Genomic DNA, 128,575 nt, shown 5'->3' with positions numbered 1-128,575 from the left:
TGAATCTAGAATGCATCTTTTATCTATTCTTCACGAGTACTAGAGTTATTTACTCTTCAAGTTCCAGTTGGACATAAAGAAAATCTTCCTCAAATAAATATGAGCAATGGTTTACCATTGGTTGATTAAGAGGATGATGTAGAGCTGTATCTCTATTTCTTTTGGAACGGTAGGACTCTTGTATGTCCCTAAATAGTATTATCTGCTTTGTGAAGTATTGGGCTTCTTTATACAAATATAGAAGCCAAGACTGGAAATCACACCTCAAAGAGGCTTAAAAATGTAACCTTATCGTTGGTGCACTTTGCAAATAGAGATCATTTTATGAGCACTAGACAATACGGGTCCCCACACCTGACCCCACGGGCCTACCCGTGATGTCAGAGGCAGCTCTGGCGAACAGTTCTGCTGCTCATTGTCAATGGTCTGCTCAGGGGCTGAACTCTCCCTCTCCCCATGTTTTTGTTTCCTGCTTTCTTTGATGTCAAGGAAGCTTGCTCAACCCGTGCACAGGTGCAGCCCAGGGACAAAGCTCAACTAATTGAGGGGTAGGGGGGAACTGTGGGTGAATGCTCCAGCATCCAGCCCTTCAGTGAGAGGCAACTGAGGAGTTTCCCCCACAGTTCTGTAGAGGGTTTTGAGAGCACTGTGCCTCAGTTGCTCACATAAAGTAACCTGTTGAACAAGGGATCAATTGTCAGGTGCTCTCTTTCCCTGTCTCCTTCTCCCTCTTTGCTTGCTCTTCCTGTCTGGTTTCATCTCCTCAGTAAACTAGCTGTGCCTAAGTGATGGGATCGAGCTCTGTTTTGGGGGAAAATTCAAACTAAGATTAGGCTACAAAGAAAAACTTGATGAATTCCAAAATGGTAGTGGTAGTATAATTTAAAAAAAAAAATGTATCTTTATTTTTGAGAGAGAGAAAGAAAGTGTGAGTGAAGGGGGGGGGGGGGGCAGAGAGAGATGGAGACACAGAATCTGAAGCAAGCTCCAGGCTCTGAGTTGTCAGCACAGAGCCCGATGCAGGGCTTGAACTCACAGACCACAAGATCATGACTTGAGCCAAAGTCAGACGCTTGACCGACTGAGTCACCCAGGGGCCCCGGTAGTGGTAGTATAGATCATACATTCTGGTCATGATACAATAATACCAATATCAATGACAAAATTAGAGCATGAAACCCAACAAAATCCTCAATTGCTTGGATATTTAAGATCACTCTTAAATAACACTTAAATGTATTAAAAATTATACCCAGAGTATAAAACAGCATAGTAAAAATGGTAATGAGATGCAGCTAAAGGTGTTGCCACAGGAAAATGCATTTCCTGGGTTTTTCCATACAGTAAGAAAAAAGCACTAAATATTCCACACGACGTTATTTAAAAAATCAATTAAAAAGTTAATAAATGAAAATAAGAAAGTTTAACCAAGAGAGTACGAAATAATGAAGTAGTTGTAACTAAAAATTAATGATCGGTTGCCATATACAAAGCCCTTTGTTATTTTTAGTAATTAACGTCATTTCACAGATGGCAAAACTGAGACACCAAATTGCCCAAGATCACGCACTTACTAGGTCATGAGAGCTGACTGAAAACCCAGGCTGCTGTCTGAATTTAGAGCTCTTCCTCCTTCTCTTAGGCCACGTGCTGCTACTCGGCAGCTAGGTCATACAGCACACACACATACATGTATGCGGACACACGTACAAACAGATAAGGCATGCATTTGTCTAATCGAGGGAAAGAAGAAACACAAACTCAAAAATATTACTTCCACGGAAGTGTCTGTAACTACAGATAAAGAGAAAACAGTGAAACAATGTATAATTAATAAAATTTTTTGCAAAATGTTTTCAAATACAGACAAAACATGTCACTGTCTACAAAAACGTAAACTAAAAATCAAAAGAAATGTACATAGTACGTGAACAAGGCTCACACATATGGAAGAAATCAGTAATACTGAGTGCGAATGCCTCCCTAAAAATGTCGGTTGAAATAGTTTCTTAAGTAATTTGTTTCAGGTCGTCAAACAACACGTAAGTCTTTCCTTTTTTTTTTTTTTCAGTTCTAGAATTCATAGCAAAAAATAAACAAATCTCTCTGATCTTTTTAAAGATCCTAGAAGAAACTCTATGTAAGGATTGTGTACCTGCCTATTTGTACACATACCCACGCATAACAGACCAGTATCACTATTAATATTGAGAAAAATGCTAAATAAAACTAAACCGAAGACAAGACAGCTATAGACGATACTACACTCTAAAAAAGGATACAGTTTGACTATGTAGAGTTTAGCCCAGGATGTAAGGATGGTACAATATTAAGAAATTTGTCAATATTATTCCTGACACCATTTTATCTCACAGGAAAAAAATACAATCTTCTTACTAGATCCTTAATAGGGCATGTGTTTCAAAAATTAATGTACTTAACAAGGAAGTTGTTCTAGTCCACCATGAGCTACACAGTATTATTAGGCGATTGTGATAGAATTGTGAGCAAACTGGAGAAAAACTCTGACTGCATGAAGCTTACCTCTGGCCAAAAATTAATGGTAATAAAGCAAGTATAAACATAATACATGCTATGGAAGAGTAAATATAGTGGATTATGCTACATATACCTAGGAAAGATGCAAAAACCTAAGGATTTAGATAGGGCTCTGAAAAGAAAGTGATCCTTAAGCTAATATAAGAAGACTGGGAAGGAATTAAGTAGGTCAAGGAGTTTAAGGAGGGGTGAATTCTGTCCAAATTCCTCCAAAAATTGCAGAGGATGGAAGACTTCCTGACACATTTTATGAGGTCAGAATTATTCTGATATTAAAGTCAGGCAAAATCATTATAAGAAAAGTAAACTAAAAGCCAATATCCCTTATGAACATAGACGCACAAATTTTGAACAAGTTTTTTTTTTTCAAATTTTGTTAATGTTTCATTTATTTTTGGGAGAGAGAGAGAGAGAGAGAGAGAGAGAGTGCAAGCAGGTGAGGGGCAGAGAGAGAGGGAGACACAGAATCCAAAGGAGGCTCCAGGCTCTGAGCTGTCAGCAGAGAGCCTGACGCAGGGCTCCAACTCACAAACTGTGAGATCATGACCTGAGCCGAAGTCAAACACTTAACCCACTAAGCCAACCAGGCACCCCTCAACAAGTTTTTAAAAAAATCAAAAATAAAGATGTGTAAAAGGACAAAAAATCATGAATAAATGGAGTTTACCTCAGCAATGCAAAGTTGGTTTAACATTCAAAAACCAATCAATATAATTCACCATATTAATAGACTAAAAAGAAAAGCAAAGATGTGATTTTCTCAATAGATTCAGAGAAAGTATTTTCCAAAATCCAACAGTACTCTTTTTTTAACCCCTTAAACATATTAATAGTAGCTTTTAAAAAGTTTTTGTGTGCTAATTTTACCATCTCTCCATTTATGGATATATTTCTATTGTACTGACAAATTTTCCTTGATTCTCTGCACATCAACTAAATTTACTAAATGTTGTACATTGTATATGCTATATTTTTGAGAAACTAGTGTGGTGAATTTGTGTGTGTGTGTGTGTGTGTGTGTGTGTGTGTGTGTGTTTTATTTCATTTTATTTATACATTATCTATTTATCTATCTTTTTAAATTTCAGTATAGTTAACGTATAGTGTTATATAAGTTTCAGGTGTACAATATAGTGATTGAACAGTTGCACACATCACCCAGTGCTCATCATGACAAGTGCATTCATTTATCCTTATCTTCTATTTCACCCATCCCGCCCCTCACCCCCACTCCTCTGGTAACCATCAATTTGTTCATTCTAGTTAAGAGTGTGTTTCTTGGTTTGTCTCTCTTTCTCCTTTGCTTGCTTGCCTTATTTCTTAAATTCCACATATGAGAGAAACCATATGATATTTGTCTTTCTCGACTGACTTATTTTGCTTAGCATAACACTCTCTAGTTCCATTCCATCCATGTCATTGCAAATGGTAAGATTTAATTCTTTTTTATGACTGAATATTATTTCATTGTATATATATATATATATATATATATATATATATATATATATATCACACCTTTATTCATTCATCAATAAGTAGATACCTGGGCTGTTTCCATAATTTGGATATTGTAAATGATGCTGCTATAAACATAGGGGTGCATGTATCCCTTTGAATTAGTGTCTTTGTCCAATATGTATTCTTAATAAAGTTTTTCAGCAATTAAAAGAGATTCTCAATCTGACTAAGGGCATGTACATATAACCTACAACTAACAGCACTCTTAATGTTGAAAGATTAGATGTTTCCTCTTAGGATCAGGAACTAGAGAGGAATATCCATTCTCACAGCTTTTATTCAACATTGTGCTAGAGGTTAATTAGTGTTATAGGGCAAGGAGAATATACAAAAAGGATTCATGTTGAGAAAGAAAAAGTAAAGCTATCTTTATTCACAGTTTATGTTAAACATCTTATGAAATCAAAGAAGACCTTACGGGGAAATTTACTATATTCACAGATCAGAAGACTCCCTATTTTAATATGTCCATTCTTCCAAATTGATGTGTAGATTCAAAGAAATCTCCATGAAATCCCAACAAGTTATTTTGTGTGTGTAGAAATCAACAAGCTGATTCCTATGCAGAATATGCTGTACCCTCCTGTGGAGATTTACAATGAATAAAAAAATCTGGTAGTAAAAAATAGGTAAGTAAAATACGTTTAACCTTGTTTCATAAGTACTTGAAAATTGAAAACTTTTTTGGATGCAACATCAATTAACATCTCTGAGAACATATTTTAGAACACGTGCTAAAGGTAATAGTATTATATAAACATGGTCAGAGATATGTCACGGAAAGAGGAACGTTGGCTGTTTAGAGGATGGTTTAGAGGGAAAGTAAAGGCTGGATGATCTTCTAGGGAAAAGATGATGAAAGTTGGAGGAAATAAAGAAAAATGAACTGGGGAGAAATTGATTTTGAGAGCTCTTTAGAAAGGATAATTGTTAGGACTTAATGATGAGCTGAAGGAATTAGGGTAAGGAATAAGGAAGGTCATTCCTATGAGTTTGGCTTGAATCTAAAAACACTATAAATATGAAAACTCAAGATGATACCTGGCCATTTCCAAAACTATTTTCTGCCCATCTTATGTGATATTCAGAAGTCCAAGGACAAATAAAAATGCTTTTCCAGATACCTAGCAACGTAATTTTTTTTAATGAACATATTATCTTTTATAACCAGAGTTCTAGAGACAAAGATGAACCAAGTAATAGGACTTACAGGGTCCAGGATAAATGGCTATGGGCTGACTGTTGGACATTCCTAGATTGCTATCCAAGGTGCTGAACTGATTTGTCTAGTTATTGGAAACTACTGCTGTTGCCCTTTTGCCTTTGCCTCAAGCTTAGTTCTCTGATGGAGTATCAGCCTTGTCTCAGAGCAAGCTAGACTTCATCTGATAGCATGCCTGCCCTGAGCAGGACTAACTGACTCTGACTTTTGATTGAGACAACAGCTTGATTTCTCAGTTGGACTCCTGGCATATCAGCTGCAAGCTGCAAGCTATATGTCCACAGACATTAAAAATATCCTGGCAGGTAGGTAAATATTTTCTCCAGGAATAAAATTGACCAGCAAATGGAGCAAGTAATTTGTTAGTGTGGATGGCTGTGAGCTATAGAAATTCTCAGGGTTTCATTTCAGCACATTCAGGTGTCAGAATCCTGAAGTTTTCCCTTTACAGGCAGCTTCTGTTGGCTGCCTGCCTATGTTGAACTTGACCCTATAAGGGACACATTCTCCTCCTTTAGGCACTTAACATCTAGTATAAAAAACAAATATATAAAGTACTGTTCAGTGGCCTATATTTAGCATCAAATAAATCAAATGCATTAGAGATCAAGACAGAATTAGCATGGATTGCAGTAGTTGGGGAAAGCTTCTGGAAGAGGAGGAGTAAAACACAGGCCTTGATGTACAGGTAAATTTTAGGTAGGCAGTGAAGAACAGGGGGTACAATATCACAGGTGTGGAAATGCCCATGGCACATGAAGGTAGTGAATACTCAACTGGTTCAACCTAGAGCTCCCTCTACTTTTATCTTCTCAACCCACATTCACGTATAACACTATCACCTTTCTTTGTATCTCTCCCCACAGTGATACATTATTTCTCTTACACAAAAGGAAGAAAAACCATATATACTGACATTTGGAAGAAAATAATTCTATAATTTCCTTCAAGTACTTTTGATATTTCCTAGTGACATGCTTCTTCAATGTGTAAGGAACCTTTTAAAACTCCTGGTCCTCAAGTCACAAGAGTGAAGACTCTAGCTCTTAGGAAGGGTAGGAATGGCAAATAAAATGTAGCCCCTGGTTTGAAACAAAGCTGTCATGGTGCCAACAAGGACAATTTTAAAATGAACAGTAAGTGCAGGCAGAGAAAAGGAAGAATCTAGGAATATGCAACTTGTAGGGCAAACTGGAAGAATTCGTAGGGAAAAGACATTCTTAAGTGAGTTTACAAGATCTTCCAGCCTACATGAGTCTAAACAAAATTCTGAGTCGTATATAGAATCCTTCTTACCACGATTTCAAAAAGTACTTTGATAGAACTTGGAACCTGATGTGACCAGGGCAGAAAAACTCCCTTCTTTGGAGTTTGACTTTGAGCTAAAGAGATAGAAGACTCAAGACCTCTATTTATAAGAGGAGTGTGTGGTTGTAATCAGCAAGTTTTTGTTTGTTTTACCACTACACCAAGATTTTGGCATTGGATGGAACAATGTACTTAATGAACATGAATACTTTAAGTAAATTGATCAATATTATTTAGCATTACTTAATCACTTAAATTGTGATAACTGCATATAGTATAGACATTTCCAACAGCAATGTCTGCCTGTAAAATCTATCTACTCAATGTTACCCCAAAGCAAGAAGTTAGTGTGAATACAGATTGCACTGTACTCACATGTCACCAGGTTTCATGAATGTGGCCAGCTAAACTCTTCATCTCCATTCTTCCAAGAGAACCCCAATTAACAACCAACTTCTTGACTATCATGAAGGGTATTCCTCACTAGCTATATTCCTCTGGACAATCACACACACTCATTTTTTCATTTCTCTTGACTCTCAACACTCATTTAATTAGGGTCTCTCTCTCACCTTTGGTCCCTTTCCTTCTTTCTCCTTCTGGCTTTTGTCCATTTATAATCTGTCAATGTTTCTATTTACAGAAAATTTCCCATTTCTACTCATTTCCCTTTGAGAGCTCCAAATCATCCTAATTATTGTGCCTTTCTCTTTTGTATAAGGCACCATGGAAGGTCTTTTTCTGACCTATTGATAGCACACATAATTAGGTCTCAGGTGAAAAGCTTACAAGGTGCAGGGCTGTCCTAAAAATTTCCATATTCAATTTTTAAAAGAATTGCATTAGGGCTTAAGTTGCCTGAAAATTATACTTATATAGAATAAGTTAATGGCTGACTTTGCTGAATCCATAAAGTGTTACTGCACTAAAAAAATAGAATACATGGGTATTTATTAGGAATTCTTAGCATCCTTAAACAAATAGGTCTCATGCATCTCTAGATATCAATCATGTCTGTTTATTCTATGTCTTTTTTATAATGAATGATCTTTGCTAAAATGAATAAATACAGCTGGTACCAAGAGCAGAACATTGTAAGTATTTTATGTTGTATATGATGAAGGCGAAAGGCAGATAGATGGTGTGATTTGCTGGTACCCAAAGCAGGTATTTAGCAAGTATAGATGTTCAGCAAATATCTATGATCATGTGCTTATTACCCACGCAAACTTGAACATCATAAAAATAGAGGTATATTTTTAAATATATGTACCAAACTTTAATTTTCATTTCACACTCAAAACTTCTGTACAAAAAGAGGCAAAGCAGGCAAAAAAAAATCACAATGACTTTAGCAAACAACATATGACAATTTTAAAACAGCTTTGTGTATGCAACAGCCTTGATAGATGTAATGGGGAAATTGGGTTCCAAAATTTTTGTCTCTTTAGGATAAAATTCCACTCTTTATTGTTAATATTTTTTAAAAAAGTTTGTTGCTGTTTGGGTACAAGATTGAATAAGAATTCTCTGAATTCTGCTGCACAGTTGGATTCCAAGATTGGGTAGGCTTCTTTTTTCTTTTGAGGAAGCATGATTTTTTTTAACCTAAATGTGATGATGTATAAAAACCTCAGTTTACCATTAATGTCTTGATATAATGATGATGAGTAGAAGCAAATGATGAAGCATGATATTAACTAACAGTTAAAAGATAGTATCCAAGACTTTCTTTCTGGTTGTTAATCAGTACTGCAGCCCTAATGGGCTACCACAATTCAAAACACTCACTGCCACTTGCTTTCTATTAGTTGTTGTTAGTGATGGATGAAAATTTTCTGCGAACATAGTTATGATGCCAAAGCAGCAGTGCATCTGAGAAATGTAATTTTCACCTGTTGCCTGCCCAAAAATAAATAAAATCTGAGTAATGGCAAACACTGTTTACTTGAAAACTATGAAACATCAAATATGAAATAGAATTAACATTGACATGGATACTGTGGCTAGCACTTTCCCCTAAACCACCCCATGGATCTTGAACACATGTGCATGCAGCACACACAAAAAATCATGATTGTTTAAGGACTCCTAATGCCTGGAGGACAGTCTGTTAAAAGAATTTGTCTCCCACAGTAGCTCTGGAGTGGACCAGAGATCCATCACCTCGTAGTGATCACAGACATTCAATTAACTTGTCCTCCTGATAATCATAGGCAATAGTTCAGGCCCTGGACTTTTGAGAATCCATGTACGGGTGAATCTTAGCTTTGAAACAAGGCAGCCTGGCTAAACTGGGGCAGGCCAGCAGCCCCTCCCATATGTTTGGTCCCGCTTGATAAAAAGTCTAATTAAAAATTATAAATATGCTCAACTATTTACTTTGCAAGTCCTTTCCTCTCTCCAAGACTTAAGCTCCTCACCCGATAAAGGAAAAAAAAATGGACTCCATGATGATAAACATTGAGCGCCTCTATAATTCTTGACAGTTGTTGCCCAAAGATAACACGTGGCTGCCAAATAGAAGATTTCTTAAGCTGAATAATCAATGAATTTGTTCATCCATTGTTACCCCATTTTCTGGCTTCCTCTAAGGTATTAAAATCCCTAGGCTTGAAAAGGTCGTGAAGGCCATCTAAGTGCATTTCTGTTCTGATGAGAGAACCCCCCCCCCCCCCCCCGCATCTAGGCAGCTGTACTTGTTCAGCTTGAAAAGCTCCAAGGAAAAAGGTCTTTTCTCTCTCTGTTGACTGACATGTAGATATAAACCAGAGAATCTTTTCTGCCACTTGACTGGGTTTGTTGTTATTGTTAAAAATAAAATAAAATTTAAAAAAAGTATGTTTCCCTTTTTTTTTTTGGAAGACTCAAGAGAATGCCATCTGGACACTAAAGTCTGGAAGTCAATTGTGTCTACAAGTTATTCCTTGGAACATGGTGAATGAAACCCTGATGTACCCAGGCCCAATTTCTGGGATTATCAATCACTGGGCAACTCTTTCCTTCTATCAGAAATAGGCAAATAATAATATAAACCAGACTTAAGGCTGATTTAAAAGTGTCCAGTCTCATCTTATAGTATGTATGCATAGGCCACATGGTGAACAGGGGAAGATTCAGGAGTGAGGTATCCTGGGTTCTAGTCCTACATGGAGTTGATCCTCTTTGACTTCAGCCTTGTCTCATTTCTGTACCGGAGGTTGAGACGGGAGATTTCTAAGATTCCATTCCAAGCTCTGACCTGCAGAAAGGATGACTCTAGGCCTTGCCATATATTCAAATATATTCAATCATCAAGACAAGATGGGGTGATGCTTCCTGGCCTCTGTTTACTAAGGAAGCATGTAAGAGTCAGCCATTTTATTGGCTCATTGCCTTGTAGGGCTCTTGGAGATTGTTTTAACTGCCCATTTCATAGATGAGGAAAGTGAGACACAGAGCGTAAGTGTATTTTCAAAGCTCACACCATGGATCAGTAAGGCTAGGACTCAACCCAGGTACTCAGACCAAAGGTTTAAACATTCCAACCAGCCAGGGAGGTTGGTGGTCAGGGAGGAGCTGCCTTTTAAACATCAGGGAACTGGAAAATGCAGGGATTCCCCTCTCTGAATTCCCCAGTTTCCTGGTAATCAATGAAGTACCCTAGGCCTCTGTTGCCGTATGGATGGTCCCCAGAGGACAGGGCCCATTTTAGGAGGGGCTGTGAACCCAGCACCCCACAGACAACTGGAATGTCATCAAAATTACTACAGTTTCACAGCCAAAGGGTTGAAGCGGAGAGATGACTGTCCTGTTGCCTGTGTGTCCTTCCTCCCAACCCGTCCCCCACTTCCCAGACAACCACTTTCACAGTTCAGCTATGACAGCACATCTGTCTATTCTCACTTCTCTCTCATAAACTGATTCAAGCACAGGTGATTTTCCTCTTGGAAGAATCAAAGGGAACGTTAGAGGAATATAAATCCAGAATAAATACGTGCAAACAAAAAAGCTGCACATGTGGTCTGCAGTCTGAGGAGAGAGAGGGGGCGTGCTGAATTCGAAACACTTGAATCTGTGTCTTCACATGCATTTTTCTTTTCTTGGATTCCTCTCTCCCTCTGTCAGGATAACAGTTGTGTTTCTTGTAGCCAAGCTGACATAGGAAATCAAATACTTCATGTTTCTATAAGTATACTTCCCAGAGAGATTACACATCTAGATTTAAAACACTACCACAAACTATTAGGAATTTCAGATTGTTACAGGTGTAGTTAAAGGACTCCAGTAGTAAAGATCGAAATCTCCAAATTTTGACTTTGGAGAAGGGGATTTTGTTTTAGACATCAAAGGTAAGGCTCTCAAGTCAATTTATGCTCTGCTGGGTCGAGTCAGTCAGGATACAAATTAAGGTCCGTGTATTTCAGTGACAAGGAGGAAACGGTTATGTAAATACACAAGTATTAACATCAATCTGTATTAAATTATGTAAACATATACATCTTCTGAGGTCAGTACATAGATCCTCTTCTTTGAGCAGAGCTCTACTGAAGCATTGCTCGAATCTGTTTGGAAGTCGATTCATCATTCAAGTGCTTTGTAGTGAACCTGGATGGAGAGAAAACACTGGGGGTCAGTGTGTAAACAGCACCTGCCAGAGTGCCAGGGATGACTCGCAGCCCATCTTGACCTTGAGAGACACAACTGATATTTATAAATCAACCCGGGGTTTGCCTTAGACAACTAACCACACTTCAATGCCCAGAGTATTCTCAGACAGACTTAATATTTGATTCTTCTTTCCAAAGGAACTTTGTATTGTGGTTTATTCAACAAGGAGACTTTTGTCTAATCAAAGAATTACACGGGGGAGATATAAGCTATTCCATTTTCCGGGGAGGTAGACGTCACGTGAATGAGTGCAGGATCTCAACCATCTAGGCTAACCCTGCTGAGTTACAAATTTCAGCATATGGATCGGCTAGCAACATTACCCAAAACTTCAACGTCTATGGTTTTCTACTTTCCTGGGGACGCCTATGCTCACTGCCACCACAAGAGGGCACAAACGCAGGTCAACAAACAAAACCAGGCAGCACATCTGCACCCTCACATTAAGCTGGTATAGGAATGGTTTATGAAAAGGGAAGAAAAGGGAATTAAGTTGTAATCGAACCTTGCCCACGTCCTAGCCATTTCATGTCAGTTTTCATTTCACTCACTAACTTTGCAGGAGAGGTTACTGCCTCCACTTTACAGACGAGAAAACTGAGATTCAGAGAGGCTTAAATGACCCATTTCAGACCCCAGATCTGACAGCATGTGATTTGTGAACCATGCGTGGTTTCTGATCTGGACCCAAATGAGTCTGCCCCAAAAGCCTGTGCTCCTTTCCTTCACTGCACTATCTACAGAAGCCACAAACGCCAACACTCAGAGGCGACTGCCCTGCTTTTCACAAAACCTTGCTTGATTCAATGAAGCTGGAAAGCTAAAAAAAAAAATAAGAAAACATCAGAGGTGCCTGGGTGGCTCAGACGGTCGAGTGTCTGACTTCGGCTCGGGTCATGATCTCGCGGTTCGTGGGTTCGAGCTCCACGTCGGGCTCCGTGCTGACCGCTCAGAGCCTGGAGCCTGCTTCTTATTCTGTGTCTCCCTTTCTCCCCGCCCCTCCCCCACTCATGCTCTGTCTCTCGGTGTCTCAAAAATAAATATAAACATTAAAAAATTTTTTTTAAAAATCAGACGTGAGAGTCTCACTGTGTATGGGAAGCCCTCCTGCTGTGAAGTGGGCACCAGTGGAGAAACGCTTGGTTCACGCACAGAATCTGGAAGGCTCCCGTGTTAATGTTGCATCTGCTCTGAAGAATGATGACCTAGCAACTCCACAAAACAGCATCAACCTCAGTTTCATTCATTTCACGTGTGGCTGTTTCTTCATTTATTAAATGGGGATAATAGATCACCTTCCCTCTGAGTTGTGATGATGAACGTGCTCGGGAGTGGAGAATAAGACGTAAGTGTTGTATGTAGGTAGAAGATTATTGATCCATTCCACTTATACTTATTGAACATTTACTGCATGCACAACACTGAGTGGAACTCGGGAAAATCAAAGATGAATAAGGCAGCAAGGACCATAAACCTTCCAGATTGCAATCCGGCACAGGAATGATTTACACAGTAGTGTGATTCCACAGATTCCTGTAGATGTGTCATAGCTAAAAAATAAGCATCCCTTCTCTAGAGTGTATTAAGCACACGTATCCTTGAGAGAGAGACTGCTTGGGCATTAGTGGTTGGCAGGGAGAAGCTGAAAGGGGCCACTGCTGCCAAAAGCTGGGTATTAAGATAGGGTAGAGCAGGGTTTTCATTCACAGCTGTGTATGCAAGACTCCTCGGGAGCTTTTAGAACAAACACAGAGCGGATGCCCGAGTCCCCACCTCGAAGACTCGAATTCATTCGGTCTGGGTTGGAAACTCTGCCTCAGTGTTTGCAAAAGTCCACCACAGTTCTCATGCGCAGCCAGGTGAAGGGGAGAGTGAGACTCGGGAAGCTTCTTCCGGTGAGTCCCCACTTACCATAAAGCAGCGCGGCGGCCCACAGTTAGGCCCATGACCCGTGGGGTCACACAGACCCAGGGTTAGGTTCTAGCTTGGTGCTCGGCCGGGTGACTTTTGGCAAGTTATCTGATTTTCCTACAGCTCAGTTTCTTCCCTCTGTAGAAAGGCTATGATAAAAACGATGCTGACTTCAGCTGGTTGTTGGAAAGATTAAACGTGTGAAGACATGCACGAGGTTCTGCCTGGTGCTCCAGTGCCGGGTCCCTAACAGCATCTAGATTCGCAGTCTCTCGGAAGGGGCGCAGGGTTGAGGCTCACCTGAGGGCATTCAGCAGCCCCTCCACACTGTCCGGGGCCTGTTCCTTCAAAACCTTTATGCAGCCTTTCATCTAGGAGGAGAAAGCACCGCATTTTGTTAATACTACAGCAATTGCGTCCGTGATAGTATCTGTTCAAACAACCATGTGTGCATGATCAGATCACATTACTTCTGCCTGGAGAAATCACACACAGAAACGACCAGCAGACCTTCCTAATCCCTCACGTTAGCGAGAGGTCGCCTCTGGGCACTTCTAGAAGTTGTGTATCACTTCTCACACTCTACTGCCATTGAACGTTTCACGTGTGTGGCATTGAGGCTGTGACCCTGGCATTGAGGCCGTGATCCTGGCATTGAGGCTGTGATCTTGGCATTGAGGCCGTGATCCTGGCATTGAGGCCGTGATCCTGGCATTGAGGCCGTGATCTTGGCATCAAGGCCACGATCCTGGCTCGCACTCCAGAGCCACATGCAGGGCATTCCTCTCAGTGGTTGCTCGGTGCAGACTGACTGCCTGAAGGACAAACCTGATGATTTTTCTGCCATCCCACTTTCCAGGGTGCTTTTCCTCCTTTAGCTGATGGACTGGCAAACACTTAATTTTTTTTCTTTGCTTTCTTTTTCTCTTTTTTTGAAAGGACCCAGCTAAAGACCAACACCAGGAGGCCTCATCTCACCTCACGACCTTCACCAGGTAGAAGTAACCACCACCTCTTTGTGTTCCTAATAGTAGGCTGGCATTTATCAGGGAGTCTTGGAGACTGAAGCACCCAGATCAATCTGTCTCCCTCACTAGATCAGGGGAGGACTGGTGAAGGCCACAGGTTAAGAATGTGCGTGCTTGGAGGCAGGCTCCTTGGGGTTCCTCCATTCTTGCGTTATTTAGTACCTGCGTGGACCTACACAAGTTTTTGGTCTTTTTGTGTGCCCTTGGAATATAATTTATTCATAATTTGGGAAGTATAAGAAAGATACATATATAGAGATCACATTCCATTATGCATAGCCTAAAATTTTTTTTGACAAAGGAAGTATCTCCCTGCAAAAAATACAATCACTCATCTTCAACTCAGATGTTCACACTCTGTATTAAATTTGGGGAGACTAAGGAGCTCTTTTATAATGGTTTCTTATAAATATTTTCTGTGCGTATGCTTCTGGTATGTAGGAAGCTTTATCTTACGGCCTAATGGACCCTGATAGCTTGATGGAGGTAGCCAGAAGCACAGGGTTGAGAATCATTTGGGAGTCACATACAGGCTCATCAGGAAAGAAATGCCACGGGCAATCAGAGATGTCTGTCACGGGTGCAGGGTGGGGGTAGGCTACAAACATGCCAGGTATGTGTCACTTGCAAGGATGGAATCAAGCTCAGGGATGCACAGATTTGGTCCTTCTCCCAGTGGAGTTCATGGTCTAGTGGAAGAAGGGAGAGAAATAGCTCATCAGCAGTGTGAAAAGTGTTCTTGTAAAACATGCCTGAAGAGCAATGATGACTTGAAAAGGGGAGAAGAGCAGTAGCTGCTCTTTGGGAATTTCTAGTTCTGTCTCAGCCTGATTATAAAGCCTTGGGTGTGAATACGACCCAACCAGGGATGTAGTCGGGCCCAGATCCAGTGAGAGTTTAATAGCATGTTAAGGAGTTGGCAGGCCTTTGCCTGTAGAAAACACCCCCGGCAGGTGTTAAACAATCTAGCAATGCCATCAATATAGGAAGGGATCAGAAGGATGCAAGTCTAAGGATGGAAGGGTCAGTGAGGGCCCCTGAGGCTGTCGAACGTGAGAGCAGCAGTGACATGGAGAATCATGGGGAGGCAGGAGTATGGATCCGAGGTCCGTCCAGTCCACGGGACCCGGTGACTGATAAGATATGGGGGCAAAGAAGAGAAAGGAAAATAATTCCAGGCTCCAAGAGACAATTCCTGGTTTCCAGCTTAGATGTCGGGTCAGAAGATGATGAAACACCTGAGGCAGGAACCCAGGAGAAAAGCAGGTTTGTAAGGGAAAGGATTGTCTTTGATTTGGTGCCGGCCATGTTTCAGGTGTCCAGAGAAGGTTGGGTCTGGAATTCTTGGTGAGCTTTGGGCTGGAGACTGGGGTTAAGGAGTGATTCCTTATCAGATTATTACAGAAGTCTAAGGAAATCAGCAGAAAACACCACCTCACTTCAGCCTGGCTTCCTGGAACCCAAGGATAGCATCTGTTCTCTCAATGACCCAACCCCTCTGGGCCTCGGTGACTTTTCTCTGTGATTCATTCCTCCAGAAGTACTGTTCCTTCCCTCTTTCTACTTGGGAAAATTCTACCCCTTTCCCAAGATCCACCTCAAACATCACCCTCTGTCTCTCCTCTAAGTGGAACCAGCTTCTCCCTCGTCTGGGTTTCCAGGGCATTTTCTTCGTGCGTGCATATAACAATATGCATCTCAGGGTTTCACAAATAAATGCTTGTCTTTTCACAGTTGAGGATATCCTAAGGATTTATAAACCCAGTGCATGTAACTGCTGGCTTAGCAGCAGACTGGCATCTGAAGGAGCTCCTTCATGTCATCAAAGAAAATGGCCCATGTTGAACACATGTTGCGTTAGGTAAATCTGAAACTTTCTCGGAGAAACATGCAGACTTCAGTAGGAACAAAGCTTTCTTAGCAAGATCGAAGAACAAATACATTTCATGAAGACTATGTGTGGTTAGATTTAACATTATATCATATTTACGACCTCACCAGATTCAGTAAATGACAAGCAAGGACAAGCTATTTAAAGGTTAGGGTTACAAGACATAATTGTACCTAGTATATTTTTATTTTTTGACTCTGTGACAAGTTACCAAATGGCACTGGTAAATGAGAATGTCCCGTGAGTTACCACGTAATAAACTCCATCCACATTCAAATGATATTCATGGAGTTATTAAGAGTTATTTATACTCAGTCCATAGTCTAAAAAATGTTAAAGCCTCACAAAGAATACAGTAAAAAATTTATTGGTATGAAAAAAAAAATCCATGCTATACTGTTATGCAAATAAATGTTTTAAAAGCATTTATAGCAGGGTGCTAATTTGTTAGGTACACACATGCATCTACACAAACATCCATATAAAAAGAAGGGACGAAGATATGTTGCCATATCGACAATGGTCATCTGTCTGTGGTAAGGTTACTACAGATACATTTAACATTCTGTATTTTGATTTCCTAGATTTTCCTAATTTTTTATACTAAACGCTTTTTTTCTTGGCAAACACAAATCACTGCCCTAAAAATAATACTCTATGAAGACCCATGACTAGCTGTGCTAGGAGGCGAGAACTGCAAAATGAGTAACCCAAGTTGCATTTCTGACTGATAAATTTCCTTACATCCTTCTGACTCGTGGTCCCTCTGGGCATGAAGACTTTCTGTTGGCACAGCACTAAAGCATCAGAGATGCTGCTCTGTGCAGTTGAGTAAAAACAGAGTGTGCTGCCCAAACTTAGCATTGTCAGAATAAGTTAATACCAAGAGGTCCCATTCTGCCCTTAAAAGGCTTTATATGTATTTTTTTGGTTTATTTATTTGGTGGGGGGAGGGAAGTAAAGAGAGAGAGAGAGAGAGAGAGAGAGAGAGAGAGAGAGAGAGAGAATCCCAAGCAGACTCTGTGCTATCAGCACAGAGCTCGATGTGGAGCTCAAACTCACGAACATGTGATCGTGACCTGAGCTGAAATCAAGAGTTGGATGCTTAACCGACTGAGCCTCCCAGGTGCCCCCGAAAGGCTTTATATTAACACATGAGATACACTATTGAGTTGATGCTGCAGACAGAAAATCCAGAATGCTAAGTGCTCTGGGGCCAGAGGAGAAGGGAGGTTCTGAGCATGCAGGGCACAAGAGATGTGCTCCTGGATGAGGTGACGTTCGTGGAGTGTCTTAAAAGAATCCCCACATCAGAAAGAAGGGACGGCACTCTGGGCAGGGCAAAGGGCTCAAGTATATCCCGATGACAAGAAAAGGCATGGCATTTGGGTGAAGCCACCAGTTGGGGGCGGCAGGACAGGAAGTTGGAATACTGTTTGAAATGTGACCATATCTTGCCATGTCTTGCAATCCAGTATCTCCCAATGCCGCGAACTTTAAGATGCCTATAACATATAAAAATATATTCATATGGCACATCGGATACGTTGAAGGGGAAGTTTGCAGCTAAGTGACTATTCATCTGCTCTGCTCCTCTACCGGCTGAGGGGATTAGTGTCTCTGTGCTTCTGCTGTGCTTTTTGATCGGATGTCTGGCTGTAAGCACATGAAAAAGATTGGGCTTCTTGCTATGAGGACGGCTGCCACGAGGGGGCTTGCCCCTGGGGAGAGATCCCTCTCAACGGGGAACGGAGGAGAGAGAGAGAGAAGCAAGGTCTGTTGTGCAACACTCACGAGCTCTTACTTAGAAAGCAGAGTTCATAACTATTCTTACATCGATCTTGGATGTCTTGCAGAAAGCTCCCACGGGATGGACGTGGTCATAGAGGATGATTACTCCCACCATCACCCTCATGCAGAACATCAGCGTTTCTTCGCTTGTAAACCTACTCCTGTACTCCCTGGAAGAGAGAAGAAATGGCAGCTGTGTTTCTTCTTGCCAGAGCACGTTCATTTCTGGCTACTTTAGACTCCTCCAATCATCTCTTGAGAGCAATCCCATACCTGCAACAACCAGGTTAATACGCTCTTAAAGAAACCCATGATGATCATTCTCCTTGAATCTATCCAATCAGCAATTCAGTGTGAAAATAAGGTAAATTAGAGGGCAGTAAATTCTCTTCTCTTCTGCCCTTCAGCGGGCCAGCTCATCACGTACATCACTCCCCCCCACCCATCAATCTTGAATATTTTATAGCAGGTCCCTCTGGCTGTCCAAGATTATAGAGAATAATGGCTTCATTATGGAGAGAAAGAATCAGGCTCATTGCTACAGAGCAGCGATCATGTCTCCAGTCGGAGTAACTTCCTTTGTTAAGACACAGGCTGCAGATTGAATTGGATTGGCAAAGATGCGTAAAAGAAATTATGTACCATTCACTGGGCCGGGAGTACTTGTGGAGTGTGAATTTTGTTCACTTACCTTGACAGGGTCCCTGATGATTCAGATAATTCAAGATAATTTTAGAGGCTTTCTTAACATCTCTCTCATTATGAATTAGGCCCACAATGAAGATGATTACTATTTCTGTCTTGGAACAAGTCTTAACTTTGGTATAAGTGAAATATTTGAAATTAACACCATCTTACATCTGAACAGAGCATCACATTTTATAAGGTGCTTTTGATGTCTTTGGCCCTCCCAAGCCCTCTACAGCACAGATGACATTATGGGAACTTCATCAGAGGAGGAAACCGAGGCCCACACAGGCCATTTCGCTTGTCTGCTGGCACACAGAAGTAGCTAGAGAGAGCTGGAGCCCTGACTTGTGGGTGTGTATCTCCTCATTACTGTGCTGCCTCACCATTAACGACCTCAGCCATTTCGAAAATCGAGCAACTAGTTTAAGCACAAAGAAACGGAGACAGACAGACAGAGACAGAGAGGGAAGGGAAGGGACAGAATGAGAAGGACAGATGGACAGAAATCTCCATTATCACCCTTGCCGCAGTCCTACCACCTCTACCCTTTGTTCTAAATCTTCTGTCAAATCTTTCCTCCCACATACTCATAATAATACCCAGTCATTTAGGCCAACCCTCCACGTGGCCCTTCCACATCTTCCACAGCATCTTTGATTTGAGTCACAGTTCTGCCATCTAACAAGCTATGCAGCCTTTGGGAAGTCAGTGAACCAGTTTGGACCTCAGCTTCTTCAACTACAAATTGGGGCGACTTACACTTAGCATCCAGCGTTCTTTGTGAAACGGATTCAGATCATACACATGTCCACGTTAACGTGTTGACCCAAATGTCACCATCGTCGTCACCATCATAATCGTCAACATGTTAACAGGCCCTCTCTAGGTGAACCCTGACCATGAATCCACCACCGATGGAACTTACGGTGTTTCCAGCATGACTTTACAAACACTTGTCATCGTACTGAGGCAGTCTGTGGTGTTCTCTATTGGCAGGGTTTTGTTCTAAGAGGGAGACACAGAAGGAGGTTAGTCCTGCTAGCAGTTTTTACGTGTAATTCAGAAAAAAGGACCTCGGCGCGTAGTTTCACTCACTTCGGAGACAAAGTGCATGGTGGCGTTGCTGAGGGTTTTCAGCATTGGCGTGGCTTCTGCGTAGAAGAGGGACATTCGATTGGCCATCTCATTATTGACTTCATTCTCAATGTCTAGCTGATGAAAGTAAGAAGAGAATATGCAATTGATAAACAGATGGCCAAAAATCCCGACACGATGTCTGCTGGAAAGGGAATCACAGAAGAGGGCTGGCTTCTCCCTGTGCCCTGCCTGATGCAGAAATCAGAGGAAGACATGGGGAATGGGCACACACAGACCAGGGGACCCAGGGGCTCACATGCATGTTGTTGATGCGGTTGCGACTTATCGTCCTTCTGTAGTAGCTGAAGTCATTCTGAATGGCTGGGTTCCTCATCTGAAATTCAGAAGAGAGGAAGGAAGGTCATCTCTCCACATCAGATGGGGGATGCGCATTAGGAGCCCAGACACCAGACTATATAAACATAATAGGACGTCTCTTGGTTGTAACAGTCAAAGCAACTTCTGGTTAAAAATAAATACTCAGAGGGGTGCCTGGGTGCCTCAGTCAGTTGGGCGACCAACTTCAGCTCAGGTCACGATCTCCCAGCTCGTGGGTTCGAGCCCCGCATCAGGCTCTGTGCTGACAGCTCGGAGCCTGGAGCCTGCTTCGGATTCTGTGTCTCCCCCTCTGTCCCTCCCCTGCTCACACACTGTCTCTCACAAAAAACTATACATTTAAGACAATTTTTAAAAATCCTCAGAGCCTTATTATTTTATCGTATGGCTACAAGCTCGATTTCAGGGAAAGAATCCTTGTTCTCCATCAAGATGGAGTCCTTCTCCACTTGAAAAGGATTCCTCTTATTGAATTTGGCAGATTTTGAATTTCTGTTTACAAACCACCGACCTACATCACTTTTACTGTAAGGAAGGCAAATTCTCAGCTTACGTGTCTCTGTAGGGAAGGAGACACCTCTTACTCACTGATTCCCCACCCCACGGCATTAGCAGAGTGCCTGTACACGGTAGGTACTCAGGCCAAGTTTGTTAAATTGTCTGAGCGTGTGCGGTCTAACCTTGAGCTCATCAAATCGAAGGGTAAAATGAAGAATTTCCGCAAACTCCTTCGCCAGGGCCTGCTCCCTCTCCAGGTGTTGGGTCGGTGTGTAGGGCGGACAGGTCAGAGATTCTAATAAACTCTGAAGAGCTTTTTCTGAAAGTCAAAGTGAGTAATACACATTTGAGGTGGCCCACGGAGATTCTTCAAAAAGCATAGTTCTTAGGTCCTGCAGACATTCTCAGAGATAACCTTTCTTCTCCATGCCTTTTGCCATAACTGTGTGCAGGGTGATGTGTGTGGATAAGAAGAGGGAGCCCATGATGCCTGAGCAGACTGCCTCCCCTGCGACCCCCAGGGCCACACAGATTCATCCGAGTCTCTCAAAGCTCGGTTGAACTCTCCAGTGTGCACAGTGCTAACTCCTGCCACTGTTCAGAAACCACAGATACGTGTTTTTGGATCATGTGTAGGAGAGAGCCTTTCATGACGGGGGAGGAGATGAGGTGGCCCAGAAAACATGGCTCGATAACCGCACTGCAGGGAAAGACTTTGGGTCCCTTTCCAGCTCGTCTCTGCCCCTATACTCCAACCTGATCCAGGGGAGCTTTCCTGCAAACCCATTGTGATACCGACCTCCATTATTGTCCCCGAAACAGTCTCATTAAATCCTCTTGTCCATTTCCAAACATTCCCTCCAGTTTTTCCTTCAACGTATATCTAGCAAGGCCAAGTCGTTTAACCAATCCTTGACAGCAAGGGTTGGAACCAAACTATGGCACACAGGCCAAATCTGGCCCAGCGTCAACTTTTGCAAATAAAGTTTTATTAAAACACAGTCACACTTTGTTTCTGTTCCTTAATGTGTGGACCATGGCTACTAATGTCCTACAATGGCAGAGTTGAGCAGGTGCAACGAAGATAGGCGGGCCCAGGAGCCTAAAAGATTTACCATCCGCTCTTTACAGTAAAGTTTGCGGGCACCCGATCTACGGTTTTTAATGGTCTTTTACAGCATCTTCACAAGGACATCTCTTGCCGTTTCCGTTTACGGGAATGCCTGGCCTTCTGAGTCAGCCAGTTCTACCTTGGTGGTATCTTTTTCCTTCTGTTAAAAATCTGGCTCATTAAGAATACAGTTCATGGGGTCAAGATACACACTTTGAAGAAACAGAAAAAGGAAACAGAGAAGAAGCTGAGAGTCTTCAACCACTTCCTTTGGGTCTTAGCTTCAAGTTCTCTCGATACCATGGCTATTATTCTCCCCCAATTTTTTCATTTCTCTGTTTAACTCTTAAAATATGGCATTCAGTTACAGAAAAAGTAAAGTAGAACATGACTACCCCTTTCTTCTTTCTAGATATATTACATTAACTGACGGAACCTCAGAGAGCGGTGTCCTGGGGGGAGTGCTTATATCACATAGGTGGACACATCAAGCTTCCTGTCAACCAGACTTGACTTTACTCTTGCTTCTGCAAAGCCATTCTGAACCTGTACAGGTTGCTCTTAAGGCTAAAGAGCGGAATGTTGTTTGTTTTTCCTGTGTTTTACTATATTAAATTTATCACATGACTCTAACCAATCAAGTTCTTTTTTGGATTAGCCGGTGATCTGTTTGTTTCAACTCCCCTGTCATTTAGAAATGTGGTCAGACCACAACAAAAGTGTTATGAGTGAGACTTAGCTGAGAACAAGACTAGAGGGACACCCAGGAGCAGAGACACCCCCAATGTGCCGAGAACCTCAGAGGAAGGAACTCTGAGATGAATTTAAGGGAATGAAAACCACACGTGTTGTTGTCCATGAGTGGCCTCTCCTAAGACATTGCAGATGAATGTGGGACATCTCTCAGGTCACTGAGCTAGCTCTTCCTGCTTCTTTCTCAAACTCTGTAACATAACATAACTCTGTCACACACAGGATAAAAACTACACGTACATACTCACCTAGCCTTATGGAAAATTCATAAAATCTCTTTAGCCTCACAACCAGAGGACACACTGCATTCCAAGCTTTTTCTTGAAGCTGGATGTCATTGGGATTTTGAATCGCCTACAAAAACGCGACAGAATTGTGTGTTTAAAAAAGAAGCAATAGCCTCCACATCAAAATGCCTCAAGACTGAGAAAGTGTGGTAGTTGAAGAAAAACACAAGTCCTGATCGATTTTGCTAGTGTGCTCTTAAACTGACATCGGTTCACGGGACTGTCCTCCAAGATGCTCAGTTAGAATGAGATTTTAGCACTTGACCATAATGCAAATGACCCTACAATCAGATCCTATATCATCTTACTTGTTTCTCTTACTTTAAATGCAAAAAAAAAAAAAAAAATGCAAATCTGATTGGAAGCAATTCAGCCTTCCTCCATCACGTTTTGATTCTACTAAAGTCAAGCCAGTGCTTATTAGGAAGTGCAGGTCCTGAAGATGTCTTTCTTTCTCTACGATACATATTACGTTCCTTCCGTTCTGTGATGTTACCTAAATTAACGGGGACCACGACGTAGAATAACCACGTTTGAGAAGCTGTCACTTTCTTAGAAATGCTGTTTTGTCTGGGTTGCAGCAGCTTAAGGACTAGAGCGTTAGTGGTGTTTTTTCCAGAAGGATGGCGGCAGTGGCCGTAAACTGTGTGTGTTAAGTGAGCATGTGTGCACATTTGTGTATGTGTTGATGCTGCCACAAAGCTAATTGTTTCACATAAAAGGAGTATCAAGTTTCTTGCCTTTAAGGCATTATGCAGCCTTAAAAGCCATGTTGGCAATTTTGTTTTGGTTGTTGTCTTTCAGGTATTTATTTATTTTTTTAATCTCAAGTCATTGCAAGATGATAGACCTGCAGGCTACTTAAAGCAAGGCAGCTCATGGCGGTTGTTTCTGATACTGTGGAACCTGCCAAAACTATTACAAAATGCTGGAAGTCTGTGCAAACCCAGACCTCGTGACTTAGGCTTCAACTGTTGTCCATAGGCTTTGTATGGACGTTTCCCTTAAATGAAGTAATACACCGATCTATCGTTGTTTAAACGTCAGTCCTGTGGTAACAAATGTATGACGGAGAAAAGAATGGCTAATATTTTACACGGTCTACCGCACCGTGTGTTCAGATTAATGTACTAGAATAAAAGGGGCCATTCATACTTTTTTAAAAAACACATTACCCTCCTTGTTCTTCCTAGTACACTAGGAAATACTAGGGCTATTACTTAATCTTGCTGGGTGTGTGTGCGTGTGTGGGTTTCCCTTCTCCTCCGAGGGTGCTGTCAGCTCAGTGTTATCATTGGCATACATCTCGGATCTCTGGCCCCGCGCCCTTGTAAGCTTGCAGGTCTGCGAGGATGCTCTCAGAATCCTGGAGGACGGCGCTGATCTGGTTCCATATTTCCCTCTCTCCTTCCGTGGGCTGGGCATCTGAGCAGAAGGGAAACCAAAAGACACAGAGGGCTTGTGTTTACAGACAACTTGGGAAGAAGATTAGCATTCAGTCTACCTGATAGACAGTCCTATTTGATTCCTACAGGTTTGGTCTTTACTCGTTGACATAATAAGCTGCTAGGAAAGGAAACTAACACGATTTCTGTATGTTACTTAGTTCGAAACAGTCATCGGTCTCTCTGCGCACGTCAAACCAAGCATGTTGGAATCACTGCGGGTACTGTATTTGTTTGTGTAGAACATGCTTTTTGCACACCGATTATCATGTGCCAAGCAGTTAACTGGGTGACAGAAGAAATAAATCTTGTTTTTGGGGGTCCACATTTAATAGGAGAAGCTACTGAATATTTCTGTTCTGACTAAAAGCCTGTGAATCTGAGTACAGACGGGAAAAGCAGTCCCCCTTACATTTCCACCTAAAAAATAAGCTTAAAATATTAGATAATCCTTCAGAGCCATGACGGAGATGTATCTTTCTGGAACACAATGACACGGAGAAAGCATTGAGACTTCCCATTGAACATGAACTCAAGAAGTACAGGAGTTTTTTTTTTTTTTTAAAGAGACCTGTACTGTTCATCTTTGGTCTTGACTGTAAATGCTACTCACAAGAATAAGTGACACATTCAGGCTTACATAAATGAAGAGCATATTCTAATAACCACAGAAGCATTTCCCTTAGCTCTAAATTCCCACTTGATTACATTCCTGTAGGTAATATATGTTCTTGTCCCTTTGAGTATTTTGCGGGGGTTGGTGGGTGGATTTTGGTGGTAAATCTCACAATACCTATAAAATAGGTTGCTTGCCTGGGCTAGTGAGGAAAGTAGTCTCTATCCCAAACAAAGGCATTGCTAATCGAAGGGGGATAGATGTCACCTCTTAAAAATTTGTTTTCAAAAATCCCAGTCCTAAGGTAGTGAATTCTTTCAGGAGACCCCACTCATGAAAGGGTAAGTTAGAGTTATGTTTGTTATAACATTCCCCAGATCAAATCCCAGTTTTGACAAGTCTCGGTGGGAGCACCAAGGGCTGATCCTGAGAAAGGTAATACTTCACAGGTGTTACTCTGGGAGTATAAGAGACAGAATTCCTGAGCTAGGTGACATTGAAGTAAGGTGCTGACCATGCCGATGGGGCTTACAGGAGGGCTGAGTATCAGAGGAAGGGTTGGGCCGGATGCGGCTGCTTCTGCCGCCACCTGCTGGACCTACACTAATCTGAGGCCAGAGCTTTGAGAAAAGATGCCCATTTTTAGATCATTTTCCCTACCATGTCTTGCTAAGACCTAAGAGATTGGTAGAGTTACCTGGGAAATGAAGGGTGAAACTCATCAGAGTATGAGAGTTCTCTTTAGAAAGAAAAATCCCAGGTCCCTATAGACTATTCGGATATTTTGCAAACTCTGCCTTTTAGGAAGGAGATGGATTTCAGTGAGAGACGGGGTAAGGACTGAAGTGCACGTGCACCAGGATTCAGAGAAGGAAAAGACAAGTGTGGTGTGGGAGGAGAGACAATCACTCAATATAAAGGATGGGCCTGAGCTGGCTGGCTGGAAGGCCGAAGGGAGTGCGACCTGAAGAACATGACAGAGATCTGGCAGGTTATGGTACAGATCCTAGCCTGGGAGGCAGAGGGGCAAGAGGAAACGTGTTATTCCTTTATCCTTTTCTGCCCTTCCACTGTTTCCATAAAATTCTTCGGTGCGATGATGTGCACGTTATTAATCACTTTGTAGGCTATCCTTTCCTGCTTTCCCAAACTTTTCTCAAAGGATGTCCTAAATAGAAACCATTAAAACCTCATGAGCTAGGAAGCCTGTCACTGAAGACAGCATTTCAGTGAACAGAATTCCAGGGCAATATCTGAGTAAGAAGAAAGTCAGGGGAGAGAACCATGTGACAAAAACGCAGCACAGAGGTCCCAGAAAACAAGGAAAAACAAAAGCTCATTCCCTCCAACCCTCTCCTCCTTTGGATGAATAAACTGAAAAATCATCAGCCAAAAAAGGCAATTTCCTAGAAAGAGAGAGAGATATTTGAAGAGGAAGAAAAGAAAAATAGGCTGTGACCAAGATTCTGAGGGGTGAGTCTCTCTGAATGTAATTAGAAAGCAGTGTGTAAAGAAGGCACTTGGAGACCAGCAAAGGAAGCCTTCTGAACTTGGCTGTCACGGTGACTCCATCTCAGCAAATCACCCCTTGGTAAGTTTCAGACAAAACCGAATTAAAGGGAAGTGGCTGGAAGAAGACAGCCGGACAAACACAAAAACCCATGCTTCTGGTGATTCACACAAAAGGAGAAAATTTTCAGTCCCTTTTTGAAAACAGAAGCCTTTCTTAGGCGCTTCAAAAAGACGGCTTCTAATAGCGCAGCCCCAAAGGGGTCCTGGCTGCAGGCGGGCAAGCTTCACTCTCGCTCCCAAGTGAAGGGGATCTTGCTGATCCAACTCAACACTGACCCTGATGTGACCATAAAGAGCTGGACGAACAACTTGGGGCGGTGTCACCTCTCTCTCAGACGTGGCAGATTTGGGGCTTCAGTGAAGCGGGTTCCATCATACAGTAACCCTCTCCCGGCACCGCAGTGACCTATGAAACAGGACCCCCGGTCACAGCCTCCCTCTCTGGGGAGATGTTTCTTTTGGCAGATGTCCTGGTGTCTTCATAAAAAACGTTTCTCACACGGCCCCATTTAGCAGGGGTGGGGTGGGATGGGAGAAATCCAATCCATCGGTCCTTCTTCATCCTGACTTAGAAACGTGTCGGCTCATTTTCTTCCATAATTTGTTAGTCTTATCGGATGCCCTCTTTTTTTTTTTCTCCTTCCCCTGTCATGGAACCGAAGTCCCCTCTTTCAGCTAACAATGAGGCCCTTGATGCCGGCGGCATGGTCCCTACCTTCTGGGGACTCAAATCACAAGTGGGGTCAACTTCCAGGGTGGAGAGTACAGACTGGGAGAAGCTCTAATCTGTGTATTTTGCTTTTTCAAATAGAAAGAGGACGGTGTAACCCTAAGTGACATTCGGCCTCGGCTCATATACCTATGGAAGTTCGTGATTCGTTCCACTTTGATCCCCCAGCTAAGTGATTAGACAGCCGGGACTAATGAACGAGAATCTTATCCATTAGGCTGCGGGACTCTGGCCTTATTTGTTTCATTAAACCTCCAGGACCCAGTGCGATGCCTGGTACATAATGTCTGCTCAAGAAAGATTTGCTGATTCAAAGAACTGAATGAATGATTTATCACTCACACTATGTCTTATGAAGACTTTCCTGCTTGTCTTTGTATTTGGCGATCTTTGGAGACAGAGTCTATATTCTTATTCTCGGTGCCTCCATATGCCCTACCCATTGGAGACACTCAGTGCGTATGTCATGACTCAATAAATAAATGAGGACGTTGACCAGGCGGTAGAGAATGTGAGTGCTGGGAAGCAGTAAAAGAAGTGAAGATCCTGTTACTTCTGGATCCTCTCCTCTGTCTCTTCTTCCCAAATGGCTTCTATACTGTTACCTCTCCCTCACTGTTATTGTTTATCTATCTATACCTATATCATCTCTATCTATATCTATATCTGTATCATCTATATCTATACCCATATCATCTATACCCATATATAACATCTATATCTATATCTATATCTATATCTATATCTATATCTATATAGGTATCTCTATATATCTGTATCTATATCTATATATCTCTATCTTTATACCTCTATCTCTATCTCTGTCTCTCTCTATGTCCATCTACCTACAATCAAATTGGCTGTTCGTACTTTCATTAACACTTGTGTTTTTAAATCATCCATCATTTAGCTGCAGCCTCAATGTCTCTTCAGTGTGGTTAATACACTATTAGGATATTTGTTGAGTGAAAAACCGCACTGAAGTTGACCATCCCAAGTTCAAGGCTGTTATCACTTGTTTTCCAGAATATCCCTTTAAGAGGCTTTGGGGTCTCCATATTCAGATTCAGTTGGTACCCATGTTTTAAAAATGTATGGTGTCTTCCGATGTCAAAGAGAAACATCTTGCGAAATTGGTGATTGAAAAGGTCTGCTGATATTCAACCTATCAGCCACCTCCTAAAGCACTTGCTGAGTGAACAGGAACTCTGAATTATGGGTTTTTTCTATTTTTAACACAAAGATTGACCTTTTGTCAAAGGTACACACACGTGCATATGCCCACCGATAACATTATTGATGGAAATGAGTCCTTATTGTCAGTGGTAGCCGGTGAATCTCTCGGTGATGTTTCTTCCGAGAATCACATTCTAAAATTCTAATCATTGTCAATTATTTCATTGCCATTGAGAAGAATAGTTACATCAGGCTGGGCTGCTCTAGTCTAACAATAAAGCTGTTAAAAAAAAACTGATTTACACAGGCAATTTCAGAAACCAATACTTTGAGGGGCCCTGGAACAAGCCTAGCCAGGCCATTCCCCAGGGAATGATTTAAACCCCTGTTCTGGACTTGCTATTGTGGAAGGTATGAAAATGTATCATGTGCACTGTGACCTTGAATACATTGTCGAGAAATCACTGAATTCCAAGTGCCTAGAATTTTTAATGGAAAAATACCCTCTATCAATGAAGACAGTGAAGCAGTATTCATTTTGTTTACAGGGGATCTATTTATCCTCCTCGGGCTCAATTTGCTAGTAATTATGGATATTAACTGCCAGGATTCTGGTGTCACTGGGGTCAGGTGGAGGCTTTGCCATGGAGGACTGTGATGTTTACTGAGAGCAGAATGCCTAACATTCCACCGTGTGGATGGAGAGGAAGGTGGCTGAGTGTTATGCTTGTCAGGAAGGAACATCTTTGGTGAACATACCCCAGGGCACAAACCAGGCTGTCAAATCAAAGTGTTCTTATCTTTGTAAATCAGCCAACAACACACTCTGTCTTCACAAGCCTCGGGAACACACATACCTTCTCTTAACAACCTATTCAGGACTGTATGGAAAATCTGACAGAGAATCAAACAAATCAACTGAAGATAATGTGAGTAGAAGACACAATTTATTTGGAGATGTCTTTGGCTTTGAAGGAAGCTCTGGCCTTTCATCAATAGGATATATTGCTATCTCTGCACCTCGCCAGCTGTTGTATAAACAGTGAAGAAAGGTACAGCACAAAGATTTGCCCAAACCATAGATTAAATCCATAGCTCTTCTTTTCCACCACGTCCTTACTTCTCTGCCCCTCGCCCCTTCAGGATAAACGAAGATACACAGCTAATTATCTATGATTAACATTTGGGGATATAAAGCAGTAATGATTTACAGCAGAATGCTAACTGCTTACAGAAACCCCATAAAATTGCAAAGATCCATTGGAAAATGTGTGTAACTGGGTTGACATATTTATTTGTAGAGGAACATTAGTCGTCCTGCACCAGAGCCCAGAGCCCTCTCCTACGGAATTTCCGATGAGGTCCTGTATAAAGCAGGAAGGGTTGAAGCTTGAAGGCTCATCTACTTCAGCTCCATGCAGTGGGACCCCTGTGATGTCACAGGAGGAGGGAACTCAGAGGACAGAGATTTTTGAGGCTTAGTTCCTACTGTCACTTTCGCCACTCACTGCATATGAGACCTCAGGGCCAATCAGTTCATCTTTCTGGTTCTCAGGTTACTTCTTGGTAAAAGGAAAGACATTGACAAGAGCCCTGTCCCCTCTCTAACTGGTCTTGTTGGGATTATGACCTGTAGACCCGCAGAAGGATGTTGACAAAGATATAAAGCATTTAAAAAGCAAAAGTGCTAGAGATTTCATGAATTTAATGACCGGATTTCTATGTTGGCATAAATAAATTGCTTTCCAGGTCTGATCTGTTGGTTTTTGTTTGTTTGCTTCGCTTTTAAAGTGACCAGGAACATCTCCTATCTTCCCCCCTTTCCTCTCCCCAAATTATCTAGCCTCTTCTGAACAGCCTTAGCAGAAATGAGGGTACCAGAGACGGAGATGTGAAACAAGACCTCAGTAGTGGCAAGGGGTGGCCTGCATCAGCAAAATCGTCACAGATAAGCAGCTAATCTGACATCCCTCCTCGTTTTGAAAAGTAGGAGACCATAGTCTCAATAGAGCAAAATATTCAGAGCCTTTCTGAAAGTATAATGGTTCGGAGGCTTTAGAATTGCCTTCCCAACTACCCCCACCCCCACCCCCACCCCATGACCACTGTTATTGTTCTTGGTATGCTCTTAAAGGTGGGTTTGTCTTCTAAGAAAATCATTTCTCGGTTACCGCCTGCCAAGAAACATTTCTTCAGCTCAGCCCTAGACTTCCTGTATTTTCTCTTTTGGCTGGCCCGTCACCTGCTCTCCATTCTTCCAGATAGGTTTCTGTATGACCTGTACTATTACTGTCTATCCAGTGCATCTGCATCTTCTCTCCTCAGGAAAATTATAATAGTTTTTTTTTTTTAACGTTTATTTATTTTTGGGACAGAGAGAGACAGAGCATGAACGGGGGAGGGGCAGAGAGAGGGAGACACAGAATCGGAAACAGGCTCCAGGCTCTGAGCCATCAGCCCAGAGCCCGACGCGGGGCTCGAACTCACGGACCGCGAGATCGTGACCTGAGTTGAAGTCGGACGCTTAGCCGACTGAGCCACCCAGGCGCCCCAAAATTATAATAGTTTTTGAAGAAGCGGGCATGTTCTCCCAATGTTCCTATATTTATATGCCCTATGTCATCCCTCCACGCCTCTCTGCCTCCTAAGATCTCATCCCCACTCCTCTTGTTCCTCCTGACGCAGGAGATGCTCTGCATATAATTACTGAATTAGCATCAATAAAAAAAAAATCAAAGTTCCTAAGCTTAGACTTCAGGCCCAGCTCTCTGCTGGACACCGGATATGCAGTGATAGAAGCATAAGATACCATCCAAATCTTCTCTGCAGGGAAGTTCTTCATGCTGAAGTGAAATGAAAGCAAAGACACCTAGTTATGTAAGAAGGAATTGGAGGGCGCCGGAACAAGTAAATATGTCAGTAAATACAAAAGATCTATTTAAATTACACACACACGCGTGCGTGCACACACATATGTGCACGCGCACGCGCGCGCGCGCACACACACACACACACACACACAGACTGTTGAGAGTTTAAAATATAAGGAAAAACACCACCACCACACATGGCAAATGGGGAGTGCATAGCAGATGTCGAAGCAGAACATAAAAGGCACAAGGGTGGAGGGAGGGTGATCGGATATGCTGTGACAAGATTATTGAATTCTTTATGAAATGAAGAAGACATTTTGAAGACAGATTGCAGTAACTTAAAGATGTATATTATAATCTCTACAATAAGCCCTAAGAGGCAGAACTAAAAAGCCAACAGAAAAGATAAATGAGAGTACCGAAATTATTCTATTTCATCAATCATGTTTGAAAAGATTCCGAGAAAAACAAAGAGCAAATACAACAAATAGAAATCAACATCAAGACAGGCTCAAGTACAAACATTAATTAAATGTAAATGGGCTGCTGACCCCAATGAAAAGGTAGATATTATCAGCATGGATGGACAGGTAGAGCCAACTAGCTTTTGTTGTTGACAAGAAGCACACTGTGAAGGTGAAGGCACAGATCAGATGGGGAAACATACACCATACACACCATAAGCATAAAAAAGCCGTTACGGTCAAAATATAAAATGCTTGAAGATACACTTAACAAAAGATATGCAAGAGCTCTAGTAACTATAAAATACTGCTGAGTGAAATTAAAGAATATCTAAACAAATGGAAAGATATACCGTACTCCTAGGTAAGAGAATCAGTATCATCTAGATGTCAATGCACCTCAAATTGATCTATGGATTTAATACCATAATAGTCAGGGGCGCCTGGGTAGCTCAGTCGGTTAAGCGTCCCACGCTGACCAAGCATCCCACATGGCTCGGGTCATTATCTCTTGGTTCGTGAGTTCAAGCCCCGTGTCCAGCTCTGTGCTGACAGCTCAGAGCCTGGAGCCTGCTTTGGATTCTGTGTCTCCCTCTCTCTCTCTGCCCCTCCTCTGCTCATGCTCTGTCTCTGTCTCTCTCTCTCTCTCTCTCTCTCTCACTCTCAAAAGTAAATAAATATTAAAAAAATTAATATCATTATAATCAGTATCTCAACAAGATTATTTTGTAAGAATTGAAAACTTAATTTAAAATTTATTTAGAAAAGTAGGGGAGCTAGAGTAGTCAAGGCAATCTTGAAAAAGAACAACAAACCTGAAGGACTTACTCTTCTTGACTTTGAGACTTATTATTTGTTATATTTGGGTATTAATTAGTGAAAAAGATCAGTAAAGCAATAAGAGAGAAGAGAAGGCCCAAACATTACAGTTAACTGATTTCTGATAAGGGCATTCAAGCAATCTACTTGTGCTAGAAAAAGCTGATAACACACGAAAAAAAATAAACCTCTCTCACAAAATACACACAAATTAGTTCAAGACTGGCGACTGACCTAATTTAAAGCTTAAGTTTCTAGAACTTCCAGAAGTAAGCAGTAGAATATCTTTAGGCCCGTCGGGTAGGCCATGATTTCTTAAAAAGGATATAGCGTGTCCTTCATACAAAAGAAAACAATCTTCAATCACACTTCATCAAAATTTAAAACTTCTGTTCACACAAACTCTAGAAAATAAAGAAACGAGGCCCTGAATGAGTGAAAACATTTGCAAGCTATTAACTTCCAGATGACAGGTATCCAGATGTAAGGAAATCCCACGGTTTATTGATACAAAGAAAAAGAAACTCATTAAAAATGGGAAGAAGACCTAAGTGGTCAATATGGTCTAAAAACGCTAAGCAAATATTCCATAAGCACGTGAAAAAGGTTCAACACTATCAGTTACCATGGAAATGCAAATTAGAACCACAAGCGAGAAAACATCCCACAACCACTAGACTAGCTGAAAGGAAAAGGTTGAGGATACTAAGTGTTGGGGAAGGTGTGGAACGTCTGAAGACTAAGCTGCTGGCAAGAAAGGAAATGAGTAGATCCCAGTCGGAAAACTATCTGACACTGTCTTGAAAAGTTGCATAGAACTGACCCGGCAAATCTACTCTTAGGTATGCTAATACAAGAGAAATGATGCCCACGAAGATTCTACAAGAACGTTCACAGCATGTTTAGTCATAGTAGCCCAAATCTGGAAGCAGTCTAGGTGTTCATCAACAGGGAATGAACACATAGACTCTCCTACAACAAGAGTATTTAGCAAAAAGGGGGAACAAATTAGCATCACGTAATAACATGGTTGGATAGCAAAAATATTATGTTGAAGGAGAAGAAGATACAAAAAAGCATAGATTGTATAATTCCATTTATATGAAGTCCAAGACCTTATAGATTAGGTAAATTAATCTTCGAGATAGAAATCAGATCTGACCGGTAGTTGTTTCTGGGTGTTTGTCAGCGGCAGGGGATTGTCAGAGAAGAGGCATACTGGAACTCTCTGGAGTGAAACATCCTGTCTCGACAGAGTGTGGTATTTGTCAAAATTGACTGAAATATACACTTAAGACTTGTGCATTTCAGTGCATATAAATTATGCCTCAATAAAAATAAATGTTAAAAAGTGGAACAGTCAGGCAAAGAAGAGAAGTTATCTATTCTGAGCAGATGGAATGGCTTCAGAATTAACCAGAAGCAAGAAATCAGATTTTCCAAAAGATGCTTATTATTATTATTATTATTATTATTATTATTGTAACAGCTTTATCGTGATATAATTTACTCATTCCAAGCATACATTTCAGTGATGTTTAGTATATTGCCATTGTTGTACGATCACCGACATCATTAATTTTAAAACATTTTCTTTATTCCTCAAGAAACTTTGAACCCATTAGCAATTCCCCATTTCTTCCCAACACCCCCAGGTCCAGACAACCACTAATGAACTTTTTATCTCTGTAGATTTGCCTAGTCTAGACATCCCACATAAATGGAATTATACAATATGTGCTCTTTTGTAACTGTTTTTTTTAACTGAGCATAATTATTTCAATATATCCATCTACCAGTACTTTATTTTTTATTGCTTAAGAATATTTAAGTGAATGGACACATCACACTTTATTCGCCCATTCATGATTTGATGAGTACTTGGGTTGTTTCCACTTTTTGGCTATTATAAATAATGTTACTATGAATATTTATGTACAAATTTCTGTGTGGGTACATTTCTCTTGGGTATATACCTAGGAGTGGAATCATTGGGTGATAGGGTAACGTTATGTTTAGTGTTTGAGGAAATGCTAAACTGTTTTCCAAGCCATCTGTACCATTTTCCATTCACACCAGCAGTGTATGAGGGTTCCAATTTTTTCACAGCCTCACCAACACTTTTATTTATTTTGAGAGAGACAGAGAGAGTGCAAGTGGGGAAGGTGCAGACAGAGAGGGAGAATCTCAAACAAACTTCACAGCCCAATGCTGGGCTCTAATTCATGAAATTGTGAAATCGTGACCTGAGCTGAAATCTAGAGTCAGAAGCTCAACCAACTGAGCCACCCAGGCACCCCACTCATCAACACTTTCTACTCTCTCTCTGGTGAGGTGCTATCTCGTGGTTTTGATTTGCGTTTCCCTCTTGGCTAGTGAATGTTTTTTTTCCTGTGCTTGTCTGTCATTTGTTTATCTTTGGAGAAACATCGACTCAATCCCCATGGAATATTTTGATAGATCAAGTTGTTTACTGAAACAGAGTGTCTTTGAAGCAAGGTGACCTTGCATAGATTTTAGTCTACTTGAACTTTGACCTGTCTTAGAGACCTTCCACTCCAAGGCAGATACTGTATGAAGGACTGAAGAAGTGTGCCATTCTAGAGTCATAGGTGTGATTAACGGCTAACTCTCTACTGCCTATGTGGCAAGGGAAAAACAGGGCAAGGAGAACTAAAAGGAGTTTTCTGTGACCAGTTCTGGAGACCTCAGCTCTGGATCTTGGAAAGGCTGCTTGGTTACATCCCCTGTCCCAAACCCTACGGTGAGTTAATGCCTCATTTGGATGCATTAGTTAAATGTGGTTCCCAAACTGGTTAATCATCAGAACCACCTGGGAGATGTGGGCAAAAGCAGATCCCTGGAACTAGGCCACTGAATCAGAATTTTGGGAGACTTTCAGACAACTATGTAAAAACCGTATCTACCAGATGTTTCTAATGATCATTTCAGTCCGGGAATCACTGGAACGATTTCACTGAAAGGCTAATGTCTGCTGCCCACTTTGGGTGCCATTAACGAGTGGATTCAATTGAACAATCATCAACAGACCTTCAGGCATACGTCTTCTGTACAGTGTCTCCCAAACCATCACTCATGCAAGATTAGGTTGCATTTTACTCCCCCTCTGTCTCCCAGCCTTCAAAGAAGAAACGGAAATATGACAGTAGAGACGGAAAAGGGGAAAAAAAAGTAGTGGGTTGAAAAATAAAACAATAAAAAAGATGTTAAGTGGTTGTGTAGAAATGTGAGCAAAGGGTATAGAACTCACTGCAAAGGTCAGACAAGAATTTAAATTAAATCTACACAACTAGAAAACCTTGGGACAGATGTGTCTAATTTTGTATTATATTTTGACCCAGCTTAATTATATCTATTTGACCCAGTTCAATTATATTCCATCACTGACTTCAAAAAGGATATTCAACACTCAAAGTAGAGGTGCCAAATTCATTTAAGCTGTTGCTACATGCTGTTTGGCCTTCCTTCCTCCCTCCCCTTCTTTCTCCTTAACTCTTTGCAATCCAGCCTCTAGACTCAAAGGAATAACTCTCGAATCTGTTTTTCCAGGGGCCACTAGTAGTAGGGTAGTCACTGCCCAACTTGCCATTCCCTTTCCAAGCCTTATCCATCCTGACTACTCTGCAACATGTGAATCCACTTACGTTCCCTCCTTCTTTACTGTCTGTGATCTCCTGACTGCCTCAATCTAACGTGTCCTATTCCGTTCCTTCCCAGGGCCAGCATCTGTTACTGAGGCTTTGTTTGGCGATCAGTGTTCTATGGGGCTAAGTGCTGGGTTGCAAACCTGAGGGGTAGGGTCCAGGCCTAGTTTAGTCTCGGCTTAGTGAGATGTTCTCCTTCCTTAATAGCGTAATCTCTTTTTCCTCTTTTCCAGGAAAAGTCCTCCAACTTGATCAACCTCCCTTGAAGCATGAGCACACCTAACATTCCTGCCTGCCGTGGTCTTGTCTGCTTTCTAGGTTTCCCTCAGGGAGTTCAGCTATTCTTTTTTGGTTTTGTTTTTTAATCTTGTTTTAATGTGTATTTATTTTGAAGGAGAGAGACGGAGTATGAGCAGGGGAGGGGCAGAGATAGAGGGAGACACAGAATCTGAAGTGGGCTCCAGGCTCCGAGCCATCAGCACAGAGCCCGATGCAGGGCTCAAAATCAGGAGCTGTGAGATCATGACCTGAGATGAAGTCAGACGCTCAACCGACTGAGCAACCCAGCTCCCCTCAGCTATGCGTTTTGAGGACAAACCCAATTACAGACCCGATTACGGACTGTTAGCCCTGAGCTTCTGCAACCGCTGTGGTCTAGCCCAAGCCAGCCTTCCTTTTCTGCCCGCATTTCCTTTCAGCAAGCACGTGCTATTCTCTCTAAATTGGGCTTCTTGTTCTTCAAACATGCCCTTTCCATTCCTATCCCTCTTTCCACTGTTGGAAAACTCTTCTCCCTGTATGCCTATAGAAAAATCACTCATTCTTTAAAACCCATTCCAAAGGCCACCTTTTGCTGGAAGACTTCTCCAGTTCCTTCCGTAGTCTTCCGTTTCCTGAAACCAGATGCATTCTTTTTCTCCTTCATTACTCGCAGGGTGTGGTGTGCCCTTAAGCTCCTTATTTTATCTTGTCTTGAACTATGGGCTGATATTATCTGCAAAGTAGCCTCAGACTCCATTAGGCAATGACTGTCCTTGTTTAGCTCTGTCTCTCTGACATTGTCTGCCTTACATGGATGCTTGTACCCATATTCCACATACCACTACTGAGTTGAGCTGAAATCTACAGACTTAAAGAAAAATCATGACCACAGCTGACCTTTCCTACCCTTCTGGTCCATCATCATTCTGTTTTGAAAATCACCGTTAGGAAATAGGATTTTCAGGATTAAGAAAAAAGTATTTTTTCCATGAGATGTCTTGGTTCGCAGAGAAATAAGATGTCCTTCCCTAGTCAGAAATGGAGGTTGCTTGTGATAAGCACTTAAGGAGGATAAAAGCCAGAAACCTGTGTTCACGTTCCCATCTTCATAGTGAAGTCATCTTCACTATTGACTTCTGTCCAGTTATTTATCTTTTTAGAGTCTCAGTGAAATAATGTTAACCTTCTCCTTGGGATTGATGAGGAAATAAATAGTTTATATATTTTCTATAAATTGATAGTTTTATATTTTCCTTAAATACTATTGCTCTAGTCCTAATGAGCCACAAGGCATGAGAACCTATTCTACATGTTCCTTGTTGAAGAAATTATTAACCTATCTACAAATTGAGTTTCAGTACCATAAGCCACTATCAAAATTCAGGATGTTTAAATGTTTTTGTTTTCGTTTTAGCCACCATGACCTTTTTAAAAATAAGAAAAAGCTAAGGAACTATTCAAACTACAAGACTGAGCAGACCAGACTACTAGGTCATAAGAAAGAAGGAGAGCAGTCCCTCTGCTAGAGCCAGGGCCTGGGGATCCCCTGAGGAATAACCTCAGAACTCTGGTACTCCAGAGAACACCCTTTGAAAACCAGTGCTTTAAATCCCTGAAGATTTTTATTTTATCACTTGGAAGGCTTTTAAAATTAGACTTGACAAGGAACTCAATACTACTCTTTATAAAAGCACAGAAAGCCAAGAATCCAAAAACAGGTAAATAGACAAATGGGGGCCACTGAACCTGGTAGGCAATTATAAGCAGCATGTGCAGATGTGTGTAGAATTCAGAGCTTCAAAAAAAAAAGTGCAGACATTTGACTACCTTAGGTGTTCATATGCCCCCCAAGTTTTGAGTGAATGGGGTATTTTACCTCCACGTCTGTTTTGGACTTCGTACATGCTAGTTGCAACAGTGTAAAATGCGTGTGACAAGAAGTGGAAGGAATCAACTAAACATGCAAGCAGTAATATGAGGGGGTAGGATAAGAGGTGATTTATCTTGTAAAATTCGTTAAAGTGACTAATAAATTTTCATTTTAACAACAATAGTAACAACAACAAAGATATGTATATGGGAGTTGCGAAAGTTACACCAGTAAAAAAGCCCATTCCTTTCAATGTGTCAAATCACTCTATTGTTGAGTTCCCACCTACACTGCTGGCCACCTATGCCACCTAGCCAAGCACAAGCCAACCCAACTCAACCCAACTCAACCAGTCCAACAGAACCCAGCCCAACCCAATCAAAACCAACCAAACCATCCAAGCAACGATACCAGCAAAATGAGTTAAATCAGAAGTGAGATATCCTCATGGAATATAATCTAGATTCAACACTTTTTTTAGGACCCATGAGTTTTGGGAGTACTTTTTTCCTTTCCAAGTAGCTATTTTAGACTCATGAAAGATTCGGAAAAGGCATATCTAGGGAGCAGTCATCTTTTGCTTTACTGTATCTTGAAAGGGTCTTCTAACATTTACTTAGAAAATCTCTGTCAGCAAGTTTAATATATATGCCATGAAATTCTGACTTATTTTTTGATCTAAGTAGATACTTGAAAACTTAAAGTTTAAAGCAGATTAAAGTTTGCAACAAACAGTGAACACTGGGAATAGGAACATTTAATGTTCTTGCTATTGTGGAATTGTAATTTAGAAAAGGGGGAATACAGGAGTGAAGGTGGAACCATAAGCTTAGTTGATAAAACATGAATGTGTCACTCATTTGAAAATATATTCAACCAAGAAAATAAACAAGATAAGAATAATAACCTCCATGTTTATTCAGTCATAATGCACAAGCCACTTTACTTTAGAAAAAAAAATAAATTTTTCATAAAAGAAACATAACCTTCAAATTAAAGGGGGGTATCTCAAAATTTTGAAATAGTTTTGTGTAATCAAATAACACAAAAAACAGAGATGACTCAAAAATAATCTGTAAGCCTATTTTCTAGTTCTATAAATTTTTTTGTGTCTAGTGATATTTGTGATATTAACCTACATAAATTAGTATACATACTATTTTTCTTTAGAATATGACATAGCATTTCATAAAAATTATTAAGAAAAATACATGATGATGACTGATGCTAGCTGACGAAAGCTGACTGGTTGTAAAATCCAAGAAAACCCTAGATACATTACAAATTTTTCCTATTAGGTTTCTTAAAAAAATAACAGAAAAAGAAAGAAATAAAATGATCTTTGAAGACTCAGAAAGAACGAACGGTAACATTTGGATTTAAGTATCATATAAAATCTTTATGTTATAACTTCTCTATCAACAAGTTATTAAGAAAGTAAAAGGTTCCCGTCATTATCATTTGATTTTTGGAACTTACTTTCAAAATCCAGGAAAAAATGTGGATAGTTTTCAATTTCTCTGGTAAGGACTTTGAGCAGGTTTCCCATCCCAGCAAACCTAGAAGAGGCAATACAAAACCAAATACCATTAAAAGGATGAAAAATAGACTTTTTTTTTTAAGAAAAAAAAATAGACTTCTTAAAGGGTTGGACATATTTTACTAATTTGTGTACATCACTCTGGACTTCCAATAGCTGCATCTGATATAAAATATCTCCACACCAGATGACTAGTAACTTAGCAACTCCTTCCTCAATCAGGGTAGGATAAACATCTGTGAGGTCCTGGCTCTCCAGAAGTTAGGGATATCCAGTGTAAAACATATAAAGTATGACAGTGAGAAGACCGTCACAAGCTGTCTCTGAAGAATACACTTGTATCTTGGGTCTCATTCATAATAATGACAATTAACCAAAGAACACTCTATTCTAAGAATCAGGTACTTTAGTTATAGGAGGCAAGGCTTAGGTGTATTTATGGGTTTACCTTTGCCCTTCACCAAGTCCTTGAATCTTTACAGTTAATACTTCAGCATTGCTTTGTTTCCTTTCCACTGATGTGAGAACATACCATGTTAATGGACAAGCACAACAAGAGCATTATTAAAATATCTTTCCAGAAAGGTCAGTTTCTTAAAATTTCTGGAGAAAGGAGTTTAGAAAACACAGATTTACAGCTCCAGAGACCCCTCATGGCCTGTGGAGGAGGCCAGATTTCCCAGAGGTACAACTAGCTGGAAAGTCAGAAGCTCTCATAATTTGACATTTCAGTGGTAACAAGATTGGGTACTTCATGAAGTGTAAAAATGAAAAGGTATTCATATTAATCCAAAAAGTTATTTTCAATGAAATTATAGCATAATTGCATGGGTGAATCAAACCAGCAGAGAAATACGAATTTGATACATATTTGCAATCCCAACTTAAAACAAGAAAGAATAGGGAAATAGTTATTATTGAGGTAGAACACAAAATTTCTACTTCTCTCAGCTCTAGACGTTAAACTATTTTCTTCAGGAGGCCACTGGTCCATTCAATCATTCGGCACCTACTCATGGAGCCACAGTTTGATGCTGGATGCTGTGCTCTTTGGAAGGCATTTCTCTAACCCACGACTCAGACACCTCAGTTTGTAAAGGATCAACTTGAAAAATCATTGGACCAGTAAAAGAAAACCGCAAGGCTGCAGTTTTCTCTGCACAGGGCTTCCAACAGTGTTTATGCTGACACAGGAATTCCTAAAAATACACCACTGTTAAGAAAGATGTGATGAGAGGAGAATGCTTTGTGTGAGACAGTATGCAGCCAGAAGTTCCCTTGGATGCAGAAGGTGGTAGTCTAGTCCCCATAATCCTCCCATGAAAAAACACCTGCACACATCATCCACAGTATAGGTCACTAATGTGGAGCTAGAAAAGAGACTGGGGAAGCCTGATTTCCATCCTAGTTCTGTTACCCAGGGCAAGCTGCCTTACCTCTCCAAACCTCAGTTTTCTCATCCGTAAAATGAGTTTTTGAAATTTATCGATTTCAGGGCACTTAGGTGGCTCAGTTGGTTAAGCCTCCAACTCTTGATCTCGGCTCAGGTCATGATCTCAGAGTCATGAGATCCCACATAGGGCTTACCATTGAGTATGGAGCCTGCTTGGGATTCTCTCTCTCCCTCTCTCTCTGTCCCTCCCCCACTCATTCTCTCTCTCTCTCTCTCTCTCTCTCTGTCTCTCTCTCAAAATAAAATAAGTGAAATGTTATCTATTTCATTGAGTCTTGAGGATTAATGAGATAGAAATATAAAATGCTTAGCACATCACGTACAGGAAGTGCTCAAGAAATGTTATGTACTACCAGTGTTAATAATGATGATGATGATACCACCATAATCATTATGATGATTATAACAGCCTTCAAATACTTATTTAGGATTATCCTATGGAAGGTGGATTAATAAGTTGCATGCAGCTCTAGGGAAGAGAGCTGGGTCACTGAAGAAATAATTGAAGAAGATCTTCATTCAGAGTCATGAAAAACAAAAGATTAGAGTTGTCTGAGCGTGGAGGGCTTTGCCTTGTGAAATAGTGAAGTTCCTGTAACTGGTGGTGTTTAAGTAGAAATGTGTTCTACCAGCCTGCAAAAATATTGCAAAAATGAATTATGTGTTGGGCAGAAGGTTGGACAAGATACTTCTTAGACTTTTCCCATCTCGTGGTATATGAATATCTGGGCATGCACATACACGTGGGTGCACACACATACACACACGTGTATGCACACACTGGGAAGCAAACACCATGCTTTGCTCTTCCAAAAAGAATCTTCCTTATTCTTTCTGTCATTTTTCTCTTCCTCCCATGCACATTTCTTTTTAAGATACCTTTGAGCAAAAGCCCTGTATGAGGTAGATCCTGCCAAATTCAGAAGCTCAGAACTGGTATAGTCCATCCTACTGCTGAGCAACATTCACAAACCCTCCTGGGGTCTCTTGGAAAGAATCTGTTTCCAGCTTAATGAACAGTTCCACTTCAGACCTGGAGACACTTCTGGTAGTAAGATGATTCCACAGTTTAATAGCAGTCCCAGCTTCCACATAAAATGCCCTAATGGAAGTTAAATATTCTTGATTTTCCTGGTTTTGTGCTATTAATGTGTCACAAGAGACCTGAATGGATTTAGCTGCCTCCTAAAACTCTGTCTTGTGCATGATTCTACTGTCAGACTACCTGGGTGGGAAATATGTCAATCCTTTGAAATTAGCAACAGCCTGAAAGGAATACACGTGGAGATACAATCAAATATCACTTGGCCACAGAATTCTAGATGTTCAAAAGAATAAAAGATGTTATTTAAGCTGGTTGGCTCATGTAGTCAAACATTTTGGAACACGATTCTAACATCAACTGGGGTCAATTAAGGAACTCCCAATATTCTAGATGTTTCATACCCCAAACAGGAAATGTCTACAACAATGACTGTGGAACATTATGTAGTATTAGGGGTCAAGTGCAGTCCTATGAAAGCTGCAATTCAATACACACTCTTTGAATAAGTACAGAACGATTTGAGGATTTCTATTCCTCTTCAAGGTCAACAAGAACCCACAGAAGTGTATGCTGGCTTAAGGTCTACAAAGTGAGTTAACATCACACAGACAGTCACTGAGAAGAGACCCCAGGATCCACTTGGAAGGGATCCTCACCCATGGGGCTTGCACCACAGCCCCAGCCATGACCTTCATGGCAGTGACTGCTCTTTGCAAAGAGCTCCTCCGTGCATACAAAATCCATTGCTATGCAGCGCGTTACTAATGAGATGGTTTCATTAATACGATGATTATTTTTAATATTTCATCTTGTTCCATAAAAGAACATAAGATAAGTTATTACACACTATTAGAAAATGCAAATACTTACATAGCACAAGTGGGGAGAAGAAAGAAATAAAAGTGGAACAGGAAGATAAAGAGCAAGTAGTATGTGAATTATAGGTCATCTGGGCCATAAAGTCTTCATGTTTACTGGAGACAAGTGTTCAATTTGGACCTGAGCTTCTGCGGGCCGGCCAAAGCAAAGGAGAAAAATGTTCTCTTTCAAGATTTGGTGTCCGGAAAATAAAAACAAATGGGTTATGCTAAAGAAGTAGAGCTTCTTGTCCTACTTCTATTTTTTTTTTTTTATTAAAAAGAAAAAAGGAAAAACTGATCATAGCTAAGAGACAGTTGAGACAAAGAGAAGTTTCCTATGGCTAAGAGTAGACAGAGGAAGTCATGTCTGGGGAGAAGCCAAGTCTCAGGGCTCCCGTGGGTACAGAAGGGGTTTTGCGGCCAAATGCGTGGCAGGCATGGAAGCTTGGTGGGCAGTACGGGGCTGATGAGAAAGCGCGGACTCTGGTTTCCACGTTGTATTTGGTTAACTCCATGGCTACAGTTCTAATGTGTCCTGCTGCTGGGTCTGTCCAAGGGATGCCAGCTACTTGTCATTCTCCCCTACAGTGTGGGGACATATGCCAGAGAGAAGAGAGAAACCCAGCAGGTGCTCTGGGTCTTGTAGGAGAGCCATAACCCGAGTCCCTTAAAACAAGGATGATGATTTTGATGATGATTCTTGGTGGTTTCTATGCTGTTTATGTAAGTTCAAGGGATAGGAAAGGTCTCCCCAGTAATAGAAGAGGGGGAGGAGAACCCAGTTTGAAGGAGAGAAGTATATCAAAAAACATAGGTGCTAAAGTACTAAAATAATAGAAACTGAAGTCACAAAGGAGGATGGTACGAGGGGTTCCAGGCATAAAAGAGATGAAACAATAAGGTCTAGAGCGTTTTTATTACTGAAAATAGAATGTTGTCTGCATTGTGAGGTTTAGACTTTAATCACACACACACACACACACACACACACACACACACACACACACCTCCTTTAACATCTTCAAAGATCATCTTAAAGTCAAGTCCTCCTGGGACTTGCTATAGCCACAGTGTGCACCTGAGTGTTGTGAGATCTGAATTCATTTCTGCAAGGAGAGTCTGGCAGGGGGGCAGCAAGGGAAGAGTCCAAGGTCTTGGCTATCAGATGAAGAGAAAGGACATACCAGTCGGATAAGTACTTATGAAGGGGTGGGTCCTGCAAATATGCTCTCTGACTCTTTAACTTGGGATGTCTCCTGCTTTTGGAGAATACCATTGGAAGGTGGTTCTCTTTCCATCAGTTACCACTCTGGATGGCCTTTCGCTCTTAGAGACATTAGTCTTCTTCCATGGCTGGATTTTCTAGGACTGTCCCTTCCCTACCAAAGCAAAGATGTGTGGGTATCTGCTTCACTGGGTCCTTGGCATGTTGGCCTTAGCTATTGGCTGGACCTGTTTTCCCATGGCATTGCAAGCTGAGATTTACTGACAAAGAGTAAGACATAGTATTGAGAATCTGAAGCAGAGTAAGTCAAAAGAACAACATGGCCAACGGATGCTCTCAAAAGATATATAGTGTAAGGAGTAGATGAAGGAGATGACACAGAAAAAGTTGAAAAAGCTGCACAAACATGAAGAACCATCCAATTCTCCCATTTTTCCGGAGCAAGTCACTTTGGCTGTGAGACCTGGGGTCCTCATCTGCACGACAGTCCTATCATAGTATCTTCTGTGCAACGTTCTTGCAAGGACTAAATAAAATGGGTGTGGAAACGTTGCATAGAACTGTAAAATGCCATGCAAATATTAGTTACCATTATTCAGCATTACAACTCATGTCATGGCTTAAGATATGCAGAGAATCAAAGAAATGCAGTGTCCCCGGACTCAAATAAGGTGCATTTTTCTTCATCCTTCATGTTTGGTCTTGGAAGATTGTTTCTTTCTTTCTTTCTTTTTTAAGTTTATTTATTTATTTTGAGAGAGAAAGAGAGCCTGAGTGAGAGAGGGACAGAGAGACAGGGAGAGAGAGAATCCCAGAGAGGGAGAGAAAGAATCCCAAGCAGGCTCCAGGCTGCTGTCTCTGTGAGGCTCAAACTCACAAACTGTGAGATCATGACCTGAGCTGAAATCCAGAGTCAGAGACTTAACCGACTGAGCCACCCAGGTGCCCCAATCCATGTTTCTTCATGCAAAAAGCTTTCACTATCACCAGACCAAGATGGAAAGGCATTAAAAGCTAGCACTTTAAGATACCTTTCTACATGCCGAACATTGTATTTTAGATAGATTCTTCTTATTTCATCTTCAAAATAAACATAGGAGGAAGATATACTTTCTAGAAGTAGAAAATTTAGGAGTATTCAGATTAAATGTAGAAACTGATTAAAAATATATAAACACTTATTAAAAACCCCAAAATTCTCAGAAAACCAATATTTATGTAAGTCTGTAGTAATTCGAGGCTGGGGGTCTTCCGATAACTCTATAGATCATTACCTATTTCCATCACAAAAATTCCAAGCATACACAAACGCTTTTGAAAGTAGGCATAAGTAGGTCACTCTTTTAGTAAATGCTAGAAAAATCTTTGAAAATTGCAAATGTTAGCCAAATGGTTATGTCTATGACTGTGTCCCATTTCATAATTATAGCAGGAAGTTTAAGGAAAACACGAACATCTAACGACACACCAAAGTGGCTTACGAAACACCTCCACGGACAAGAAATGGAATGCCAAAGGACAAAGGGGTGACACGCAGATTTGCCAGCAGTTTAAAGGAGAGGACGTTAGGATTACTGCCCACTCAGTCCCAGGAGGCTTGGTTCCCTCCAGTGTCAGCCTTCCTCAACACTGATTCTATGATAGTGACCTATCGAAAAAGAAGGAAAAGGCGAAATCCTATCCCAAGACAAGGGACTCTGACAGCAGTTCGGTGGGAAGTTTCTTTTACCCCCTTTGTTTTTTAAAATAAAAAAAGCCACCTTTAATAATGACCTGAGGGAAACGGTCAATGACTTATTAAACACCCTCAATACACAGGACACGTGGGGGTGAGGTATGCAATAATGGAAGGCATGGCCTCAGTACTCAGGGGATGCCCATTCTATTGGGCAGGGAGACCGTAACCGACTTAAGAATGTGATCTACCCAGGAAGCATATAACAAATTTCTGATAAGTGGTAGGTGCTCAGAAATGTTAACTGAATGTGAAAGTAACAGTATGTACTTGGTACATCTTAAGAACCAATCAGAGACACTATAGCTTTTTATTACATTATTATACCTAGGAGGGACAAGGACATCCACAGTTTAAAAAAAAATTTTTTTTAATGTTTATTTTTGAAAGAGAGAGAAAGAGAGCACGCGTGACAGAGTGCGAGGAAGGGAGGGGGCAGAGGAAGAGGAAGTCACAGAATCTGAAGAGGCTCCAGGCTCTGAGCTGTCAGCACAGAGCCTGACTTGGGGCTCCAACTCACAAACTGCAAGATCATGACCGGAGCTGAAGTCGGATGCTTAACAGACTGAGCCACCTAGACGCCCCCAAGAAATCCACGTTTCGTTGAGTGCCCACTGTGTGCCTGGCACTATGTTTGAGCTTTCGCACACTTTAGTTCACTCAAACCTCCCAGCAACCCTTCGGCTGGCTGTCATTATCTGTACGTTTATTGGAAGAAAAAGAGGCTCGGGTGGTTAAAGCATCTTCCTGAGGACTACAGGAGAATCTAAGAGAGAGTCTGGGACCCTGAAGTCTATGCTCTTTTCCCCATAGCAGAAGACCTGGAACTTCAGACCCCCAGGAGGTCTCCGTCTGGGGACCCTGGGAGGCCACGATCTGCGGAAAGTGCACGCGGGATGGGCTGTTATTGTACACATGCACTTTCTTTTTTTGGAAGAGGGTCTACTGCTTCTGTTCCCTTCCATTCCAAAGTGGCCTGTTCCACACTAGCACCGCTCACTGGTGTAGACAGGGAGGGAACTGAACACCGCAGGGGGTGGAGTCTCCCTGAGAAGCTGGCACAAAAGAAGGGAGCTGCCCCAAGGGCGACCCTTCGGATCTGGACTGGCCCAGAGAAGCTCTCCAGCTGGGGGTGTGTGGGGGAGGGTGGGGGGAAAGGGGTTTAGAGAGGAGAGGAGAACAAAAGTCACAAGCCGGATGGTGACTCAGCAAGTCTTCCCAGTACAGAAGTCTGATTCCTCAAGGTTCTGTTACTGGTGTATAATTTTGAAGTGGGTGCTTTCATACTTTTTCCCCAAATAGTCTCGAAGGAGGAGGGTGTTTCTCCCGTCACTCTAGGTGTGTTAACAGTGCCTGTAGAGATGGCCCTCACGTTCCTGCCAAGGGAGGTTCTCATCTCCCAAGGGTGACAATTTGGGATGTGCACATGGTGTTTTCTACGACTACTTTCTTGGCTCTGAGCACAAAACCACTTCCACGGGACTTAGCTCTAAGCCTGCTCAGTGGAAAACAATGACCGTCTGGATAAACAGTTCTCTGCTAACACACACACACACACACACACACACACACACACACGTGTATTTTTTTTTTTTTAATTTGGAACTCTGTTTTTATTTGGAAGAAAAAATATTGAATAATAGTATTAGCTGTATTCCCAGAGTGTAAAACCAAATAAAACCGATCTGAGCTTGCTTTTAAAAAACGTGGCCGTAGTTTGTGAGGAAATTAATTTGTTTATTATAAGACATAACAAAGGACTCGAGCACAGGGTGCAAGCATTAGTGTGAATGCTGACTGTTCCCTGCATACAGCAGAACTTCAATACCAATCTTCATGAATAGGCACTTGGGAGATTTCTTTAGTAGCTATGACTATCTGAAAAGAGAATTCCTAAGCCAAGACCACCTTGATCAATAAAGAATAGAAGATGAGAAAAAAAATAGATCAAACAGTAGTCCTACAGAGTTTTATTTTCTAATGTTTTTCCTTAGGGTCTAAGATGATAAATACTCAATACCTCTATCAGAAGGGATAGGTTCTGTTAGCATTTTAAGTGAGCCAATACCTTCAAGAATCTACAATACTTAGCATCCCTGGTACAAAGATATTAATAAATCAAAGACTTTGATTCTTCATAAATCAGTATTTGGGGGAATAAGCAGTTCTAGTCGATCTTAATATTTTTCTGCAACATAGCATGTAATCCACAGACCAATCATGAACACAACAATGACATATTTATATAACATCACATCTTTGTCAAAGATGCGTCTGGCCACATTCATCCTCACCATGAGCATGTGTGAAATGTAGGAAAGGTATTATTGGACCCGTTTTACAGATCAGAACTCACGGGTCAGGTATAGAAAGTATCTTTCCCAATGTCTTCCAGTTGGCTTCTGGACTTCCTGATCCATAATCCCAAATGTCTTCACAATACATTCTACATTAGAACCGGGATCATCTTTTTAAAGCTCTTACTTAACAAAAAAGCACTTGCTCAAGGACACACAATACATTTGGGCCAAAGAAGGGTCCAGAATGGAGATGTCCTGCCTCTCAGTCTCACGCTCTGTCTACCCAAACAAAGAGTAAATGGGACATCCATTCTTCTTTTTTTTTTTGTTTTAATTTTTTTAATGTTTGTTTTTGAGAGAGAGAGAGACGGAGACAGAGAGCGTGAGCCACTGAGGGGCAGAGAGAGAGAGAGAGAGGGAGACACAGAATCCGAAGCAGGCTCCAGGATCCAAGCTGTCAGCACAGAGCCTGATGCGGGGCTCGAACTCACAAACTGCAAGATCATGACCTGAGCTGAAGTCGGAAGCCTAACTGACTGAGCCACCCAGTCACCCCTAAATCCATTCTTTAAGACATAAAAAGTACAGCTCAGTGTATTGTTGCCACTGGAGGGTTTCTGTTCCATGCTCATCAGGTCTCACCAGAACATGCTAATCAGCTACCTAACAAGGACACCACCAGAAGCTGCATAAAACTGTGCACGTCTTTCTGTCTCTACCTTGGTTGTCTTACTTCAGACCCTCAGCAGAGCAGACCCTACCTGCATCCAGAAACAGCTCCCAAACCGATCTTCCCGACGCCAGTCTTGTTACCCTTCCGTTCACCTCCATACGACTGGCAGAGCCCTCTTTCTAAACACAAATCTGATTATGTTACTTCCTTGCTTAATATGCTTCCACTGCCCCGCAGTGCCTACAGGGAATAGCGCACCCAGATAACATGCCCCGGGCAGAGAGACACCTGGCCCCTGGCCCCTATCTTCCTCCCCGTCCCGGGACCCTTGACTCCACTCACACCCTGCCCTTCTCTAAAGGAGCCCCGCTCTCTAGTGCCTCAGGGCCCTTGCACATGTTCCTCCTTCTGTTTACAATTACAGTGGCAACCAGCCTTTCTTAATGCTTTGCAGGCCACAGTGATGACAGCTTCTCATGTATCACCATATCTTAAATTTTACAGCCACACATGAGGGAGGAATTGTTATTATCTCAATTTTTAGAGATAAAGGAATAATCTTAAAGACTTAGAGACTTGCTCAAGACCACAAGGAGCAGAGCGGGGTCTGGCGTCCAATTCCGTCTGACCGCTAAGCACTGGTCCTTGGCAAGGGCCTCCCTGGAATTCCCTTTCAAGTACGAGTTTGGAAACCAGAGCCTTCAGGAGTCCCCTGACTTCTCCCGACTCTTTGGCCTGACCTCAGGTAAAGGAAAACCCACCCACTTGAGTGAGCTCTGCCTCTCTCTGCTCACCTAACATGCTGTGATGACCATGTCACGGTGTCCTCCAGCCTGGACTGTGATTGACGCCTGTTCCCTTATCTCTCTTGATGCAAGGTCTTCTGGGGCAGGGCCATGTTTACACCTTACTGTGTCCCCAGCACTTAGCACAGGGCCTGGCCCACGGGTGGCCCTGAAAAAATAAGAAATCCTTAAAACTGCTCTGCCCAGTGGTTCCAAGGCATCAATGAGTCAAGGGCAAAATAAGAAAAACTAAAGTCTATGTCTTGGGCCACGCAGAAAGCTAAAGCTTTCTAAATTTTACTGGTTGACGACATTCAAAAATCTAGGAGCTGCTAACCTGGTCAGTTACTCGCTCAGGCTAGGAAGCAGAGCTCCAAGGGGAACCTGCTCTCTGCCCTCAGGCCAGTGCCTCCGGCTGGATCCTGCTACCAGCCTTGCCATAAGTCTTACCAGTTTTCCCAGGAGTCTAACTTCCTAACTGCAGTAGTGCCCTGAGATTTCTCTAAGCAGAACTGAGAAAAGCAGGCCAGTTCTGGCCTCGGGAATGTTTCCGGGGACTGTCCGTCTTTAGGAGGGCTATGAAGACGATGTACCTTCCAGCCTGATCAACAAGGTTCAGAGCTGCAGAAATCATGACAACAATCAGGACGGCAGTCACTGCCAGTGACACCAGAGGCCTGCGGACTCCCCACACCGCCCTGCAAAGCAAACAACCCCTTTGGCTTGCCTTCCGTGAACCACCAGCGGCATCCAGGGAGATGTCCCAGGAGGAGAGTGCAGCTCTGAGAGTCTGCTATTCATACAGCTCACACACCCTTTCTCTGGTAGCCACAGAGCCCTCTCCCGTATGTACGGCTTTCCCACAACTTGACGGCTTTGAATTATAAGCAAAACCGGTTAACCATCAGCCTGTAATGTATCAGATACCAAAGAGGGGGCTTAAAAAAATAACTTCTCAACTAAAATCAAGGTACGCTGCCTAAACGAAATAAGCACCTGTTTTGCTGGAGGGAAAAATGCCCCGATGGAATGATGTTGGCTCAGCTTATAAATTCCGGGAGCTGAAATCTGCTAAGCCAGGTTAGCGATTTTAGATCGCTGGGCTGGGCTGCAAGGCGCTCCCCCATCTGCCGCTTCTGTAATGAAGTCATAAGGTTCTCTGTTGTGTTGCCGAATGGGTTGCCAAGAATCCAACAGATGATTTCATTCCGAGCCGAAGGAGGAAAACTGAAGTAGAGTGAGTCTATTAAAGCACTTTCATCTGACAATAAAAATGAGTTAATGGCTAAAATGTGTTTTCAAAACGTTTTAACACTACAAGTAATGGCACTCAAATGGGAAAATGCCTTGAATATTCTCATCGATCATTAATACCATGGTGTCCCTCAAAAGGGCTTGGCGTTCCCCAGGGAATTCAAACTGCTAGAGTCCAGTTGTAAGGCAATCCGTGGGAATTCTCAAAAAAAAAAAAAAAAAAAAAGCCAAGAGACCATTATGGAACCGAACGATTAAGTGCAGGTTTAAAATAGCCCTTTCGATATCTGAGTTCAGTTTTCTAAAATAGACTATTACCTCATCATAGCTAATTTCCCCGTAAACATCAATATTATAGCAGCAAAAAGCCTCCAAGAAATGAGGGCAAAATCCAATTCTTTTTTAGGGATGCCAGTCAGCATGCCCCCCAGTTTCAAATGGTAGCGAATATGGAAACAATCAAGCTGGGGCTTTGCGCTGGACCGGCCCACCACTGGGAAATCATTAGTGAATTTGTTCCCTTTCACTTGTGAAATCAAGAACACGGTTATGAGCAAACTGGTTGGTCAGCCTGTCCCTTAGCTCGAAGGAGGGCTGACAGTCTCAGCCCACCCAGGCCAGTTCTGCCTAATTTCAAAGGGAAAGTGACTCCCTGCAGAGCCAGCAGCTTAGGGACTGAGCTCTAGTCTTGGAAATGCCTTTCCCTGGGCAAGTTATTTATTCCCCTTCTCTGGGTTGGCCTCAGTTCAGCCTAGAAACCAAAAGGAAACACCAAAACACCAAGAAGTTACCCCAAATTTGGGCGGTTCTGACCATCAGTGTTTTAGATTAAACACTGGCAGTTCTCTTGGATTACCAATCTCCATTTTCCCAGAATTCCTTCTTAGGTAAGTGGGTCAACAGGCGCCCAGCAACCCCTTCGTCAGAAGGAGGAGCTGCAGAGAAGATCCTGGAGGGTCTCTGTTCCTCTCTCTTCTCCCTGAATATTCCTTCTCAAGTTTCCAGTTCCTCCATGTAACCTTTAAGTGTTGGCCTCCAGTTGTCTTTCTTCACACCTTTTCCCCCTCCTCTCAGGTGGGACCCTCCCGACTCCCAACTTTTGCCCATATGCTAAAGACTTCTCAACCTCCGGCCCCAAACTGGATCTCCCTCCTCAACTCCACGCCCGTAAATCTAAACGGATTTCCTGAAAGCATAGCGATTCGGAGGGAGGGGTTATATCTTTCCCAAATATCCTCCCCCCTCCTTTGTTCAATAAAAGGCATCATCATTCAACTAATTATATGAGCCAGAAACCTGAGTGTCATCTGAGACTTCCCCATCTACTATACTCCACAGATCCATTCTCTCACCAAACTCTATCCACTTAACTCTCCCATCTCCCCGAGATCCACCCCTCTCCATGCCTTCTCTTTGCTTCGGTATGGCCGATAGTCACTATCTCCACCTCTCTCACCCCCTCGAATGCAACCCCAGATACTCCAAGCACCTGAGATCATGTACCAGTCTCTGAGCATGTTATAGGAAATGCCGTGTGCAGAATCAATGCTGCTGAATTAAATCTCTTCCATTTCTGCTTTCTTACAATATAACACTAAGAAAAAAAAAAGCTTTTCCCTGGTCTCTGCCTGGTTTTCATTCCATGGGCAGCTGTATCCCACATTTGTGCTTGAAGTTTCTTTGCCTCCATAGTTCACTGTCGGGTGGTAGGTGAAATATGACCTAGCGTGTTGAGGCACAGGGAGGTGTTATTGAAAGGAATTCTTCTGGGAAGGGAAGGCCCCTGAAGAATCCCACCCACCCCAGGGCCGTGGGTTGACTTGATTTGTAGGTCTAGATTTTCAGATGCTGAGTTTTCCTAAACTGGGGTCCACCTGTGTACCAAAGGTGACGTTTGGAATTGACAGGTCAAAACATTAGGGGTTTTACGTCCCAGGTCAAATTTATCTGGGGAGGGGGATGTGGGAAGTCAAAAATTATGTAAGTACCAAAAAGACCAACAAAAAAACATTTCACATACTAAAAACCTGAAGAATTTGAAGCCCAGGGAGGTTGGCACGCTCCATTTCATCTCAAGCATTGAGGACATCGCAGGGGCTGCAAAGCTCCCTTGAAATGTCAGAGGCGGGAGTGGTTCTGCTTTTGTTTCCAGTTTCTGAAGTGAGCAACCAGCTGGATTTCAACGTATTCTTCATGGCAGATCAAACTAACGTTCTCAAATAAAATCCCTGGCTTGAACCCCAAGCACGTGATGAGGACCATCAACACAGGCTGGACAGGGAAGGGGCGGTGGGGTGGGTTTGCTGAGCACTGGGAGACCTGGCTCTTCCCAGGGGTTAGCTGGGTAGAAGGAAGGCGCGGTTTAGCATAAACGTTTCCAAGCTGGCTGTCAAATTAAGAGGAGGACAATTTTTTTTTACATGGTATTCAGGGCCATAAAATCTGACCCAAAGCTCTCTTTCAAGTTTCAGCAACTTTGAACACTCAGTACTTTGGTCACACCAGAATCTGGACAGTACCAACAGCTCTGCCCCCTTCTTCCTTCTGGGTTGTTGTTGTTGTTGTTGTTTTGCTTGAGCTATTCCCTTTGCCTGGAATGCCCTTCCCCTCTCCTCTGCCTCCAGATGTTCTGTCTGTCTTTCAGTACCCAAATCAAATAGCATTTTCTCCCAGAAACCTCCTATCTGGATTTCCAAGCTGAATGAACCACCTTTGCTGTGAATTCTTTTCAAGGGCTGTCTTCTTCGTTTTCAGAATGTCACCCATTTCACTTTATCCCCCCCCGACTCCTCCCCACTGAGCACCAAACATGGGTCCAGAACACGGCCCTCTTCACTGATGTCTGCCAAAATGGATCGGAAGCGTTAGATGAGTAGTCACCGCATAGCAACAGTAAGATACCAGTTGTGAATAAACTGAACAGAGAAAATAGTCATGGTAACAGGAAGAGGTCAGAGAAAATAAGCATTTCCCCAAATAGAAGTATTTTGGGGTGCTTGACTCTGTTGTTTTATGGTCACAGATGACTTTGAGAATCTGATGAAAATTAGCCTTTTCAGAAAAATGCACACATCCACAGACTCACATTTTTTTTTTTTTTTTTTTGCATATAATTCCAGGAGGTACTAGAAACACACCAAAGCCCAGGAATGGCAACTCCTCATCTGTTTTAAAATCACCAATTCCAGTGTATGAGCAGCCCAACGGGATGAGGAAAGGCATCTTCAAGTGTGTGGACCAACAGACCACACTGAAGAAGAAAGGGAGTGATTTAATGGGAATAGCATGAGCTCTGGACACCTTGGGCAAGTCGTTCTACTCTTCTGAATCTGACTTTTCCTCATCTGTAAAATGCAAGTCATAATACTTCCTTTACAATGTTGCTATTGAGTAAGTAAGATATGCAGGTTACGTAGCTAGTGTAGTATCTGGCATGCAATCAGCCCCTGACAACAAATACTAGTTTCTGCACCTCCTGTCTCGCATGGCAAAAACTGCAGCCACAGTGCAAACAAGTCATTTCCCTTTCAGCAATAAATACTGCACTGCTGCTTTGGGGCAAGGGAAGAAAGCCTACTCAGACCACCGTCTCCGTGAAGAGGTGAAGCCGGGTGCTGAACGGCTGCTGCAAGCTCATTCGCATGGCTATTAATCATACAAGAGCCCATTTATGACAAACACAGGTCCCTCCCTTTGCATGACAAGGCGTATGGGTCCACAGAGCCCCATTATCCAAAAAAAACAGAGCATTGTGGGCGACACAGGCGAAGCCGAGCGCACACACACAAGCGGACATTGTAAGGCTGTTTGCACAACCCCGCAGTGCTCCTCGAGGATTTCCTGCCAAGGAGACATTTAGATCTCATAGTCTGCTGCAGACATTTGCTCATTCAACATGGCTTCAGGCAGCCGGCTGCAGAAACCCGGGTGCGTGGTCCCCTCTGCTGGCCATCCCCAGGACTGCATGCCGGGGATCCTGCAGGATCCCAGCCTCTTCTCTCCTGTCCTTTCTGGAGCAGTGCGGTGCAACAGGCATGAGCTTGGGGATCCGGAGAGCCTAGTTCACATCTCAACAGTATCCCGTACTAGCCGCAGACCTTGGACAAGTCACGTCACCCCTCAGACTTTACTCTCCCAGATGGGGTCCACAGCACTCATTTGCCTGTGACGAGACCTAATGGAGATGACAGCAGGGCAGAGTGCCTGCGGATGGCCAGTGTGGCACGAACACCTGCCTCCAAGGAGGATGGGCGCTGTCCTCTGACAGCGAAACCAGGAAAGGAAATCAACAAGCACCTGCTGGTAACGTCTTTGCTTAAACTGTAGCCGGCGTTTAGAGGGGAAGTGTGACCCTGTCTTCTCATGTCTCATCTCCAACGCTTTTTCAAGTTGTCCCCCCCCTTACTTTACATTGTGTGTCGTGTTGGTGTGGGTGGCACCGTGTGTCCCTTCAGGCTTTATTTCATCCGGCACCTGAAGTGCCCCATCTTCAGGACACACGTAACTTGAAGGCGGGGGGCGAACTGGCAGAAATTCTCGGCCGAAATGTGTTCTTCAAAGACGACAGAAGGACCACGCCCTTGAACTTCTTAAACTGAGCTGTGATCTGCTTCCTGATGTCCAGCATAGCAACAGCCACACGGACTTAATCAATGTATTTAACAACATTTACTTAACCTCCCTGAGTCTGAGTTTCAATATGAGTAAAACAGAGATTACTTCAACCTCTCCAAGGGTGGCTTTTAGAAATAATGAGACAACATAGGTAAGCAGTCAGATGCATAAGTAAGTGGTAGTTGCCATCATCACTATTACCCTTGTTATTTTTATTGTCTCAGTTCATGACCAAGAGCTCCTCTTTCCGACACAACTATTGATATCTGTGAAGGCTTTAAATATTATCTTAGAGATGTATGCCAATGACTTCCAAATTCACAACTGTTGCCCGACCCCCTCGTCTGAACCCCTGACTCATGTATCCAATTGACTACGTGACTTCTCATAAATAGCTGAAACTTAACTCACCCCAAATTAAAGTGTTGCTTTCTCCCCTCAAAAACTGCCCTGCTCCTGTCTTCCTCATCTCAGCCAATGATAATCCCGTGTTTCCAGCAGCTCAGTCCCCAAAAGCTGGTGTTATCCTTAACTTTTCTCTTTCTCTCATACCCCATAACCAAGCTAACAAATCCCACCAGCAGTACTTTTAAGATGATCTCAATTCAATTGCTTCTCACACCGTCCCTCACCAGCACCCTAGACCAAGCCACCAGCCATCAACTCCTGCCCAGAGTATCATACTCACCCTTTACACAGATTTCCCAGCGCTGCTCTCATCCATTCCCAACCACCCAGTCAACTGCCTTTCTTGAAGCTTTGCTGATGTTTAAAAAGTTGCATTATGTCACTCCTCTACTTAAATTGTTTCAGTGGGGCCCTGTTTTACTTATAGTAGGGTACTAGATCCTTATCACGGTCAACAAGGCATCCTATGTGATGGTACCCCAAAGTGGTTCATCCCCTGCAACTTCTCCTTCACTACCAGGTGATTCAGCTACCTCTGCCTCCTTACCTTTTCTTTTTTGAATGTATGACATATCTTTCTGTCACAGGACCTTTGCACTTCCTAGTCCTTCTGCCCAGAATGCTTCCCCCCACCCCCATATATCTACATGGTTTGCCTTTGGGCCTCTGTTCAAGGTTTACTTTTCAGTGGAGCTCAACCTAACCAACTGGCCCAAAATAGTATTTCTCCCCACCTCACCTCACCCCACCCCACCTCACCCCACCCCGTGCCCAGTCACTGTCTTTATTTTTCTTTCAAATCTCTATTACCATTGACTTGTGTATCTTCAACTCCTAGACTACTGCCTCACACACAGTGGGACTGCCACACATACATACATGTGGAATGGATTAAGTCATTCATTGTAAACAAAACTCCCATGACCCCATGGAGCTTCTCTGTCAACAAAACCTAAGATTTTTCTTCCATATCCCATGGGAGGAGAGGCTCTCAGGTCATCTGGTATTTGGGTCAGACACTGCCTTTTGGATAAGAATGAGGGAGAATTAGTCATTGCAGGGGATGGGGAAATGCATGGTCAGTGAGCATGGTCCTAAGGAGGGACGGTATGAAACCATAAAATAGAAAGTGCATCTTGGAGGGGAGGGGAAGGAGAGAAGGTCAGAAGAATCACTGAGGACTGACTATATACGAACTTTGCAACCAGAAAGTGGGAGCAGGGACATTCCTGGGCAGAAATGCAGCCTGGCACCTTGGATGGATCAAATGGCTATTGTGTAACTCAAGGCTTGAAGTACACAGGCGATACCACTGACTGTAATGCCTCTGTAATGCCACCAAGTGAACAGAGAGTCATGGGCTCTGTGCCCTAATCTCATTTTAGCCACTTATGTGCTACAGGACCTTGGGGAAGGTCATTTTCCTGCTCTGAGCCTCATCCTTATCATCTGTTGCCCACCAGGCCTGGCTCGGGGATCTGGAGCTGCTCCATGTTCCAACCTCCTAGGGTTATACAGTGAGGATATGCAACAATTTCCAAATATGTACCCAGGCAACCTAATGCCCAATCATGAGCTAAGCTAATTAGAAGGGGGATGCACCTTTCCTCCCAGCAACACCATTTCACACTAACAGCACCTTCCACATGCCGCCCCAGTCTTGTTTCTTGAAGCCGTGTGGATTGCAAGTTACATGGCAAGGAGAGTGACGACAGAACCCCAGCACTTTCCAATGTCCCCTGCTATATCAAAATTGGCCCACTGCTGCCATCAGGGAGTGCTACAGAGTTAGTCTGTGAAAAAGCAGTAATTCTGGTATCTGGTGGAATGCCTATACTACTACAGAGAAACTGTTCTCAAGCCCTTGTGTATGTTTGAGGCAGTAAATGTTGTGAAACGCAAAGGCATGCAAACTATAAATAATTTTCATACATTCAACAAAATTTCCCCCAAGTACCTCTACTGGGCAGTGCTTGGATAGCCTAGTTTAATCCTTCATGTGTATTCAAAGGACTAATATGACATTCTCTAATGCAGACCCTTTTTCCTTGGGAATTCAAGAAGCAATCGAGGACCTGCCAGGTCCCAGCCCTAGAAGCCTCAATCAGGTCTCATTGCAATTATAATAATAGTACAACTGTAACATTAAGGCATTAGGTTGGCGATAATTTGCAAACACCAAAGGTCTACTCTTTGGCTTTCAAATTTCAAATTTGAAAAAACAAATCCCACGAGATGACAAAACAATGATGTTAATACAGATCCCAAGGCTTTGGGAGTCTAGTTACGTTGCCCAGGAAATGGCAGCATTTTGTTGGAATAATAAGCATTTTTCAAAACTTCTAGAAAGTACCACTATACCCAAAGATTTTGTTCAGTTGGCAAATTTCCACTGGCTCTGCTGGGCTCTCTACCAACTTATAGTCAATATAATTTAGCTGATCCCCCACTGGCAATGAAATCAAATACCTCGTCCTCACCCCACCCTGACACTTGCTCCCAAATTAAACTGACCTCTTCCTTCCAATGACCCTAGTAGATATAGACATAGATGATATAGATATAGATATAGATATAGATATAGATATAGATATAGATATAGATATATAGATATGGATATAGATAGGTTTTTTTTTTAGTTTTCTAAAACATTTATTTATTATTGAGAGACAGAGAGAGACAGAGCATGAGCATGGGAGGGGCAGAGAGAGAAGGAGACACAGAATCCAAAGCAGGCTCCAGGCTCTGAGCTGTCAGCACAGAGCCTGACATGGGGCTTGAACTCACAAACTGTGAGATCATGACCTGAGCCGAAGTTGGATGTCTAACTGACTGAGCCACCCAGCTGCCTCGAGATTTTCTGTACATAGACAACTCGATAGAATATCTATCTATCTACATACACACATCCTGTAAATCCTGTGTATGTATTTCTTCCAAAACTAAAATACTTATACATGTCTGTTGAGCTGCTTGAGGGCAGGTCTTAATTATCGCTCCATCCTCAATACCCAGCACAGTCCTTAACAGAGTATAGGAAGTTGGTGAATGGTTTAAGGAATAAATACATGAACATCTGCTCTTTTTAGGGACTAGTGCTCAGTAAGACTCGATCCCTGCAGTGGTCTGAGATAAGAGCACAACCCAGTGAGGGCAAGAAGCCATGTTCAAAGCCCACTGTAAAGGATGGAAGGTTCTAGTGAGGACTGCGATTGGGGTAAAGCGAAAGCGTTCCGGAAAAGGGGCGCAAGAGAAGAGGTAACTCATCTGGGCTGGAATAAGCTGTTAAGGTTTCAGGCAGAAGGAGGCTGTGGACTCGGGAGGGAGAAACTTGTCAGTGAACATCCGGCAACCGGTGAGGCTCGGGAGCTGGATGGAAGGTAAGGCCAGATCACGCACTCTTGGTGGGTGGGTGGAGATGAGGGGCCTTGGGAGTGACAGCTGTCACAGGCTCACTTGGAGATCCTTTGGGAGATCCCAGTCTTCCGGTTACGATGAAGGGGCAGGACTGGTATTCCTATGCGCTTTTACACCTGCGTTAAACGTAGTTCTCTGCCAGGTAGACTGATATCCTCGGCTGGCCTGGGGCTTGCCTGGATGCCTGTCCCAGTCCTGGGGTGGGAGCGGTGTCCCCTGCTGTCCAGCTCTCACCAGAGCCCCAGGAGTCCTCACAAGCCACCCTTCCACGTTCCAGTCACTCCTGCTTACCTGTCTGCCTCTCTTCCTAGAAGGTGAGCACCTCCAGGACAGGAGTTAGGACTTTATGCTTGAATCCACAGCAGACCACTCAGGGAATACGGGTTTGCTAATAAAAGGGAAAAAAAAAATGAGTGCAGAAGTGACAGCGTGAATACCAAAATCTGTATCCAAGGATCTCGTGTCTGAGTCCCAGCCATTTGCTTAGAGAAAGAGGGAAGGAAGAATGGGCAGGCAGAAGAGGGGAAAAAATGTGACAGACAGGGAGGAAGGAAGGAAGGAAGGAAGGAAGGAAGGAAGGAAATGTTTTTCCCCTTTCCACCGAGTTTAATGAAGCTATAACTGGTTTCTGGCATATGAAGAAGCAGACAGGGATCTCATGTTATAGTTGAAAATTAAAAGGAAGGAAACTCGAGCCATCTGAAAGCAATCTACACCCTCAGCGAGGCACAAATGAGCTGAAGACAGGCAGCAAGGGGCTTCGAGAAGAGTCTGCTTCACCCGCTTGGAGGAGACGGTCAGCGACTCATTCGCACAAAGAGAAGCCTGTGACTGTCCCTGCCTTTGGCCCTGCCAATCAGATTTGGAGGCTGAGCTGGGAGAAGCTCAAGGTCAGGGACAGGCATGACAAAATGACATGTCTCCGGGCTGTGGATTCGCATTTGCAGATGTCTCTTTGAATCGAAATTCCCGTGCTGAAACTTGGGTGCACTTGCAGAAGTGGGCTTCGCTGCCTCCAGGCTGGTGGGCCAGCTGTGAGAGCATCCTGTCCCAGGTGAGGACATGCTGACATATCACCGCTGACACGGAAGACCTTGACCTAAAATCCTGGGGACTCGAAGATGACTTCACTCATCCCCTGCTTACCCACATTCTCCTTGTCAGATAACCACGGTCACAGCCACTGTCAGTTCTGTGCTCAGTGCTATTTTAAGTGCTGCCCACGCATGATCTCATGTGATTCTCCCGATGACCCTCAAAAAATAGGTACCCTGTTCAGTTTTAAGAATTATGAAAGTGAGGTTGTTCGCTAAAACAGTTTTTCTTTGGGCAAATGCAAAAGCTTGCAGTTATGTGTCTTCTCCACTAAGGGGCGTTACCGTCTCACATTAAAAATGCCAGACCAGGTCAGGGTAGGGCCTTAGCACAAAAGCAGAAGTTTGTAAAAAGGACAAAGCAGAGGGATTGATTTCAATGACCTGGATATTTTCTAAACGTTATTCCTCTTAGTAGTAGAATGTTCAAATTCACAGCTGTAGTACCCAATGCGTACTTAACTCAGTAACTCCCTTAATTCCCGTTCAAGGTCATTTCAAAGGCACTGACTGGTCTTAAAGAGTCAGCCAGCAATGGGCCAAGGCAACTGGGGTGGGGAGAAAAGATTAATAGATTCAACCATTTGGCTAAGGAGTCATCCTCCCCAGCTGCTTTTGCTAATTTCTTACGTCACGTTTTCCACCAAGGGAAACACGGCTTGCGGCTGAATCACCTTGACTCCAGTTGGGAGTGTAAAGTGAAAGAAAAAAATAGGGAAAAAAAAAAAAAGAAAGAAAAAAAAAAAAAAAGGCTGACATTCTATCCCAAGCTTATCAAAATGAGTTTCTCTGGCTCACTTTGGCACAACTGGAAAACACTCTGGAAGTGTACATTAAGATAGGAGGGGCTCCTCCATTCGTGGCCGTACCCCCACCCCTGTGCTTATAGACAGATAGGCTCTTTCTACACAGATGGGCTTCCGGACATGTGACGCTGCTTTCAGACATGCTCCTGCAGGAAACTCACAATACACAGAGAAGGCGGCAAAGTCACCGTGGGGCTTCCCTGTTTGGATGGATGCACCAAGACCACAATTAAAGCAAACAAACAAAGTCACCGAGTTTATCTCCAAGTTTATTTTAAAGCCCAGCCCAGCTCTTGATGACTCAACCATACGCTATCCCGATTTAAACTTCACCCGGCAGCTGGGGTTCCCAGGCTGGTGTCCGTGGCCACCAATGACTAAATTTGAAAGCACTGCTCTCCATCTGCTGCGGAGCTCGCAGCCTCACAGACGGATCAAGTACTGTTTAGGCTGCGTCTTAATCCCACTTGAAGATTGCAAATTTTTACTCAAACATGAGGTCCGAGGCTACTCTGCTGTTCGCACCAGCAGGAAAGCCCGCTGTATGAAACAACCTCAAGTCACCTGGGCCCAGCGGCGTGTGGGAAACAACGCCGGAGAGACTGTGGAGACAGCAACTCACCTTCACGGCGACCGAGCCTGTGCCTTTGGCCGTACATTTGAGAAGCGCTGCGCTAGACTAAGGATCTGAAGTCCCCTTTTTATTCTGCATCTCCAAAGGAAGCAGTTGTTTTAGGACGAAGGAGATCAGGAGGCTCCCCTGTACTGATTCAACATGCATTTTGTTTTATGAGTGTTTCATTTATTGACCCCACTTGGCAAGCATGAAAGTTCAGAAAATAATCAGGGATAGCATTTACGGAGCCCCACGGTGGACCCGGGTCTTGCGCTAAGTGCTTTACACACGGTATCCCGCTCCCGGAGCCCAGGACTAGATGGCTACAAAGCCTTTACGCTTCTCCCTGTTCAAATTGCCTCCTACTCCCCACTCAGCCAGCCTCAGTTTACTCACCTGAAAAAAGGATCAGCCAGAAGCTAGACCAGATGATCACACAGATCCCTCTGATCAGTAAGCTTTTATGAAACGTGCAAGGCAAAACTATATACACATCTTTGTTAATATAGAAAACCCAGGTGTTTAAATGCAACACTTGCTTCCTTAAGGGGAAAAAAACCCCAGAAAACAATCAACCCATTGTGTGTAGCAATACTTAATTTGACCCTCTACTATTTTGTGTATTACTGACCAAGCAGCCAGCCTGTCTTAGAACTGACACCAGCAGCTCCTCCTGGGCCCGGACCAGGCCCTCAGCAACTCAACACGGTCCCGGGCGTGACCGGGAAGGGACACAGGCGCACGTGGCGGGGGCGCCATCTTCCTGCCCCGGCTGGGGAGCAGGTTGGCATGGCAACGCCGGAGCCAGTCTTCACTTGCTCCCTCCCTTCCCTTTCACGCTATTATCACTGTGTGAGATCTTGCCCCAGAAGAACAGAGAAGTCCTGAGGGCGAGGTCTGATGTCAGGGGAGAACAAGCGAGGCTTTGTGGGGCCCTTCAAGGAGAGGAGGCCCGGCCAGGGCTCTTCGCGCACACAGAGGGGCCTGTGCTCTCTCAGCGTCGGGGGCAGAGAGGTCTGCTCCCGTCCTGCCTGCAGGGCGGGGCCTCCACCAGCACATGGGGGGCCCTGTCCCTCCCCCGACAGGGAGCTGGACAAGGTGGACGGATCTCCACCCGGTGCCCACAGGCTCACCCACGCCAACCCCCGTGACCACTGTCAAGCAATCTCTCTCTCCTTAGCTATTCTCCCACCTCCCGTTCAGAACGGTACCCCACCCCTCCACCACCCTTGCAGATCTCTGCCTCCTTCTCACAACCTGTCATCTGCTCCCAGTCTCCTGTCTCCAACCCTCCCGGGCACCACCCTTACTCTGAGCCACCTCTGCCTCTGAGAAGCCTCCCGGGTCAGTGAGCTGCCCTGCTGCCTCTGGTCTCCTAAAATGTTTCAGTTGTTCTAATGGCACAGGAGGTGCCACACATCTGATGTTGGTCTGTTTATCACCATTGCTGACTTCGGCTTGGAAACCCCATCTTCTAGGACCAGTTCTGCACACCGAAGATGCTTACTAAATAGCTTTAAAATGCTCGAACCCACAGAGCATCCCGAAAACGTACTTTTTGCAATATAGTTTTTAAATTTATTTGAGGTGGGGGAGAGGAGCGGAGAGAGAGGGAGACAAAGAGAATCCCAAGCAGGCTCTGTCACCGCAGAGCCCGACACGGGGCTCAAACTCACAAACCATGAAATCATGACCTGAGCCGAAACCAAGGGTCGGACGCTCAACCGACTTGAGCCACCCGGGTGCCCCCCAAAAACTTACTTTCAAGTAAAATATTCAACTGAGGCTTTAGATCAAGATAAGGAGAGCTAACGCGAATTGAGTCCTTACTATGTGCCCAGCACCACCGGGAGCAGGTGCACATGCTGGCTCATTTAGTGAGCAAAGCAGCCTTACTTATGAGGAAGGTGCGATCGACTCTCACTTTACAGATGAGGGAACTGTCGGAGGAGGGATGTGCTAACTGTCTGAACCCACGAGCTAGCGAGCGGGAGAGGAGGACTGTGACCCAGGCGGGCTGGGTCCAGTCTGTCCTCCTAACCATCATGGGACACAGTGTTTCATGATGACCACCACTGAACCAACCCCACCTAAAGTCCCCTCTGATGCACACTGTCACGTGTCATTCCCTGAAAGTAGGGACACACGCCTTTGCAAACGTCATCACATTGCCAGGCCCCTTTTGTCCCATGTAATGGCAACTGAATAATTCTGTCAGATGGCCATGTTCCCCTTCTTCCTGGGCCGGCAGCACGGTCAGGAGAGCAAGGTGGCCTGTTGGGAAGGGAGGTCTTTGGAGGAGACACGTCCGGAGCCCGATTTCCTCAGCAACAATTCTCTCCGCAGAACGCGTCTGCCCCTTTGCAGCCTGGGCCTAACTCTGCTGTGCAGGTCAGATGAAGTCCCCTCATCCTGGGACCACTAGGCTGGCAGCTTCCAAGCCCCAGAGAAAGGCGGGCTCGCCATCAGGGCTAAGCCAAGCGCCCTAAGCTGATTCTCCTATCTTCCAGCACAGAGAAGAAGCACAGACAGAGCTTCAAGAAGCTGGGAAACTGGAAGAAAGGGGCAGAGCAAGGGCCCCAGGGCTCACAGCATCAGGATGGGGGCAGGGTGCAGGCTGAGCCCTTCTACTCTGAGAACCAGATCAGCCGTTCTGTGCTCCAGGGCTGATGGAGGCCCTTCGTGCCATGAAGGGGGGGGGGGGCCCAGTTTCTCACCTTCCAGAGGTGCTTCCTGGTTCTGGTGGTGCAAAAGCGAACCCCACATCAGGGTCCTGCTGGACAACATGCGGGTTCAGCAGCCATGACTCTCTCTGGGGTCATGTTCGGAAAGGGAAAGCCCTGGACAGTCAGGCCCGACTCCCACGTAGTGCCGATAGAGAGGGGAAGGGGGTGTCCGAGGTCAAATGGTGAGTCCGTGCCACAGCTCGGGCCAGAACCCAAGTTAATCCCGACACCACAGCCATCCTGTCCTTCCTTCCTTTTCTTTCCCATCTCTGCTCCTTCTTTTCAAACTTCACCTTATGTCAGTGAAAGGCATCCAAGAGAAATGCTTACTCGCCCTGGTACAGCCAGGCTTCTGGAGCAAAGAGGGTGAGAAGCAGCTCACGGTGAGGTTTTTCCTGAGAGGGAGAAGAGAAGAAACGCAGGTGCCATGTCGTCTCCTCTGCCTAGCCCGTCAGGAAGAACAAACAGACCCCCCAAGAGAAGAGTCAAGGAAGCCCTGACTTATTCTCCTGGTTCTCCAAGAAGGGAAATGGAGAGGAGGGTACGTCATGGGGCTATATCTACCGGAGACTCCAATCAGAGCAAAGCACTCATCCCTCAAGCTGCTTGCTATTGAGATGTTTAAGCCCACTAGAAATGAGGGTGAGCCTGGCTGGCTCAGTCAGTGGAACCCGCTGCTCCTGATCTCAGGGTCAGGAGTTTGAGCCCCACATTGGGTGCAGAGATTCCTTAAAGACAACAACAACAGCAATTGGAAGTAAGCCTACCAGAATGGGACAAGGTTAAGTTCAGAGACAGCTCTTCAAGGAGGGAAGGATCCCCAAGTGCCCACAAGCAGAACCAACTGTCGTTATCAAGTAGTGAGCTCCCCGTCCCTGGAAGCATGTAAACAGACACCCGTGGGGCAAGCTGTGGAGGGTCTGCTGGCATCGGAAGATCCGGAGAGGACTCCAAGACAGGATGTCACTGCCCTGTCCGGTGCTGCATTTCAGAGCTCTAGGTGAGGGCCACGTTTAGGGATGATCCTTAACTGCTCCTCATTGGTTTGTCAGAAGGATAGCACGGCATGCAGAGCGGAAGGGGAGACAGTCACAAGTGAGTCTGAGTCCTGACCACCTAGGAGCGGGGGGCCTTGGGCAAGCGGCTTCATGTCTCTGAGCTGCAGTTTCCTCTTCTGTAACGGGCATCCTGGTGTGCTTGTGGACCTCTGGTGCCGGGAGCACAGACCTCAACACACCCAACATGCCCAAGGAAGTGGTGCAGGTCAGCGAGGCCAATTCTAACCCATCCGTTTGTCTTTCAGCCGGCACGAGTGGCTGGAGGGCGTCGGCACCAGGGTGCGTTAGGCTAGAATAGATTCTACATACCACATACATGTGCGTGTCTGTGCCCATATGTATGTATATACACACACATACACGTATCTGGGTATATACAGACACACAAACATATACGTAAACCTTTTTTCTTTTCATTTTTTTTAAGTTCATTCATTTTTGACAGAGGCAGAGTGCGAGCACGAGCTGGGGAAGGGCAAAGAGAGAGGGAGACACAGAATCCGAAGCAGGCGCCAGGCTCTGAGCTGTCCGCACAGAGCCCGACGTGGGGCTCGAACCCACAAGCTGTGAGATCATGACCTGGGCTGAAGCCGGACACTTAACCGACTGAGCCTCCCAGGCGCCCCACATAACTTTTTTCTAAGAGGAAGGGAGAGGAGCACGGTTCTAAACACCCCCTTGCAGTTTTCACCGGGAAGAAGCGGACCTGGCTGTCTGTAAAGTTGAGTTTTGCTACCAGAGAGCCCTGGTACAAGCTATACTGTTCCGTCAGTGTTTCTGGGTGGTGGCGATGGATCCCTCCTCCTCTTTCCACTTCTTTTCTTGGTCCCTCTCATCGGATTCCACTCACTAACACCTCCATGGGGTCAGAGAAGAGATCGACTCAAATTAGTCAATCTGATTATTTTTAGTCACTGTTGGGAACAAGGTGGGAGGCTAAGGAGGAGGCTACTAATGGATTCTAAAATGCAGAGTTGAGGCATTATCTGTGCACGATGATCACTCTGGCTACTTCCTCTCCACCGCCACCACGGATGTTTGAACACTGGCCCTTATTTATAGAGTGTCATTCTGTACTAGGGGTGTCTCTTGCCCAGCTCCCAACTCCTACTCACCCTTCAATACCCAGCTCATTTGGCCCCTCTTGGAAATCTTTCCTGACTTCCCAGGGCAGAGGACATGCTCCCTTTCTGTACTTTGTGCATGCAAGGGCCTCCTACCCACTATCTGCGTCTGTGGCTCCTTTGTCATCATCACAAACATGATCTCCTTGGACGGATGAGCAGGCTTACTTTGTCTTGATGGTTTCCAGTCCTCATACAGTGTACAGAGCCACATGGTTGGGACTCAGGTATTGTCTGGCCAGTGAATGTGTACTTTCTAAAGAGAACATTCTTACTGTCGTCCTATTCAACTAGGAGAGGATTAAGAGATAGATATTACCCGTTTGTTTTCTGACTAGAAAAAAAAGGTATCAAGACCTAAATTCCACCATTTCTACTAGAAAAGCTTGGGGTTTTGCCAGCTACTCCCTCCAGTCAGAAACAAGGCTCATGTTCTCACCGCTTTCCAGCAATTTGAGTGCCAAGACCCCACACGAAACCACCAATGTTCAACATTCACTAGGGCACCGGGCGGCAGAAAGGGCCATGAATTCATCAGCTCCAGAAGACCATCTCATGCAGCCCATCTGCATGAACCTATTTCACATCTGAGGAAGCTATGATCTTATAATGTTACCAGGAGTAGGTATAAAATAAGCACTTTAAAAATGAAGCATTTTTTGATCAATCAGAACAAATTCAGGGTCAATAAAATCAGACCCTTAGTTTCATCTAACTCCAATCTCCTCAGGCCATCAATCTGGGCTTAAAAAACTCTTCCCACTCTAGGCTGTCCTCAAGTGCACTCAACACCCTTGGCTGGGCATTCAAGGCTCCTGGTTAGCCTTCCATCTCCCCCCTCTGAAGGGGCCTCTCAGACTTGCCTCACCTCACACTCCAGTGACTGTCAGGCATGGTGACAGGCACCGGGCATCCCCTGCTTATGTCCTTCCTCTGCCTGGAAACTCCCAACACCCCTCCCTGATGTTCCCCACCCTCCTTGCCATTCACTGCTCCTCACCTCTAGGACTGAGTGGAGACGACATGCCCAAGAAGCTGCCCCGTCCTGCCCCTCTGTCTGCATCAGGAGCGTCCCCTTGGGCTCCCTCACAGCCACAGATCAGTTGTGTTGGTTGGTCACTAGCAGGTGTCCCACTAAAACCATAAACCCCTCGAGAGCAGGGTGTAAACCTAGTCGTCATCTGTACCCAGTGTCTACACTAGCACTGACACAGAATAGGCACTCAGATGTTTGCTGAGTGAATTCATCCTGTCTCTACCCTGAAGGCAAGACTTGGTAATACACTGTGTGAATGCATTTCAAGAGAACCGGTAGAAGTGACCTGTGCGAGGTGCCCGTGGAAAATGGCCACTCTAGCAAACTGGCTCCACAGTGACCAAATCAGCACAACGACTCATTTCGACCTCATTTACCATGCAACTTTCTCAAGCAGCTTGAACTAGCATCGGACCACGGGCACTAGAACAGGTCTGCGTCTCATTCATCTCCAGAGTCTTGTTACCAATACAGGTTTTTGAACGGATGGCTCTTACTCTACTGGGCAAGAGCATCCGTCCCTTTCTCTACTCAGGGAGGCTTCGGAGATGGGGCCTTTAGAGATGTTCTAGGGAAGAGGGAGGAGAAGTAGGAGAATCTCTGGAAAGGCCAGCCAGAACACAAAAGCCCACGTCCTTACAGTGGCTTATGAGGCCCTACGTGATCTGACTGCTTCTCTCTGCCCTCACCCCCTTCCACTGTGCCCTGCTCCTTCTGCTCCAATCCTACTGGCTGCCTGCAGTTCCTTAAGCACATTCCCGCCTCAGGGCCTCTGCTCCTTCTAGCCTCACTCCCTCCCTCTGTCTACATCCTACTCCAGTAACACCTACCAGGGAGGCTTCCCCTGGACCCTGTATAGAACAGCAGTCCTGCTCTCCCCACATCCCATCTCTCTGGCTTGCTTTATTTATTTAGGTTTTCCTGTTTTACTTTTTTCCATAACACTGAACACTGCCTGATACAATGTACAAATGTTTATTTGTTGATGATCCCACAATTGGTGCTGTAGGCCTAACACCAAGATGGCACCTTCTTCGGAGCTAACGCACACACAAGGCACAAGGTTACAAAAGAACCCAATGGGGGATCAAAGCTACACTTAAGTAGCTCTAGATAAGACTGGGGAGGAAAAGGAGCTAACATTTGTTGAGGAAGAAACTATGTTAATGCATTTCAACTATATCCTTTGATCTTGACCACAAGTGGACAACATGGGGCGTATTGTCCCCATCTTACCGATGGGGAAACAGAACCTCAGGAATTTGAAATGATCTCAGCAAAATCACTCAACTAAAGAAGCAGAACTGAGATTTGAAATCGGGTCTGTCTAATTCTAAAAGCTCTCCTCCTTCCTCTAAATTATGCTGTAGCCTGGCGGCCACTCTAGGGAAAGAAACCATAAGAGGAAGAAAAAGGAAGGGAGAGCAAGACAATCCTATTCCCTCAAAGAATGAGAATTTGGTATAAGCAACAAGTCTAGGATGAAACCGGAAAACACCTTAGAGATCATCTGGTCTTGCTTTCTGTGCTACACTCAGCTGTATGAAATGTTTCTGCTTTTAGTTTTAAGGGAACTCAAGACAGCTAGATGAAGAAGAAGAGCTTTTGGACAGCGGGCAGCAGAAGGTAACACCAGCAAGTGGAGAAAGATTAACAGGCGCATGGCCTTCTCAGTGTATTGGCATCTCCTTCGTGACTCCTGGTCTTGTCCTGGTGGGTGTCCTGGGCCAGCTTATGGAGATGTGTTAGAATACCAGAACCCAGGCTGCTGAGCCCTCAGTAGAACCTGAGTCACCTGGGAGGGGTGTCGGTTCATGTCACGTCCAAGTTCAACGAAGAAGTTCAGGCAGATGTGGCCCAGTCCTTGCAGATCCATAACGGATCAGGAGGAGGTGACAGAGGAGGAAAGCAGTAACAACAAAGAAGCCATGTGCCTGGCAACCTGCAGTTGGTGCGTGGCAATGCTCCTGGACGAGAACTTCGCAAACTAAAAATGTCTCAAAAAATGTTACAGCCAGTGCGAGGCAGACCAGACCTCTGGCACGAGACCCGAATTCCATCCTGGGTTTGCTACTTAAGGACTTTCCTGCTCACCTGAGTCTGCACGGCAAGAATGGGCAAGACAGGAACCCAGATTGTGCCTCAGAGGAAATGAATTCTGCAAGGACAAGTCACCTGGAGGTACAGTTCTAACCGTATGCAGTTCTAAGCTACTCTACCTCATGCCTAAACACTCACTGCTCTGGACAGCTACAGCTCCCACTCAGAATGTACTGGTAGAACCCAGGGACCTTTAACCACTTTATGTATGTATGTATGTATGTATGTATGCATGTATGTTTATTTCTTTTGAGAGACAGAGAGAGAGCACACAAGCAGGGGAGAAGCAAAGAGGGAAGCAGCAAGGGAATCCCAAGCAGGATCCGCACTGTTAGCACAGAGCCTGACGCAGGACTCGATCCCACAGACTGTGAGGTCATGACCCGAGCCAAAATCCAGAGTCGGACACTCCACTGATTGAGACTCCCAGGCACCCTCCCTTTAACCATTTCAAAACTATAACCTTGGGGTGGTTTTTTTTTCCCTTTTATGTGTATATGGTGTCAGGAGGCATGACTTCTAATCAAAGATGACAAATCTGGTGAAATGACCACCCTTAATACTTTCCAGTATTCTATAAGCACACACAGCGCGCATCCTTTCCACTAAACAGGAAAGTTACCGTTGTGCTGTCTGCCATAGCCAAAGTCACTTGTTTCTTACCCAGCACTGTGTCTTGTGATTCAGGCTCACCGATCCAGGCTGATGGGACAAACCCACTGAACAAGATGGCCACGGCAAGTCTGGCTCCCAAGTCAGGGCCGTGCCCGCTGGAGTCCCGTGGCTTCTCTGTCCTTACGTGAGTGACAATCTGCTAAGAGGGAATGCAAGTCATGTTATTTTGAGAGGCCATTTCCTGTTCTCCTCTAGAAATAAGACATTTTTTAAGGAGAACAGAGAGAATACCAGAATCACAGATTACCAGGGCTGGAAGAAATCAATGCAATCGCCTTCTCTAACGCTTTCATTTTGTAGCTGGGGAAACTGAGGCTCAGAGAAAACAGTGTCATTCAAGGATTCAGCAACTTGGAGAATGGGAAGGGTTTTTTTGTTTTTGTTTTTGTTTTTTTTAATTTTTTAAACAGATATTCAAAAAGGGAGGTGGGACTTTTTCCAGATCGCTGTTTTTGTAGTTTTGCCCCTGGGAGCTAAATTAGTGAAACAGTCTACCTCAGGCATGTGGTTGGGATTGTTCTGTTTCCCATTAGAAAAATATTGTTATGGAACAGAAGCGTCAGGAGCACGGTAGTGGGTGGGCTTTGTTTTTCAGTGATTTGTGCCCAGTCAGTAGGTCTCTCTGTCTCTCTGTCTTTCTCTCTCTCTCCATGTTTCAGGAAAACACAGTAACAGATACAGTCCCTCCTCCCATGGGTGTCATTTATTATGTGGCTTTTCTGGCCACTTTGGATTTGAACCGCCCCTCCTGTTTGCAGAAAACCAAAACCCAACAAGCGATCTCACGTTTATTAAGTAAATAATATCTACCAGGCATACCAAGTGAATCTTACAGTACATTTTCCTGATTTGTCCTCAAAAATTCCCCACAAGGTACCCTGAAGTCCATTTTCTCAAGAGGTGAGAGAACCGAGTTTCAGAGAACTACGATGATCCGTAGAGTCATAATGGGAAAAAGGCACAGAACCAGAAATAAATGCATGTCTAACTCCCACATCTATGTTTTGCCCATCTACTGTAGACTTCAGTTATTAGGCCAAAACACTAGGACTTGTCTTACTTATTTTTCCAGTGTTTTAGCTTGAATGCGGGAGAAAGTTCTTTGGAAACTATAAATTGTTGTAAGGACATGAAAGATTATTCTTGTTAGATTCTCTTTCAGCCGGGAGGCTCCTAGGCCCTGCTTCCTGCTGTGCTCCCAGCAGAGGCTCCTGTGTCCCCGAGAAGCTGCGCCTGGGCCCTGGCACTGAGAGGGCCCATCAGGAAATCATGATTATCTACGCTTGGCGCTTTGTTCCTGTTCTCAGACAACAAGGGACAAGGCTGGAGAGCCGGGCTAGGGGGGTGGAGAAAGAGGAAGAAAAAAACAGGAAGTGAAGGGGGGGGGAGGAGGAAGGAAGGAAACGATAGGGAAAACACAGCAACTTTGAAAAGTCCTTGGCCTGATGAGAAAGTGATTTCATGTGGGGATGGCCCTGCATTTTGGGAAAGCAGGTCACGGAGGTAGAGGAGGAAGGACGTTTGTTTCCTCTGGATTTGGGGTTGTGTTCGTCAATTCCCACCACAGAGCACAGCCTGACGAAAAGGGTGCCCTGACACAGGGGCTGTTTTCTATGTGCTTGGGTGTAGACGATGAAGAATGTGAATTTCTGAAGAAGGATCCTGGGGTAAGACCGTGTCTCTCACCTCTTGGCTGTGGCTGAGAGGCCAGATGTGCCACAAAAGGACCTGGAAACAAGAGGGAAGGTGTTGAAGTGATTCAGTATTGGAGGAGCCATCCCTCCCCACCACTTTCTTTGTCAAACACCCTCAGAATTATAATACGTTTTCAGTGTATATGATAGAGACTTCATTCTCCCACTGGGGCCCAGCAAGAATCCCACTTTCTTCCACCAGAAAACTAAGGGGGTCAGGCCAGTAGAATGCTGAGCCTCTCCCAGACTATGACTCTCGGGTACTTCCGGAATGTTCTCCCACCCATGTTGACCCCTCTACTCATTTACAGACACTCACAAGAGTACCCCAACTCCCAACGTGCATCTTTAAGGATACAGTCACCTGGTTAAGTTGCACAAGAACACAAATAACCCTAATCATAACCTAATCATACATCAAAGCTAATACTATTAACTCTTTCCAGTCTTTTGATGGGGACAAGGAGGGGGCAGGGAATGCGGAGCTTCCTGACAGGCAAGTCCAGTCCCACCCACTCTAGCAGTTCCCAAACTCATTGTGCGCTGGAGAAGCTAACAAAAAGTACAATTCTGGCCTGGCGTAGCAGCCAAAGCTTCTGGAGAGTTTTGATGTCACCAACCTGGCTCTGTCCATGGACCAGCATTTGGGTAACTTGTGATCCTAATCCAGCCCTCAGCATGCCCCAACTCCTTCCATCTTATTGATTTGGTCACAGAGGCCCTACCAGGGAGGAGGGGCTCACTCTGAGGATCTGCCCTTGATTCTGTAAATTATTCCCCCAGGATCTGCCCTTGATTCTGTAAATGATTCCCCCCACCATCCAAACAAACACAGGACAACACAAAGTAAGCATATCCTTGAGAGGAGTCCAAGCTTTTTGCAGCGATGGCTGGTAGTTTCCTGACTGAGTCACCCATGGGCCAGATGTCCATCAGAGAGAACAGAGGTCAAGCAGGGAAGGACACTGACAACTCCCATCTCAGGTCCCCACGCGCACAGCCTCACGCAGCAAACACCAACACCGATTTGCTCCTCTTGTCAGCAGCATGGACCGTGGCCACAGCTGTTGCCACAAACCCTCTGCTCCATCCGAGACCAGCGGGAGTCCTCGCTTCTGTAGCACGTGGCAGCCAGGAGAACACTTCTCAAAATCTCATGTTTGGTCATTTTCAGAGAGGTACAGGGCAGAGGGGATAATGACCGCCATTTTGAAAAGGGAGAAGCTGCAATCCAGAGACATGAAATGGCTTATCCAGGGTCATACAGCAGAAGCGGGACTACAACAGGGATCTCTTGCCCTCCAGCCCAGTGACCTGTCACATTGTCACTGTATCATGTGCCCCTGCCCCATTCAGTGGAGGGACTCAGAGCTTGGAACAGCTGCATGTCTTCCACTTTAGAAATTCTCTGGAAGTAGAAGGACAGGGAAGGGGCAACCAAAAGGCAGATGGATAGGGAGAAGACCAAGCATGGAGGACCTGTTCCCACCACCCAGTTTGAGCAGGTAAGGACTCACTCTAAAGCCCCCGGTGCGAGCATGGTCCATCAGAGTCCCAGCCTAGACTCGGAGTCAACAGACCTTGCTGCAGCCTCCTTCCTACCAAGAGCATCAGCCAACATGAAGAAATATGAATGGGCAGCTTTTTAGATAATGAAAATAGTTCCCCTTCTGCAAGTACCTACTGTACGTACATCAGGCGTTGTTAAGCACGGTACCTCTGATAACTCCTGAAACCTCCCAGCAACCACACTAGGTAGGCATTATTCTTGCCCCTTTTTCATAGATAAGGACACTGACGTGGTCGTCCAAGGGACTCAGCTTTTGAGAGGTAGGTAGAGCCAAGATTTCCATTCAGGCAATCCGGATGGAATTTCCGCTTTCAACCACTACCGTGATCCTCCCTAATAGGGCAGTCACGTCAAAAGAAAAAGGAAAAAAAAAAACAAAAAAGAAAAAAAAAACAAGGAAAGAAAGGGAGGCTTACAGGAAGGCAAATTAGTGGAAAGAGACAGGGAATAAAGCAAGGACACCGGGAACAGATGACACTTCCATTCAAAAGGCAGAGGAAGGGAGGAAACTCCCCAGCCAGGGAACATTGAGAGGGGCCTCGCCGGCCCAGCCAGAAATCTGGACCCTTCCCACACTCGGGTGGCAGCCCCCGAGTCAGCTGGCACCAGTAAATGACATTCTGGCCTTGGTGTTTACACAGTATTGCTCATGGGAGGAGGAAGTAGGCTGGGCCGAGGAGGGCCAGCGACGGGAGAGTCCTCAGGGTGGGTAGAGGGATGATGTCTTGGGAACTTATTTTCTATGTCACCCAGAGGGACGGATCCATTGGGCAGGTGGGCAAGCGAGACTCTGCCGAAAGTCCTCACCTTAAACGGTGCACACGCTCCCAGCAACCCTAGGTGCTGAGGATACTACCTGCTTTCAGCCTCACAATGGCCTGGGGAGCAGGGCAGGACAGGGATCATCCTTTACCATGTCACAGATGGAAAGACTAAGGCCAAAATAATACTAGTCATAAAATCATAAAATCATCATCATCAACATAAAAATAATAGCGGCAATGCCATTTGTTGGCAGCTTATCACGTGTCAAGAAATAAGCGAGATGCTTGACATGGGTGATTTCATAACAGCACCAACTGCTGAGGTCTGTATGATTATTCCCAATTTACAGTCGAGATAAGCTAAGTAATTTCCTCAAAGTCAAAAAACTAGTAAGCTACGAAGAAGGATCTAAGCTCCTATCTACTTGACATTTTGGCCCACGATCTCACCCCTCAGCAGCACGTGCTATGACACGGTAATGGGACTTAGCCACAGCTGTCGAACAATGCTACCCCTACAGCCAACTTCTGAGAGGTTGAAGCACACAGGTATAGGCTTTTACCTAAACACATTATCTACTCTGCAACTATACGAAGTGCACAAAGTGACACACGATTAGGGTGACCATGCGATTTATCAGCCAAACCTGGATACTTCTAAGAGCGAAAGGGGGCATATTAATAACGCCCAGGGGACGACAGGCATAAAGCGGAATTGTCCCAGGCACACAAGACATATGGCCAACCCTAATATAATCCACAGCCCCATGGGGCTGGTTATTCTTACGCTTAGTTGTGTTGGACGCTCCTGGATGACCCCCTGCTTTCCAAGCCATGCAAATGCCCCTCTGCGACCATTCACTCTCCTTTGCTCAGCAGAAGGCCTTCTAAGTCTACTGGGCTCGTAGACCTTACATATAAAACAGGCTGACGTAACTTGATTAGGAAGCCGTCGTGCTATGATTCAAAAAGCAAGGAGGGACTAGTTTCAGCAGTATCTTTTAAAAGGACTGCTGGGTTCCTTGTGCCCTCACACCCAGAACCTGAACGTGAAGCTATTTGGATAACCAGCCAGTCCCCCAAATGTGAGGGCTCAGTGGCTCTTTGCGGCAGCCTACGGCAGCCGGACAGGCGACTGGCATGTGAGCAGCTGTCCAGCCCCACAGGAGAAATCAAGTGCACCGACAGCCACAAGACCTGCTTCCTCAGGGTCAGCAAGCATGGACCCGGCCTGGAGAGGGCAGAGCTGGGATCTGGGGGGCGGGGAGTCCGGTCTGGTGGAGGGGAGAAGGACACAGCACTCATAGCCTGCTTCTATTTTATTCCTTCCCCCAAGACTCTGCCTGCTTAAGAACCAGGCCAAGAGGAAAAAGAATCTGCCATTGTTTTGAAACCAGGAAATCAGTCTTGAATCAGACTCATACATCAACACAGGTAAAGTGAAATGTTAATGAAGGGCAATGAGCCTCAGTTGGTTCTCTGAAGAGACGTTGTGGCATTCGTTTAATCAAGGAACATCACAGCACCGGTAGGCCAGAGACTTCTGACAGCTCTAGAGAAGCTTGCTGGCCTGAAGAGGCTTAGCGACACCCGAAGAGGCTCGGGGAGGCACTGGCCTCATCCCGCTGGAACACAAAGGGCAACGCCTGCCATCTGCTTTGGTAGGAGCTTCTGCGAGTGATGAGATTTGATAAATAGGTGAGACCCTTCTTTCTGTTATAAAAAAATTTTTTTTTAATGGTTCGTTATTTTTGAGAGAGAGAGAGAGAGAGAGAGAGATAGAGAGAGCATGAGTGGGGAGGGGCAGAGAGAGAGGCAGACACAGAATCCGAAGCAGGCTCCAGGCTCTGAGCTGTCAGCACAGAGCACGGGGCTTGAACTGGCACACCGCCAGATCATGACCTGAGCCGAAGTTTGTCGCCTAACCAACTGAGCCATCCAGGCGCCCCAAGACCCTTCTTTCTAAATTAGGTCATATTTATAGGTGGTAGGGGTGTGGGCATGGACTTTTTGGGGGGCCACCAATAAACCCCTACTGCTATCGGTATTATCATTACTACTCCTAATATGATTATTCATGTGATTCAGGGGGTCCCTGAGTTCTAGAGAACGGGATGGACTTATCCAATGCCACTCTGCTGGTAGGCAGAAAAGCCATGACTAGACGCAGCTCTCCCGACTGATTCTGGCTTCTTCCGTCTTGGCATGTAGCTTCTTATGCTGGGAACCCAACCCAAGAGCAGCCCAGAGGCCAGATGGTGACTGTCCAGGGTGCCAGGGCTCGGGCAACCCTAGACCGACCATCAGAGGTCAACCAGTGGGTGATGGCGGTGGGATAAACGCAAGTCACTCTTTTGCACTGTGCACTATGTGCCGGGTGATGTGCTGCACATCACGTGGCCCTCGTATCAATCTTACTGCACACGGCTGTGCCCCCCCCTTAACCTCATCATGCACATAAGGACTGGGACAGCAGCTCCGAGAGAGGCCGAGTGAGCAGCCAAGGTTGATGGTGGACGGGGGGTGGAGCACACCTCTGAACCCAAGTTCAATCTCTAACGTCCACAGCTGCCAGATCTGACGCTGCGCGCGAGGGCCATTGCCAGTGGCAGGCGGTAACAGAACCCGGACAAGAGCCCAGGTCTCTACTCCCGAGCTCACACCTGTTCCATTTCCCAGGGTCGTGGCTTCCCCATCTGTCCTCCTGGTCACACCCAGACAGCGAAAAGGTCACCCCCCCACGAGGATGGCAGAAGGAGACCACCTTCACTGGCCGGAACCTGTCGGAAAACTCCGCCCAGTCTTTCCAGAAGTTCAAATCTCACTCTCTGAACACAACTGCCACCATGGATTGCTGCTCTCCGAGAAGGTATTTCACAGGGTTGGTCACGCCAACCAGAGGTCCTCCTCTGGGGTGGGGGTGGGGGTGGGGGGCAGGAGACACTTTTGAAACTGAATGCGACCAGCGGCGCCTGGGTGGCTCAGTCGGTTAAGCATCTGACTCTTGATCTCAGCTCAGATCATGATCTCAGGGTTCACGGGATCGAGCCCCATGTCGGGCTCTGCGCACACAGTGTGCAGCCGGCTTGGGATTCTCTCTCTCCCTCTCTCTGCCCCTCCGCCCCCCTCACAATAAATAAACTTAAAAAAAAAAAAACTGAATGTGACCAGGCCCCTCTCCCTGACACCCCTGAGTGTCCTAGACAACGGGGGCATCTTCATGTTTTCTCCTCCCTTTCCAGGCTGCACCTATAGGAATGTCACCTTTCCAGAAGAAAAGGGGCACAACTTAACAGGTTTGAGGCGTCAGCAGCTGACAGCTGACTTGTCTCCATCAGGCAGGCAGCAGTAAGACAGACACAAACAGTCCAGACTACAGAGGCTGTCCTTAACCAACCCTGGTGACGCAAGGCGGGAGGATGCCTTGATGCGGCAGGAATGCTATATAGGGGCGCAAGGAAAACCGGGTCTGCTCCCAACCTGGCCTTGGCTGGGCTGTGTGACCTTAACTTGGTCTGATCTTGAGGTAGAAAGTCTATTAAACGCAGATCTTTCAGCAACGTACACCAGCAGCCTCTCTAGGGGCCACTTTGAAGATCAAATGAGCTTTCTCTTCTGAAGTATGAAAGCTACTTGTGTTCACGTTTTCTTTCTGCCACGGGATGGGGAGCCCCTAAGAGGGGGGGCATGTCTTCCTTATCTTTACAGGGTAGTCATACCTACTGCAACCAGCCCAGCGTCCTGCACAAATGCCAAGGGCTGATGGTCGAATCTGCAAATTGTGGCTTCCTTGAAGGCCGTGGATGGCTCAGAGTGGCTGGGGAAGAAGGAAGGAGGTAGCAGAGACAGCAGGAAAAGAGGCTGGCATCAGGCTGTAATGGGCTTTACCTACATTGGCGCTTCCTGTGATGCCAGCAGTGAATCAGCACGTCAGATATTGTTGTGTCAGCAGGGAGATGGGGCCACGGAAAGAGCCTGGGGTCTTGAGTCCAACAGCTGTGAGCCGTAACTTCTTTGCATCTTGGCCCCCCTGTCTGTCCATCTCAGGGCTGTTAGGGCTACCCAACGTTAAATGTGACCAGTGCGGTACTCGGCCCCTACGTCAGCTTTAGCAAATACGACCGCTCCTGAATGAGGGGGCAAAGCTGACCTGGACTAGGAGAGTAAACGATTGCTATGGAAGTTCAACGCCCGGGCTGCCCAGGAGTAGGAAACTAAGAAATGGTGCCACGGCCAGTCTGCACCGAGCACGATCCGAAAGCCAATCTGGCTGGAGTCATTTGCCGTCCAAATTCCTGACGACTGCGGCGGGCTCCAGCATACTGTGCAAACATCCGCGGCACTCGTCCTCCCCAAGACACAAGAATGTCACACGGCCAACGCCAACTGTGAACTCCCCACCAGCCCCTGGCCTACAACAACAAAAGGCACTTTTCAGGTGGCTTATGCTGGGTGTTTTCTAGCGAGAGCACCATTGCCGCGAGGCCGGAGGGAGGCAAAGCACCGTGGGTGGAGAAGCTGGTGTTCTGGGAGGCAGTCTCTGCTTTGACCCTGAATCTCTAAGACATCGGGCAAGCCACTCGCTGCCTTCTGTATAATAAAGAGGTGCTTGGGACTTGGGACTCCTGATGTCTAGAACAGACCATCAAGGGAGCATTTCGGTAAAAAACCTAACCTAGGACATATACTGCCGTTTGAGAACCCAACTTTCTTACAAGGCCGACCTCTGCTAAAATGCCGTACAAACGGGACTCTAAATCCAACAGGGGTACGCTGAAGTCCAGAGGGTGTCTGCTTTCTGTCCTCACCCTACCAGCTCCCGATGGTGCAACGCTGGGTGAGTCGTTTTCCCTTCTGAGCCTGTTAACTCACGTGAGCCTCAGAGGTGATGCTATCTAGCTCGTATCATTTCCCAGCCAAATCCATTTTCCTAACACGTCACGGGGAAACCCAGAGCGCATTTAACTGGGACGCTGTGAGACTGGCCATCCTTCGCCTTGTGGACAGGGACGGACACACGTTCACGAAACTGGCATGCGAGAAAATGGGGCATCTCCTTCATTCTCAGTAAGGGGAGAGAGTCAGAGCCAACAGGGGGAGGAATGATTGAGATCGTACCTGCGGCAGCTGCGAGACGGCTTATCGCGAGGGACAAGGGTCACCCTGGCCTAGGCAGACAAATACTGGGGACACGCTCAGACAATAGCACAGCTGCTCCCTTCCCGGGCCCCCTCCTGTGAGGCAAGTCAGAAGCCACACATCAGCATTCAGTGCTGTATTCATCCTCAAGAGTCAGAGGCACTGTGCTTCCTCAACGGCAGGGGGCTGCAGGGGGTGAGTGTGTGCACCGGCTATTCAGGGCCCCAGGCTCTCTACACCTCACCAAGGGAAAAAAGCAAGTGGCAGCTACAGACAGGAAAAGGCCCGGGATAAGAGCTGTGCAGAAACGGACTACATGAAAATGTGCGTTCCCTGTGAGGACCACCACCTTCTAACAGAAGCCACTTTCTTAATCCTAGGGTCCAAGTCGCTCCATCAAAGGGCCATTTACATAACCACCCTTTACAGAAATTCTCAGTTTAAGCCCAATGTGATTTACTGCAATGTTGCGGGTTTTTGCCCAGTTCTGCAACCTAGACTTACACCTCCACACGCCTCCATCCTTCCAAGTCAGCAGCGGCCTCGCCTCCTCCGTGAAGTCTTCTCGGACACTCTTCTGACCTCTCCCATCTCCGAACTCTCACAGCATTTTCTGTCTGTGCCACTCAGCTAGTGCGCACGGGACGCCTCGTCACTTTTTGACTGGGCTGCTGAACCACTCCCTAACTGGTTTCATCCTGCCTGGACTCTGGCCCTGTGCTCTGCAGAAAGAACGTTCTAAAGCACACACTTGATGATGTGTCTTCTCTTCAAGCACTTTCCACCGCCTTCAGGATAAAATCCAAATGCCACATCATGCTCCCACCCCTCCCATGGGGATACCCACATTCCTGTCACCATGAAGTACTTCCCAGGGTTATGTAACGGGGCGGTACCAAAGTTGGGACAAGAACCCAGGTCTTCTGATAACCAGCTAAGGGTTCTTCCCACGGTCCCAGCTCAAGTTCAGGTCTAAGGCTGGACCAGAGAAAAGCATTTGGCACTGAACCATGGCCAAGATGAAAAAGCCAAGGCCAGCTGAGTCCTTAGGCCTGAGGAGCTTATACTAATTATGACGACCAGCCAATCCTTCAAGCAACCGAGTGGGTGAGTACACGCCTGAAGCTCAGACATAAGCTGGCTCTCCTTTCACAGGTGTGGAAACTGAGCCTTACGGATGTCAAAGTCCACACCTGGATTAAAACGCTAGCCAAGATCCTACCCCTTACTCTCCAGAACGGTATCTCCAATAGCCCTGTAGCCGTCACCACCTTGTGATCACTCACTATGTCTGATGTTGACCCACAGCACTTAGTTCCTGCTCAGGAGCGGACTGTGTCCAGAAGACCCTATTGCCGACCTCCGTAAGGTCTCTGCTCTCAGATCAGAGCGTCCTACTCCTGCAACTCCTCAGGTGGAACGACTGGGAAACAAAATGCTGATTTAACAGAAGAGGGAGAAAATTCCACTCTAACTGCCGTGTACTTATCCAAAGAGGCGATCAATGCCCTCACCAGATGAATGCCTCCCTGTGGCACCCTCCAGTATATCTGTTTATGGGGGAAGAGGAGGAGGGGTGGAAGAACAGGGTCCGGAAGAGAGCGAGGCTACCGAAACAGAAGTACACGTGGGCCCAGTGGTGTCCTGGAGCCAGCCGGCACCTGCTGACCAGAACCAATCACACGTGTCTCTTCCCAACTTCACGTTCAATGACGTCTTTTGAGAAGGAACCAGCCACGGTGGGAGTACTTGCGCCATGAAATTGGCAACCTCTCCTAATCAGGTTTGTTCTGTTTTTGTTTTTCCCAGAGAATCAGTTACTAAACACTTGCAGGCACACCATTAAATGGATCCGTAAGAAAGACACTGGGTTGGGAAGACGGGAGATTTAAATTGTTAACTTCGGCTCTTTCCCTGACCTACTGTTGGATAGGCAAGTTTCTTCCGTTCCTGACCCTCAATTCCTTTAGTCATAAAAGGGGAGCAAAAATCCTTATGCGTAACTATATCAACTAAGACAACAGACATAGGGTGTTTCGGTAAATGCAAAAGTCTGAGGACGTATTTGGCGATGTCGGTAGACATTTGTGGCTGTCACAGCTGGAGTGTGTGGGGTGCCACTGGCATCCAGGGTAGAGGCCAGGGATGCTCCAGAGAACCTGAGAGCCTCCCACACCAAACTGTCTCCTTTGCCCAAACTGTCAGGGGCGCCCAGGTTGAAAAACCCGAACTAAAGTTATGCAAACACAGTGGCCCATTCAAGTTACATAAACACAACAGCATCCAGGAGAAAAATTAAGGGGACTTGGGTCAGTTCACAGGAACCTTAGATGGCGGATGGGTGCAGAGCATTGAGATGTAGGCGACAGGGAGAGAAGACAGGAAGAGGACACACTGCTGGACACAAAGTACGTGCCCATTAATGGCTTGTAGGAGGAAGAAATGGGTCTGGAACCATGGGGTGCTCTCTCGAGAAAGCCCACCCTCCAGTGCTCTCAGAAACACACCCCTCCCAAGGTGGACACCAGAAGGAAGAAAGTGACCAGCACAATTTCATCTCCTCTGGGAGGGAAATGGTGTCGAGTGCCAGCCCTGGAGACTCAGGTTAGACAAATCATCACCAGTCTGGCGATCAGAGCAGCAGTGGTCAGAAGAGCAACTTTATTTAAGTCACTTTCTAATAGGAGTTGAAACATCTTGAAAGGTGAGGTTTTCAACCCTCCTCTGGGGAAGCCATTGTTAAAAACACACAGCAGGCAGCCTTGCTTTCGACACATTCAGAAACCACTTTTTTAAGACAATCCTTTTATCCCTTGTACCACATGGGACTGAAAATGCATTTAGCACAAGCCGCCCGAAGCGGAAACCGTGTTGGGTAAGAAGTAATCCAGGCGTCGCGGCAACCGTGGGGAGCCAAAAGCGAATCAGAGCAGGCGGGCACAGCTCAGACACTCACAGGGAAAAAAGCGATGATGTGCGGTGTCAACGGTCCAAAGGCCTCTGGGGCCTGGAGTCAGCGGGGCTGTGGGGTAAGGATTAGCCACAGCCTCTCTTGGAAGTCCCCCTCGAGACTCCCAACTTGCTGTCCCCGCACTGGGAGAGACGGCGGATTTCTCAAGGAGTAGATGACAGGACAGAGGACCTCCCTCCGTGTCTCCCTGAAGATCTGAATCTGACCAGAAACCATCTGACTCACAAAGCCCTTTAATTAAAAGCCCGAGGGTTCGGAGATAATTCTAGATGTGGCAGGACCCAGTGGCTTCTCAGGCACCAGAGCTGCGAGGAGAATAATGAGGGTAATTTGGCCCTTCCTGGTCCGTGAATGACAACTCACTCAACCATAAATTAGACTCCCAGAATGCCAGAGCTGGAAGCCACCTGGGCAACTGTCTGCCCTCCCCCTGCACCCCCTGCACGAGGAGCTGGTGGCCCAGGGGAGGTGGCGGCCTGCCCCAGGCCTGCTGTTGAGTTTCTTACTGACTCTCAGTCAAATGCAGCTTTTTGAGCGCCCAGAAGACGCTTTTGTTCAGGTCTCTATGCTAGACTCCAAGGCTACTTGGAGCTCAGGAACAAGTTGGTTACAATCCAGGCAGAATTCATAGGATGGGAGTAGAGCAGCTTCAGGGAAAGAAATTTCAAAACCACTTACTGAGAACCAACTCTGCCCTTGGCTGAGCATGGCCTTTTCCACTCCTCGCCTCTCATTCATTTCTCACATCCACACCCTGGCAACATGGGTCTCATTATGCCCATAATGGAGATAAGGGAACCCAGGCTAAGAGAAATAAGGAAATGCACCAAAAGCCAAAGAGCTAGTGATTTTTTTTTTATTCTGATGTTTGTGCCTTGAACAAATTATCTCCTTTTTTTTTTTAATTTAAAGTCGTAATATCTAAAGCAAAAATATGACGACTTACTTCTTCCGTAATGGTAAAATCATTTTGATACATGTATTTTTTTCTGAGAGAGAGAGAGAGAGAGAGAGAGAGAGAGAGAGAGAGAGAGAGCATTTGTGCAAGTGGGGAAGAGGGGGAGAGAGACAGAGACGAGAGAGAGAGAGAGAAAGAGAGAGGCAGAGAGAGAATCTTAAGGAGGATCCATGCTTAGCACAGAGCCCGATGCAGGACTCGATCCCACAACCCTAGGATTATGACCAGAGCTGAAACCAGAGTCAGATGCTCAAGCTCTGAGCCACCCAGGCACCCTCCATTTTGCTATATTTTTAATAATCTGATTTATTGGATTGGAAGCCGGACTTTTTTCATACTACTGATGCTCAATTTTATGAATATCCTTTAGGTACCAAGTACTTTACAAAACAATCTTTGTTATTAAAAGATAGCCTCAAACAACATCTCTCCCTCATTTTACTGAGACAGACACAAAGGCTCAGAGCATTTAGGTCAACTTCCTGAGATCACACGGATCACCCGTTAGTGGCAGAAATGGGATTCTCATGCAGGTCTGCCTGAACCCTGTGTTCCTTGTATCCTAACGGCCTGCTTCTACCCTAGTGACTTTGTTGACTCAGTGCTAAGTCAGACACCAGAAACGCTGGAGACCAACCTTGTAAAGTGTGTTAGCTGGGCATAGCACCAAAGGCCTGGGTCAGTGGAGGTAATAAATGAGGCAGCAGTGGTGACCTCATCTTGGGGTCTGAAAGCAGCCACGCACTTGAATGGTACACAGGACAGTCACCAAACCCTGCCTGGGAGGCTGACTCCCTGTTTAGGGTTCACCCAGAGGGACCGTAATAGGGAGGAAGGATCCCACCAAGGCCCGCCCTGCAGCCTACTGGGCCTTCCCGTATCTCTTCCACTCTGGGGGTGAAGCTTCTGAGAACAAAAGTGTGGTGCCTCACTCACATTTGCCAGGAGCTCCCGAGCTACCAGAAAAGATAAATACATGAAAGAACAATTAAGAATATAGTGTGGCAGGGGCACCTGGGCTCAGTCGGTTAAGCGTCCGACTCTCGATTTTGGCTCAGGTCATGATCTCTCATGGTTTGTGAGTTTGAGCCTTGCATCGGGCTTTGCACTGACAGTTCGAAGTCTGCTTGGGATTCTCTGTCTCCCTCTCTCTCTGCCCCCATTGGCGCGCTCTCTCTCTCTCCCTCGCTTAAAAATAAATAAACATTAAAAAAAATTAAAAATACAGTATGGCAACTGCCACAACGGGGAGCGTGGGCTGATATGGGAGTGCCAGTAATGGGTGCCTAACCCACACGGTGGGAATCTGGGGGATAAATTAAGGCTTCATAGAAGGGCCTGAACGGAGCCTGGATCCACGCAGGTCTTAGTCACGGAAATGAGGAGCATGAGGACAGCGGGGAGGGTGCTTGGGCACATGTTCACGATGAGGCAATACATATGGACAGAGATGATGGAGCTTGTGAAGTAAGGAACGCCATGTGGTTACGTATGGTTGGGATGTAAGAACAGGACATAGTGCAGCGGGAAGGAAGCCCGGACGAAAACTTGAGGCAGGGGCTGAGCTGGAGGACAGAGGGCCTGCGAAGCCTCCTAAAGGAATCTACCCTCCAAATGGGAGCTGATCATAGGGTTCACTTTTTATTATTCGGCAGAGGCAGAGTAATAACCATCGGGTTTGTATTTTATATCATATACATGTGTGTTGAGATGCATGTATATTTCACGGCTCCAGTGACACAGACTCTACTCAATTACATCTCCACTCTAGCTCTCGATTATTTCACCTTCCAAGATGCTAAAAACATGGTATGCCCACCATATCCCAAAGCATAATAAGGACAAAGGGAGATAGTTAATAAAAGGATTATTAAAGATTAAAAAACGAGAAGTCTGTGTAAACAATTGTACCTGGCTTCTCTCACTACAGGAGAGCTCAGCACGGTAAAATGTCCACCCAGAAGAATGGATTGGGAGGGAGATTATGGGCTCCAGGGCAGAGAAGACCATTTCTGCAGCCACAGGAGTTCTTATCTGGACACCTCAGCCAGTACTGTGCCTGGGGGTGCATCGTGTTCTCGGTGACTATATTCCGGGCTAACGTTCTCCTCCCTTTAAGGGCTGTAAGGAGGCTAGAGAGCAAACACCAAGCACCCGCCTTTCCTATTTACCCAGCTAATGTCTCCAATTTCAGATAGAGTTATGTTCATAAAGCCCTCCTTGAATATTAGAAGATACACAGATGGGTAAAGCATATCAGATAGGCAGACGTCGGCAAGGTCTTTGTCATAAAGGGCGGATGCAGAAATGCCCAGTTCACGTCCTCGCTCGTGCAGCTCTTGCTCTGTGGGTGTCTGAGTCCTGCCGAAATCAGGCAGGACAAAGCCAGAGCAAGCTGCCCGCTTAAGCACCTGGAGTGCGGGATCGGTGTTGGGGGGACAAAAGCTTCCTTCCAAGGGGAAACAGAGCAGTTTCCAATCATTGCACAATTACCTTTATTAGCATAACGTCTCCTCATGCATTTCGTAAAATACTTTCCTTTTCCGTCTCAGGAAGAAGGCAGAGGCAGAAATTACTACCACCGAGGGGGGGGGGGGGGAACCGTCTGTAAAATTTAAACCATGGGGCATTTGTTCAAGACTCCTGGGTAATGATGTCTCTTGATATATAATTCATGATAGCCTTAAAGCTTGGCCTACTTCTGACACTGAGATCATATATTTTGGAGAAGTCAGGGAGGGGGAGGAAGAAAATCACTTTTAAATGGTTCTGCTATACTTTGCCTTTTGAGTAAAGCCAGACAATATTTTGGACCATTCTTTTCTACCATAAGGGCTTCCCTTTAAAGCTTTAATTTTTTTTTTCCTCTTGTAAATTGAAGAAGCAGCATATCATCTGTAACATTCTGTAACACTAGATAAAAGATGAGTCTGAATCCATCTGTTAGCACATACAGGCTGGAAACTGTGTGAAAGCTCGCTTTCTCTCTCTCTCTCTCTCTCTCTCTCTCTCTCTCTCTCCCTCTCCCTCTCCCTCTCTCTTTCTCTCTCGCCCCACCGCTTGCAGAAAGGGGGAAAAATCCACACTTTTAAAAAATTTATCATCAGCAATCCTACCCAATGCCGACCAGATAGCAGCACTTTTATCCTTTTATGGGCAGATTCAGGAGGAAGCCAGGCTTGCCACAAAGGCTCTTCCCCCTACGCTGCCACATGAATCGGGATGCTGGGGCTGGCTGCGGGCCAGCCCCTTCCCCCACAGCCTGGGGTTCCAACCTCCCCGAAATCAGCGATGATCCCCCCGGGTGCCATTACCTGCCCCGTCTGAGCCCACTCGAGCTGATGCTGGGAGAATCGCAGAACAGCGGGAGACTTTCTGTCCTCCGGTAGTAGGGAAAATGAGCAGGCAGGCTGCCTGGGCCCCATCTGGGTCACTTGGCATTTCCTACGACACTGCAGGTCGGGGTGACACCGTGTATTGCCCTCTCTGGGCTCTGAGAACTGCTTTGCCCGACAATGTGGGAAACGCCGTGTGCCACTCAGACCAGACGCGGCAGAAGATCAGAGACGGAAGGCCGGAGGTGGCCTGGATGGGCGCTTGCCAGCACTCATGTCTCAGCTCCAAAATCACCTCCTCCCAATCCATTCTTCTCCTCCCATTCCAGAGTCCTGGAATGCAGAGTTCCTTTGTTTCTTAAACGCAGAACCGGCGTTAATCACAGAGTTCCAAGCTCCACGCCATTAATGAGGTGAAGCTCAAGCACTCAGGGTTCAGACGAGCATGGGGGTGGAGGTGACAAGTACAAGCGACCAGGGGCTGCCTAGGCCACTGCCCTTCAGAAGGCTCATGTGTATTTTCTTTCTAAGTTTATTTATTTATTTTGAGAGAGACCTAGAGAGCAGGGGAGGGGCAGAGAGAGGGGAAGGGAGAATCCCAAGCAGGCTATGCGTTGTCTCCGTGGGACTTGAACTCACAAACCATGAGATCATGACCTGAGACGAAGTCAGGAGTCGGAGGCTTAACCGACGGAGCCACCCACGCTCCCCCAAAGGCCCACGTGGTTCTTAGGGAAGGCCTAGAGCCGCAGCTACATGCCGTGCACCCCGCACTCTTCAGTGCTGTGTCCTGCGGGTTCTTCCTCTGCTAAGGCTCACAGCACCCCTACCCCCACCTCCCACCGCCAGTGCCCTAATTTAGATCCTTCTTATCTTTCTCCTGGACAGTTTTGCACACGCAGCCAGATGACTCTTCCTGAAGCAGCACGGCTATTGCGTCATTCCGTGGCTCAAAAGCCTTTAATGATTTCCCCACTGACAAAGAGATACAGCCCAGCCTCTAATTTCTAAGACTCTCTTCACAGGTCCTGGCCAGAATGCTAGCCCTCATCTCCCACTTCTCTCTCTCCTTCCCACACCCTGCCCTGCAGCTCCGTGCCCCCACTCCCGCTGCCTCCCGGCACACCCTTCTCCTCTAATTCCCTGTGTCCGATGGAGCTTTCCTCTTCACTTTACCTTATTTCCAAATCCCGCTCATCCTTCAAGACCACATTCACAGGCCACTTCAGCCGTGAACTCAACCTTGACCCCCCCCCCCCAGGGAAAATTTCTCTGTCCTCTCAACTTCCATAATTTTATCATACCTCAATCACTCCCTTTTGCTGTAACAGGACCCAGACACCTTGTTTTTCTCCCCAGACTGTAAGATATCTGAGGGCAGAGGAGGGCCCAGGTGACTTTAACACATCTGTTCTATCTAGATGCGTCCTGATGCATGATTGGTGTTCACCAATATCACCTAAGTAAATTAGGAGGATGGCCGTCGTAAGCTACTTTGTGGGAGCACGGCTTTGAACAGATCACATGGGGGCCACGTACAGCATCATTAAAGGAGCACACGGCATGCAGAGGAGGCACGCTGGGTGGGCGGGGTCGAGTGGACCAGGCCCATGACCTCCAGGATGCTAAATCCAATGGTCAGTTCTCAGCCTTCATGTTTACTAGCCCATCATCAACTAACTGTGACACCACCGAGTCATCGTCCGTTCCAGAAAGTCTTGTTTCCTTGACCCCTAGTGACCCCTAGATCACAGTCTCTTCTTGCCCCTCCTCGCTAATGCCGCTCCTTCTTAGTCTCTTTGGCTCATTCCTTGTCTTTCTCCGAAAACTCTTTATGTTGGCATTCTTTGGGACTCAGGTCTTCAGTCTCTCTCTTCTCTATCAGGATTCACACCTTCGGTGACCTTCCCCAGCGTCATGGCTTTAAATGTCAGCTGTATTTTGATAAACCTCAAATCCGTATTTCCAGCTTGACCTCTCCCTTACTTGCAATAACCACAGCCTACTCAAAATCTACACTTGGACACCAACCTCGAACTTCTCGAGGCCCCAAACTGAACTCCCTGTCTCCTCCCCCAATGCCGCCCCCTCTCCCAGTCTTTCCCATCTCAGCTAATGACAATTCCATCAGTCCAGTCTCTGAGGACAAAATATTGAGTCATTCTAGCCTCCTCTCTTATTTCATGCCCCACATGCAATCCTTCCGAAAATCCTTCTGGCTTTACCTTTAAAATCTATCTGGCGTAGATCAAAATGTATTCCCTTTACTCTGCCTCTTTTTTTCCATCACTTTTTTGACCTTCTAATGTACTAGAAGGTAATAAATATCACTTGATTACCTTTCCCTGATTTATTATGATTATTACTTTATTATCTACCTTTTCTTAAAATATTTTAATGTTTATTTACTTTTGAGAGAGACAGACAGAGACAGGGACAGAGGCATGAGCAGGGGAGGGGCAGAGAGAGGGAGACATGGAATCCAAAGCAGGCTCCCGGTTCTGAGCTGTCAGCACAGAGCCCAACATGGGGCTCCAACTCACAGACCGCGAGATCACGACCTGAGCTGAGGACGGATGCCCAACCTACTGAGCCACCCAGGCGCCCCACTTAGCTACCTTTTCCCTCACGGATGTAGCATATCCTCAGAGTTTAGAACTACGCCTGGCACAAAGTAGCCATTCAACAAATGTTTGTCCAGTGCTTGAATGAATGACTTTAGCCGATGGTCTCTGAACTGTAGCTTAAAAACAGCACTTAGCCACAGAGAAAGTCATCTGTAGGCAGGGGAAATGCAAGCAGCAAGGGCCGACAGATACAACTCTCTTCAATGTTTTAAGTTGCAGCAGTGTCCCTAAAGCCTGCCTGAATGATACAAAACCACAGAAGGAGCAGACCTGAATAGTCCAGGCCAGCCAAGGAAAGGCTCAAGGGACTTCAATGGATAATTATGCTTTTTTGTAAAATATATATACAGTTGGGGCACCTGGGTGGCTCAGTTGGTTAAGCGCCTGACTGTTGATTTCAGCTCAGGTCATGATCTCACAGTTTGTAAGTCTGAACCCGTATTAGGCTCTGCGTTAATGGTGCAGGGCCTGCTTGGGATTCTCTCTCTTTTCCTCTCATTCTGCTCTCTCTCTCTCTCTCTCTCTCTCTCAAAATAAACAAATAAACTTATATATATATATATATATATATATATATATACGTATATATATATAGTCAAACTGAAATGAAACACACCAAAGTTGGTAATTGTGCATAAACATCCCTCTGCAATTTTATTTAGATTATACATTTTTCATATATTCCCCCCCCCCCAAGATATGACAAAGATAGTGTCCTTGGCTCTTCTGTATTTGCCCACAATTCGATGTCCTATAAATATGTTTTCAGGACCAGGCCCACGTCAGTCTTGCTCCCTGTCATTCCCTCAGTGCCCACCAGGAATAGTGTTTTCAACGTACTTGTTCGATTAACGAAGACATGAATAAATGCCTTCTGAATGTCTCCTGCCCGGACCAGTTCCACAATATAAGAATATATTCTGAGAAACAACTCTCCACCAGATTTGTCCTCAAGGCAGAAAATGCATTAGCCCTCACTTGCCCCCAGCACCTAACACCGTGGCCAGCTCCCAGTAGACATTTGACGGACGTGGTGTCTAAAAGTCAAGTTCACCTGCCTGCAGGACGGGAAGTGGTGAAGGGCACTGTCATACGTCCCTCTTGCTGAGTCTGTGTGCCAGCACCTCAGCGCTCTCTGCTCTGCTGCTGTGATCTGACCCAGGGTAGCGAGCGGGAACAGGGCAAAGTTGAACACTGGACTTGGCTGCCTGTGCACCTGCTCCACAGAGCGGTGATGATGGGAACCAGAAAGGCCCTGCGCTAGGACCAGCCGCTATAGTGGATGGGGTGAGTCACAGAGGTCTCAGTGTTTGCATCTAGAGAAAGGACATCTTCACAGGCTGTGGTGAGGATCTGCAAGACCCTTTGAAGGTTGATCTCACTGATTTGACCTCGGATGACCATTTCTTCTATGGGAGCTGCCTGCCACATCCCCCAGTGAGATGTAGCTTATCACGCTATTCGAGAGGCATCTGTCAAGCGGGTGCTGTGGCTTAACCACTGCTCTCTGTGAAAAGCTTCCTATAAGCATGTTTTCTTCCCCAAGCAGACGTTTGTGAAGAGACTTGCCATTTCCAAACTCAGAAGCATGATTAGGGGCTTTGGGGTCTGATTAGAGTCAGGAATGAATTGGGCTGGAGAAGCAAGTTCCTTGGAGGCCACACTTAGATAATCACACATAAGATGGATCCCACATTGCTGCACATGCTCTCTTCTACTTGTGGGGGGTCTTTACCATGGAAGGGGGCGATTAGTTCTATGGAAAATAAGAAGGTAGAGCAGAAACCCAAAGCAGGACGTTCACTGCCCTGCCACCTGCACACACACGTGCACACACACACACACAAGCTGCAGCCACCAGGCCTCCCAGAGACCAGCAGCCAATTGGATTTCTCTCATAGATGCAGGACTTATCAAGGAAATGAATTAACATCAAAATGAAATGGTATAAATTCCAGTTTTCACTGTGGTAGAAATCAGGGGGCCAAGGCATTCTTGCATCCAAAAGTCACATTTCAATAGAACTTGCAGACGTTCCCCAGGGACACGGGGAAATAAGGAGAACACATCCATGAGAACAAACATTCTTTTCGTTTGTCACCAGTACGAGGGCACCTTTATGACTAGTAGCAAAAATCACGCGACTTATGTCCGGCATCTATCAGCCTCCAAGTTCATTAGCTCACTTCTTCTTGGCTTGTATATTTATTTGACAAAAAGCTAAGGTCTGAAGGATGTATCCTGGGCCGGTGCATAGGGTGTGGGACTTGGATCGGAGGTTTTGACCTCAACTAAAACCGTCTTGAATGGGCACCTCTGCTCTTTAAGCGCCAGTTTCCTTGTCTCATACAATGAAGCATAAAAAATTGCCGCGTCCACCCCACAGGCTTGCCGAAGTCGAAATGAGCACCTGTGAAGAGACTTTGTGCAGTGTCTGATAGGTAATAGGCCCTCCTCAAAATATGCTGACTCTGAATCGAATGCCACGCTGTTACATGAACCCTCTCCTCTCAAAGTGTCTGTATGATTGGAAAGGAAGATGGAATCCATTCACCTCTGACTCCAATATAAGGTAGAGACTAGTTAGAGCTCTAAGATGTCACAGAAAGAATGCTCTGGAAGGTCAAACAAAGCAGATGTTGTTTACAGCCAGGGACATCAGAGAACGCTTCCTGGAAGAACGGACACTTGATGTAGCCGCATACCACGGTTTATTTTAAAGGTTATGGATGATTATTCATTTATACTTTAAGACACAGAAAAGTCCAAGCCATTACGCTTGCTAATTTGGAGGGGATAGGAGAAGAAAGAGAACATGACAAAGACCTTGTCCCTAGGTCGTTTATAACCTAGTTGGGAAGAGGTCATGTGTGTATACACATGTGCACACACATACACAAGTCCTTTGTCTCTGACAATTTGTGACAAATGATTAGGAACAGTTCAGAAGTTTGGAGCCATGCAGTGGGAGCAGCAGTGTGTAGGGAGGTCTCAAGGAGTAACCAGCTAACTCTGGCTTTTCCCCTCTCTGGGCATCAGTATCCCCATCTGTAAAATAGACGGGCTTGGTCTAAATCAGACTTTTCTCCACCATGTGGCAAAGATGGGCTAAAGTATGCCCACAGCTGTGGGAGACAGCTGGTGACCTCCAGGTGGCCAGCGCCCCCCACCCCAGGCCACTCTCCTGTGGCCACAAGCAGCTTCATCCATTTCCTCTGTGAGCTCTACAAATGGTACCATTTTCCGTGTGACCATGATATGGACCATTTTAGAAAATCCTTATTCCAGATGATCTCAGAGAATCTTGACTGTCTGATCAACCTAGCAAGCGGAGCTTGAATATTTTCCCGAAAATGCAGGACCCCGGAAGTGGCTAAAAGCAGTCTTAGGAATCAAGAGAAACTGATCCGTGCAAGGGGGGCCCGGCCCCGGCAAGTGAGGCCAGGCCTCCCTGCAAGACCAAAGAAGGCACGTCCACTACTGAAGCCTCCTCACTGCAGCTTTCAAGTTTCTTTATTTGTATTTATATTTATCAAAATGGCCTCTGTGATGGCTGGTACCATGTGTCAAGTTGGCGGGACATGGGGTGCCCAAACACCTGGTTAAGCATTATTCTGAGTATATCTTTGAGGACATCTCTGCATGAGACGAACATGTGAATCGGTCAGCTGAGCAAAGCAAATGTGGGTGGGCCTCATCCAACCCCTTAAAGGCCTGAATAGAACACAGGGCAGGGTAAGACAGAACTTGTACTCTCCAACGGTCTTTGAGCTAGCACATGGGTCTCCTGCTTTCCAGAAGCTCCATCATCTCTCCTGGTTCTCAGGTCTTTGTACTTGGACTAGAACCACACCATCAGCTCTGCGGGGTTTCCAGCTTGCCCAGTGCAGACCTTGGACTTCTTGGGTATGCATGTGTACCTTCTGTTGGGCCTGTTTCTCTGGAAACGCACTAATCCATACCAGGTGACAGGGGAGGTGTGAATTTGCTCAAGCTATGAAACCACATCTGATATAATCTCCCTTCCAAAAGATGCATTACAGCCATTAAGTCAGTTCACGCAAGTTAGAGAGGAGAAATTGAGCCTTCCTGTATCATCAGGGTTGATATGAAGCAGAAACGCTTAAATACAGTCAATGGAACAACATGGGTCTGAACTGGGCAAACCCAGTGGATTTTGTGGATTATGTGGATTTTGTTACAGCACCGTACTGTAAGTGTATTTTCTCAATAGCATCTTCTTTTCTCTAGCTCACCCTGTTGGAAGGATATGATATATAAAGCATAACATACAAAATATGTGTTGACTGCTTGTGTTATTGGTAGGGCTTCCAGTCAATGGTAAGCTATCTGTAGTTAAGTTTTGGGGGAGTCTAAAGTTATACAGGGACACAAACTCCTCAGGGGGTGGGGGCTTCTAACTCCCACTTTGTTTAAGGGTCAATTTTAATTAAGAGATGTCTAACTTTGAAGCTAGCCGGGGGCGCCTGGGTGGCTCAGTGGGTTGAGCGTCAGACTTCAGCTCAGCTCACGATCTCACGGTTTGTGAGTTTGAGCCTTGCATCCGGCTCGCTGCTGACAGCTCAGAGCCCGCTTCGGGTCCTCTGTCCCCCTCTCTCTCTGCCTTTCTCCTGGTCATGCTGTCTCTCCAAAAGGAAGAAAACATTTAAAAAAAAATTTTTTAATTTATTTTTTAAATAAATTTTGAAATCCAAAGGACTTATGAGCGACCTGACTGCAGACCAGCACCTCAGCTTTCTCAGCTGTTCCAGCTTCTCTTGCAGAGTTATTACAATAATCTTTTTAATAAAATTAGACCCGGCTCAGAGCCGAGTGCACAACGGGTGCTCAGTAAATGTTGGTTTCCGTTCTCCCGGTTACAAACCCATTCCACAAGGCCCTACAGGTCCTGCTCGACTTCCACCTCCCCCCTCGACCACTCCTGCTTCATTTAGTCCCCCCACATCCTGCCCGCCTTCTCCTCCTGTCTCTGAATCGGTAAAATATCCTCTCACTGTCTTTTCCTTCTGCCTGGTCCAGTCCACCTCTCCCTGCAAACGCTGACAAGGCTCATCTCCCCCTCCTTTCGGGAGCCTGCTCATCAGACCGCCTTCTCCGAATCACCCATATAGAAGGCAACCTCGTTCACTCTACACCGCCCCCCCCCGACCACCCAGCTCCATTTCTGCCCGTAGCGCTCACCACAGCCTACCATAGTGCGCATGTGTCGGGGTGTGGGTGTGTGCGTGCGTAATAGACAAAACCTGGGGTTTCATTGTCTTCAGCGGCAGGGAGATAATAGGTGCTCGGTAAATATTTTCCGACAGAATTAGGGAATAAATGAATGAACGAACCTGGCTCGGTCAGCACGGTCCTGTTGCCAATGCACGCGAGCAGAAGTACAAAGAGAAAACATCCAGTCTCGGGGAGAGGCTGAGGACAGGGTGCTCATGGGAAGAGCTCACCCACCAGGGAGCCCAGGCTCGACCACCCCGAGTTCTTCTCCCTCCCCCACCACCGCAGCGTTGCAGAGAAGGCCCTCTGCACAGGTGACCGCCTCTCCTAATCGCCAAAACCACCCTCACATACACGCTTTAAGCCACACCGTAAAGGTTTTTATAAACACAAATCCTCGCTCACTTTGGCCCAAGCAGCTAGGGCCGAAGTGCCCGCAGAAAGCTCGAGGTGATCCTCACGCAGCCGACGGCTACCCCCCGCGGGGCCGAGGGCACACACTCCAGATCAGATCGGCTTCCGGGATCTGGCCGGAAGTCGTGGCCCCTCCATTCATCAGCTATTGTAACCGGAACCCAGCTGCTCACCCGAGCCCCTGGACTTCAGTTCCCTCTTCCATAAAACGGGCATAAATAATAAGGCATAATTTCCACAGCTGCTGTGAAGAGTAAGGGAGACAGCGTAGGGGGGAACCAACCTGAAAATCAGGGCCGTGACCCTTGCACGACACACATCGGAGCTGCACGCAGAAATGTCCTACCCCACTCATGCTCACGGAAGGGAAAAATGATCGCATTGTAACTAAGGCCTCTATTTTCCCGTTACTCCTAAAACACAGCCTTCTAAACGAGCTGTTTTCTCTGGCTAATACCTGTGAATCCTGGTGACCAAAGGGTTACATATTGAAACGGATTCCGAAATTTCTGGACCCTCAGGATGAAATCGTTTAAATTCAACATGTTAGAGACAGGTGGATCTCAATTACAGAATAAAAAGCAGGATGACACTGCATTTTTTTTCAAGTTTCATAATACAGTTCACGCTGGCCTCTTAGAACATTTTCTACTCAAGGGGCGCCTGGGTAGCTCAGTCGGTTAAGCGGCCGACTTCGGCTGGGGTCATGATCTCGAGGTTTGTGAGTTCGAGCCCCGTGTCGGGCTCTGTGCTGACAGCTCGGAGCCTGGAGCCGCTTTGGATTCTGTGTCTCCTTCTCTCTCTGTCCCTCCCCCACTTGTGCTCTCTCTCTCGCTCTCTATCAAAAATAAATAAATTTCAAGAACATTGTCTACTCAAGGTCTTAGGGGGAAAGATGATGACGGTTTGCAATCTCCTGTGTGTGGGATGTGGCTCCTACTGTGTGGGGCAATGGGATAAGGAGCACCCGCCTGCATTTATATGGAGCCCCCTCACCTGAAACGGGCTCTGAGCGTTTCTCCAGCTGCATTTCACACCTAGAGGCCCCACGCCTTCCACCGACAAGCAGGCACTGCTTGACCCAGACCCGAGACAAAGATGAACAGTGTCCCTGTGGATGTTCCTTGTGCCTCAAATGAACATTGTTTCGGAAAGCTCTTGGCCCGAGTCAACTTCACAGCAATTTGAGGCCCACAGCCCGAACTGACCAGAAGTCCTGCCCAAACAGGAAGCCTAGAGGGTCTCCCTGACTTCCCAGGCTCAGGTACAACAGTGGTGAAGGCCCCAGACCTGAAGAGTTTTCCAGTCTCTGCACCGTATCATGAGATTGTTCAAGACAGGAGCGTGGCCACATCTGAGGCAGGACCCTCCCTTCCTCACCGCCCATCTCAGTCCCTCTGTCCATGGGGTCCCACATTCCCAGCCTCAATCCAAGACCTCGTTTCTGCTTTTGCTCTCCCTTTGGGGCCGAGACTGGACAGAGCTACTCATTAAAATGGATCATGAATGTCCTGCACTCACTATTGACAAGCATGGCTCCAAACCCTTCACATATATCACCCCATTAGCTCCGCCAAGCACCCCAGGAGGAAGATGTTATCATTATCCTTACTTTGCAGATGTGAACAATAAGACACAGAGAGGTTGAGTAACCAGCCCAAGCTCACACAGCTGGTGAATAAAGCAAGTGGTCCGTGCCCTCTGCACAGCCTCTTGCCCTGCCCTCACCTCTCGGGGTCTTCGTTTTCTTCTCTATATTTAGGAGACTACCAGCAAGATAGGGTAAGGACAACAATAAAAGATAGGAATAATCACATGTGCTTTGGAAAGCCCCCAAAGACACCACAGTGGTCAACAGCACTATTATTACTGTCCCTGACAAGGACAGTAGGTCAACAATGCTGGGGACCCTGAGTTCTGTGTGCCCGAGAGTTCTCCGATGTAATGGCACGAGTTCCAACCTAAAGGAGTAAAAGGCCTCAGAGATGTGATTATGCTTGCATTTAAGAAATACACTGATAGGGGCGCCTGGGTGGCGCAGTCGGTTAAGTGTCCGACTTCAGCCAGGTCACGATCTCGCGGTCCGTGAGTTCGAGCCCCGCGTCGGGCTCTGGGCTGATGGCTCGGAGCCTGGAGCCTGCTTCCGATTCTGTGTCTCCCTCTCTCTCTGCGCCTCCCCCATTCATGCTCTGTATCTCTCTGTCCCAAAAATAAATAAACGTTGAAAAAAAAATTAAAAAAAAATCTTTAAAAAAAAAAAAAAGAAATACACTGATAAACCTGTTTATCTAGTGCACAGCTACAATCCGTGCTTTGCCAGATTTTCTCATCTTAAACAGACTGTGGAAACTTTAATTATATTTGGCTTTTGAGTTCCCAGAGAATTAGAGCAGCTGTGACCTCACGCAGTTATCCAGAACACCCGGTCTGTACTGGTTACCTATTGTTTTCTGGGCAAGGTGTGAGGTTTTACCCCGAGCACATGGGGGTAAACGATACAAAATTTCTTCCACCCTGGAGCTGCTATCTCCTGGTGCAACTGAATGTTGGCTAGGTCGTGGTATTTCAGTTCACTAAAATATCAACAGGAAATAGAAGCTCAATCCTATTTTCCTAAGAATCTGACATTCCCATGTTGTTTAATAGGTTTACGAGGCATGGGTTAGGCGGCATGATTTTCTCAACTGTAAAAAGATTATATTGCCTTTCTGGTTGCCGTGTGACTTGCGTGTACTAGTCCCCTCCCACGGGAGGGAGGCACAGTTGACAGAGGACTTGGCCACTCACCCTGTTTAGCAAAGGGAATGTAAGCGGAATAAAGCAGAAGCTTCAAGAAGCATGTCAAGCTTCTGCCACCTTTTGCTCACTGTCTTCCCCGTGATGACCATGACGCATCCCCAGAAGTGCCTGCCCTGTCGGTCCAGGTGGCAGACAGAGAAATGTCGAGCAATGCCACCGAACCAGCCTGCAGCCCCTGACGTGTGGCACAAGAGAGACGCTTGTTGCTACCAACCACTGAAATTTTAGGACTGTTTCTCACCGCCACAAACCTGGCGGATACACCACATTATGGCATATAAAATCATGTCACATTCACCGGTATTAGGTTGAGGACAGCAAAAGGAATTATGCCCATTTTGTGGATGAGGGCCCCAAGACCTAAGCGTGGTTAAGTGACGGGGGAGAATCGAAGAGCGGAGAGAGGAAAATAATGGACACAAAGCCAGAGGCATTATTCTAGCCCAGTGTGATTAAAGACAAGGCTGACACATCATTAGGGTAAAAATCTCTTTCACAAACTACACGTTGATTAAAAGACCAACAAACCACGCAGGTTTCCCTGGTCTCCGGGCCATTTCCTGGCATCGGGGATGATCTAGCCGAAGAGCAAGAGACAGGCAGTGCGAGAAACATGGAACCCGAGGGCGGAGCTCTCATCTGCTTGAACTGAGCGGGGGCTAGCCTCAGCTCTTCTGCTCCATGGCTGAGGGGCACCACTGAAACTTTTCGGGGACAATAGCTATTCTTCTCCGGCCATGGCAAGGCTTCATGAGCTTCCAGAGTGGCCTCGCAGCCCCAGGATGCCCATCACGTGCCTGAAGCCAGCACTGGGAACAGTGTGTCATTTCACCAGGAAATCGGGCCAGAAAGACACCCCGACCTTAACACCTGGTCAGGGAGGTAGTAACTCAGGACAGAGGTTCACAGGATCTGTTTGGAGTGACTAATTCAATTTTCTTGTTCCTATTGTTTTAAACCCAAACCTATTGTTCTTTGTCTTTGCTTTATTCTCTCCTTTCCCTCTTAGTTTCACTTTTTTAAAAAGCTCCTTTCAACGGGAGTGAGTGAGTCACCCTAATTATTGATTTAGACACATTTCGGGCCGGCTTTACACACGCCATCCCGGCGTACTGACATATATGGAAAGTATTCTTTAACAGCTAATCTCTTCACCAGAAAGCTCAGTTTCCAACAGCTATATTTGGGGGTCTGAGAGGGTTGGCACCCTGCATGTCGCTTTTCATTCACACTGTTGGTTTCCTACCCTTGACCCAAGCGAGGCTGACTTCTGACACGTCCCTCCCCGCTCTCTGCCCACAGATGCTATTTTCATACAGCACCCAAGGCTTTTCATATCCTGAGCCACATTCTGGCCTTTTTTTTCTTTAGTGTAATATGCACCAAAAATACAACCAGCCCCATAGCATTTAGGTGCATGCACATATACGTGTGCCTGTTTTTTTAAAAAAAAGTTTTGCGTTGAGTTGCAGAAACCAGACACTGATATAATGTCAGGAAAAGCCATTCCGGACGCCGGGAGAAAGCCCACACGGGCAGCTGGAGACATACCAGGAGAAACAAAGCTTCTAATGATTGAGTTGTGAGCAAACTTTAGATTTCATCCAAACCTCTCACCGGGTACCACCTTGCTAATGGAGGTCGCTTACCAGGCATGTCAGTAACACTTTGAAATTTGTAGAGAGCTTTTTAACTTCTTTTCAAAGTGTGTTATGTTCATAATAACCCCAAGAGGGAGCATTACCAGGACAGAAGGTCAACTCCACCGGCGAGAGCCTGGCAAGGTTGTGACTTGTTTTAAACAGGTCATTGGTGTGTACAGAACTAACTCCCCATTCTTCCAATGTCACGTACTGTGAATTTTTATTCCCCTACTTTTATTTTTTTTAAGTTTTTAAAAAATGTTTATTTTAGAGAGAGAGAGAGAGAGAGAGAGAGAGAGAAAGAACAAGCAGGGGAGGGGAAGAGAGAGAGGGGGACAGAGGATCCAAATGAAGTGGGCTCCACACTGACAGAGGCAACCCCAATGTGGGGCTCGAACCCACGAATGGTGAGATTGTGACCTGAGCCAAATTCAAACGCTCAACCAGCTGGGCCACCCAGGGGCCCCATTCCCCACTTTTAAACATTTGCAACATGCATCTGAAGCCAGGACATTCAAGTGATCTCATCTCAAACGCCCTGAATAAAGCTCTTCTAGAAGTCCCCGTAGAATGCAGGCTCTATGAGGGCCAGGCTGATCTATTTACACAAGCACCCAGCACAGTGTTTGTCCACAGTCCATTCTCAAAAAAAAACAAAAACAAAACAAAACAAAAACAAACCAAAACCAAAACCAAACCAAACAAAAAAACATTGTCGAACAATTGCAAGACAAACTAGTCTTCCTCCAACTTTTCTTGTTTTTTTTTTTTTTTTTTTTTTTTTTTTTTTTTTTTTTTTAAGTTATTTTTGGGACAGAGAGAGACAGAGCATGAACGGGGGAGGGGCAGAGAGAGAGGGAGACACAGAATCGGAAACAGGCTCCAGGCTCCGAGCCATCAGCCCAGAGCCCGACGCGGGGCTCGAACTCACAGACCGCGAGATCGTGACCTGGCTGAAGTCGGACGCTCAACCGACTGCGCCACCCAGGCGCCCCCAACTTTTCTTGTTTTTAAGCAAACCCGCCACCTGACAGGCCCGCTACGAAGGAATTACTGTCCTTCCCAACTCTCATTAATGAACGCTCTGCAGCTCACAGCTATGTCAATGGCATACACACGTTGGCACACACATACATCTGGTTGAAAATCCAATTTCATCACTGCCTTGTTGACACCCCCCAATGGCTACCCACGGAGTTTAGGACGTCCGGTTTCAATCCCACTGCCCCAGACCCCCTTACTCTGACCCTACTGGGCCACTTTTACCAAGTGCTATGATTGGGCCAAGTTGCTGTAAGTCTCCTTTGCCCTGAAGATGCAGGGTTGCAACCGGGAGCAGTTTCTGAAGGCAGGAGCAGACAGCCGTGGGCAGCCCCTCATGCTGGCAGTCACTGGAGGCCCCGTGCTTCTGCCTGGCCCTCTTCCCTTAGCCCATATGCACCTCACACGCTCTTTCCCCACCTCAGAAGCAGCCCAAGCCTCTCAGAGACCGGTGTTCCACTCTGTGAGGGGAAACTCCCTACCGGGGAAAATGCTCTTTTCTCTCCAGAAAGGTCTCCAGAGTTGAGGCTTACCCGGTCCCCGCCCCAGCAATCCTCTAAGAGAGCAAAGTGGTGAGTGGAAAGTCCTGGCAGGTCTACTGACACGCTTTGAGGGTTTCTTAAGGCTCCTGTTCTAGCCGGTGGTCACTTTTTGTAAACATCAGTCCCTAGCAGGGAACTGGGCCATCCTGCTAATCCCTGGGGATTTCTGGTGAGGCCCTCTTCCTCCTGACTCCAGTGAACCCCCTCCTCTCTGCAACTTTCACTTCCAGCTTTTTCCTGGCACCTTACTGTCTCCCTAGCAAGCCCATCCGTTTGATGGCTGTCCAAAAAGGAACTGCCTAATTGGAGTTTAGAAGCGGCATTCCTTCAAAATAACCTTTTTTTTTTTTTAATCAAAAGGATCACAAATAATCTTTAATTAGAACACTTGGCCTTAAAAAAAGAAGAAAAGGAGCAGTGTTATAAACGCTGCTCTCTTCCTCTCCCCTGGGCCTGTGCTGAGGGCTCGGGACGTGAAAACTGTGGCTAAGCAGCCTTCCCTCCAGGGTGCACAGGCCAGTGTGGGGACAGGTCAGGGGAAAAGGTGTTCATAAAAATACCGTGAAGGCTCACGGTCAGAGGGAACACCAGGCGAGCACTGAAATCACAGGCCAGCTCCAGGCTGTCTCCCCAGCCTCTCTGCCGGCCACTGCCCGCCTGTCACTCTGCTATAGACCCCGGTCTTCTTGTGGCTCCTTCAACGGGCTGGGCACGACTACCCTGCTCACTCTCTTCCTGGAGCATGCTTTCTCTAGAAAGCTACGTGGTTCATTCTCTCACTTCCTACAGACCCTCCCTCATCTCACCCTTCGTGAGGACTTCCCTGACCCCCCAAGTCCAAGCAGCAACTCTTCCCCTAAATTCCCCCACTCTCTCCTCACTCTGTATACCATTTCTACTCCGTTTCTCTTCATGGAATATATGACATCTAACATAATCATTTTACTTGTTGACGTGCTTATGGCCCACCTTTCCCCAATAGAATAAAGCTTCATGGGGCAAATTTTGACTGCTTCACTGTGAATCTCCAGAAATTGACACAGAGGAGAGGTCACCAACTCCCTGTGAGTGCCCAATAATTGTTAATTGAATAAGTGGATGGATGGATGGATGGATGGATGGATAGATGGATGGGTGGATGGATGATGGATGGATGGATGATGGATGGATGATGGATGGATGATGGATGGATGATGGATGGATGGATTGATGGATGGATTGATGGATGGATAATGAATGAATGGATGATGGATAGATGGATGGATGATGGATGGACGGATGATGGATGGATGGATGGGTGGATGATGGATGGATGGATGATGGATAGATGCATGGATGATGGATGATGGATGGATGGATGGATGGATTGATGGATGGATGGACTTGGTGGGGAGTTGGGGGATGTATCCAGAAAAGGGTACTAAATCTTAAAGGACCTTTTAGGTTAATACAAAGCATTTAGAAAAGAGAATGCCTAGCCCACGCGTGACCTTGGGTAAATCATATTACCACTTTCTCCTCTGTAACATGAAGCGAATGCATAATATTGGCAAGTCTATGATGAGCAATGAAACTAAAACAGTTCAGACTAACTAAAATGAGCTGAGGATGGCACAGGCTAATGCAACATGGGAAGAGACAAGAGGAACCATGCCTTTCTCCACAACCACCAGATCAAGTTCTAACCACAGCAGACAGAGACTGAAGAAGCCAGGCACAATGAGGGTGAGAGCTAGGTTGGTCGGCTGAACTTGATCCTGTGGTTCAACAAGGGGTACTTTGGTCCTAGGCCAAAAGCAAAGCCCCCAGCATGCCATAGAACTATATTCTAAATTGTTAATTCAAAAAGCAAATCACTTTTCATATGCTACTTGCCTTTATGCAAATAATTGCATCTCCCTGAGCCTTCGTTCCGCCAAAAATGAAGCCCACATCTTCTCCTACTAAGCGACATGTAAAAGTTTCTAGAACAGTGTCTGCCACTTTGAAAGTGCACAGTAAAAGTTTTCTGTATGGAAATACAGTATTTGCATGCAGTTTACATTAAAGTGGGGAGAGCCATGGGACTCCTTTCTGGAAAAAGGCAAAGAACTCCAACCGAGTGTATTTTCTGGGGCTTAAGTAGAGTCATGGCAGGGGAAAAAATTGTATTTTCTTAAAAAAATAAGATTGTGGCCTGGAAGCAGTGTGAAAACTATGTGGTGTGGGAAAGTGTAGGACTTTGAGAGCCAGGCAGATTTGAGCCAAAATCCTGGTGCCCCATTTTCAATCCTGTGTCTTAAAGCGAGTTTTTAAAACTCTTTTGTTGGGGCGCCTGGGTGGCTCAGTTGGTTAAGAGTCCAGCTTCAGCTCAGGTCATGACCTCACGGTTTATGGTTTATGGGTTTGAGCCCCGCTTCAGGCTCTGTGCTGAGAGTCTGGAGCCTGCTTCAGATCCTGTGTCTCCCTCTCTCTCTGCCCCCTCCCACTTGTGCTCTGTCTCTCTGTCTCTCAAAAATGAATAAACGTTAAAGGAAAAAAAACCCCTCTCTTGACTTGATTGTCTTTATTTTCAAAAGAGAAATAGGGGCACCTCCGTGGCTCAGTTGGTTAAGCGTCTGACTCTTGATTTTGGCTCAGGTCACGATCTCTGAAGTTTATGAGTTCAAGCCCCATGGAAACAGCACAGAGCCTGCTTTGCCTAGGATTCTCTCTCTCCCTCTCTCTCTCTCTCTCTCTCTGCCCCCCTCCCTAAATAAACACATAAACGTAAAAAGAGAGAGAGAGAGAAATAAATATATCTACCTTGCAAGGTTGTCTATAAGGTGAAAAATGTATATAAACAGATGAACAAAATAGAATTAATAGGTGCAAAATGCATGCTGAAAAGCATAATTAATTTCTACTAATATAAATGAAAATTTGAGTGTACTTTGAACAATGAGGGGCCATGTCGGTCCTGGGTAACCTGTAAATCACTAGGCAGAAAAAATAATTCATGTTGCATAGACCATGAAATATCAAACATACCATAGCTATTTTTGTTTATATGAGCTACTCAAAGTATTTCCTGAGGTTGAGGCTGAACAGATAAATTTATACAAGCCACAACCTTACTAGCAGGTTACCCAGTGAACAGTGTAAAAGGGAACCAGGGGGTGGAGTCTTGACACAGTGTTTCAAAGGAGGAAAAAATAAGAGATGTGCACATAGCACTCCATTCATCGGGCACGCGCTTACACAACCCTCTCCCTCTCCCAGAGGCAGCCTTGAGCCCGGGAATCCAGAGCCAGGCTTCCCTCATCGACCCAGACCCAGGATTCGCTTTACACTTCATCCAGTGAAACCCACTCTTTAAAGAGGGACTGGAATCCAGGGGGAAACTCAGTTCCCCAGAGACTCCCCAGGCAGTGCTCCCTCCACATCCCGCTAGGTCTCCCCTGCTCCTTGGAAGCGTAGGAAGCAAAACTGAGCAAGGATTCCTAGCTCCCTTCCTAGCTCCTAGCTCTTTCTCTGCCCTCACCTCCAGGCTCCCGACGCTGCTTTCCTTCGACGAGGGGACCAGAAAACCATGTTTCCTGGGCAGAGGCAGCTGCCACAGTGTCTCTTCGGGGTTTCTCTTTCTCCTTCTCTTCTCTTTCTCTTTCATAACCTTTTCCTACATCCCCCAACCAGTTAGTAAATAAAACTGAATATTTTCCTACTCCTTTGTTTTTTTCAAGCCTATATTAGGCTTTTCTTCCATTTATTTTTATTTTTTAAGTAGTATGCTCAAATGATTTGAGTGTTTTCAAATATGTCCAGGGTAAGATTTGACAGGGTCCTGTGTTTCCAAAGCAAAAGAGTTAGACATTTCTCCCTAAAAAAAATGTGATCTGGTTGCTTCCTGCCAAGGAACCTCGGAATCGCCTATCTCAGTGGTGGTCCCCGGTCCTTGAAACACAAAAGGCCCCCTAGCCCCGTGGGAGCCCCTCAGCGGTCAGTTCCTTAGTGAGCTACACAAAAACCAGGGTTCAAGTTGAGGGGGAGCCTTGCTCAGAGAGCACCTGGCAAGGCTCTGGCCTTGGTAACACCTCCCTGAAGTTGAAGGGACTCCCCATCTTGCACATGCACACACACACACACACACACACACACACACACAGGAGTCCAGGCCTCTCGAATTTACGAGGACCAGCCAACCCCAAGAAGCACCCTGGGGAACTTCAGGACCAGGGTGCCCCGGTGTTGACCATGTTCACCACTCCCCAGTGGCTCCCACAGTCTGCAAACTGAAGGGCCTCAGGATCCTAAAACTCAAGGTCACTTCTCCGTTGTGGAAACCCCCTGTCCACAGTCAGGCCCCTGGTTCCTATCATCAAATACTGCCAAGTGAGAATCCCCTGGATGATCAGGGTGGGTGCTCAGATAGGAGCAGAGTGACCGATTTCTTATACGTCGTGAGATCCAGGAGGACATGCGAAACTTTCAACCTGGCAAAAGCCAGAGGTATGATACATCAACTGTAAACTTAAAGGGCAAAGAAATAGAGAAAGAGAGAGAGAATAAGGTTGGTCCCCAAAGCCCTGTACCTCCATGTTCTATAATCCATATTTAGCCCACAAAGGTGCACACTATTTCAGTTCCTTGGGTAGACCTCCCCTGGTTCCATGCTCTACAACAGGGAATTTTCACTCTCCTTCCCGACACCGCTTCAAGAATGCCTAGCCATGACCTTCACTACAACCCCAGTCACGAGAGCAGCTGCTGGGATGGCCACCTCCAGCAGGGCATCAGTCACCTGCCATGCATGCTCAAGCATTGAGTGAGCCCTTGCTGGGCATCAGTGCAGGTGGATCCCACACAAACCAGCCCCCCACCCCCAAACCAGAGGGCATCAGTCACCTGCCATGCATGCTCAAGCATTGAGTGAGCCCTCGCTGGGCATCAGTGCAGGTGGATCCCACACAAACCAGCCCACCACCCCCAAACCGGAGGATCAGAGTTGTGAGAAGTAAAGGAACAGCCGGAGGAAACCGACGCACAGGGCAGGGAAGCCTCTTGCCTCCCCCCGGCCTGCACGGAGGCCCTACGGAGGACTGAAGCTTCAAGAACACAGCCAGCAAGCCGCTCGGCGCTTTTCACTCTGATGGGGGCCCCCACCTCCACCCTAGCCACTCACAGCGGGGGAAGAAAGACTTAATTTACTTAGAAACAGAGTTCCTGGTGCCCAGAGAAGGGAAGCAACATGCCCAAGCTGACTCAACAAGTCAAAAGCAGACCCAAGATAAGAAGCGAGACCTTCTCACGCTCTGGTTACCGCTTTCACTTCCCCATGCTCCCTGGCCAGGCCCCGGTTCCCTCCCATATGGCTAAAATGATGAGTAAGATTTAAAAACTCCCTTCTACCTTCCTCCAACGGCCAATGATGAAACTTGCCTAGAAGCCACACTAGTCCAAAAATTCCCAGTTTATTTTTAGTCCTATGGAATTTTTTTAAAAACTTACTTCGTCCCATTGAAACGCTGGAACCTATTCTTCAAAATTTTTGTTGTTATTGCTGCTGCTGTTGTTTTGTGTTTGTGCCAAAAATGGTCATTTATTTCCTATTACAGTTGACCCTCGAAAAACATGGTCCACTGACCCACAGATTTTTTCAATAAATGCAGGACAGTAGCGTAAATCTATTTTCTCTTCCTTATGATTTTTCTTAACATTTTCCTTTCTGTATTCCTTCCTGTATTATATAGGAATACAGTATATAATACATGTCACATACAAAATACACATTAAGGCTTTTGATGAGCACCAGATGAGCCGTGTCACCAAAGCATCTAGTATCAAAGGCAGGACACTTGAGCCTGGGTGGCTCAGTCAGTTAAGTGTCCAACTTGATTTCGGCTCGGGTCATGATCTCACGGTTCACGAGATGGAGCCCCACATCGGGCTCTGCAGGGACAGTGAAGAGCCTGCTTGGGATTCTCTCTCATCCTCTGTCCTCTGTCCCTCCCCGTCCCTCGCTCGTTCTCCCTCTCTCTCTCTCTCTCTCTCTCTCTTCAGGGAAGCTACGTGTTCTTTTGGGTTTATGAATAAGAGGTCCACAAACCCTTCTTTGATATTCTTTCCTTAGATGTACTTCTAAATTCAGAACCTTTCAGATTTTAGAACAATAATACAGTGCATGTACTATGTTATGTATACCCTGGCAGGCTCCCGGACACTCATCCTTCTGATGAAAAACTTATTCACCTAGAGTGGTATAAATGAAACCCATGAAGAGTCTCATGTACAATCAGGCCACCTTTTGACTTCAAATGAGTTATGAAAAACAACACTTTAACTTTTCAGAGCATTTTGGATTTTGGACTTGCAAATAAGGGAATGTCAATCTTGCGACCTTATTCATTACATCTGAAGGTACCCAAGGGCCCAGATTTGAAACCTCAACACTTCAGAAAGAAAACACACCTATGCACACTTCCAAGATAAGGAAAAGACTAAGGGTGGGGAGACAGATTATAGATTAAGTGCAACACTTGTAATGCTCCAGCAAACAATACAGCCAGGTTCGATTCAAATATAATATGAAGATTCACAGCTAGAAATATAAGCTCAGAGGAGTGGATCTGGGGGCTTTGTCGAGGGGCAATTCAGGAATGTGTCCATCAGAGAAAAGAGAAGCCCCATGTCACTTTCTACCTCACACAACAAATAAAGAGGAGCCTAAAAGCAGGAGCGAAAATTTTTCAAATTTTCTTCAAAGACCAGGCAAAAAAAGGAGGCTGACACATGGCTAATTAATTTCTTCTTTCCAATATTCCTGAGACACAAATATCATTAACTTCAGTTCGTAAATTACAAAATTTAGCAAGTCTAAGGAATCTGCCTAGAGGAAGAGCCAGGATTTCAACCCAGGTTTGTTTGTTTCCAGGTGCACACTTGCCCTGTAGCCCCAGGGATATTCGCACAGAACTTCCATGTGTACATTTCACCCCTAGACATCTCAGAGAGTTACAGTCTGCTTGTAGCTTTCACAAGGCTGAATTCTGGTCCCAGCCTTGGAAAAGTCTCTGATATGGGTTCCCTATCTATCTATCTATCTATCTATTTATCTATGTCTTTCTCTTGACCTCAGTGTTTGTAAAATAGAGGAAGTAGACCAAAGGTGTCATTCTTGTTTTGACGACATGTGAATCTGTCATTCTGCAAGCTCAGTCCACGGTTTTCTTGTGCTCCCATGACCTCCAGCTGTCTCAGGGAGAAGTCTGAAAAATAAGTTATACACAACCTGCCTCAATTGGGTGGGCTCCACAGCTCAGCAAGGCCATATGCTGCACACACCAGAGGCTCAGCTCATTACTGCTGGATGGCATTCTCTGATGAAGTGGGCTAAGCAAAGGACACCCTCCAAGGACGTCAGTCCAATGCCGAGATGCCGGTCACAGGGAAGCACTGAAAACACAGCTATATTTTCTTTCCTTTTTTTTTTTTTTTTTGTCAGTTTCAAGGTGTGGAGGGAGGCCCATCTAGCTCTTTGAGATGAGGATTTTCCCCAAGACATATCTTTTTAATTCCACACTCCTCACATATGCACGGTTCTCATTTCTCCTACGGGTGGTGGAGAGAGCCCAGGCTTTGCAGGCACACAGATGTGGCTTTAGGCGCCAGCCCGCAACCTTCTTGAATGAAATGGCATTCTGCAAGTTCCTTAGCACCTCTCCATTTCAATTTCTCCACCCAGAATGGGGGTATCTGTTTCCAAAGCTCATCAAAAGATGACTAGAAGTGGGGCGCCTGGGTGGCGCAGTCGGTTAAGCGTCCGACTTCAGCCAGGTCACGATCTCGCGGTCCGTGAGTTCGAGCCCCGCATCAGGCTCTGGGCTGATGGCTCAGAGCCTGGAGCCTGTTTCTGATTCTGTGTCTCCCTCTCTCTCTGCCCCTCCCCTGTTCATGCTCTGTCTCTCTCTGTCCCAAAAATAAATAAACGTTGAAAAAAAAAATTAAAAAAAAAAATGACTAGAAGTGACAATAAGTGCTCATGATTCCTGCTGACAATATTTACATGGTTCAGAAGCTGCCACGGCCCACGTGTTACCGAAGGGACCACAAGACTCAGAAGATGAGAATTTAGGCTGCTAGGGAGTGGGCAGCGTGGGTGGAAGACCCCGGGTCTTCTCTGACTCCCTGTTAGTTCGCCCCCTGGCCCCAGCATGCTGCCACCCTATTCTAGGCTACTGGGACTCAGCCCCATGGTTGCCCGTGGAAGGGCCTATGTTTGGTCAGTGGGAAGGACAGAACTTGATGGAGCGTTGGCGAAGTTGTGTGTTTCCCTCTGCTCTTCACCATCCTAAAATGATTGTGCATTTTCATTTATTCTAAGGCCTGGGAATCATCGAACCAAATTATTTTTTGAAAAACGTTAACTTAAGACAATTGCAGTAACCAAGGCATCTGTGAAGCCAAGCCCTCCATACCCATGTCAGCAGAGACCCTGGAATGTGGGAGGAAGCTGGTGACTCTGCTCCCCACCTCTGCTGAGTATTTGCAACCCTTTTGTCTCTCCCTGTCATCACTGGCTTTGACTTATTTCCCTGATGCTCGATCAGAACGTGGTTCCCTTTCTGTGAGGGAGAGCAAGGTTTCTTTGCTCCTTGAGAGGATTATTTGAAAACACACCAGCTCTGCCTCGGCAGCCTTGCTGACTAAGGCTGCCAGCCTTGCTTCCTTCCCCATCACTCAGGAAAAGGAGCCCAGGGGCTTATTATGATCATCAAGCTAGATGTGGAAGGGTCCTTTTAAGTCATCAAATCCAGCCTTCCCGTGTCACCAAGAGAGAAACCGACCCGGGCAGCGAGGAGCAGAGCTGAGAGCCACGCCCGGGTCATCAGCTGTCTACGCCACGTGCTTCCCTATCCCAAGCCTCTCAACCTGCAACATGTCAGGTGTATTTCAGATGCTCCGCAAACAATACCATGTGGACAGAAATGGACTGCCTTGCAGCAAGAGTCAAAACAATTATATTTCCCTCTTTCTCCGGCACACGAATGCCAAGCTGCGTTTAGCAATGTGTCTCCTGCTCTGCTTCCCCACGGAGTGAGAGCCAGCTGCGGGCAGGGATGATGCCACACTGATCACTACGTGCCATCTCTGGCAGCAGAGGGCAAGGGGCTGCCCTGTACGTATCTGTTAAATAAGTGAATGAGTGATCTCATCTTTACGCTTGATCCATCATAAAACTGCAATTAAATGCTTTGGGGGCACACCATTTCCCCGGTTTCATTTTAGAGATCTAATTATCTACACCATACAGAATTTTTATTGGAGAGTGAAGTCATTAAATAAGCAGACACCAGACTCTGGCCCTGAGATAATTGCCAATAGGAGCACATCTGTCCGCAGCGCTAAGCTGGACCAGGTAAACACATTGCCGGGGAACACGGCACCATTTTCACACCTGATTCGCTGGGACAGCGGGTTCTCAGACCAGGGAAATCGGGCTTCTGAATTCCTGAGAAAGGTTAGCGGTGAGTCATTCCACAATTGCTTCTCAATACTTTCCTACTCCTAGAGGTGGGTTCTAATGACAGTTATAAAATCAGTGCCATTTATTTCAGTGACAAACCGGTAATCCATTCGTGTGCAGAGGACGCTCCTTTCAGCATCATCAAACGCTTCCTCTTAACTTGGACATGTCAGATTCCTCTTCCATTCATCACCTCCCAGAATGAAGCCTCGGCCAGCTGCAGAGAGCTCCATTAATGCTACGCTGAGAGCAAAACTCTAATAAAGTCTCCAAATATTTACTATGAGTCTAAGTTACCGACCAGGTCCTCCCTGTTAAAATCTGCCCTTGTTCTCCAAACACAATTACTTTAGGTCACTGACACACCAGCCAACGAAATGACAAGACTGTATACCAACGCACAAACAGCGAGCAGGCAGGACCCAGTTTTAAATTCCGGCTGATGGGCTCTGTGTTGCTACCTTGCCCTTCCTGGTTTCCTTAACTGTGAAAAGGGGCCGATAATACTAATGTCACAGAATTCTGGGGAGGATTTGAGAAAATGTATATGTGGTAACTTTAAAAAAAAAAAAAAAAAAGGAAGCTACACATGCCCAGAATAAAAAGCATGAAGCATTCATTTGCAAGTATCCTTTGACAAAGGAGCCAAGAAACACAAGAGGGAAAAATGGTCTCTTCAATAAAAGGTGCTGGGAAAACTGGACCCCTTTCTTACACCATACACACATATAAGCGCAAAATGGATTAAAACCTTGAAAGTAAAACCTGAATCCATAAAACTAGAAAATACAGGCCATAAGCTCTCTGACACTGGTCATGGCAATGAATTTTTGGATTTGACACCAAAATCAAAGGCAACAAAGAAAAAATCAACACGTGGGACTTTATCAAATCAAAGTACACTCACAGATAGTAGCTTATCCTTGAAACTCAGAGTGTTCTTTGCCATTTCAAATAGGTTCCCCCTTGAGAAAACAAAAGTGTTGGGGATTTGCATAGAGTCCCCGTGTGGTAAAGGATCATTTCTCTGGTGAGAGATAACTCAACGATTAACCAGCAGTTGAGGGTCCCGAGCATGGGCAATTTGCAACCTTCCCAGATAATGAGTGGATCTCCAAAGGCCAGAATTAGTCCAAAGAGCTCCCCACCTCTGCTAAGAGGACCCAGAGGCCTAGTACCAGAGAACTCTTTCCTAATCAATCAGACTAAATACTGGCAAATGCACTACGAGGTGGGCACCATGCCAGACCCCATAAAGACATTAAGATCGTTTACATCTCAGAAGGCAAGTAGCGTTATTGCCATTTTACAGATATAAGAACTGAGGCTCGGTGTGGTTATCTAGTCCAGGATCCTACAGCTACAGAGTTTGGATTCACAGCTGACTCCAAAATCCACTTCTTTCCAATCACCACGCTGCCCTGTGAGGGAATTCATGCAGCCTCTGAGAAAGGATTTTAACCAGGATGAAATAGGAGCCAAGCACACGATGCCCGATTCAGCCTTAACCGTGACCTAGTCAAATTGTCATCTCCGGGCCCTGCATCACCGTGACTTTGTCACACCACCTCTCTGACTGTATCCTAAGCATCTCTTTCCATGTCTGACTACATTCTTTGAAAAAAGGAATAATGTGCATGGTTTTTGAAATCCCCAGTTCCCACAATTATATTTGGTGCCGAGTAGATGCTCAATGAATGTCAAGTAGGTGAACTAAGTGAATGCAACGTCAAGGGCAGATAAGATGGCTTTAAGGAATGCCTCTAACCCTGACATTTCACGGCTTAATTCTTTCTAGATCAGTTCTAATCTCTGGGCAGTAGTTCGGGGTCTCCAACACTGAGATTTCCCAACGGGATGAGGACATTCAGGTGCTTCAGGCTATCGACTGTTCAAAGCACCCCCTATAGGCTACTCCACGCCATCCTTCAAGAGCAAGCTAACATAGATAGACACGTAAACCCCATTTTAAAGACTTGAAACTGAGGCCCATAGGAGTGACGGACGTCCCCAGGGCCAACATTCGACAATGAGGCTGCTGATTCCCTAGTCTTCTCATGTTACCATTTGCTTCTTCAGAGTATTATTAATAAGCCTGGAGCATAAGCAAAGTAAAGGGAGAAAGGGGAGGGGGTGAGAAAGGAAGGGAAAATAAAAGGGAAGAGAGGAAGAGACAGGGCAGCTTCTCTGGAGAGTGTCACTGACAACTGGCAGTCGGTGACCCTATGGCCCTGGAGAACTGTGAACTCCTCACCCAGGGCTGGCTGGGGTGGGGAGCGTGGGTTTACTTGGCTCTCCGTGCCCCTGACTTACCCAGTTGCAACTAGGCTCTGAGAGCAAAAGCAAACCAAATGCTTCTTGGTCTGAGTCAAAAACAGGAAGTCACAAGTGGCTTCTCTCCCCTCTCAACTTGGGTCTCCAACAGTTGGGGTCAAGGGTGCACCAAAGGACCTGACAGGGAGCTCCCTGGCAGCTCGCCTCTGTGGGAGTCCGCAGCACCTCTAGAATGTGGGGGTTGGGTTGCTTTGCTGCCCCGGGGAGTTGGGGGTTGGGGAGCAGGACCAGGAAGCCCACAGGGTGGGAAGGCAGGGAGATGGGCTTCACGATGCCAGCTCCATCCCTGAGTGCTAAAACCAGTATGACCTGAGGGCAGTAGCTCACTGGAGCTCAGTTTCGTCATCTGCAAAGTGGGGACAGCCCCTACGCCAAGGGGCTGTCGTGAACAGCAGCAGTGAGCCCCTTACCATACACGGAGTCCAGTATTAGCACCAAGGCAGTCTGCTACCCCCTGTGTGCTGCCCACTTCCCAGAGACGCAGACGGGAGGGGGTGTGGACGGGTGGGTCCTCACCTCTCTCCCCTCACAGGAGCCCAGGGCCAGAAGGAGGTGAAGTTCTGCCAGCCCCCAGCCTGGGCCCAGTGCCCATGTTTATGACTGTTTATTTCAGACCAAGTAGAAAGGAGAAATTAGAGCCATAAAAGACAGGACAACAGACCAATAAAAACCAGCTCCCAGAAGAGTCAGAAGGAGGAAGAGAGGCAAAACTGTCACCATAGCAACACAAGACAGTCAGAAGCACGCAGGGAAAACAGCCCCTGTTCTGCCTCCTCTCTTCACAGCAAAGCCAGCCTGGGACCCCATTCGGAGCTCAAGGGAAAGCCGAGGACCCACCCTAAAGCCTGAGCCCCCAGGCCCAGATGCCCGGCCTGACCTGGCTGGCTGCCACCCTCCTCCTGCTGGCCCTCGTGCAGTACGGGGTCCCAGCCCTTCACAGTCCCAGCCCAGCTTGCTGTGCCCTGGGGACTCAATGATATGCAGATGGCACAGGCCCTATCCAGAGGGATGGTGATGGGGAAAGACCAGAGGAAAAGTTTCCAACAGAGTAAGGCAGGAGGCCCACAGAGCTGTGGGGGCTACTAAGGCCCCAAACACTTGCCCCATTACTCTGCCCCAAGTCCTTGGGGAGCAAGCAGGGAAGCCAGCACATGGGTGGAGAGATCAAGCCCGGAACAGTGGCCTGTCAGCGGCTGGGGGAATTTGGAGGATCTGGGGGTGGGGTCAGCAAATACCTCTAGAGGTCTTAAACGACAAAGGTCTTGGTTCTGGTCTCTGGGGACACTGGCCAGCAAGTCAGAACAGCTTGGAGAAGGACCTAGGAACCCACTGGCCCATTTTGACAGAGGCTTCTTGGTCCTTCAGCTGGCAGGCAAGACAGGTGTCTCCACCGAGCAGCATGGCTGGCCTGGGACCAGCCTTTTGGGAAGTGGGTCAAATTGTTCTCAAAGCTCAGGATCTGTAAAGTCCCTCTTGCCAGCCTGGGATTCTGAGGAGAAGGAAGTGATCTAGAGAGGAGGCCTGGGTCCTAGGCACAGCAGTGTGCTGGCTGGCTAAGAACATCTGGGGCAGGTGGCAGCAGAAAGGTCCAGGGATGCAGGCACTGGGGAAGCGGTCATCCTTGCCTCTCAGGCTGTAGAGAAAGATGGGGAGCCCGGGCCTCTGGTGGTGGGAAGAGGGAACCAGAAGGATGGGGTCTCCTGGAAGAATGGCTCTGGAGCTGATGATACCTGGCTGGGGGCCGGGATTGAGCGGTTGAGGGGTGAGGGGGGTGATCTAGAACACAAGCAGGAGGCAGTCCCAGAGCAGGGCAACGGGCGCACAGACGGACATCTGGACGGCGATCGCGGGAGAAGGGCTGAAGGACTGGGTTCTCGGCTCTCCCTCCCTCCCTCCCCTGAAGGCTGCAGGGGCATCGGGGGCCGGGGAAGGATGGCAGGGTTCTCCCGGCGCCTCCCGAACCCCCTTCCCCGCCGACCCCCACCCGTGCTCCCCGCCGCGTCCCCGCCGCGCTCACCCGGGCTCGCCGCCGCCCTGCTTGGCCGCGCGTCCGCCGCTGCCCCAGCCGCCGCCGCTGTGGACGCCTCTCCCGCGGCCGCCGCAGCCTGCGAGACGGCCCCGGAGCCCCGCCCCGGCCCGCCCCGCCCCGGCCCGCCCCCAGCCCGGCCCGCCGCGGCCGCCCCGCCCCGCCCCGGCCCCCGGGGCTCCCCACCCCCGCCGGCACCCGCCTCGCCCCACGCTAGCGCGGGCACCCCTTCCACGTCCTGGGGCCGGTGCCGGCCATCTCCACACAAGGTAGCCCCTGCCCTTCTTTCGGCCTTGGCCGTTTGGCTTTGCCCCCCAGGAGGAAGCCCGGACCAGCCCTTATTGCCTCTACACACTGAATTCCTCCGTAACCATTATTCCCTCCAAGAAAACCAAAAAAAAAAAAAAAAAAAAAAAAGGCCCTGCAATCAATCCCTAGATAGATGGGCACGCCCACCCTCAATTTAGTGCCCACGCCCCCCCACCAGACCACCCTAACCTCTACCCACACTCTCAAATTACTTTGGGTTCTGAACCAGCCTTCCTCCCTGTCCCTCCTTGCTCATACTGTGAACAGATTCCCAGCCCTGGGGGCTGCGGTTATCTGATGGGACCACCAAAAAAGTCTTGCAAATTCTCAGTCCAAATAACGTAACTACCCTAAAGAGTAAGCCTGCAAAAACACTGAAAATTTCTATGATGCAAAGGGAATGTAAGGGATTACAGTGTCATTGTCATGATCATTGTTTTAAAACATCTGCCACGGAGGCTTTATGCATTAGAGAGAGAGGTTCAGGAAACCAGAGAGGTGCACAGTGCCAAACAGGTTGTGAGTCAGAGCTCCTCTTGGGGGTGGGAGGGCAGGCTTCTCCTGCTTCCTTTCCCAGTCAGTCAGCCAGAGCATCATGAAACATCTATTAACCCCCTACAATGGGCCTAGCCATGTGCTTGCAGCCATGTCGGTTTCCCCGGGGGGGGGGGGGGGGTGCTGGGGGGGGGCAGTCTGGGAGCACAAGGAGCCCAGATCCCAGAGTGTGGGGAGCTTCCGGAGACTTTGGTCAACGTGTCTTCTTTCTGAGTTCCAGTGTCTCCACAAGGAACGTGATGCCATCCCAGCCTCTTTCAGACTCCAGAAAGCTTCCTTGAGCTGCCTAGCATGCCACCCACTCTGAGTTTTGGTAAGAATTCAGACAAGGCCCAGGAGAGCACAATCTAGTTACAATAAAATAGTATCCCACTTGGAAGTGTCCTTAGAGTGAACACGTTCCCCGCCCCTTGGGCGGGCCAAGCCCCCACCCCCCATGCCTGGCGCAACCCCTGTTGTCAATCCCTGCAAAGATAATCCATTTTCTCTTTGGGTAGCTCTATTAGAAGAGCCTTCTTATTCCACCCCCATACATACACACACCGAAACTTCTGGCTTACTCTCTCCATCTTGGACCTGGCCAGGCTCTGGGAAGGACAAGGACGACCCACCCACAGATGCCATTCACCCCATAAAATGCTACCATTTCAGGGCATGGGGATACTCCTAACTTTACACCTGTCTGTCTCTAATAATATAGCTTAGGTTGGTGAGAAGAGACTATTTGATGTATGAGATTTCACTTCCACACACTTAAAAGACAGCTTCTGTTTCAGTAATTGAGGGATACCTGTATGGTATTGCCTAGCCCATTATGAAATAATAGGGTTTCTAATTATCAGTGTGGAATTTAATAATTAAATGTTTCCTAAGACACAATAATCAGATGAAATGGTCTTTCAACTTCATTAGTAATACTAATAACAGGTTTAGAAGTTACTATAATAAAGATTATAGTGAAATTAAACTGTCATTGAAGGGGCAGCTAGGTTAAGATTAAATTTCAGATGGTTTTCATTCACAATATAAGTTTGCTAAAATGAACCTTAATGTCTTAATTAAATTAACTTTAAACCGAACTGTTCTAGTTTCAGGGGCATCCTCTTCGTGTATTTATTTCTTAAAAGAGATTTCTCAAGATTTGACAAAGGGCTAGGTACTGTGCTAAATGATGGCATAAAGGTGCATGTCCCCGGCCCTAAAGAGTACTCAGCCTGGTTTATGACGAGGCAGAATAGAAAGCAGACTAGAATAGAGGTATTTGCTGTATGGGCCCAAGACAAGAAGGAATTCAATGAGATTGGGGGAAATTGGAAGCAGATTCTTTTTTTTTTTTTAATGTTTATTTCAGAGAGAGAGAGAGAGAGAGAGAGAGCATGAGCAGGGGAGAGGCAGAGACAGAGGGAGACACAGAATCTGAAGCAGGCTCCAGGCTCTGAGCTGTCAGCACAGAGCCTGATGAGGGGCTCGAACGGACAAACCGTGAGATCATGACCTGAGCCGAAGTCAGACATTTAACCAACTGAGCCACCCAGGCACTCCAGAAGCAGATTCTTTTGAGCTGAACCCTGAGGGATGAGTTAGTCTTCAGTAGACAGGAAATGGGGTCGAGGACTCTCCAGGGAGAGGAACCAAAGGGACGCCCTGGTGGGAAGGGGTTCAGTGTGGCTGCAGTACCTGAGGGACAGCACAAAGTGGGCTGAGAGTGAAGAATCAGAACGTGAGCCTAAGAAGGCTGCCTTTGACCCTGGGAGCTCCAGGGAACTGGGTGGCCTTGACTGGAGTGTCAAATAAAGAGGCTGAGGACAGGTGAAGTTGCTCGGGGACTGGGGCAGAGAAAGAAGAGGCTGCAGTGAGAATGGTCAGGTGAGATCTTCCATCATCACTGGGGGCCTGTGGGCTGACCCCCACGGACCAGGTTCTGCTCTCTCACATTTGAAAACACATTCTCTAAAAAATCCTCACTGCTGAGAACAATGCTTGGCACAAACTCAGTGCCTGCTCATATTTACTGAATGAATGGCAGGGTCATGGAAGATAGACATCCTCTCTGGAGGCAAAGTCTCCAGGGCTGATCCCACTTAGAGCTCCCCACCATCCACCGAGATCCATCCATTCTAGGGCTGGTAGAACATTCCCTCTAATCCCTGGACAAATTCTGTCTTGCTTTCTCCCCTCATTCACCCAAAAGACTTCTGCTTCCAAACCTTTGCTTCTCTGTATACCTCGGGTGACTTCCTCTCCATCGCCGGTTACCAAAGACTGCATGTTCTGATGCTCATGATGTCTGGAGGGCGGTGGTGGCACTGTTGTGTCCATGCTTCTTTATTCTGAATTCCTCTGAAACTAACAACCTGAGCCACTTCTGATTCATCACATACACAAGTGTCGTGAGGACAAGGACCTTTTCCGAGACACGGATAAAACCTCCACTTGATTTGAAATCAAAGGTGAGCATAAATCCCGATCCTGCCACTCACTGGCTGTATGAACTTAAGTTACTGAAGCCTTTGGAGTTTTGGTTTTCTCTTCTATAAAATGGAAGTAATAAAACCTACCTCAGGAGGTTGATGTGAAGGCTAATGTAAACTGCTTTGTAGCAGTGAAGGAAAGAACAATTGTGTGTGTGTGTGTGCGCGCGCGCGCGCGTGTGTGTGTATGTTGCTTCCTTGTCCCTTGAATAATGCTGGGCATACAGTAAATGTTCACTGCAGATGAGCTGGTTACTGGGTTGATTCATAGATGAGGATGGGAAGCAGAGGCTGAATGATCCCGTGTTCTGAAGCGCTACAGTGCTCTCTGCTTGCGGGAAGACTCTTTCTCTGCGGGAAAGGACTCTCTCTTTGCCCTCCTCGTTTACTTTTCTCCAGCAGGAATTATACGGCACTCGCTTTCCCTCTGGCGTTACTATAATGGCTTCCAAAGGTGGTGGATGTTCTTGCCAATTACAGACCGGGGTTCCTTTATGTAACTAGGGGTTTCTACGGAAACATGGCCCAGGCTTCAGAGGGAGCATAATAGATCTGATTATGAATATTGAGCCAATTTTCACAGCTGACATACCGCACACTTCCTTGTTGCAAAAAAATCACGGTCCAAACTATGTAGAGAAACTTGGTAAAGGCTGAAAATTCTGCATGTGGATGAATTGGAGCTTGTGACTTAAAATATCTGACTTTAATCACTTTTTAAATCACTGAGCGTGTCAGGCTCTTTCAGATCTCCCTTCCTTTGCACGTGGTTCCGATCTGCCTTGAACGACCTTCCATCCTGGTCCATTCATTGCGTTTTTTACTTAGTTGTTTTGTTTGTGTGTTTGTTTTTTGTTTTTAATCCCAGCTCATAAGCAACCCCTCTATAATGCCTCCTGCGGCTCTCCTGGGTGGAGTCCATTGTTCCTTCTTGTGTGTGCCCACAGTGTGGCATTCACACCTTCACCGTAGCGTTCACCAGGCTGTGTCTTACATGTGTTTCTGTTTAAAACACCTTATTTAATGTGTACCTTATGTGGTTTCATTCATTAACATTGAACTCACAGCCAATAACACTGTAACGCACGCTTGAACGGAGCTTGTCTAACACGTGTTTTCTCGTAAGCCACACCACAGCCTTTGCACACTTTGCAGCACAGACAGCACTTCAGCACTACGCTTGGGGGCCACCTGAAACAGTGAAATCACCACCATAAAGCAACAAACATGAAAAACATGGCACCAAGTAGACCGTGGAAAGGGCGCTTGTTTACAGCTGAAAAAGAAGACAGAATTTCGCCTCAGTCAACCTCAGCTAGAAACGTGTGTGTTGGCGACTTGGGTTTCTCAGTGCTTGGTGCACATCGGAAAATGACACATTGGAAAAGCACCAAGAGTATTGGTTTTGAGGTTACAAATCCACTTCAGTGAGTGGGCAAATTCACAAACACAAAATCTGCAAATAATGAGCATAGACTCTATGTGCCTCCCGCCTAGACTGTGAACTCCTTGCAGCCAGTATCTGACTTTTATCTCCCTGTGTACCTTTCCAGCACCTTGAAGAGCAACCGAAACACACAAACCTGGCACTCCGTTAATGACGCCTGATGAGTGAGCCATTCAATCCTGTCTTGCATTCCTTTAGCAATTTTCCCAACAATTTATAAATTTACATTAATAAAGCGGCAAAATGTCTCTGGGTTTTCTCCCATATTTGGTTCCTTGTGGCTATTCAAGAAGAGCCCTACCTTTGAGAGCAAGGAGCCTTATATATGGAAGATCCTTCTCATGTGAAAAATCTTCCAAGATGGGTAAAAACATGGCAAACGGCAACATCCACTCATATTCCCCTCCCCGAAGAGAAGAAGGAGCAATGAATTCCTAGGATCTGGAAAAACAGAGTCACATGATGGCCAACAATGGAGAAAGATTACAAAGCCCAGGAACTGAAAGGGAACACTGGCAGTAAAATACGGAGTGGTGAGAAGAAAGGAAAGTAGATGACTGGAAGCAGGAAAGTCATGGGAACCATGCAGGAGTTTTGCAGAGAGGTCAAGATTTCAGTCTGGGCTCCCCTCCCCCACTTAGAGCAGCGTGACTCTGGGCAGGTTTCTCAACTTCTTGCTTCCTTGGTAATCACATACATGTGAAGCAGGGGGATAGGACTTATATAACCATACAAGGTTGTTTATGCAACTGACATTTATCGATGCCACTGTGCACCAGACAGAAATGTGAAAGAGGTAACAAATACTCAGATAATTAATTAGTACCCAACACAGTGCTTGATGTAACTTAGCTACCAAATTTAAACTTTTTAATGTTTATTTTATTTTATTTTTTTTTTGAGAGAGAGAGAGAGAGACAGACAGACAGAGAGCAAGCAGGGGAGGGTCAGAGAGAGAGGGAGACACGCAACTGGAAGCAGACTCCAGGCTCTGAGCTGCCAGCACAGAGCCTGACGCCGGGCTCGAACTCACAGACCACAAGATCATGACCTGAGCTGACGTCGGCCGCTTACCCGACTGAGCCACCCAGGCGCCCCACTCAACTACCAAATTTAAAAAGTGATTTTTATTAGTTCCACCACTAAGGTATTTCTGCTTCCATTCTCTCTCTCTTCTCTCTCCTTCTTTCTCTAATTTGCAAGGTTTCAATGTCAGACGTCTAGTCTCTTCTGAGTCCAACCCGTCTCATAGTTTTTCATAGTCAGTTGATCTCAATATTCGACTAGCCAGGTAAATCCAGAAATTGCTGATTGCATCAATTTTTGGCAGCTTTGACAAAAGTGAGTCAGACCCTCTAGGGGACTCTGCCTCACCACCCACAAAGCTCACACCAACTCCAAAATCACCATCAACAAAGTAATGACACATACATGGGGACCTTTGAGTGAAGGCTGAGAGCATTTTATAGGCATTGCCTAGTCATTTATGCAGCATCGCAAACAGGTAAGTGGGGTTCACTTCTGACTATACCCATTTTATAACCAGGGAAACTAAGGCTTGATGTAACTCATTCAAGTTGTCAGTTGAGTCCTAGCCACAAACTAAGAAAATCAAACACGGGTGTCATGGTTCGAAATTTAGAACCAAGCATTGAATTCCTTGGACAACCAGATCGTCTTCCTTTTCCTTACAAATATTTTCTTGGCTTTTCAGGAAGCTTATCAACGAGCAAGCAGACAGGTTAATTTGGACGTAAGCCTGGATTCTCTCTCTCGGTCTCAGAAATTGTGTCCAATTTGGGGAGCTGAAAACAGAACCGGGTACTAAGATGATGTTAAAATTCTCACCAAACAGAATAGTTTACTGCACTGAACTGCTTTGATAGCCCTGCTAATAATGTACGAATGTTTCATGTTTATATGCACGTGAGTACTATATGTGACGTTCCTGTAAACAGCCGTGGTAATGATTTTCACTCCGTTGTATTTGTTTTTTGACTCCTTAATCGCTTGAAAAGTGCCTTAAAGTAGTGACACTTGATATGTTTAGAACTCATAATTTTTTTTTTTTTAATTCTCCCTTGAGCCACTGCTCAGCTCAACCCCTTATCAGCTCTGGCTTGAGTTACTTGGACAACTTTCTGTTTGGTCCTGTGCCTTCATATTCAGTCCACCCCATCCGCTGTCCATCTGAAGCTCCAGCATCCCCTCTGGGAGACGTACGTGATGGTGGCAGCCCCAGGACACGGTCATACATCTTGGCAGAACTCACATGGCTGTTTATAGTCTCCCCTTAGCTTGTTCTTCATGATGCCTTTCTTTCCACTCTTTAACTCAGAATCACTCTTCTCAGTCTTCTCTCCATGCCTGTTATTTCCTCTCCTTGGAATGCCCCGTGTCTGTTGTCAAATAGACAATCTCCAAGTTATCCTTGCAGGTGAGAGAACAATACCTTTTAATAAAATCTTTTCTGAATCTTGACCTTCAGCCTGCCCCGCCCACTGACTTACACGCACCTTATCTCATGGTATCTTATTTCTGTGCATCACTTCTTTGGCTCCTGAAATTTAGAAAATGTATGCATAGGTACATGTACATACATATATGTATGTATCTCATATGTATGCATGCATATACATATATGCATATAAACATGTAAAAGTATAAATATACCCCACTGGCATACATATATACATATTTTATACATATATACATATAAATATATATGTACAACATCTGTGTTCTCAGTGCTTGACATCTAATGTCCACTTGATAAATATCCATCTGGTTGATCTGAGTTCAACTGAATCCCTCAAGATCCAGAGATTAGAAAACCTGTCCTTTCAAGTTAGCTCTGGAAAAGTAAAGTATAACCAAGCTTGAAAGAGCAACATCGGATCTTTTTAACAGAAGAATGCTTTTTTAAAGTGCTTTTTTTTTGAAGAATAAAACAAAAATTCTACAATGTGCTTTTCTAGCTGTGTGATCTTAAAATAAAATCCACGTTAGTGATTATTAACCAAATCCAACAAATAGTTCTCGGCTTCTGATGTGGAAACGCTTCCTCTCCTCATATGCCAACACCTCTACATTTTCTTTGTTTTAATTATACTAAGCGTCTTTTTGTTCTTCCTGGGACATTTGCCTGGGAGGCTGGGGCAAGCTATAAATAATAATCATCATCATTATAAGAAATACTATTTACAGAGTCTATTCTTGGAGCTGAAGAATAATCCATGAGCATGCCCAGCACAGCCTTGGAAGGGCTGCAGTGGTTTCTTGGGGACAGTCTTGGGCTCTTGAATATTTCACCCATCTCATTAGCATCACTCATGTGGCGTGATTGCTCAGATGGCAGCTCCTTCATCCAATAAACTCCATCAAACTGCTTCCCATCTGTTAATGGGGAGGAAATGGGAGATTTCAGAAAAAAGATGATTTTTATGTTGTTGTCCATAAATGCAATTGGTTTTCTGATTTCCACATTTCCTGTATACCCAAGGCTTTCATGAATCTATTTAATATGGGGCTTTTTTTAGAAATAAAAAGAACATTATCTTTTATTACACACATTTAGGCATTTCAAGGTCTTAAAAGAATCTCAGAGCAGAAGGGGCTTTAGAAATAATCTAGTTCAATTTGTTCATTTGACAGATAGAAAAACTGAGGCCCAGAACGAGAAGGTGATTTCCCAAGGTCATATGGTAAGTAAATGGAAGAGTTGGGATTGAAAACATGGTGTGGTGGTTCCAGGCTAGTGTTTTTTTCTCTCCCTGATGCTGAACAAATCACCACCACCCCCTTCTGATTTGAGCCCTAAAGATTTCAGCTTGTTGCATATTTAGGATACTAATCTTCTGCACATAAATTCTCGTTACCCCCACAATTTCTTATAAATCCCAAAACTATTTTACTGGACAGTATTGCGTCTTGTCCCTGAGAGGGATGAGCCTAGGTAGTGAAAGTCCCAGGCCAGTTCTGGAGACAAGACCTGGAAACAGCCATTCTAACAGGCATCGTGATCTGGGGGGGGGGGGGGGGGGGTAGAACTTGTCCTTAATCCTGGGTTCTAGGAACAAATCTGCTTGATTTGTTCTATGATTTACAGCAGGTCAGTAAACTTACCTTGTTTCAATGCTTTGTTCACCGTGGATAATAAATAGCTGCCCTGCCTTCCCTAGAGAAGTGTTGGGAGTATCAAATAAAATGACAGATGTGAAAAGCCAAACAAAAAGAAAATCATTATTTCATGTAGCAGCAGAAACACAGCAGCCTGTTTTGCTTTTGTTTATTGCCAAAATGGCATGCATGGTAATGTGATGCTAATTTCCTGCAGGTGATCAGGTTTTCCTTGGCCCTTACTTTTCTCCTACCAGACATCACTGGAGTTGGGGACACATTTCAGATTTTAGCATATTTAAGAATTTACTTAGTATTTACTGTATGCCGGACACTCTGATAGGTGCTAGGGACATAAGGAAGGATGCTCTCGTGAATTCACTGCCCAGGTGGGAAATAGACAGGAAAAGATACTAGAAATCAGAATATGAGAAGCATTTTAAGGGATTTTGGGACAGGAATTCGACCTAGTTGTGAAAAGGGTTTCCAGGAAAAGTTGTGACAGGCTGAGAAGGACTGGTGTAGGGGAAGAAAAAGGAAAAGTTAGAAATAACGACAGATGAACTGCAATGTTGATTTACCTGGAACATTATGAATTCTTTGGTTAAACAGATATGACTGAAGAGAGAATAGATTTAGACTGTTTATTACAGAGGGACTTTCTGATACCCTCAGAAGCTAACATTAGTTGAAAGTGAGTGGGAATCTTCAGTAGCTCAAGTTTAATTTCAGCATGCATCCATTTCCTATCTTTTTTCCTATCTTTTTCCTATCTTTCCTATCTTTGCTGGGGAATACACATACAAAGGATAACGTAACAAATAACCATGTTCCCATCACCTAGACTAACATCTTGTAATTTGTGCTTCATTTTTTTCTATTAAATAATAGCATATGAATGTTTCATAATAGGACATTAATGATTAACAATGGGAGGTTCATGATTAATGATTAAATGTTCCCGTAGGTAATAGAAACTTCTAATGCTAAATCAATTCTGGTTCTTCTCTCCCTCTGGTTGCTCGGGAGACTACACTTTCCTGTCTTCTTTGCAGGATCTTGTCACTAGTTCTGGCCAATGGTTTGTGGGCAGGTGTAAGTCCCTTCTGGGTTGGGACAGCCAACTGCCAATGTGAGACAACAAAAACTTTTATCCCTCCTGCTGCAAAATGCAATGTTTATCATCCTAGGGCTTGGAGAAAGGATCACATTTAGAAGCTACCCCACCTCTACCACAAATGTATGATGAGCATTTAGTGTAAGACATAAGTACATCCTATTGTTTAAGCCACTGAGACTGAGATTTTGGAGTTGTTTGTAACGACAGCATAACCTTATCTAACCCAACTGACACATCTTCCAGCCCCAATCCCAATCTTCTTTACCCAGAGACAACCACTATTATGAAGTCATTGGGAATATTTCTATTTATATTTTCTAAAAGTTTCCTAAATAAATTATGTACACTTAATATATGGTATTATAGTGTATGGCCTTAAAGTCTTCATAAAGGCCATCGTATGGTATTCTGGTTCTCACCTTTTTTTTTTTTTTTTTTTTTCGAGAGAGAGAGATTGAGAGTGCAGGCTGGGAAGGGGCAGAAGGAGAGGGAGGGAGAGAATCCCAAGCAAGTTCCCTGCTCATCACAGAACCTCGACCCCATGACCATGAGATCATGACCTGCACCAAAATCAAGAGCCAGACACTCAGCCAACTGAGCCACCCAGCTGCCTCTGGTTCTCACCTTTCTTTATTTAACAGTATGGATTTTTAGGACTATCCATCATGATAAGTAGATAATTATGTAGATTATGTACATGTTTAGTTTTATCAGATACTGACAAATTCCTCTTCAAAATGGTTTTACTATTTTAATATTCATAGTATCTATATATGTGTGCTTACCTCTCTCTATATATTTCCCAACATTTCTATTGTCAGTGTCTATCTTTTTTATTTGTAAAATGTAATTTTATTGGTTTCATTGACATTGTCTTGTTTAGTAATGAGATTGAGCATTTTTTCATATATTTATTGATTTTTCAGATTTTCTCTTCTGTAAAATATCTGTTCATATCCTTTGCAACTCTGTTGTGCCATTTATAATGCTTGTCTATTATTTTATAATTTACTTGTAAGAGTTAAAAATTATATTCTCAATACATAATACACTGTTGTGATTAATCTATTCTTATGGTGCATCTTGGTAGCTGGTAGATAATGTGTCTACTTTTTCCCTGATTCTTAAAGAAATTTTTTGGCTGCCTTGGTATTTTCTCTTTGATATGGACTTTAGAATATATACCTTGATTAATTTTTTAATTAATTTTAAGTGTTTGTCTTATTTTTTTTAACTTGAATAAGGGTTGGCAAACTATAGCATATGGATTAAATCTGGTCCACCCCAAGTTTTTGTAGACAAAGTATTATTGACATACAATCACATTCATTTGTTTATGTATTCTCTATAGCTGTTTTTATGCTTCAAGGCTGAGTTGAGTAGTTTCAACAGAGACCATATGGCCCAAAATGCCCAAAGTATTTATTATCTGGTCCTTTACAGATAAAAGCTGTCAACCCTTGATAGGGATATTCTGTCAGTTACAGACAAGGGTAGCTATGACTAGGTCTTTCAAATCTTTATTTATTAATTTATTTTTCTTATCTTATTGCATGGGCTAAGAATGTAGTGCAATGTTAAATAATGCTGCATAAATGGGTCAACCTTGTCTCATTTCTGAGTTTATTGAGAATACTTTCAGAATTTTAAAATTAATTATAATAATTCAATAAGTTATTGGTAGCTGTTTTTATAAAATTAGGAATATTTTCTTCTAGTTATAATTTGACAAGGGTCTTTATCATACATGATGCTAAATTCTATCTAATTATTTTTCTACAGCTCATATAGGTTTTCTTTTTAATGTATTTAATGTGATAAAATGTTATTAGTGGATCTTCTGTTGTGAAACTATTTTTGACATTTTATGAGAAATTCTACTATACACTTCTGAGTTGAAACAATTATATTTTATTTGGATTTTTGCATTTGTGTTCACAAATGAAATTGGTAAAGTGTTTATTTATTTTTTACTTCCCTTGTTTGTTTGGGTATCAAATTTACAATAGCCTTAGAAAATCATTCAGGTAGCTCTCCTTGTTCTCAGAAATAGTTGGGTGTGTGTGTATGTGTGTGTTTAAAATAATTATCTGTTTTTTGAAACCATAACTCATTTGTGAAAATTTTAAAATATGATGTTCCCTGAAGAAGGTGCACATTTTAATTCTCTATTCAGTTTTCTGAATGAGATTGTTTTGTTCAGGATTTCTATTTGCCTTGAGTCAATTTTGGTAATACATATTTCTCAAGAAAATGTCTATATCTAAATTTCAAATTTACTAACATAAAGTTTTGCAACGCACTGTTATGCATTTTTAATATTTTTACTGTTTTAGTAATTATAGAACTCAACATAGCATCTTTTTATTTTTAATGTAATTGACATTATTCATTTTCTCTCATTTAAAAAATCATGCTAGGGGTTTGTATATTTTGTTAGACTGTTAGTATGTAAACTTTTGGTTTTTAGCGATTATTGTGAATGAATTTCTGTATTTGTTTTTGTTTATTTTATCTCAGATACTAAGAATTGAGTTAATAACATCATACTTTATAATTCCTATATTCCATTTTAACTCTCATCTTTATAATCTCTTATTTTTGACTTTTTGAGGTATATTATGTTTTTGCTTTTTTTAGTTTCTTAAATAGAAGACTGAACTCACTTTTATTCTATACCTTTTCATTTGTGAGTAAATGAATTTAACACCACAAATTATCATCCAATTGCTGCTTTAGCTATCTCCCAGAAACTGTGATACATGAGTAACCTAAATGTTATACTGTGCAAAGCTTTCTTTGTTATTAAGCACTATATATAACTTCTATTTGGCCTTCTTTCACAGTTGTTAGGAGTATATTTTTTAGGTTTAAAAATTTTCAGTTTAGGAAGTTTCTATCAACATATCTTCAAGCTCACTGATTCTTTCCTCAGACCTGTACAATCTACTGGTGAACCATGGAAGACATTCTTTGTTTCTGTTGCAATGTTTTTGATTTTTAGCATTTCCTTTTGATTCTTTCTCAGGGTTTCCAAGGTGTTCTTACATGCTGTCCACTTTTTACATTATAACCTTTAGCATATTAATAATAGTTACTTTCAATTCCAGGTCTGATAATTCCAAAATCTATACCATGTGTGAGTTTGGCTTTGATGTTTTGCCTTGTCTCTTCATACAGTGATTTTAGTATTATTTTTCCTCCTTCTTTTCCCTTCCTCCTTCCTTGCCTTTCCTTCCTTCTCCCCTCCTCC

The 128,575-nt window shown here is 45.3% G+C and overlaps 1 protein-coding gene across 7 annotated transcripts; it reads right to left on the bottom strand.

Moving 5' to 3' along the window:
* Positions 1-7,862: 7,862 nt before the first annotated feature.
* On the bottom strand, positions 7,863-115,383 carry CYRIA (CYFIP related Rac1 interactor A). 7 transcript variants are annotated; one of them, XM_023252087.2, is made up of 14 exons: positions 115,293-115,383; positions 72,415-72,456; positions 70,717-70,867; positions 59,785-59,881; positions 39,664-39,743; positions 23,997-24,118; positions 22,655-22,760; positions 20,725-20,861; positions 19,965-20,042; positions 19,667-19,783; positions 19,497-19,576; positions 17,925-18,051; positions 13,472-13,542; positions 7,863-11,197 (listed from the first exon to the last, which is right to left on the bottom strand). In XM_023252087.2, exons 5-14 carry the CDS (start codon positions 39,731-39,733, stop codon positions 11,134-11,136), a joined length of 972 nt encoding a protein of 323 aa, XP_023107855.1. In that variant the 5' UTR covers positions 39,734-39,743; positions 59,785-59,881; positions 70,717-70,867; positions 72,415-72,456; positions 115,293-115,383; the 3' UTR covers positions 7,863-11,133. The 7 variants fall into 7 exon arrangements, with proteins under 7 accessions (XP_023107855.1, XP_019683443.1, XP_044910849.1 ...); XM_019827884.3 differs by having other exon boundaries at positions 70,717-70,864; positions 115,293-115,346; XM_045054914.1 differs by lacking the exon at positions 115,293-115,383 and adding an exon at positions 87,139-87,516.
* Between the last annotated feature and the right edge of the window lie 13,192 nt (positions 115,384-128,575).

This window comes from Felis catus, chromosome A3 (genome assembly GCF_018350175.1).
Source record: "Felis catus isolate Fca126 chromosome A3, F.catus_Fca126_mat1.0, whole genome shotgun sequence".
Taxonomy (NCBI): Eukaryota; Metazoa; Chordata; class Mammalia; order Carnivora; family Felidae; genus Felis; species Felis catus.
Note: the sequence above shows the minus strand (reverse complement) of the source record. Positions and strands in the feature narration are given on the sequence as shown.

Coding starts and splice junctions, on each gene's coding strand:
- CYRIA (XM_023252087.2), bottom strand. CDS start 39,733: ATGGGAAACCTGCTCAAAGTCCTTACCAGAGAAATTGAAAACTATCCA. Junction 19,577..19,666: donor CCATGCACTTTGTCTCCGAA/GTGAGTGAAACT, acceptor TCTCCCTCTTAG/AACAAAACCCTGCCAATAGA. Junction 13,543..17,924: donor GCAAGACATCCAAGATCGAT/GTAAGAATAGTT, acceptor TTCTCCTCCTAG/ATGAAAGGCTGCATAAAGGT.